This window comes from Rhodnius prolixus, unplaced genomic scaffold, assembly GCF_049639745.1.
Source record: "Rhodnius prolixus isolate KJV_2025 unplaced genomic scaffold, Rpr scaffold_7, whole genome shotgun sequence".
Taxonomy (NCBI): domain Eukaryota; kingdom Metazoa; phylum Arthropoda; class Insecta; order Hemiptera; family Reduviidae; genus Rhodnius; species Rhodnius prolixus.
This window is the reverse complement of record NW_027411582.1, coordinates 389,514-533,692: the sequence shown is the minus strand read 5'-3', so window position 1 is coordinate 533,692 and position 144,179 is coordinate 389,514. Positions and strand designations below refer to the sequence as shown.

Sequence of the window (144,179 nt, the reverse complement as noted above, 5' to 3'; positions counted from 1 at the left end):
CTCGACAGATTTTTACTAAAATTTACACAATTATAGACAATAGTAGTCTCCATATACAGGTAAAATATAAACAAAATCTATCGAGTAGTTCACGAGATATTTGAAGTTGAAGATTTCACTGTTTCAAACAAGACCAAACTTTAACTCTAAATATCTCGTTTCCTACTCGTCAGATTTTTACGAAATTTGATACAATTATAGACACTAATAGTCTTCATATACAGGTAAAATATAAACAAAATCTATCGAGTAGTTCACGAGATATTTGAAGTTGAAGATTTCACTGTTTCAAACAAAACCAAACTTTAACTCTAAATATCTCGTTTCCTACTTGACAGATTTTTACTAAAATTTACACAATTATAGACAATAGTAGTCTCCATATACAGGTAAAATATAAACAAAATCTATCGAGTAGTTCACGAGATATTTAAAGTTGAAGATTTCACTGTTTCAAACAAAACCAAACTTTAACTCTAAATATCTCGTTTCCTACTCGACAGATTTTTACTAAAATTTACACAATTATAGACAATAGCAGTCTCCATATACAGGTAAAATATGAACAAAATCTATCGAGTAGTTCACAAGATATTTGAAGTTGAATATTTCACTGTTTCAAAGAAAACCAAACATTAACTCTAAATATCTCGTTTCCTACTCGACAGATTTTTACTAAAATTTACACAATTATAGACAATAGTAGTCTCCATATACAGGTAAAATATAAACAAAATCTATCGAGTAGTTCACGAGATATTTGAAGTTGAAGATTTCACTGTTTCAAACAAAACCAAACTTTAACTCTAAATATCTCGTTTCCTACTCGTCAGATTTTTACGAAATTTGATACAATTATAGACACTAATAGTCTTCATATACAGGTAAAATATAAACAAAATCTATCGAGTAGTTCACGAGATATTTGAAGTTGAAGATTTCACTGTTTCAAACAAAACCAAACTTTAACTCTAAATATCTCGTTTCCTACTCGACAGATTTTTACTAAAATTTACACAATTATAGACAATAGTAGTCTCCATATACAGGTAAAATATAAACAAAATCTATTGAGTAGTTCACGAGATATTTAAAGTTGAAGATTTCACTGTTTCAAACAAAACTAAAATTTAACTCTAAATATCTCGTTTCCTACTCGACAGATTTTTACTAAAATTTACACAATTATAGACAATAGTAGTCTCCATATACAGGTAAAATATGAACAAAATCTATCGAGTAGTTCACGAGATATTTGAAGTTGAATATTTCACTGTTTCAAAGAAAACCAAACATTAACTCTAAATATCTCGTTTCCTACTCGACAGATTTTTACTAAAATTTACACAATTATAGACAATAGTAGTCTCCATATACAGGTAAAATATAAACAAAATCTATCGAGTAGTTCACGAGATTTTTGAAGTTGAAGATTTCACTGTTTCAAACAAAACCAAACTTTAACTCTAAATATCTCGTTTCCTACTCGTCAGATTTTTACGAAATTTGATACAATTATAGACACTAATAGTCTTCATATACAGGTAAAATATAAACAAAATCTATCGAGTAGTTCACGAGATATTTGAAGTTGAAGATTTCACTGTTTCAAACAAAACCAAACTTTAACTCTAAATATCTCGTTTCCTACTCGACAGATTTTTACTAAAATTTACACAACTATAGACAATAGTAGTCTCCATATACAGGTAAAATATAAACAAAATCTATCGTGTAGTTTACGAGATATTTGAAGTTGAAGATTTCACTGTTTCAGAGAAAACCAAACATTAACTCTAAATATCTCGTTTCCTACTCGACAGATTTTTACTAAAATTTACACAATAGTAGACAATAGTAGTCTCCATATACAGGTAAAATATAAACAAAATCTATCGAGTAGTTTACGAGATATTTGAAGTTGAAGATTTCACTGTTTCAAACAAAACCAAACATTAACTCTAAATATCTCGTTTCCTACTCGACAGATTTTTACTAAAATTTACATAATTATAGACAATAGTAGTCTCCATATACAGGTAAAATATAAACAAAATCTATCGAGTAGTTCACGAGATATTTGAAGTTGAAGATTTCACTGTTTCAAACAAAACCAAACTTTAACTCTAAATATCTCGTTTCCTACTCGACAGATTTTTACTAAAATTTACACAATTATAGACAATAGTAGTCTCCATATACTGGTAAAATATAAACAAAATCTATCGAGTAGTTCACGAGATATTTGAAGTTGAAGATTTCACTGTTTCAAACAATAGCAAACTTTAACTCTAAATATCTCGTTTCCTACTCGACAGATTTTTACTAAAATTTACACAATTATAGACAATAGTAGTCTCCATATACAGGTAAAATATAAACAAAATCTATCGAGTAGTTCACGAGATATTTGAAGTTGAAGATTTCACTGTTTCAAACAAGACCAAACTTTAACTCTAAATATCTCGTTTCCTACTCGTCAGATTTTTACGAAATTTGATACAATTATAGACACTAATAGTCTTCATATACAGGTAAAATATAAACAAAATCTATCGAGTAGTTCACGAGATATTTGAAGTTGAAGATTTCACTGTTTCAAACAAAACCAAACTTTAACTCTAAATATCTCGTTTCCTACTTGACAGATTTTTACTAAAATTTACACAATTATAGACAATAGTAGTCTCCATATACAGGTAAAATATAAACAAAATCTATCGAGTAGTTCACGAGATATTTAAAGTTGAAGATTTCACTGTTTCAAACAAAACCAAACTTTAACTCTAAATATCTCGTTTCCTACTCGACAGATTTTTACTAAAATTTACACAATTATAGACAATAGCAGTCTCCATATACAGGTAAAATATGAACAAAATCTATCAAGTAGTTCACGAGATATTTGAAGTTGAATATTTCACTGTTTCAAAGAAAACCAAACATTAACTCTAAATATCTCGTTTCCTACTCGACAGATTTTTACTAAAATTTACACAATTATAGACAATAGTAGTCTCCATATACAGGTAAAATATAAACAAAATCTATCGAGTAGTTCACGAGATATTTGAAGTTGAAGATTTCACTGTTTCAAACAAAACCAAACTTTAACTCTAAATATCTCGTTTCCTACTCGTCAGATTTTTACGAAATTTGATACAATTATAGACACTAATAGTCTTCATATACAGGTAAAATATAAACAAAATCTATCGAGTAGTTCACGAGATATTTGAAGTTGAAGATTTCACCGTTTCAAACAAAACCAAACTTTAACTCTAAATATCTCGTTTCCTACTCGACAGATTTTTACTAAAATTTACACAATTATAGACAATAGTAGTCTTCATATACAGGTAAAATATAAACAAAATCTATCGAGTAGTTCACGAGATATTTAAAGTTGAAGATTTCACTGTTTCAAACAAAACCAAATTTTAACTCTAAATATCTCGTTTCCTACTCGACAGATTTTTACGAAATTTGATACAATTATAGACACTAATAGTCTTCATATACAGGTAAAATATAAACAAAATCTATCGAGTAGTTCACGAGATATTTGAAGTTGAAGATTTCACTGTTTCAAACAAAACCAAACTTTAACTCTAAATATCTCGTTTCCTACTCGACAGATTTTTACTAAAATTTACACAACTATAGACAATAGTAGTCTCTATATACAGGTAAAATATAAACAAAATCTATCGAATAGTTTACGAGATATTTGAAGTTGAAGATTTCACTGTTTCAAACAAAACCAAACTTTAACTCTAAATATCTCGTTTCCTACTCGTCAGAATTTTACGAAATTTGATACAATTATAGACACTAATAGTCTTCATATACAGGTAAAATATAAACAAAATCTATCGAGTAGTTCACGAGATATTTGAAGTTGAATATTTCACTGTTTCAAACAAAACCAAACTTTTACTCTAAATATCTCGTTTCCTACTCGACAGATTTTTACTAAAATTTACACAACTATAGACAATAGTAGTCTCTATATACAGGTAAAATATAAACAAAATCTATCGAATAGTTTACGAGATATTTGAAGTTGAAGATTTCACTGTTTCAAACAAAACCAAACATTAACTCTAAATATCTCGTTTCCTACTCGACAGATTTTTACTAAAATTTACACAATTATAGACAATAGTAGTCTCCATATACAGGTAAAATATAAACAAAATCGATCGTGTAGTTTACGAGATATTTGAAGTTGAAGATTTCACTGTTTCAGAGAAAACCAAACATTAACTCTAAATATCTCGTTTCCTACTCGACAGATTTTTACTAAAATTTACACAATAGTAGACAATAGTAGTCTCCATATACAGGTAAAATATAAACAAAATCTATCGAGTAGTTTACGAGATATTTGAAGTTGAAGATTTCACTGTTTCAAACAAAACCAAACATTAACTCTAAATATCTCGTTTCCTACTCGACAGATTTTTACTAAAATTTACATAATTATAGACAATAGTAGTCTCCATATACAGGTAAAATATAAACAAAATCTATCGAGTAGTTCACGAGATATTTGAAGTTGAAGATTTCACTGTTTCAAACAAAACCAAACTTTAACTCTAAATATCTCGTTTCCTACTCGACAGATTTTTACTAAAATTTACACAATTATAGACAATAGTAGTCTCCATATACTGGTAAAATATAAACAAAATCTATCGAGTAGTTCACGAGATATTTGAAGTTGAATATTTCACTGTTTCAAACAAAACCAAACTTTAACTCTAAATATCTCGTTTCCTACTCGACAGATTTTTACTAAAATTTACACAATTATAGACAATAGTAGTCTCCATATACAGGTAAAATATAAACAAAATCTATCGAGTAGTTCACGAGATATTTGAAGTTGAAGATTTCACTGTTTCAAACAAGACCAAACTTTAACTCTAAATATCTCGTTTCCTACTCGTCAGATTTTTACGAAATTTGATACAATTATAGACACTAATAGTCTTCATATACAGGTAAAATATAAACAAAATCTATCGAGTAGTTCACGAGATATTTGAAGTTGAAGATTTCACTGTTTCAAACAAAACCAAACTTTAACTCTAAATATCTCGTTTCCTACTTGACAGATTTTTACTAAAATTTACACAATTATAGACAATAGTAGTCTCCATATACAGGTAAAATATAAACAAAATCTATCGAGTAGTTCACGAGATATTTAAAGTTGAAGATTTCACTGTTTCAAACAAAACCAAACTTTAACTCTAAATATCTCGTTTCCCACTCGACAGATTTTTACTAAAATTTACACAATTATAGACAATAGCAGTCTCCATATACAGGTAAAATATGAACAAAATCTATCGAGTAGTTCACAAGATATTTGAAGTTGAATATTTCACTGTTTCAAAGAAAACCAAACATTAACTCTAAATATCTCGTTTCCTACTCGACAGATTTTTACTAAAATTTACACAATTATAGACAATAGTAGTCTCCATATACAGGTAAAATATAAACAAAATCTATCGAGTAGTTCACGAGATATTTAAAGTTGAAGATTTCACTGTTTCAAACAAAACCAAACTTTAACTCTAAATATCTCGTTTCCTACTCGTCAGATTTTTACGAAATTTGATACAATTATAGACACTAATAGTCTTCATATACAGGTAAAATATAAACAAAATCTATCGAGTAGTTCACGAGATATTTGAAGTTGAAGATTTCACTGTTTCAAACAAAACCAAACTTTAACTCTAAATATCTCGTTTCCTACTCGACAGATTTTTACTAAAATTTACACAATTATAGACAATAGTAGTCTCCATATACAGGTAAAATATAAACAAAATCTATCGAGTAGTTCACGAGATATTTGAAGTTGAAGATTTCACTGTTTCAAACAAGACCAAACTTTAACTCTAAATATCTCGTTTCCTACTCGTCAGATTTTTACGAAATTTGATACAATTATAGACACTAATAGTCTTCATATACAGGTAAAATATAAACAAAATCTATCGAGTAGTTCACGAGATATTTGAAGTTGAAGATTTCACTGTTTCAAACAAAACCAAACTTTAACTCTAAATATCTCGTTTCCTACTTGACAGATTTTTACTAAAATTTACACAATTATAGACAATAGTAGTCTCCATATACAGGTAAAATATAAACAAAATCTATCGAGTAGTTCACGAGATATTTAAAGTTGAAGATTTCACTGTTTCAAACAAAACCAAACTTTAACTCTAAATATCTCGTTTCCTACTCGACAGATTTTTACTAAAATTTACACAATTATAGACAATAGCAGTCTCCATATACAGGTAAAATATGAACAAAATCTATCGAGTAGTTCACAAGATATTTGAAGTTGAATATTTCACTGTTTCAAAGAAAACCAAACATTAACTCTAAATATCTCGTTTCCTACTCGACAGATTTTTACTAAAATTTTCACAATTATAGACAATAGTAGTCTCCATATACAGGTAAAATATAAACAAAATCTATCGAGTAGTTCACGAGATATTTGAAGTTGAAGATTTCACTGTTTCAAACAAAACCAAACTTTAACTCTAAATATCTCGTTTCCTACTCGTCAGATTTTTACGAAATTTGATACAATTATAGACACTAATAGTCTTCATATACAGGTAAAATATAAACAAAATCTATCGAGTAGTTCACGAGATATTTGAAGTTGAAGATTTCACTGTTTCAAACAAAACCAAACTTTAACTCTAAATATCTCGTTTCCTACTCGACAGATTTTTACTAAAATTTACACAATTATAGACAATAGTAGTCTCCATATACAGGTAAAATATAAACAAAATCTATTGAGTAGTTCACGAGATATTTAAAGTTGAAGATTTCACTGTTTCAAACAAAACTAAACTTTAACTCTAAATATCTCGTTTCCTACTCGACAGATTTTTACTAAAATTTACGCAATTATAGACAATAGTAGTCTCCATATACAGGTAAAATATGAACAAAATCTATCGAGTAGTTCACGAGATATTTGAAGTTGAATATTTCACTGTTTCAAAGAAAACCAAACATTAACTCTAAATATCTCGTTTCCTACTCGACAGATTTTTACTAAAATTTACACAATTATAGACAATAGTAGTCTCCATATACAGGTAAAATATAAACAAAATCTATCGAGTAGTTCACGAGATTTTTGAAGTTGAAGATTTCACTGTTTCAAACAAAACCAAACTTTAACTCTAAATATCTCGTTTCCTACTCGTCAGATTTTTACGAAATTTGATACAATTATAGACACTAATAGTCTTCATATACAGGTAAAATATAAACAAAATCTATCGAGTAGTTCACGAGATATTTGAAGTTGAAGATTTCACTGTTTCAAACAAAACCAAACTTTAACTCTAAATATCTCGTTTCCTACTCGACAGATTTTTACTAAAATTTACACAACTATAGACAATAGTAGTCTCCATATACAGGTAAAATATAAACAAAATCTATCGTGTAGTTTACGAGATATTTGAAGTTGAAGATTTCACTGTTTCAGAGAAAACCAAACATTAACTCTAAATATCTCGTTTCCTACTCGACAGATTTTTACTAAAATTTACACAATAGTAGACAATAGTAGTCTCCATATACAGGTAAAATATAAACAAAATCTATCGAGTAGTTTACGAGATATTTGAAGTTGAAGATTTCACTGTTTCAAACAAAACCAAACATTAACTCTAAATATCTCGTTTCCTACTCGACAGATTTTTACTAAAATTTACATAATTATAGACAATAGTAGTCTCCATATACAGGTAAAATATAAACAAAATCTATCGAGTAGTTCACGAGATATTTGAAGTTGAAGATTTCACTGTTTCAAACAAAACCAAACTTTAACTCTAAATATCTCGTTTCCTACTCGACAGATTTTTACTAAAATTTACACAATTATAGACAATAGTAGTCTCCATATACTGGTAAAATATAAACCAAATCTATCGAGTAGTTCACGAGATATTTGAAGTTGAAGATTTCACTGTTTCAAACAATACCAAACTTTAACTCTAAATATCTCGTTTCCTACTCGACAGATTTTTACTAAAATTTACACAATTATAGACAATAGTAGTCTCCATATACAGGTAAAATATAAACAAAATCTATCGAGTAGTTCACGAGATATTTGAAGTTGAAGATTTCACTGTTTCAAACAAGACCAAACTTTAACTCTAAATATCTCGTTTCCTACTCGTCAGATTTTTACGAAATTTGATACAATTATAGACACTAATAGTCTTCATATACAGGTAAAATATAAACAAAATCTATCGAGTAGTTCACGAGATATTTGAAGTTGAAGATTTCACTGTTTCAAACAAAACCAAACTTTAACTCTAAATATCTCGTTTCCTACTTGACAGATTTTTACTAAAATTTACACAATTATAGACAATAGTAGTCTCCATATACAGGTAAAATATAAACAAAATCTATCGAGTAGTTCACGAGATATTTAAAGTTGAAGATTTCACTGTTTCAAACAAAACCAAACTTTAACTCTAAATATCTCGTTTCCTACTCGACAGATTTTTACTAAAATTTACACAATTATAGACAATAGCAGTCTCCATATACAGGTAAAATATGAACAAAATCTATCAAGTAGTTCACGAGATATTTGAAGTTGAATATTTCACTGTTTCAAAGAAAACCAAACATTAACTCTAAATATCTCGTTTCCTACTCGACAGATTTTTACTAAAATTTACACAATTATAGACAATAGTAGTCTCCATATACAGGTAAAATATAAACAAAATCTATCGAGTAGTTCACGAGATATTTGAAGTTGAAGATTTCACTGTTTCAAACAAAACCAAACTTTAACTCTAAATATCTCGTTTCCTACTCGTCAGATTTTTACGAAATTTGATACAATTATAGACACTAATAGTCTTCATATACAGGTAAAATATAAACAAAATCTATCGAGTAGTTCACGAGATATTTGAAGTTGAAGATTTCACCGTTTCAAACAAAACCAAACTTTAACTCTAAATATCTCGTTTCCTACTCGACAGATTTTTACTAAAATTTACACAATTATAGACAATAGTAGTCTTCATATACAGGTAAAATATAAACAAAATCTATCGAGTAGTTCACGAGATATTTAAAGTTGAAGATTTCACTGTTTCAAACAAAACCAAATTTTAACTCTAAATATCTCGTTTCCTACTCGACAGATTTTTACTAAAATTTACACAATTATAGACAATAGTAGTCTCCATATACAGGTAAAATATAAACAAAATCTATCGAGTAGTTCACGAGATATTTGAAGTTGAAGATTTCACTGTTTCAAACAAAACCAAACTTTAACTCTAAATATCTCGTTTCCTACTCGACAGATTTTTACTAAAATTTACACAATTATAGACAATAGTAGTCTCCATATACTGGTAAAATATAAACAAAATCTATCGAGTAGTTCACGAGATATTTGAAGTTGAAGATTTCACTGTTTCAAACAAAACCAAACTTTAACTCTAAATATCTCGTTTCCTACTCGACAGATTTTTACTAAAATTTACACAATTATAGACAATAGTAGTCTCCATATACAGGTAAAATATAAACAAAATCTATCGAGTTGTTCACGAGATATTTGAAGTTGAAGATTTCACTGTTTCAAACAAGACCAAACTTTAACTCTAAATATCTCGTTTCCTACTCGTCAGATTTTTACGAAATTTGATACAATTATAGACACTAATAGTCTTCATATACAGGTAAAATATAAACAAAATCTATCGAGTAGTTCACGAGATATTTGAAGTTGAAGATTTCACTGTTTCAAACAAAACCAAACTTTAACTCTAAATATCTCGTTTCCTACTTGACAGATTTTTACTAAAATTTACACAATTATAGACAATAGTAGTCTCCATATACAGGTAAAATATAAACAAAATCTATCGAGTAGTTCACGAGATATTTGAAGTTGAAGATTTCACCGTTTCAAACAAAACCAAACTTTAACTCTAAATATCTCGTTTCCTACTCGACAGATTTTTACTAAAATTTACACAATTATAGACAATAGTAGTCTTCATATACAGGTAAAATATAAACAAAATCTAACGAGTAGTTCACGAGATATTTGAAGTTGAAGATTTCACTGTTTCAAACAAAACCAAACATTAACTCTAAATATCTCGTTTCCTACTCGACAGATTTTTACTAAAATTTACACAATTATAGACAATAGTAGTCTCCATATACAGGTAAAATATAAACAAAATCTATCGTGTAGTTTACGAGATATTTGAAGTTGAAGATTTCACTGTTTCAGAGAAAACCAAACATTAACTCTAAATATCTCGTTTCCTACTCGACAGATTTTTACTAAAATTTACACAATAGTAGACAATAGTAGTCTCCATATACAGGTAAAATATAAACAAAATCTATCGAGTAGTTCACGAGATATTTGAAGTTGAAGATTTCACTGTTTCAAACAAAACCAAACTTTAACTCTAAATATCTCGTTTCCTACTCGTCAGATTTTTACGAAATTTGATACAATTATAGACACTAATAGTCTTCATATACAGGTAAAATATAAACAAAATCTATCGAGTAGTTCACGAGATATTTGAAGTTGAAGATTTCACTGTTTCAAACAAAACCAAACTTTAACTCTAAATATCTCGTTTCCTACTCGACAGATTTTTACTAAAATTTACACAACTATAGACAATAGTAGTCTCTATATACAGGTAAAATATAAACAAAATCTATCGAATAGTTTACGAGATATTTGAAGTTGAAGATTTCACTGTTTCAAACAAAACCAAACATTAACTCTAAATATCTCGTTTCCTACTCGACAGATTTTTACTAAAATTTACACAATTATAGACAATAGTAGTCTCCATATACAGGTAAAATATAAACAAAATCTATCGTGTAGTTTACGAGATATTTGAAGTTGAAGATTTCACTGTTTCAGAGAAAACCAAACATTAACTCTAAATATCTCGTTTCCTACTCGACAGATTTTTACTAAAATTTACACAATAGTAGACAATAGTAGTCTCCATATACAGGTAAAATATAAACAAAATCTATCGAGTAGTTTACGAGATATTTGAAGTTGAAGATTTCACTGTTTCAAACAAAACCAAACATTAACTCTAAATATCTCGTTTCCTACTCGACAGATTTTTACTAAAATTTACATAATTATAGACAATAGTAGTCTCCATATACAGGTAAAATATAAACAAAATCTATCGAGTAGTTCACGAGATATTTGAAGTTGAAGATTTCACTGTTTCAAACAAAACCAAACTTTAACTCTAAATATCTCGTTTCCTACTCGACAGATTTTTACTAAAATTTACACAATTATAGACAATAGTAGTCTCCATATACTGGTAAAATATAAACAAAATCTATCGAGTAGTTCACGAGATATTTGAAGTTGAAGATTTCACTGTTTCAAACAATACCAAACTTTAACTCTAAATATCTCGTTTCCTACTCGACAGATTTTTACTAAAATTTACACAATTATAGACAATAGTAGTCTCCATATACAGGTAAAATATAAACGAAATCTATCGAGTAGTTCACGAGATATTTGAAGTTGAAGATTTCACTGTTTCAAACAAGACCAAACTTTAACTCTAAATATCTCGTTTCCTACTCGTCAGATTTTTACGAAATTTGATACAATTATAGACACTAATAGTCTTCATATACAGGTAAAATATAAACAAAATCTATCGAGTAGTTCACGAGATATTTGAAGTTGAAGATTTCACTGTTTCAAACAAAACCAAACTTTAACTCTAAATATCTCGTTTCCTACTTGACAGATTTTTACTAAAATTTACACAATTATAGACAATAGTAGTCTCCATATACAGGTAAAATATAAACAAAATCTATCGAGTAGTTCACGAGATATTTAAAGTTGAAGATTTCACTGTTTCAAACAAAACCAAACTTTAACTCTAAATATCTCGTTTCCTACTCGACAGATTTTTACTAAAATTTACACAATTATAGACAATAGCAGTCTCCATATACAGGTAAAATATGAACAAAATCTATCGAGTAGTTCACGAGATATTTGAAGTTGAATATTTCACTGTTTCAAAGAAAACCAAACATTAACTCTAAATATCTCGTTTCCTACTCGACAGATTTTTACTAAAATTTACACAATTATAGACAATAGTAGTCTCCATATACAGGTAAAATATAAACAAAATCTATCGAGTAGTTCACGAGATATTTGAAGTTGAAGATTTCACTGTTTCAAACAAAACCAAACTTTAACTCTAAATATCTCGTTTCCTACTCGTCAGATTTTTACGAAATTTGATACAATTATAGACACTAATAGTCTTCATATACAGGTAAAATATAAACAAAATCTATCGAGTAGTTCACGAGATATTTGAAGTTGAAGATTTCACCGTTTCAAACAAAACCAAACTTTAACTCTAAATATCTCGTTTCCTACTCGACAGATTTTTACTAAAATTTACACAATTATAGACAATAGTAGTCTTCATATACAGGTAAAATATAAACAAAATCTATCGAGTAGTTCACGAGATATTTAAAGTTGAAGATTTCACTGTTTCAAACAAAACCAAATTTTAACTCTAAATATCTCGTTTCCTACTCGACAGATTTTTACTAAAATTTACACAATTATAGACAATAGTAGTCTCCATATACAGGTAAAATATAAACAAAATCTATCGAGTAGTTCACGAGATATTTGAAGTTGAAGATTTCACTGTTTCAAACAAAACCAAACTTTAACTCTAAATATCTCGTTTCCTACTCGACAGATTTTTACTAAAATTTACACAATTATAGACAATAGTAGTCTCCATATACTGGTAAAATATAAACAAAATCTATCGAGTAGTTCACGAGATATTTGAAGTTGAAGATTTCACTGTTTCAAACAAAACCAAACTTTAACTCTAAATATCTCGTTTCCTACTCGACAGATTTTTACTAAAATTTACACAATTATAGACAATAGTAGTCTCCATATACAGGTAAAATATAAACAAAATCTATCGAGTAGTTCACGAGATATTTGAAGTTGAAGATTTCACCGTTTCAAACAAAACCAAACTTTAACTCTAAATATCTCGTTTCCTACTCGACAGATTTTTACTAAAATTTACACAATTATAGACAATAGTAGTCTTCATATACAGGTAAAATATAAACAAAATCTATCGAGTAGTTCACGAGATATTTAAAGTTGAAGATTTCACTGTTTCAAACAAAACCAAACTTTAACTCTAAATATCTCGTTTCCTACTCGACAGATTTTTACTAAAATTTACACAACTATAGACAATAGTAGTCTCTATATACAGGTAAAATATAAACAAAATCTATCGAATAGTTTACGAGATATTTGAAGTTGAAGATTTCACTGTTTCAAACAAAACCAAACATTAACTCTAAATATCTCGTTTCCTACTCGACAGATTTTTACTAAAATTTACACAATTATAGACAATAGTAGTCTCCATATACAGGTAAAATATAAACAAAATCTATCGAGTAGTTCACGAGATATTTGAAGTTGAAGATTTCACTGTTTCAAACAAAACCAAACTTTAACTCTAAATATCTCGTTTCCTACTTGACAGATTTTTACTAAAATTTACACAATTATAGACAATAGTAGTCTCCATATACAGGTAAAATATAAACAAAATCTATCGAGTAGTTCACGAGATATTTGAAGTTGAAGATTTCACCGTTTCAAACAAAACCAAACTTTAACTCTAAATATCTCGTTTCCTACTCGACAGATTTTTACTAACATTTACACAATTATAGACAATAGTAGTCTTCATATACAGGTAAAATATAAACAAAATCTATCGAGTAGTTCACGAGATATTTGAAGTTGAAGATTTCACTGTTTCAAACAAGACCAAACTTTAACTCTAAATATCTCGTTTCCTACTCGTCAGATTTTTACGAAATTTGATACAATTATAGACACTAATAGTCTTCATATACAGGTAAAATATAAACAAAATCTATCGAGTAGTTCACGAGATATTTGAAGTTGAAGATTTCACTGTTTCAAACAAAACCAAACTTTAACTCTAAATATCTCGTTTCCTACTTGACAGATTTTTACTAAAATTTACACAATTATAGACAATAGTAGTCTCCATATACAGGTAAAATATAAACAAAATCTATCGAGTAGTTCACGAGATATTTGAAGTTGAAGATTTCACCGTTTCAAACAAAACCAAACTTTAACTCTAAATATCTCGTTTCCTACTCGACAGATTTTTACTAAAATTTACACAATTATAGACAATAGTAGTCTTCATATACAGGTAAAATATAAACAAAATCTATCGAGTAGTTCACGAGATATTTAAAGTTGAAGATTTCACTGTTTCAAACAAAACCAAACTTTAACTCTAAATATCTCGTTTCCTACTCGACAGATTTTTACTAAAATTTACACAACTATAGACAATAGTAGTCTCTATATACAGGTAAAATATAAACAAAATCTATCGAATAGTTTACGAGATATTTGAAGTTGAAGATTTCACTGTTTCAAACAAAACCAAACATTAACTCTAAATATCTCGTTTCCTACTCGACAGATTTTTACTAAAATTTACACAATTATAGACAATAGTAGTCTCCATATACAGGTAAAATATAAACAAAATCTATCGTGTAGTTTACGAGATATTTGAAGTTGAAGATTTCACTGTTTCAGAGAAAACCAAACATTAACTCTAAATATCTCGTTTCCTACTCGACAGATTTTTACTAAAATTTACACAATAGTAGACAATAGTAGTCTCCATATACAGGTAAAATATAAACAAAATCTATCGAGTAGTTCACGAGATATTTGAAGTTGAAGATTTCACTGTTTCAAACAAAACCAAACTTTAACTCTAAATATCTCGTTTCCTACTCGTCAGATTTTTACGAAATTTGATACAATTATAGACACTAATAGTCTTCATATACAGGTAAAATATAAACAAAATCTATCGAGTAGTTCACGAGATATTTGAAGTTGAAGATTTCACTGTTTCAAACAAAACCAAACTTTAACTCTAAATATCTCGTTTCCTACTCGACAGATTTTTACTAAAATTTACACAACTATAGACAATAGTAGTCTCTATATACAGGTAAAATATAAACAAAATCTATCGAATAGTTTACGAGATATTTGAAGTTGAAGATTTCACTGTTTCAAACAAAACCAAACATTAACTCTAAATATCTCGTTTCCTACTCGACAGATTTTTACTAAAATTTACACAATTATAGACAATAGTAGTCTCCATATACAGGTAAAATATAAACAAAATCGATCGTGTAGTTTACGAGATATTTGAAGTTGAAGATTTCACTGTTTCAGAGAAAACCAAACATTAACTCTAAATATCTCGTTTCCTACTCGACAGATTTTTACTAAAATTTACACAATAGTAGACAATAGTAGTCTCCATATACAGGTAAAATATAAACAAAATCTATCGAGTAGTTTACGAGATATTTGAAGTTGAAGATTTCACTGTTTCAAACAAAACCAAACATTAACTCTAAATATCTCGTTTCCTACTCGACAGATTTTTACTAAAATTTACATAATTATAGACAATAGTAGTCTCCATATACAGGTAAAATATAAACAAAATCTATCGAGTAGTTCACGAGATATTTGAAGTTTAAGATTTCACTGTTTCAAACAAAACCAAACTTTAACTCTAAATATCTCGTTTCCTACTCGACAGATTTTTACTAAAATTTACACAATTATAGACAATAGTAGTCTCCATATACTGGTAAAATATAAACAAAATCTATCGAGTAGTTCACGAGATATTTGAAGTTGAAGATTTCACTGTTTCAAACAAAACCAAACTTTAACTCTAAATATCTCGTTTCCTACTCGACAGATTTTTACTAAAATTTACACATTTATAGACAATAGTAGTCTCCATATACAGGTAAAATATAAACAAAATCTATCGAGTAGTTCACGAGATATTTGAAGTTGAAGATTTCACTGTTTCAAACAAGACCAAACTTTAACTCTAAATATCTCGTTTCCTACTCGTCAGATTTTTACGAAATTTGATACAATTATAGACACTAATAGTCTTCATATACAGGTAAAACATAAACAAAATCTATCGAGTAGTTCACGAGATATTTGAAGTTGAAGATTTCACTGTTTCAAACAAAACCAAACTTTAACTCTAAATATCTCGTTTCCTACTTGACAGATTTTTACTAAAATTTACACAATTATAGACAATAGTAGTCTCCATATACAGGTAAAATATAAACAAAATCTATCGAGTAGTTCACGAGATATTTAAAGTTGAAGATTTCACTGTTCCAAACAAAACCAAACTTTAACTCTAAATATCTCGTTTCCTACTCGACAGATTTTTACTAAAATTTACACAATTATAGACAATAGTAGTCTCCATATACAGGTAAAATATAAACAAAATCGATCGTGTAGTTTACGAGATATTTGAAGTTGAAGATTTCACTGTTTCAAACAAAACCAAACTTTAACTCTAAATATCTCGTTTCCTACTCGTCAGATTTTTACGAAATTTGATACAATTATAGACACTAATAGTCTTCATATACAGGTAAAACATAAACAAAATCTATCGAGTAGTTCACGAGATATTTGAAGTTGAAGATTTCACTGTTTCAAACAAAACCAAACTTTAACTCTAAATATCTCGTTTCCTACTTGACAGATTTTTACTAAAATTTACACAATTATAGACAATAGTAGTCTCCATATACAGGTAAAATATAAACAAAATCTATCGAGTAGTTCACGAGATATTTAAAGTTGAAGATTTCACTGTTTCAAACAAAACCAAACTTTAACTCTAAATATCTCGTTTCCTACTCGACAGATTTTTACTAAAATTTACACAATTATAGACAATAGCAGTCTCCATATACAGGTAAAATATGAACAAAATCTATCGAGTAGTTCACGAGATATTTGAAGTTGAATATTTCACTGTTTCAAAGAAAACCAAACATTAACTCTAAATATCTCGTTTCCTACTCGACAGATTTTTACTAAAATTTACACAATTATAGACAATAGTAGTCTCCATATACAGGTAAAATATAAACAAAATCTATCAAGTAGTTCACGAGATATTTGAAGTTGAAGATTTCACTGTTTCAAACAAAACCAAACTTTAACTCTAAATATCTCGTTTCCTACTCGTCAGATTTTTACGAAATTTGATACAATTATAGACACTAATAGTCTTCATATACAGGTAAAATATAAACAAAATCTATCGAGTAGTTCACGAGATATTTGAAGTTGAAGATTTCACTGTTTCAAACAAAACCAAACTTTAACTCTAAATATCTCGTTTCCTACTCGACAGATTTTTACTAAAATTTACGCAATTATAGACAATAGTAGTCTCCATATACAGGTAAAATATAAACAAAATCTATCGAGTAGTTCACGAGATATTTAAAGTTGAAGATTTCACTGTTTCAAACAAAACTAAACTTTAACTCTAAATATCTCGTTTCCTAGTCGACAGATTTTTACTAAAATTTACACAATTATAGACAATAGTAGTCTCCATATACAGGTAATATATGAACAAAATCTATCGAGTAGTTCACGAGATATTTGAAGTTGAATATTTCACTGTTTCAAAGAAAACCAAACATTAACTCTAAATATGTCGTTTCCTACTCGACAGATTTTTACTAAAATTTACACAATTATAGACAATAGTAGTCTCCATATACAGGTAAAATATAAACAAAATCTATCGAGTAGTTCACGAGATATTTGAAGTTGAAGATTTCACTGTTTCAAACAAAACCAAACTTTAACTCTAAATATCTCGTTTCCTACTCGTCAGATTTTTACGAAATTTGATACAATTATAGACACTAATAGTCTTCATATACAGGTAAAACATAAACAAAATCTATCGAGTAGTTCACGAGATATTTGAAGTTGAAGATTTCACTGTTTCAAACAAAACCAAACTTTAACTCTAAATATCTCGTTTCCTACTTGACAGATTTTTACTAAAATTTACACAATTATAGACAATAGTAGTCTCCATATACAGGTAAAATATAAACAAAATCTATCGAGTAGTTCACGAGATATTTAAAGTTGAAGATTTCACTGTTCCAAACAAAACCAAACTTTAACTCTAAATATCTCGTTTCCTACTCGACAGATTTTTACTAAAATTTACACAATTATAGACAATAGTAGTCTCCATATACAGGTAAAATATAAACAAAATCGATCGTGTAGTTTACGAGATATTTGAAGTTGAAGATTTCACTGTTTCAGAGAAAACCAAACATTAACTCTAAATATCTCGTTTCCTACTCGACAGATTTTTACTAAAATTTACACAATAGTAGACAATAGTAGTCTCCATATACAGGTAAAATATAAACAAAATCTATCGAGTAGTTTACGAGATATTTGAAGTTGAAGATTTCACTGTTTCAAACAAAACCAAACATTAACTCTAAATATCTCGTTTCCTACTCGACAGATTTTTACTAAAATTTACATAATTATAGACAATAGTAGTCTCCATATACAGGTAAAATATAAACAAAATCTATCGAGTAGTTCACGAGATATTTGAAGTTTAAGATTTCACTGTTTCAAACAAAACCAAACTTTAACTCTAAATATCTCGTTTCCTACTCGACAGATTTTTACTAAAATTTACACAATTATAGACAATAGTAGTCTCCATATACTGGTAAAATATAAACAAAATCTATCGAGTAGTTCACGAGATATTTGAAGTTGAAGATTTCACTGTTTCAAACAAAACCAAACTTTAACTCTAAATATCTCGTTTCCTACTCGACAGATTTTTACTAAAATTTACACATTTATAGACAATAGTAGTCTCCATATACAGGTAAAATATAAACAAAATCTATCGAGTAGTTCACGAGATATTTGAAGTTGAAGATTTCACTGTTTCAAACAAGACCAAACTTTAACTCTAAATATCTCGTTTCCTACTCGTCAGATTTTTACGAAATTTGATACAATTATAGACACTAATAGTCTTCATATACAGGTAAAACATAAACAAAATCTATCGAGTAGTTCACGAGATATTTGAAGTTGAAGATTTCACTGTTTCAAACAAAACCAAACTTTAACTCTAAATATCTCGTTTCCTACTTGACAGATTTTTACTAAAATTTACACAATTATAGACAATAGTAGTCTCCATATACAGGTAAAATATAAACAAAATCTATCGAGTAGTTCACGAGATATTTAAAGTTGAAGATTTCACTGTTTCAAACAAAACCAAACTTTAACTCTAAATATCTCGTTTCCTACTCGACAGATTTTTACTAAAATTTACACAATTATAGACAATAGCAGTCTCCATATACAGGTAAAATATGAACAAAATCTATCGAGTAGTTCACGAGATATTTGAAGTTGAATATTTCACTGTTTCAAAGAAAACCAAACATTAACTCTAAATATCTCGTTTCCTACTCGACAGATTTTTACTAAAATTTACACAATTATAGACAATAGTAGTCTCCATATACAGGTAAAATATAAACAAAATCTATCAAGTAGTTCACGAGATATTTGAAGTTGAAGATTTCACTGTTTCAAACAAAACCAAACTTTAACTCTAAATATCTCGTTTCCTACTCGTCAGATTTTTACGAAATTTGATACAATTATAGACACTAATAGTCTTCATATACAGGTAAAATATAAACAAAATCTATCGAGTAGTTCACGAGATATTTGAAGTTGAAGATTTCACTGTTTCAAACAAAACCAAACTTTAACTCTAAATATCTCGTTTCCTACTCGACAGATTTTTACTAAAATTTACGCAATTATAGACAATAGTAGTCTCCATATACAGGTAAAATATAAACAAAATCTATCGAGTAGTTCACGAGATATTTAAAGTTGAAGATTTCACTGTTTCAAACAAAACTAAACTTTAACTCTAAATATCTCGTTTCCTAGTCGACAGATTTTTACTAAAATTTACACAATTATAGACAATAGTAGTCTCCATATACAGGTAATATATGAACAAAATCTATCGAGTAGTTCACGAGATATTTGAAGTTGAATATTTCACTGTTTCAAAGAAAACCAAACATTAACTCTAAATATGTCGTTTCCTACTCGACAGATTTTTACTAAAATTTACACAATTATAGACAATAGTAGTCTCCATATACAGGTAAAATATAAACAAAATCTATCGAGTAGTTCACGAGATATTTGAAGTTGAAGATTTCACTGTTTCAAACAAAACCAAACTTTAACTCTAAATATCTCGTTTCCTACTCGTCAGATTTTTACGAAATTTGATACAATTATAGACACTAATAGTCTTCATATACAGGTAAAATATAAACAAAATCTATCGAGTAGTTCACGAGATATTTGAAGTTGAAGATTTCACTGTTTCAAACAAAACCAAACTTTAACTCTAAATATCTCGTTTCCTACTCGACAGATTTTTACTAAAATTTACACAACTATAGACAATAGTAGTCTCTATATACAGGTAAAATATAAACAAAATCTATCGAATAGTTTACGAGATATTTGAAGTTGAAGATTTCACTGTTTCAAACAAAACCAAACATTAACTCTAAATATCTCGTTTCCTACTCGACAGATTTTTACTAAAATTTACACAATTATAGACAATAGTAGTCTCCATATACAGGTAAAATATAAACAAAATCTATCGTGTAGTTTACGAGATATTTGAAGTTGAAGATTTCACTGTTTCAGAGAAAACCAAACATTAACTCTAAATATCTCGTTTCCTACTCGACAGATTTTTACTAAAATTTACACAATAGTAGACAATAGTAGTCTCCATATACAGGTAAAATATAAACAAAATCTATCGAGTAGTTTACGAGATATTTGAAGTTGAAGATTTCACTGTTTCAAACAAAACCAAACATTAACTCTAAATATCTCGTTTCCTACTCGACAGATTTTTACTAAAATTTACATAATTATAGACAATAGTAGTCTCCATATACAGGTAAAATATAAACAAAATCTATCGAGTAGTTCACGAGATATTTGAAGTTGAAGATTTCACTGTTTCAAACAAAACCAAACTTTAACTCTAAATATCTCGTTTCCTACTCGACAGATTTTTACTAAAATTTACACAATTATAGACAATAGTAGTCTCCATATACAGGTAAAATATAAACAAAATCTATCGAGTAGTTCACGAGATATTTGAAGTTGAAGATTTCACTGTTTCAAAGAAAACCAAACTTTAACTCTAAATATCTCGTTTCCTACTCGACAGATTTTTACTAAAATTTACACAATTATAGACAATAGTAGTCTCCATATACAGGTAAAATATAAACAAAATCTATCGAGTAGTTCACGAGATATTTGAAGTTGAAGATTTCACTGTTTCAAACAAAACCAAACTTTAACTCTAAATATCTCGTTTCCTACTCGTCAGATTTTTACGAAATTTGAAACAATTATAGACAATAGTAGTCTCCATATACAGGTAAAATATAAACAAAATCTATCGAGTAGTTCACGAGATATTTGAAGTTGAAGATTTCACTGTTTCAAACAAAACCAAACTTTAACTCTAAATATCTCGTTTCCTACTCGACAGATTTTTACTAAAATTTACACAATTATAGACAATAGTAGTCTCCATATACAGGTAAAATATAAACAAAATCTATCGAGTAGTTTACGAGATATTTGAAGTTGAAGATTTCACTGTTTCAAACAAAACCAAACTTTAACTCTAAATATCTCGTTTCCTACTCGACAGATTTTTACTAAAATTTACACAATTATAGACAATAGTAGTCTCCATATACAGGTAAAATATAAACAAAATCTATCGATTAGTTCACGAGATATTTGAAGTTGAAGATTTCACTGTTTCAAACAAAACCAAACTTTAACTCTAAATATCTCGTTTCCTACTCCACAGATTTTTACTAAAATTTACACAATTATAGACAATAGTAGTCTCCATATACAGGTAAAATATAAACAAAATCTATCGAGTAGTTCACGAGATATTTGAAGTTGAAGATTTCACTGTTTCAAACAAAACCAAACTTTAACTCTAAATATCTCGTTTCCTACTCGTCAGATTTTTACGAAATTTGATACAATTATAGACAATAGTAGTCTCCATATACAGGTAAAATATAAACAATATCTATTGATTAGTTCACGAGATATTTGAAGTTGAAGATTTCACTGTTTCCAACAAAACCAAACTTTAACTCTAAATATCTCGTTTCCTACTCGTCAGATTTTTACGAAATTTGATACAATTATAGACACTAATAGTCTTCATATACAGGTAAAATATAAACAAAATCTATCGAGTAGTTCACGAGATATTTGAAGTTGAAGATTTCACCGTTTCAAACAAAACCAAACTTTAACTCTAAATATCTCGTTTCCTACTCGACAGATTTTTACTAAAATTTACACAATTATAGACAATAGTAGTCTTCATATACAGGTAAAATATAAACAAAATCTATCGAGTAGTTCACGAGATATTTAAAGTTGAAGATTTCACTGTTTCAAACAAAGCCAAACTTTAACTCTAAATATCTCGTTTCCTACTCGACAGATTTTTACTAAAATTTACACAATTATAGACAATAGTAGTCTCCATATACAGGTAAAATATAAACAAAATCTATCGAGTAGTTCACGAGATATTTGAAGTTGAAGATTTCACTGTTTCAAAGAAAACCAAACTTTAACTCTAAATATCTCGTTTCCTACTCGACAGATTTTTACTAAAATTTACACAATTATAGACAATAGTAGTCTCCATATACAGGTAAAATATAAACAAAATCTATCGAGTAGTTCACGAGATATTTGAAGTTGAAGATTTCACTGTTTCAAACAAAACCAAACTTTAACTCTAAATATCTCGTTCCCTACTCGTCAGATTTTTACGAAATTTGATACAATTATAGACAATAGTAGTTTCCATATACAGGTAAAATATAAACAAAATCTATCGAGTAGTTCACGAGATATTTGAAGTTGAAGATTTCACTGTTTCAAACAAAACCAAACTTTAACTCTAAATATCTCATTTCCTACTCGACAGATTTTTACTAAAATTTACACAATTATAGACAATAATAGTCTCCATATACAGGTAAAATATAAACAAAATCTATCGAGTAGTTTACGAGATATTTGAAGTTGAAGATTTCACTGTTTCAAACAAAACCAAACTTTAACTCTAAATATCTCGTTTCCTACTCGTCAGATTTTTACGAAATTTGATACAATTATAGACAATAGTAGTCTCCATATACAGGTAAAATATAAACAAAATCTATCGAGTAGTTCACGAGATATTTGAAGTTGAAGATTTCACTGTTTCAAACAAAACCAAACTTTAACTCTAAATATCTCGTTTCCTACTCGTCAGATTTTTACGAAATTTGAAACAATTATAGACAATAGTGGGCTCCATATACAGGTAAAATATAAACAAAATCTATCGAGTAGTTCACGAGATATTTGAAGTTGAAGACTTCACTGTTTCAAACAAAATCAAACTTTAACTCTAAATATCTCGTTTCCTACTCGACAGATTTTTACTAAAATTTACACAATTATAGACAATAGTAGTCTCCATATACAGGTAAAATATAAACAAAATCTATCGAGTAGTTCACGAGATATTTGAAGTTGAAGATTTCACTGTTTCAAACAAATGCAAACTTTAACTCTAAATATCTCGTTTCCTACTCGTCAGATTTTTACGAAATTTGATACAATTATAGACAATAGTAGTCTCCATATACAGGTAAAATATAAACAAAATCTATTGATTAGTTCACGAGATATTTGAAGTTGAAGATTTCACTGTTTCAAACAAAACCAAACTTTAACTCTAAATATCTCGTTTCCTACTCGACAGATTTTTACTAAAATTTACACAATTATAGACAATAGTAGTCTCCATATACAGGTAAAATATAAACAAAATCTATCGAGTAGTTCACGAGATATTTGAAGTTGAAGATTTCACTGTTTCAAAGAAAACCAAACTTTAACTCTAAATATCTCGTTTCCTACTCGACAGATTTTTACTAAAATTTACACAATTATAGACAATAGTAGTCTCCATATACTGGTAAAATATAAACAAAATCTATCGAGTAGTTCACGAGATATTTGAAGTTGAAGATTTCACTGTTTCAAACAAAACCAAACTTTAACTCTAAATATCTCGTTTCCTACTCGTCAGATTTTTACGAAATTTGAAACAATTATAGACAATAGTAGTCTCCATATACAGGTAAAATATAAACAAAATCTATCGAGTAGTTCACGAGATATTTGAAGTTGAAGATTTCACTGTTTCAAACAAAACCAAACTTTAACTCTAAATATCTCGTTTCCTACTCGACAGATTTTTACTAAAATTTACACAATTATAGACAATAGTAGTCTCCATATACAGGTAAAATATAAACAAAATCTATCGAGTAGTTTACGAGATATTTGAAGTTGAAGATTTCACTGTTTCAAACAAAACCAAACTTTAACTCTAAATATCTCGTTTCCTACTCGACAGATTTTTACTAAAATTTACACAATTATAGACAATAGTAGTCTCCATATACAGGTAAAATATAAACAAAATCTATCGATTAGTTTACGAGATATTTGAAGTTGAAGATTTCACTGTTTCAAACAAAACCAAACTTTAACTCTAAATATCTCGTTTCCTACTCCACAGATTTTTACTAAAATTTACACAATTATAGACAATAGTAGTCTCCATATACAGGTAAAATATAAACAAAATCTATCGAGTAGTTCACGAGATATTTGAAGTTGAAGATTTCACTGTTTCAAACAAAACCAAACTTTAACTCTAAATATCTCGTTTCCTACTCGTCAGATTTTTACGAAATTTGATACAATTATAGACAATAGTAGTCTCCATATACAGGTAAAATATAAACAATATCTATTGATTAGTTCACGAGATATTTGAAGTTGAAGATTTCACTGTTTCCAACAAAACCAAACTTTAATTCTAAATATCTCGTTTGCTACTCGACAGATTTTTACTAAAATTTACACAATTATAGACAATAGCAGTCTCCATATACAGGTAAAATATAAACAAAATCTATCGAGTAGTTCACGAGATATTTGAAGTTGAAGATTTCACTGTTTCAAACAAAACCAAACTTTAACTCTAAATATCTCGTTTCCTACTCGACAGATTTTTACTAAAATTTACACAATTATAGACAATAGTAGTCTCCATATACAGGTAAAATATAAACAAAATCTATCGAGTAGTTTACGAGATATTTGAAGTTGAAGATTTCACTGTTTCAAACAAAACCAAACTTTAACTCTAAATATCTCGTTTCCTACTCGACAGATTTTTACTAAAATTTACACAATTATAGACAATAGTAGTCTCCATATACAGGTAAAATATAAACAAAATCTATCGATTAGTTTACGAGATATTTGAAGTTGAATATTTCACTGTTTCAAACAAAACCAAACTTTAACTCTAAATATCTCGTTTCCTACTCCACAGATTTTTACTAAAATTTACACAATTATAGACAATAGTAGTCTCCATATACAGGTAAAATATAAACAAAATCTATCGAGTAGTTCACGAGATATTTGAAGTTGAAGATTTCACTGTTTCAAACAAAACCAAACTTTAACTCTAAATATCTCGTTTCCTACTCGTCAGATTTTTACGAAATTTGATACAATTATAGACAATAGTAGTCTCCATATACAGGTAAAATATAAACAATATCTATTGATTAGTTCACGAGATATTTGAAGTTGAAGATTTCACTGTTTCCAACAAAACCAAACTTTAATTCTAAATATCTCGTTTGCTACTCGACAGATTTTTACTAAAATTTACACAATTATAGACAATAGCAGTCTCCATATACAGGTAAAATATAAACAAAATCTATCGAGTAGTTCACGAGATATTTGAAGTTGAAGATTTCACTGTTTCAAACAAAACCAAACTTTAACTCTAAATATCTCGTTTCCTACTCGACAGATTTTTACTAAAATTTACACAATTATAGACAATAGTAGTCTCCATATTAAAACTATCCGGTAGGACAGTTGTATAAGGGTTGACCATCAAAAACTGCACGAAAAAGCGTAACGTTGAAAAACACCCAACTTTGACAATTTTTTTCTCTTTTTCTATAAAAGATAAAATTCCCAAATTTTCTTTAAATCTTACTCCAAACCCTCCTTCATAACTGTAATTTTTTTGCAACCACCCAGATCTAATAGGTTTCGAGAAAAAAGTTGCCGAAAATGAGCAAAAACCGCTTTTTCAAAAAATGTTCTTGTTCTTGTTCTTCTTCTTGTTCTTGTTCTTGTTGTTACCTTTTTTGTAAACAACGTAGCGCCTAAACGCGTGAACCGATTTTCATGAATGAGGTGTCATTCGATTCGGAATTTTATGTAGATGTGCCTTTTGGGGGTCTCGACCCTGTACATCGTATGGGAGAGGAGTTAGCCCCCTTTATGTAAGGCCCCCTCCAAAATTATTATTACTAATTACTCTGTAAATCTTGGCCCGATTTTGATAAAATTTGGTAGGATGATAGGGTTAGGGCTCCCCTACGTAACATTAAAGCGGCGATCAGCTCTTACACTTGTTAAGGGGAAGTATAGGAATCGTTTCAAATTATCGACACGTGAACCGATTTTCATGAATGAAATGTCATTCGAATCGAAATTTTGTACAGATTTGCACTTTAAATGTCTCGACGCCGTGCCTCATAAGGAGGGGAGTTTGCCCCACCCAAATAAGGCCCTTTCTAAAACTATTATTACCAATATTTCTATAACGCTTAGTCCGATTTTGATAAAATTCAGCTCGAATAAGTGGTTAAAGCTCCTCTACATTGCTGATGCTCTTGCACCTACTAAGAGGAAGTACTGCAATCGTTTAAATTATCAATGAGTGAACCGATTTAAATCAATGAATTGTCGTTCGATTAAAAAATCTTTGCCTCTTTGCCTAGAAGTTCTGCAATCGCAGTTTATTTTTCTTACTCCTCTTAAAAGGAAGTAATGAAATCGCAGTTTAATTTTGCTATTCACGCACAAATACCTTCCTATGTTATTCAAAACGCTTTTTCAAGAAAAGTTGTTACTGAGGATGGTTTGGGGGACCTTAACGATAATCATTCTTTAAAAAGATCTCTCTAGTGGTAGTTACGGTTCCGACTTACCATCTTATCAGGTTATAATGATAGAATTGCTTATTCCAAATTTAAAAAATCTGTAAAGCAGATATGTAACTTTGTAAAATAGACAAAAAGGAAAATCTATCCAAAAGGTACAAAAATCTCTTTAACAAAAACTTACAGTTTAAAATGTTAAGTATAAGGGTTGATTAAACGCCAAAAGGTACACAAATCAGCAAGCACTCAAAATTTCATTAATTCTTCATTAATATTTAAGTAATTTTACTGCATTAATATTCATTAATATTTTTTAGAATTTATTAGATGTCACAGACCCTTATGCTGGCCACTTCATTTATAATATTTTTTTGTTATAATTATGATAAATCACACATATGTACATGCATGTTAAAGTAGAAAAAGACAAAGTTAGAGTAGGCTACTGTCTTGAATTCGTCTTACCGAAATATTCGAGAGCACAAATAACACACAGTTATAACAAGTAGATTATTCAACAACAATTATTGATTTCTCTATTTTAATTTAATTTTACTTATAGTAAAATACTGGAATAATTAGCTGTCCTAAAAATATACATATCTTATTTACTTTATTTTACATATTACATTTTTTTTTATAAAAAAAAGTTTTGAATTTTTTAGCCTCATAATTTTTTTTTATTTTTTATAACGTTTTTCTTTTTAACCTGTATTTAATAGTTTGATTATTATAAATAACTAGATATTACAGTCAATCTACAGTGCTACTTGAACAAATATTTTGTAGACGAAAATGGCCAGCATAAGGGTCTGTGACATCTAATAAATTCTAAAAAATATTAATGAATATTAATGCAGTAAAATTACTTAAATATTAATGAAGAATTAATGAAATTTTGAGTGCTTGCTGATTTGTGTACCTTTTGGCGTTTAATCAACCCTTATACTTAACATTTTAAACTGTAAGTTTTTGTTAAAGAGTACAGGTAAAATATAAACAAAATCTATTGATTAGTTCACGAGATATTTGAAGTTGAAGATTTCACTGTTTCAAACAAAACCAAACTTTAACTCTAAATATCTCGTTTCCTACTCGACAGATTTTTACTAAAATTTACACAATTATAGACAATAGTAGTCTCCATATACAGGTAAAATATAAACAAAATCTATCGAGTAGTTCACGAGATATTTGAAGTTGAAGATTTCACTGTTTCAAAGAAAACCAAACTTTAACTCTAAATATCTCGTTTCCTACTCGACAGATTTTTACTAAAATTTACACAATTATAGACACTAGTAGTCTCCATATACAGGTAAAATATAAACAAAATCTATCGAGTAGTTCACGAGATATTTGAAGTTGAGGATTTCACTGTTTCAAAGAAAACCAAACTTTAACTCTAAATATCTCGTTTCCTACTCGACAGATTTTTACTAAAATTTACACAATTATAGACACTAGTAGTCTCCATATACAGGTAAAATATAAACAAAATCTATCGAGTAGTTCACGAGATATTTGAAGTTGAAGATTTCACTGTTTCAAACAAAACCAAACTTTAACTCTAAATATCTCGTTTCCTACTCGTCAGATTTTTACGAAATTTGATACAATTATAGACAATAGTAGTCTCCATATACAGGTAAAATATAAACAAAATCTATCGAGTAGTTCACGAGATATTTGAAGTTGAAGATTTCACTGTTTCAAACAAAACCAAACTTTAACTCTAAATATCTCGTTTCCTACGCGACAGATTTTTACTAAAATTTACACAATTATAGACAATAGTAGTCTCCATATACAGGTAAAATATAAACAAAATCTATCGAGTAGTTTTCGAGATATTTGAAGTTAAAATGTTTCACTTTATAGAACGGAAACAAACTTTAACTCTAAATATCTCGTTTTCTGCTCGATATATTTTTACTACAATTTACACAATTGTAGACAATAGTATTCTCCATATATAGGTAGAATATAAACAAAATCTATCGAGTAGTTTTCGAGATATTTGAAGTTAAAGTTTTCACTTTATAGAACAGAAACAAACTTTAAATATTTCTTTTTCTGCTTGATAGATTATTACTAAATTCTACACAATTATAGACAATAGTAGTCTACATATACAGGTAATCCTCCGTGGAATCTGAAGCGCCTATGCCTCGCGAGTATTAGAAAGGGCGTTCTTTAAATTCAACGGCTATACTTGCAGCATGTAATGAATGTTGTATTCTTTTACACAACTTTCATTGAAAGTTTCCTACCAGTTTTAGGATTGGCATTTCCTCTCAACATGTCAAGAAAGGAGGCGGCCCTAAGGATACCGACTTAATAGTGATAAAGATCATACAATACGGTTGCAAGAAGGTAACAAGTAACGTAAAAGTCATTATTCTTTTGGTAATGATTTTATTTGGAAGAAATATATTTACATCCTAATTTCTTTTTTTTTAAGTTAATAATAAAACAATTGTAGGAACTAATATTTTTTATCAAATTTGTAACATTGCTCACAGTCACAACAAAATATATTTTGTACAATATATTGTAATTACATTAGGCAGATCCACATTTGCTTAACAGATCCAGCGTGCTGCTGAATCAAATTTAGAAAAAAATTTAACAAAAACATTAATCAAATATAAGATATAAAAATACAACAAGTAGTGGTAACTTAGTTTTCCCTGGTAGTAGAACTTTCTGATTGTTTCTCTTCAGTAGTATTTCAAATAAGTATATATAACATTAGTGGACTTGATTTGTCTCTATGTTATGAAACATTATTCTCCTCTGAGTTTTAAATGAACCCTAAGTAAGGTAACTGTGAAGCACTTAAATTGTAAAGTACTAAGTTGCACACTGGTAATGGCCTTTGTTAATAATCAGTGAACTAAAAACAAGGTACCTAAATCGATGGAAATTACTGCTGTGTTTACAAAAAACTGTTGCGCAGCAAACGGGCTTCTCTAATACCATCAGATAATACCCTAATGTAACCATCTTGGAATATATCGTCAATCAAAACTCAAACTGATACCGGAATAGTCAATTAGATTACAAACTTCAATGGTTGTACGAGCCAGAGAATAAATTTTTCGAATAAATATTCGTTTCTGATACCACCGACATCCTTCTTCATGAACTGGAAGGTGTGGAGGTAGGAAAGATGTAAAACCTGAAGAAAAGATCTCTCTTTTTTCTACTTCTATTGCTATTTAGTATGTTCTATTATTTTTCATTTATTTATTTATTTTTTTTAAGACAAAATATATACGAACAATTAAACATTTTGTACCCTGTCTGCAACAATCCATTAAACCTTCCATCTTTTCTACCTCCACTCACCAGTTCCTGAATAAGACTCCCAAGTGTCCAAAAAGTCGTACATTTAAGAAAATTTATTCCCTTCGGTCCCCATCCAACCATTGAAGTTTGTACTTTAACAATGGCCAAGCTTGTTTATCAGATAATTATTTTACTTCCGGGCGATTAAAATAATTTTTCTCTAATGTTTCATAAAGAACGAGAAACACAATGTACGCAGCTTTACTAAAAGATAAATACAAAGTTTAGATGCGGACATCTTACATAGCATACATTTATATTAAAAGTTATAAATAAATAGAAATATTTACACAAATCATAAATTAAAACAAAACAATTAACAGAAGAAAGAAAAAAGAAGTTATAAGATAATTCACTCCTGAGCAATCACAAATACTTCAAAACTGTTTCCAACAGCAAACACTTACAACGGAATCTGGTAGATTTTTAAATGGCCTCTGACCATTCAGCGCTACGTACTGATTGATTTGGTAAGTTTTAATTGGTTTGTAATTCATCATTTCCGCCAGTTGCTGCAAAAGGAGAACAGAATATAGTCTATTATGAAAAAGTAATTTAATTTGATAATAATAATTATTTGAAAATTTTCAGGGCTTGCAAGTTGGTTTTGAAGACTAATTCAAACAGTTATCTTAAAATTAGTATTATTAAAATGGGAAGCATATCGAACTGCTACTAGAAGGCGATTAGTAATGCTGCCGAGTTACTAGTGTCATTCACCACTTCCCGAGCCTTACCTAACGAGTACTATGTGGAAGTAACAATTCCATAAAGTTAACGGAACAAAAATAAACTTGCAATAGAAAATTAAATTAAATTTTTTCAGTAATTCTGTTTGCAAACTTTTAAGTATCAAACAATTTGTTACCTGGGTAAGTGGATTAGTATTTGTGGAGAAAATTCCAACGTATTCTCGCTCCTTGCCATGCTGGATAATTTTCTCCTCTAAGAAACTAGTAACTTCAATATTTTCCTGGGCACTTAACTGTTGATCAGTTCCTAACATGAAACTGTGCAGACGTTTACCTTTTGGAAGAAGATTTTCTCTGAAAAAAAATTAATAATTCATCGCCTGATACCAGAGATTTTATTGGTTCAATAAACCCATGCTCAACACTTAATATATAAGTGGAATATATTAGACTGAGGTTCGCAATTCCTATTATCACCAGCCCATTCCGTATAATTTGCATAAGCTGCGACAGCTAGGCGAACACACAATTCTTCAGTATCTGGCTAAACTGTACAGAGCTACGTGTTACTGAACACAAAAAATAGACAACCGAGACTCTGAGCGCACATAGTTAATTGCAGCCTTGTAATATGAACGAACAAATTATGAATATTAATTGTACCGACCTCATGCATACCAAGGCTTTGGAGTTACTCATATACTTAAACATTTGAATTGAGTGCAAAGAAGTCCTGCGTACTTGATCATCTGTGTTGACAGTCAAGGTCATTACCCTTATTTTCACAAGATAATTCAGCTCCTCATAAATTTACAAGGTACGCATACCTTTTTCCAGCTAGGGTAACTGGGTAGTATTCCAGGACTGAACGCCATTTTTGCAGCACACGAGTCTTTGGCACTAACACTAATAAGAAAGTACTTATGTACTTTCTGTTTCTTACTAACTCCATGAGTGTCAAACATTCACTCTTTCCACCGATAGTTACAGAAACAATTTAAATCCTGATAAGAAGGACCGTTTCACAAAAAAGGCTCAGAAAAAGAATAAATGAAACAAATTAAGTATGCACTATTAATTTTCCCATAAGACCAATAGGTTATTTAGATACTTAATTACCTGATTGGTACTTCAACATAATCCAAGAATTCCAGAACATAAGATAACGGTGGCTCCAGAGCCACTTCTGGTTCTTCATCGTCGTCAAATATTAGAGATACTCCTACCAGTTTTCCTTCTGTATTTCTCGCCACAATACTGCAACAAAAATATTATAATTATTATTAGCCCATGGAAATGGTTTGAAGCATATTTCATCAAAAGCTCTCAGGGCCACTACAGCAGCCTCAAAGAGAAGCAACAGCCAAATATAAGTCAACAGCTAAATAATTATAAGCTAAATATCAGAAAACTCCCAGAACTTGAAGGGCATGTAGTTGGTACAGGCTTTGCTTATCCACAGCCAGGAGCATACACATTAACATTTTACATATTCCAAAGACTAACCCTAACGATCTTTAAGGTAGTTAGTATTTGTTGCTCCGCATTTTGATAGAATATCTATCTACCTAACTTCAATATTTACAATCAAAATATCAGAATACCATCTTACCTGACGTTTTGTTTAACCAAGGTAGGCCACAGTCCATCCAGCAAAGGAATATACTCATGTATCTGCACAGGCGGCTCCAACTTTGACTCAATATCTGATTTTTTTACGAAACTCTCTGTTATCATCCTGTAATTTTAGAATATTTTTAACGTTTCCAATTTGTTTTGAAGGTGAAATTTATTTATTACTTTATATCGCTTCTTCTTTATATTGTAGAGGTTAGGAAGCCTTCCTCGTACTAGGAGAACTGAACACCCCCATCATAAAGTAACAATTGAGCTATTCATTTTTATTCTAGATATTGGAAGCTGAAAGCTGCGCAAAACTAAAATAATAATCATTACCACGACATACACGTCAGTATAAATCTAGTACTCCAATCACAATCGTTTTACCCCTTCTCTCATTTTCACACACTCACACACACCTCCCAGACAATCTGAACCGTTGTCTTATACCTAAATTATAAACGTTAAAGAAGCCAGCCAAGAAATTCTGATTACGAAACTAGCGAGAAAGAACTAGTCAGAAGAAATTACGAATCTGTAACTGGAATTCATTCTGTGCAGCACGCGGACTGATCTACCCACTCAACGAACCCACTACTACAGCAATGGCAGATATACAATTATCGTGCGATATGCCGTCAGCTGATACTACTTATTTTTCAGAAGCATTATGTACGTATGTACCGCCGATTTGTCATGCAGCCAAATTCGACTATAAGTCAACCAAGTTTAAAGGTCGAATCATTTCAAAAAAATGAGAAAACTTGGACAATCCATTCAGAAAAATTATTCTTCCAGTTTAATGAACGAAAATACCGATACGATATTCCAAGTACGAACAGTAGGCTAGTATTCATGTTTTCCAGATACGCTCAGAACAAAAAAGTAAAGATCAAATTAGCCTACCTATACACATCTTCCTTGTGCTGATCATCCATGTACTCTACTTTGTATTTTTCGTTCTGGTGGTTACTTTCAGTAATCTCTTCGTCGTCTTCATGTGATAATTTGGTTAAAACTTCACCAAGATCTTTAGCTGAGATAAAATCCGTTATACCTTTAATAAATATATATTTTTTTATAGAAATTATAAAAATTATTTAAAAGTTAAAAATTATTTATTAAACATAAGTTAGAGTATAAGAAGATAAGAAAACTCACTTATTATGTAGCCGTTTTCTCTCAATTTAGAAATTGTGTACACAGAGTTCAAAGAATTTCCGCCCAATGAATAGAAACTTGTTTTTAAGGATATTTTAGATCGTACACTGCTGCCCAGCACAGAGATTATAGTTTTGTACAAACACTCTGCAATTATCTCTTTGCCTTTTGGTACGTCGCTAAAGTCAAACTCATCCACCAACAAGTTTTCTTCTCCTGGCCGAAAAAAAGTTCAATTATTTTCCTGAGCTTTCTACAAGTATTCATTTTTATGTTGAAGTTCACAGTCTGAGATACAGACTCAGACAATTTCCTAAAAAGTACTTTTCCTAACTCAGAGGGCTGAATACGAACATTTCCTTCAAAAATTTTACAGGATCGTAGTCCTTCTTTTTACTAGTAACCAGTAAAAAGAAAAAGCCTTCTGGAACCTGAAAAACGATCTCACTTCTCCTGGCGCTTTTTATATTTTCTCCAAACTTATAATTCACAATTACTTTCAACGTTTTTTAATATTAGGTGATCGATTTTACATTATATTCAATTAACACAGTTAACCAAAATCTCAAAAAAAAAATTTTTTTTAAAGTAAGACTTTACAAGGGTTCTCAAAAAAAAATTACTGTATAAGTTTCCCTGTTGGAAACTCACTTCGCGTGGGACTTATCGAGCAAAATTGTTGCAAATAGTAGGAATGACTGTTTTAAACAGATGCAAAGATTAAAATTAAAGGGCAATAGATGAAAAATAGAAATTAATTAAGTTCCTTCAATAATCTACAAATGCAGAGATAACTTACTGCCGTTTTGTTTGTAGTAATTCAGCAAATATTGACGGTCTACTTTGCCATTCACAAGGTAGGGCATTTTCTGCACAATCACGACCTGTAACAGACATTCATTGACATAAGGAGTAGATACTACCTCTCCTCCCGAAAGAGGGTAGCATTTCCTCCTCCAGATGTATCCTAATAACTTCGCAGGCTTTCAGGGGCGGCTCTTGCCTTCCTAGGCCCGAGTTAGTCAGAAAAGGCTACTTTTGCCAAACTGGCGCCTGGCGCCTCACAGGCTTTTTCGATACTCCTATGCATCCATCCGACATCACTAAAGCTATTCACCATTAGTTTAAATATGACGTCCTATGTAGGGTGACTTACCCCCATTTCATTACGTCTTTGATCGCCTTCATAGGTTAGGCTTTTCCTTAGACCTCTCGAGAAGACATTGGTTGTATTTTCCTGAGGAGGCCAAGGATTAAAGGTTCTAAAAGAGAGGCCGTGAAGATTATGTTAAACAGTACCTGAGGTAATGCGTATTTAGGCAATGTTCTGGCCAGTTCAAACTCCACGTCACTAGCAGTCATGTTGGCTTCATCCTCTAAGAGCACGAAAGCGAGGAGTTGCTGGAAAAATTAAGTGTACTTGTCAGCAATATATTTAAACTATTTTCTTTATAAATATCGTTTTAAAAGTCGAGATTACCTGATTAATTTCACCAGGACTATAGCATAAAGCCACGCTTTTATCGATTCCCTTGTTCTGGCTCAGAGCTGAATCGATTTCAGAAAGATCAACACGATTTCCACGAACTTTAATTTGCGAATCAGTTCTGCCCTCGAATATCAGCGTGTCTTTTACAATTCTTGCATAATCACCAGTTTTAAATAATGTTTTATGCTCTAAAAAAATTAAGTAACTTATTAGGGTGTAAACAAAAAAAAAGGAATCATTTTTAATGAGGGGATAATAAAGTATAATTGCAATTGTTTTGCTTTTCAGGGCTAGTGTGCCTCTTTAATTCGTTAAAATAAAATTTGAGTTCTACATGTACAAGGCAATCTTGGATATGTGCCAATTTGACCATTATTTTCCTTATGGACAATTTAAATTCATCTTACCATCATGGATATTTATTTGACAGAAGAGACGATATTTCTATAGACTCGATTTCAAACGAACGAGTGCTGTAAATTCATTATATTTCACATTAATTTACAAGACTAACACATTTTTTTATTTATTTAAATCTAGCAGTGGTTGAAGAATTACAGTTATTCTTGAATCTTACACGCATAAGATTTCTATACTTATTGTTTTTTATTTTTAATATTTTTTTATTTATTTAAGGCGCGTCAACTTAAAATAGCAGTTTATTCGATTTTTTCAATTTTACGATTCCATCCAAGCTTACAATATCTCCAACTACCGTTTTTCAGTAAATTGTCCTTACGATCTTTTAGAAGATCGCAGTCCCTAAATGATGAGAAATTGTTCCCAAGTAAACGTTCTATAGCAGCAGGAAGTTTAATAGTACGAACTTTATAGAAAAAAACGGGAACCACTCTCGAAAAAATGCGTAAAAGTGAGAAAACTTTGCATCATAGCTGCATTTTGCCGAATTTTAAGTACGGAACTGGACGACGATAACCAAACGGAATACCTCTTAAAGCTTCCTGAAATTCTACATTCCCATGTTAACACTTTAAGGGCAAACCGTTAACATTTTGTTTAATCTAATCGCAAATCTTCTAATTAGTAAATACAATTGCATAAATTTTCTCTCATTACTATACAGGGTGTTCAGCATAAGACTACGGTAACTTCGGAAGGCGATTTTGGGCATCATTTGCAACAAAAAATTCCATATAAACTATGGCTCGATTCGGCTCCGTTTTGTAGATATTTTTAATTTTATGTTTTTTCAAGGTGTTACTTCTTTTTAGCAAAAGGTTGTCTATATTTATCAAACTATTAAAGCTACAGCTATTTTAATAAGCTCATTAGAAAGAAGGTTAAATTTCCTTTTAAATAAGCTAATTTATATTCTAAAATAATAATATTAAGTATTTTACTTTGTGGCCCAAACATAAGAAATAGCAAGTTTCTAATTTTTGCCAAAAACTTTGACTTCATTTTTCTCAAAAATATTTTATATGAAAAAACAGGGCACTGTTCAGGAAAAACATCTACATACGATCACCTTTCGAACGGTATACAATCATTAGGGTTATGTTAAAAATTGATGCAGAAATCTGTGATTAATTGCAAAAAAGTAGGCCTCAAAACAGCGTCTGCATTATGGAAGGAATTCACCTACCATAAGAATATAACTGATCAGAATCATCAAATCCAGTACGATTTTTTGCAAACGTGTAATTTAATAATTAATTAATTTAAGTACTATTTTTAAAAAATATAAAATTTATATTATAAATAATAAAATAAAATAAAAAGAAGAAAAATGAATATGATGTTAAATGAGTGTTAGGTACCAATTTCAAAAGAAAGGATTTTCGTTTAACGAGTTTAGATCTGTGTGTTATTCTTTAGTTAATTAAAGAAATATGCCAAATAATGTGAATAAATCACACATTTTCTTGAACTACTCAATAAACTTTTGGAATTAACAGGTTGTGAAGAGCTAATGAATAAACCGAGAACATACTTATCGCTCTAATCTCCAAGTTAAAAACTGACATGTTTTATCCTAATACGGCTTATAAAAACAAATAAATACAACAAGCAGAAAAGATAGTTTAAAGACTACATTTTCATTAGATATTTAGTTGTCATTTTGCTATCATTATGCCAACGTATTCGAATATTGAATATCGCGATGTGTTATACATCTACGGTTTCGTAGATTGGAATAGCTAGTGGAGAAGCTAGGCGGGAATATTCTAGATGTTTTCCTAATAGAGTGTTCCGAACGCTTATTAAATTACACGTTTGCAAAAAATCGTACTGGATTTGATGATTCTGATCAGTTATATTCTTATGGTAGGTGAATTCCTTTCATAATGCGGACGCTGTTTTGAGGCCTACTTTTTTGCAATTAATCACAGATTTCTGCATCAATTTTTAACATAACCCCAATTATTGTATACCGTTTGAAAGGTGATCGTATGTAGATGTTTTTCCTGAATAGTGCACGGTTTTTTCATATAAAATGTTTTTGAGAAAAATATAGTCAAAGTTTTTGGAAAAAATTAGAAACTTGCTATTTCTTATGTTCGGGCCACAAAGTAAAATACTTAATATTATTATTTTGGAATACAAATTAGCTTATTTAAAAGGAAATTTAACCTTCTTTCTAATGAGCTTATTAAAATAGCTGTAGCTTTAATAGTTTGATAAATATAGACAACTTTTTGCTAAAAAGTAGTAACACCTTGAAAAAACATAAAATTAAAAATATCTACAAAACGGAGCCGAATCGAGCCATAGTTTATATGGAACTTTTTGTTGCAAATGATGCCCAGAATCGCCTCCCGAAGTTACCGTAGTCTTATGCTGAACACCCTGTATATACCAACACTTTCACATAAAGAACAATTTGTAGAATCCACTTTTTCGAACTCCGAAGACCAAAACGGATATTTCCCAAGAAAACTTAAACTCAACAATTTCCTCAAAGTCGACATACTTTTTCTGTATAGTGGCGTAAGAGATTTTAAAATGAAAAAATGTATTAATAAATAAATAACTACCTGGGTCCACAGTATGTGGGCTTTCAAGAAATCTAAAAGCGTCTCTACCGTTCACATATCCGGCGGCTAGATGTTTTCCACTCACGTACAACTCTCCTATTTCTCCAGCATTCACTATTCTTAAATCGGGGTCCAATAAGTACAGCACTGTGTTATCCAAAGGAATGCCTATTGCACAGCAAAATATTACAAACTGTTTAAGCAAAGTTAAATTGGTAAACAAATCAGATGAATAAAGATTAAGCAGTTTTACCTATCGGTACTTTATTATCAACGGCGACATCTTCAACGCATTTCATAATGTGGTAGGTTACATCACCCATGATTTCTGTACTTCCGTAGAAGTTGCACAGGATTTGAGTTCCACTGTTTAAATTTTCAAAAAACTGCAATGCTAGAGGCACTGATAAAGTTTCGCCACTGCAGATCCATAGTTTTAAATTCTGCAGCTTGTTCTAGGCCAAAAAATAAGGGAAGGTTATTAAAGGTTAATTAACATGGTGCAAAAAATTATCATTATACTATTCTGAAGGAATTCTATAAATTTCTAAAAAAAATCAATGTATATACTCAGAGGACCTAAAACGAGTTTCTAATAAAAACAAGATATCCAAAATTTAACATAATGCCAATCATCTTCTTAGCTAACGGAAGTACAAACACATTACTTTCTCTTATCAAATTTTAAAGTTCTAAGTTATACACTTTCTTCGATTTTTTGGGTAAGTTGGCTTCCAAGAGGTGCATTCAAGAAGTCATATAAAAATAATTTGAAACTAAAGCGTTAAGATTTATCCGCTCAAATCCTCTTGTACAGTCTCTCGCCTCCTCTGACATCCCTAACAATACTCCTCGTTGACTGAATCGCCAGTGGCCCCGCGACTTCCTTACTGTCTGAACGTCATTATTCTCCTATCTCTCCTCTCTCCTGCTCATATTCTCCTCTTCACATTCTCCTCTCTCCTATAGAGAGTGCTACCACTGGGTAGCTTCTCTCCTCCTGCTCTTCCCGCTCCAGTTTAGCTCATCTTTTTTTTTTACATCCTATTTACTTATTGTATATATTTATACAGATTGTGAATTACAAAATAAAAGGGATAGCGGAATAAGAGGGGTCTGGCGGCCCCCACCGGTTTTGAAACAATCGACCCAAAAACTTTGGAGGAGACCGAAAAAAAATTTTTTGAAATTTTTTCCGACCCTCTCCAACCCCACAAAAACCCGTAAACGAGAAAAATGTGTTTTTTTGATATTTTAATTTTTTTCGAGCGTTCTAATCCTTTTAAAGCGGTTCCAACGCAACTAAAAATTTATTTTGGATGTGTAGATGTTCCCTGAATTTTTTCGGTTTTTACTGTACAGTTAAATGAAGTGAAACATAGCTTTGAATCCAAAAAAATCGTTAAAAATCGGGATTTTTTAAAAACAAGTCTTCGGCATTTTGGGCTGACTCGATGGAAAATGACGGCCTAACTATGGTTGAAAGATACACTCTTACTCTACAAAATGGCGCAATTGAAATTCAATTTGGTTGCTTGTTGTCTGCGATAACTCAATTTGAGTAAAACGCGAATTTAAAAGGTATGCGATTTTGGCCTATAAAATAAGTCACAATTTAATTAAACAAAAAAAGCACCAAAAATAATGTTCGTATAAAGGTATTCTAAATCGCTGATCAAGAATTTGATGTCAAAACCATGTTTTGACAATTGACAGCTGTTAAAAATGCTGTCAACAAAAAACGAAGAATTCATTTTTTTTCAATTTTTTTTAAATGCACGGATAATTGTTTTTATTTTCAATTCATTGAGGTAATTATAATCTTGAATTTAATGATAAAAGTATATGTTGATAAAACGTCATATCACATTTTTTTAGTTTGATTTTGTCGAAGATGTTAATTTTTTGAAATTTTTTTTCGCTAAAGGAGAGATGCCACCAAAAAAACGAAAACTTCCAAATGATGAATGAATGATGAACCTGTAAAAAGGATCTTCAAATCTTTTTCTGTCATTTCGGGAAAGTCTGATACATCGTCTGATGTCAATGGTTTGAAGATCCTGATGCTGACAAGTTTGAGAGTTCTGATAATTGTCGTTCCACACGATCACGATCTTGCGGAAAAGTTTCGTGATGACTGTGGCTTGTTGATGGTAAATTCGGATCCGCACTGACTAGACGAGTTGAACGACGACATTTTCCGCACAGAACGTTTCCTACATCCACTTCTTTGTCCAGTTCAACCGAAAACAAGTTGGCTTCTTCTTCTGAAGTAATGACTTTTTTTCCCGGTGCCGTATCGCAACAGTAGGTCGCATTTTATGCACCTTTCATCATTTGGAAGTTTTCAAATCCAATTCCTCGGATTCGAATCTACCATCAACAAGCCACAAGTAGATTATTCAACAACAATTATTGATTTCTCAATGTAATTTAATTTAGTCCCCCTAATTTTACTTATAGTAAAATATTGGAAGAATTAGCTGTCCTAAAAATATGCATATCTTATTTACTTTATATTACATATATACAACATTGTGGGATAAATACCTAGATTGAGAATGTAATTGAAGAAAACTATATTATTTGCGATAAAGCCAGATAATTATTACCTATTATCACAAACGTTTGACTACTACATAGAATAACAATTACTTTAATCGAAGCATGAACTTAAACCGACGATTTTTATTTAAAAATAAAAATAAATAAATGAAATAAACAAAATCATTGGTGTAAGTTTTTTATAAAAAAAAGTTTTGAATTTTTTAGCCTCATAATTTTTTATATTTTTTATAACGTTTTTCTTTCTAACCTGTAATTAATAGTTTGATTATTATAAATAACTAGATATAACAGTCAATCTGCAGGGCTACTTGAACAAATATTTTGTAGACGAAAATGGCCAGCATAAGGGTCTGTAGTTATGATATTTGAAAGAGAGAAGAGCTTTTTAAAAAAATTTATTTAACAGCAAAAATAGATGTTAACACTCGGAGGGTTTGACATGAATACAATCGCAGGAGAGCGTGTAAAATGATTAAGAGTACATCAGAACATGAGCATAAGCAGCGTAAGAGCATACGAGAGTAATGTGGGAAAAATAAGTGTATATATTAATGTGATTCTGCGGAGTCAGCTCGAGGTGTCAGGCTCGTGATGGTAGATTCGAATCCGAGGAATTGGATTTGAAAACTTCCAAATGATGAAAGGTGCATAAAATGCGACCTACTGTTGCGATACGGCACCGGGCAAAAAAATGTCATTACTTCAGAAGAAGAAGCCAACTTGTTTTCAGTTGAACTGGACAAAGAAGTGGATGTAGGAAACGTTCTGTGCGGAAAATGTCGTCGTTCAACTCGTCTAGTCAGTGCGGATCCGAATTTACCATCAACAAGCCACAGTCATCACGAAACTTTTCCGCAAGATCGTGATCGTGTGAACGACAATTATCAGAACTCTCAAACTTGCATCAGGATCTTCAAACCATTGACATCAGACGATGTATCAGACTTTCCCGAAATGACAGAAAAAGATTTGAAGATCCTTTTTACAGGTTCATCATTCATTCATCATTTGGAAGTTTTCGTTTTTTTGGTGGCATCTCTGTTTTAGCGAAAAAAATTTTCAAAAAATTAACATCTTCGACAAAATCAAACTAAAAAAATGTGATATGACGTTTTATCAACATATACTTTTATCATTAAATTCAAGATTATAATTACCTCAATGAATTGAAAATAAAAACAATTATCCGTGCATTTAAAAAAAATTGAAATAAATGAATTCTTCGTTTTTTGTTGACAGCATTTTTAACAGCTGTCAATTGTCAAAACATGGTTTTGACATCAAATTCTTGATCAGCGATTTAGAATACCTTTATACGAACATTATTTTTGGTGCTTTTTTTGTTTAATTAAATTGTGACTTATTTTATAGGCCAAAATCGCATACCTTTTAAATTCGCGTTTTACTCAAATTGAGTTATCGCAGACAACAAGCAACCAAATTGAATTTCAATTGCGCCATTTTGTAGAGTAAGAGTGTATCTTTCAACCATAGTTAGGCCGTCATTTTCCATCGAGTCAGCCCAAAATGCCGAAGACTTGTTTTTAAAAAATCCCGATTTTTAACGATTTTTTTGGATTCAAAGCTATGTTTCACTTCATTTAACTGTACAGTAAAAACCGAAAAAATTCAGGGAACATCTACACATCCAAAATAAATTTTTAGTTGCGTTGGAACCGCTTTAAAAGGATTAGAACGCTCGAAAAAAATTAAAATATCAAAAAAACACATTTTTCTCGTTTACGGGTTTTTGTGGGGTTGGAGAGGGTCGGAAAAAATTTCAAAAAATTTTTTTTCGGTCTCCTCCAAAGTTTTTGGGTCGATTGTTTCAAAACCGGTGGGGGCCGCCAGACCCCTCTTATTCCGCTACTCCCTTTACAAAAAAAGAAGAAGATTTATCTGATAAGAGATTTATTAAGAAAACAATGAAGAGAATCATATGTCCCAGACGATGAATTCAGGGTTTTAACAAAATACTGAATGCGTAGGTGTTAAGAGACAAATTTACCAAAGTGGCCTTCCAGAGAAAAGTGATAAGTACTTCTACTTCCGTGCGCCTCTTTTAATGCACTTTACCGCAAAATTTTATAGCCTATGTGAGTAGTTATTTAAATTTAAAATAACCAGCAGTAGTGGTTTTTGGGAAAATAGCGGAAAACTGGAAAAACATTTCGGGAAATTCTTACTTCCGTCAAGTTATTTTTTTTAAACTCATAATTTTATATCTAATACTCATCGACCCCCTCATCTGTTTTCTTTGCTGCATTCATATCTGTGCTGTAATAAAAATCTCAATAAAAGTAATACGAGTATAAATTCTCTTTTCTATGCGCGCAACTTCATTGCACTTTCCAACCTTTTAGAACTTTCTGCGATTATCAAGTTTGTAGTTATATTGGATTCCGAAAACATTACTCCGAATACTTCATCTAAACTTGTACATTATCGGTAAAAATGAAAAATATAAAATCAGCACGATTTCAGTACTTCCTCTTATAGAGGAAAGAGAAAGGTGGAAATCAAATGTGACGTTAAGCAAGCCTGAAAAAATGACATTATTTTACATAATCAAACAAGACTTACATTATTGTGTTTGGAGAGTCCCAAGTAGAGCAAGATAGCGGAGAGTAAAGACGGCACCAGCAACAATCTGCCCACCTGTAATCACACCCCATAACATTCACCAAGGGGCAATTTTACTTGCTTTATTTACCTATTTATTTACTTTATTCAAGTTTATTTGCTTAGAGTAATGACGTCATCAAACTATTAAATTAGTATGTATTTATTATGCAATTCACAATTGAAAATAATAAAACTTTGTATCCAATGCGAAAAGAAGTAGGTAAGAATTTCAAACTCGATTTGAGCAGTAATTCACTTATTTATAAACTCTACCTTATATTTTTCCAAAATTGAAACCAATTTCTGTGGATTACTCGTTACATCTCTTGGCAAAATTAACAAAGTTCTTGGTACACCTGGATGCAGAAGTGGTCCCCAAATTTCGCTAACAGAATCTACAAATGTGAGCGCCGTTTTGAAGACGCAGAATTGTTCGTCAGAAGTGTAAGGCATTTGTTTCCATTGCCACTCTAGACGGTTCTTTATTGATGAGTTCCTAATGCGCACACCTGGCAACAGATATTTCCATCACTATTTAGCGTATCCTCTACAGACATGTAAACACAACCAAAATAACTTTTTTAAATTTCTTTCCTTTCCAAATTTCTCTGCTTTTTAATATCACTGGTCCAAGAAGATCACTATCTAATAACTTGATTGTGCAAGGACACCTCATAAACTTCAGCCAAACGTAAATAACTGAATGTTATTCACCAAAAGCAGCTACTGTTTGGCTAATATAACTTTCTTTGAAATTGTATCATCTCTATAGAGGATTTAGATTATACTACCCTTAGGAAACAATTCAGGCTGTTAAGTTGTACATACCCAGAAAACTTTCGAATTTGTAATTAATAAGCTAACTAGCTACTTGATGGTCTAATAGTTGGGAATTGTTATCGTCTATAACTTTCCAACTTTCCATAAATTATCTTTAAAAAAACAGTTATTTTTTTAATACAACTTTTCAAAAAACCAAAACTCAATTCCAAATACCTAGATCCTTAAGTTTGCTGAATAAATCTCTTTGAACATTCTATACTTTTCATCACTCCAGAAGTGAATTTAAAAAAATACTATCATAAACTCTTTTCTGACCCCGATATCTAAGTTCCATAATAAATTCATCACATATAAGTGTATTAGTTAACTATTAATTTACTTATTTTAAGAATGATTAAAAATAAATATTTTAAACTTATTATTATGATTGAATGTTCCTTTAGTACCACATATTTGTAATTTGTTTTTTATATTTCATAACTGCATATACCAGTTATATGTAAATAATTTTATAGTCCATTTTAAATGTATTGTAACTAAACCTTAACCTTTTCCTACAGTTTTCGTATCTGTTAATCATGTTTTATGCTTAATTTTACGGCGATGCAAATTTGCATTCATAAAGTTTACGCGTTGCAACATAATAAGCTAAGACAATATGAAGGAATACCTTTAGATAAGCCTGTACTTCCAGAAGTGTAGAGAATTATTTCTATTGGATCTTCAACAGATGGCATGATCTCTTCATCAAGCAGAGGAGATGATGGTAACTGCACTGAAATAGTTTCCAGCTTGTGGTAGGAAATGTGACCTACATTTTTATACAATTTTTCTCTTTCATCTAGAGGGGGGAAAAAGTATTACAATTAACATTTTAAAAAAAAAACCAAAAATTGATTTTAGATAGTAAAAGGGACAAAATAACGGAACGTAGCGCTTCAGAACGTTCGTTTGGGGAGAGGCCAATGTATTAAAATTGTCAATATTAATTTGCCTCAATATTAATTAATATCAATGCGTCGGTACTGAAATTAAATTAAATTTAATCTTGTTGAAGTAAGCTGTTAACGGAATAACGTTCACATTATTAAGACTCAATTAACGGCGAGAATAAAGATATTATTTAAAAATTTTTATTCTATTATTGAACAAATTGTATATATATTCTAACGATTTTATTCATTATATTAATAATTAAGTAGTAATTAAAAATCAAGAGATCACTAGTTACTGCTTTTCTAATAAATGTAAAAAGGCACATAATCGGATGAAGAAGCAACATAATATAAAAGGTAATATTGACGTCACAGAAGAGGAACTAGATGTTGAAAAATAAAAGGCTGTTACTCCTCCAAGAGAGCGAATCATAAATTTTTTTTGGGGGGGGAATGAGAGCGCTGCAAATGAATCTCGGGACGTGAATATTGCAGCAGGTTAAATTCACAAAAGCAAAAAGGTTTGAGTTTTAAATAAATGGAAAAATTACCATCGATAAATCTAAAAAAAAACAAGTACATCTTTGAGACCAAAATAAATGAGCGACTACATTCCAAATACCACAACTTTAATAAAGATAACATTGAACAATCAAAACATTATCTTTTATCCAAAACTATTGACAAAGTACTGAAAATACGTACTTGGAGTCAACGTGTTCTTCAAAATGCGGTATGGAGTGAAGAAAAATTGTCGCCTTCCCTCAGTTATTAAGGGACAGATGGAAATACAAAAGCAAAATTCCGAACCGATTTTTAGTATTCTCATTCTAACTATAGTGTATAACAGTGTAGATTTGACTAAAAATATTGACGATTAATTGAATTCTGACCTGTTTCGGAGATGACCAATACTGGTCTTGATTCAGATAGAATGTGTCTGACCCGTTCTGGAGGAGCGTTGTTATCCAGCGGCAGATAGGCACAGCCGCACTTCCAGGTGGCCAGCAGACTGATCACCAGGGAGTCGCTGGCGCCCAGTGCTAGTGCGATTATGTAGTCACCATCGCTGTTTGGGCTCTTCTCAGCGATTTGTTTCAAAAGTGCCCGAGCTAGACGATTGCTCTTCACCTCCAGCTCAGAGAAGGTGAGCTGCTTCTGCAGACCTCGGCCATCTGAAAACAGGAGCTTATTTACAGTAATTCACGCAGCAAATAACTAAAATTTTGAAGCCAGGCAGGATTTCGCCAGCCCCTATTCATCCCATTTGTCACGTCATATATGACACTTTCCTTTTTTTTTTTTTTATTGAAATTTGCAACTTTTTAAGAATAAACTTTTAATATTTTTTCCAAGTTAGGCTCTTCCCTCATTGTTTTAATTTTTTTTTTAATAGCATTTTATTAATACATTTATGTCCAAAATACAGAATACAAAAACAATACTAAACAGCTTGGATTACTCCGTCGATACAAATGTACATACCTAACTAAATTAGGATACACGCTGGTGAAATATTAAATTTCAACATAAATAAATGATTAATAAATGATAAGAAATAAATAAGTGTTTACAATATAAAGGTACGAAGAGAACATAATAAAATGACATAATAAGAAACTAAACACATTCTTTTTTTAAACAGAACAACTGATCACTACAAAACAGCTGATTCACTATAAATACATGTAACAGAAATAATTATCTCAAATAAGGTCCACCTGATGAAGTGCGCGATATCTACGTATGGGTCCAGGTAAGACTAGCGTAATTAATCAATGTACGGCATTGAGTTGGGCTATCAAGGAATGCTAAAAGATAAGGTGCACGGTTGTGTAGGAACCGAAATATGTCAGAAAGAGCTCAGACAAAGCCGAACATTTCGCCAAAAAGTGACATGAATCTTCCTGTTCCAAAGCACCACAAAGTGGGCAACTTTCCACATCACTCTCCAGCCAGAGGGTATGACTCAAATACAACAATTGTCCCCTCAACCTAAATATCCAACCAAGCTGATTAAGAGTCAGTCCGTTTGAATGATCGGTTACCATGTTACATACACTAAAGTTGCGATTCAGGAGGCCATACACAGGAAATCGCGAAGAGGAAGAGGCTCGCCCTTTAAACTCCTCCCGAATTGTCAAACTCATGCTACGTATCAGTTCAGTCATCTGATCGTTCCATTTACAGAGAGTTTCTGGGCCACAGTCAAAAGGAGAATCGCGTTTTTGGAAAAGGTTGAACCAAGATTTGAACCAAAAAGTTTTTTTGTTGATTACTTCCACCGCAAGAACACGGGTGAGGCGGTATGGCGGTAAGTTTAAAACTTTTATGCAGTACTTGAAGTGTAGCTTCATGGTAAAAAGTTGTAACGGATCGACTCCAGTCTCTAAATACAACATAAAATTCATTGTTTTAAAATTCTCTAGTGATTTATTGAAAATATTCTTAAATTTAAGTAAATTAAAATCTTGCCCTTATATAGTGACTAAATAAGTAGCTGTACAATCAATGTTCCAGTATCTGGCGTTGCTTGGAATTTTTTCTTTAATCCAGAACATAATTATTATTAAGTAGGTCATTTCCTATGTATATATATTAACATTGATAAATCACATAGTCTTCAAAATATTCTTCTGGATCTGATAAAATGACTATATTCCCTAGGGTAGGTGAAAGGAAGAAAATGCCGAGTTAATTTGATATAATGATGGCATTTAGGCTCAATTAGCCTTGTAAGGTCGCAGTGTGAGACGTGCACTGCATTCCAACTCTGGTTTACCTCTAACGTGATTAAAAAAGTTGTCAAGAATGGAAATCAAATTAATCACATTGAATTATAATTTTATTATGAGAAGAGATTATTGAGTACAAAAATTATGAGATATTTTAAGATCTTACTCTTTCTTCAATCGTAAGTTGGGAAGAAAAAAGCGAGAATTATTCAAACCGTAAGATCTACTTCAGAGATATTCCTTCAAAGAAGCTTTGGGAAATTTACGTCAATTCCAAAAATAGTTTCCCGTTATACTTCTTAAATTATCCAAAATGACTTGAAACAGTACTATTTCCGATACCACTGCAATATGTGTGTTGCGTGGTTCCTGATATTTAGTATTTATTGATAGGGGCCTTAGATTACAGCTGAAGACAACATAGGGGGAATCCACTACAGAAAGCATGAATTCTTCAATTTCTTTAACCTTTAAGAAAAAAAGCGGGAAATGATTGACTGATCATATTTGATTCAGAAGAAGCTCTGATCCCATTGCTCCACCACGCTTCAAAATGCTAACTTGTAACAAATGGATTATGAATTAAGACGTTACCATCATACGGCAATCTTCTCACAGGAGCCTTCAACAAGCTCCTGACGGAAAATGCCTTGTCATTACCATGGTGACGTAATTAATATTGAGTTGTTTGTAACGTTTTTCAACTGAATCGAGTAAATAAATGTTTCAAGCCTGTAACTTCACTTTAACAATGCAATTTTTGGCTCGCGGCTTTTATTTGCGTCTGGAGATTTTAGGCCACTGATTGTGCAACCAATTACACCTCCTACAGAGAGACTAATTTATATAGATTATTTACTTCATCCATTAGGAGTGGGAAGCAAGCCTCAGGTATTCTTCTATGTGAGCAATGCTGTCATTGCTGTCATTAAGCTGTCCGGGCTTTAAGAGACAGAGGAAAGGCCGCCGCAGTGGTGCAACATTGTTCTAATTATTTGGTCTGTCGTCCAACAGATTACCAATACATTAATCATGTTTTCAAGGCTATAAAAAAGAAATAAATCATTCACACAAACAAACTGTCATTAGCAACTGATTTCGTCGCAGTGGTGGCCTTCAAGCTCAGATTAAATATCATAATAAAAGAGATCTCAAACAGCATACAATGTAGAAGGTCAATAACAGGTCAACATGTGTTGTTCTTTTTCTTGACACCAAATCCACGATACCCGCCGGCCAAATAGCTGTAGTTTACCGCTCGGCCGATATTCGGCTAGCCTCTGCTTCCTGCGGAACCTTGTAATCTTGACACACAGTTGATGTATAAAATGTGGTCGGGTTCGCAGAGCAGGTACTCTACTTGTGAACACTTCTGACAGAATTTCGATTCTCATCCATCATCAAAGTTGGGTTCGATAGAGTTTGACTATCACTTCTAATTCTAAAGCTTATATAATACACCGCTCACTATAATTACCAATTCGGTGAGAGAGGTTTGAGTTAAAATGTATTATACAAATTAACGAGGGGAACGCGATTTTGAACTGGCACCACTGAATCAGTTGAAAATGTGGTCTATACTGCAAGATAATATCGTAGATTAATTGTAGCCGGCATGTTTCTATTGTTGCTGGCAGGTCAACCTCTGCGTACGAATGAAAATCGAATCTGAATCGATTCATTCCTGTTAAGAGCTATTAGATGGTAAAAATATTTATGTCCATAGCAACTTATATAAATGAATACAAAAATGTTTAAATAAGAAGAACACTAAACCGGGAGTAGTTGCAACGAATTCGCATTTTATGTTTGAGTGCAGCAACGAGTACATCACTTTGCCGTTCAGTCACAGACGCATTATATTAACACTTCGAGAATATAACTGTGATTGGAGCGATTATTCTCACCTAGTAAAGTGATTTCTCATTCAAAGTCGAATTATTTAAGAGAAGATATTTGAATTAATTATTTGCTTTAGTAATCTAATTGTGTGTTATTGAATGAGTTGTTGGTGTGTTATGAGTTCAACCATTTTGACTTTCTGCCATTTTTGATGTAATTGAGATCTGTCAATAGATAAATATTTACCTTCATATATAAATGCTGTGTGTTGCGGATACCTGTCCACTGCCTGTTGGAACAGCTTGAACAGTCGGCGACCATCTTGCAACTCTGACCTGGGCGTTGGACCCCTCATTACAGATATTTGAGGAATGGACCCCATTGCTGTAAATAAATAACCTTTATTAATGTGAGAATTGGTTTTTTTAACTTTATTTTTGCGACACCATTTAGTTCGGTCCTAGCAGAAAAGCTGTTTCAGTTTTCCCCAAATTTGAATTTCTTTTCTTTTCATCATGTATCAAAAAAGCAGTACCGATTAGGAGATTTTGATCGCTGATTTAAGACCTGAAGGGACCAAGTACCAAGTCTAAAATAAAGTTACAACTACCATGACTTAGTTTTTCAGATTTGTTCACACTCACATAGAATTTTTTTCTAAAATCCAATTTTTTGGACCTGGAAACAAAACGGACATTTCTATGTGACCTCAATATTGAAAATTTAATAGGATCGTAATACTAGCCAGAACAGAAAGAGAAAGTAAAAAGTGAACAATCCCCCGTTAGATGGTACTTTAGAATTTAACGGTATCGAAAAGTTGTTTAGTGATAGTGCAACCCATAGGATAAAGTAATTAAATCGCAATAATTTTTCTTTGCAGCGAGAGCTAGTAACGGCAGAGAAATAATTTTTGGGATTAATTCCCAGTTGAAATATCATTCACAACAATTGAGAAGGTAGAATAATGTCAGTTTCTGTCATGAAGTTTCATGGATGCTTCTAAGTACCTTTCTGTAATTTTCTTTGTGATGCAGCCAAAAGAGTGTTCCACTGCAGCGAAAATATTGGCTCGTTTTACTTTAGTCTTACAAGTATTGTTCATTGTTTTGGTTACTGATTATTCTTTCTTCTTTCTGGATTAATGAATCATTCACCAGAAGTAATGAACGATACTCATAACAATTATTGAAGTCACTTTTCGAGAAGCCTTTTTCCTTAATTTTTAGAGTTTGACTTACATTTTTGTGAAATCAAATTACCGAATTCACAAGAAGTGTATTTTTTTAGTGGAAATATAAACGGGTATAAACTCGGGGTTAAAAGTTGGCAAAGTCGAGCTAAATAATGATCGACATAGAAATAAGCTCAAATTAATATTTATAAAATATGAGTGCGATCACTCGAGAGCCGTCCTTGGGAGTGTCGATGGCACACTTTCCACTCGTTGAGTGTTGTAACCTCTTGCATTCAGGGTTGCCACACAAACCTGAGATTGTCTTTCTAACAGTCAATCTTACATAACTTTTTTCGTTTGTTTTTCCTAAAAATATTTATAGAAAAGTGTAAAAAGTAAAGTAAGGGGCATAGTAATTCTTATGAAGATAAAAAATGGAACTCTTAATGTGTGCTTAAAATTTGGAATTTTTCTTAAAATTTAGTTTCGATTTATTTACACACTCAAACACAAACACTTTAGAATCTGAAAGATTTTTTCAAAAAAGTATATGTCTTCATTTACACAATTGATATTCAAAATGTAAAAAAAATTGTTTGAGCCATTTTCGGAAATTATTAAGAGAAAGTAAAATTATTTTTGTCTTTTTTAGAGTGATTATCCTCGTCTGGAGGCGTGACTGAGCTCAGTACCATTTAATTGTTATTTCGGAGGCTGAAGAAAGCCTATGAATCTATTTTTAACAAATAACAGTAAATTATTTTGAAAGAATTTCCTGTAGTAAACAGTTGTCGCCAAGAATAGGTTGATTAGTATTTACTAGTTTTTGCACCGCAGAATATATTATGTAACATAGTTTTCCTTGTAATATTCTTACCGTTTCCTAGCCCAGGTTTGGTAAAGTTGCTCCGAGGAACTGTTATATTTGTCTTTAATGAACTAACTCCATGTTCCCATTTCCATGTTCACTGCGTCATTGAATCAATTAATAATGTTGGTGAATGTTCGAAATTTATCTCTTGAATATTAATGAACAGACAAATAATTTATTGATAGGTTCTTTGGTGTTGAGCAACCAGCTAGTATTAGCGATTAGAAAAGCGGGAAGGACCTATGCCCCAAGGCACTGCAGCCACAAGAGAATACTTAGTAGTATTAACGATAGTTGCATATTATCTGGAAGTGTTAATTTTTTACACTTAATTATTTTTTTCCGGGTTTTTGTTTTATTGCAATTGGGAGTGGACTCCATTTAGATGGCCCATGGAACGTTACATGTTAAATGGATAAGGCCCAAAAACTAGACATCCTCGACTTTGGGTTATTTCCACGAGGAACTTCAGGCTATTGTAAGATTAACCCAGTCAACATCGTCTGTGGCTTACCACTGTGTTTCTAGCGATAGTCAGTCCACTTTAAAGACTCCTGTATTATATTTAGGAAATAAATTTCAATAGTTTGGAAGGTCAGTATCTTAAGGAAGAATAAATCAGTTACTCTGTCTATTGTGGGGGCAAGTTGGTCGCTCTAATTTAAGGATCAGGTAGACTCTTCTGGAATTTGTCCTTCTTAACAGATAAAGTGAAATGCAAACCAGATTACCTGTAAGATATGGATGGAGTTGGAGAGTGTTAGAAAACTAGGAACTCCTAAGACATTCCTTTACTATTTAACATAAGATTGACAAGCGACGTGTAGGGTTTATCAAAATACCGAAAAAATGATTTTTTTTGGCGCATCAACTGCTAAGGTCATTTGCGAATGTCTTTTGATAGTTTGTTTCTTTAAATATTTTTATCATTTCCAACGTAATTAATAAAGAGACGCCATAAGCATCACTGCCTCCTCTGTGAGGAGCGCAAGCCAGGCGGGGTTGCGGCAAGCCGAGGACATCTCGTCCACCCAGATATTAATTTACAAGTTATTAGCTAGTTGATTATTGATAATGAAGTAATAAACGAATTTCCTTATTTTTAAAAGCCTACTTGTATTTTCAAATAATCCTACTACAAACTCGATGACCTCAAGAAAGGGGAATTTCTCGAAATTAAAGCAGCCAGAGAGGACCCATTTCTACATTATTTGTAGTGAAAGGTCTACATTTAAAGGTTATTCCTTAACAATCACTTAGAAAGTTATGTTTGCCGAAGCCATTAATACATTTAACTAATACCCAAATTTTATAGAAAACAACTTTTCAGTTTAATTCAGAAGGAGATTTCCTTGACTATTTTCGCACATATTTCACCCGGAAGTTTAAATGCAGTTTCCAAATAGGCAAAGAACAATAATAGTAAAAATAAAACTAGTTATTGTAGTGTTAATAAATAAAGTATGTTTTAAAATCATAAATATCTTTTATTTGCATTTTTGTAATTTGAAAAGACACAGAATTGTTGAAGGACAGCAGGAAATCTGTACAAAACTCATTCCGGTGGATTAAAACGGGTGAAATACCAAACAAACAATTTACCCAGTGACATACCTCAAATTTATTTAAATTACAAATTATTTTTTTTGATAGTTCTGGGGCAGACCGTATAGTTTCATTGTTAACTGGTTCAAGCTTTCACCTACACAAACTCTAATTTAATCGATATTCTTGAGAACAACCGCTCTGGAATTTAAATCTGACAGTGAAGGGGAAATTAAAATTAATTATACAACTGAGTCACCTCTCCTTTGCTTCAGTAGTCTAACTATTTGCACAAATTGCGTTCAGTTAAGTTATTCACCACCAAACATCACAGAGCAGCAGGAGGGGCAGTTGAAATTTCAAAGAAGGCACCAGCATGGCCGTTAAGCATGGGGACAAAAACTAGACTTACCGATGAGCATTGGATAGAAATTAGCTGTAACGCTATCGTGACAAAAACCAAAATTTACACAACATCCTTCACGCCGCCAATCTCGATTATTTCCACAGACTTGGATCGCTACTGAACATCGTCTCGTTTAAAGCCACGTGTGATGCTGACCAAAAAACCCTGCTCCACCCTTCTCTGTTCAAATTTGTTTTGAAAATTATACAAGTACATACACGGATATACGGTATGCATTGTGTACACGAATTATAAGAAAATAATATCCGATGGGAATAGCGATTGATATTCTTGTAATATCATATTGGAAATTTTCTATTGGCAAAATTCCACGGTGAGTCAGAGCGATACGACAGAAGGCCAGTTCACAGTCAGTGTTACCGAACTCACAACAAACTCAAACTACAAGGAAAAACTGCGAGTCTTGCTGATTCAAGGTTGCGTGCGGCTGTTACATGAACTCAGCTGGCAATCAGAACTCTGATGACCCAAAGTGTAGTCTCTTATAAATACTAGATACAAACTTTAATTAGCTGCTAGTGGGATCAGAATAACTATGATACATTGACTAGGAAGTTCGTGTTTACTAATATTCGGGATCATTTACACTACTTTAATTTCATTTACTAGGTTTATAACATTAAAAAGGTTATAGTAGTTACTTATTTATAATTTGTTAAACGCGGAGATCGCTAAAGTGCTGCTTCCTCATTTAATGCTTGCAGTTTAAAGGTCATTATTGGCTCGCATAATTAATTACAATATATGTATGTATACAATTTATTTAAGGTTAGTTTCATATTTATGTGATTCAAAGATAAGGATTTTAGTGTGGAAACAAGGCTAAGTTGCTCATAGCTTCCTTAATTTACGTTATTTCATTAGTACAAAATGTAAAGTGAAGTAACATAATATGTATCTTATGACGTAGAAAATGTTAATTCGGTTTTCAGCGGGTCAGCATCTGAGAACATTTGCGCCCGCAGAGCACAGCCGACCCTCGAACTGTGTCTCTCCTTGCAGACAATACTGATCATTACTGTCAGTAAACTGCTCCTAGGAAATAAAAATCTAAGGGCAAGCAACTAGACTGCTTCCCTAATTCGGAATTCAGTATCAAGTTAATATTTTTCTAGGGCGCTAGTTTTATCTTTAACAGTGTTTTCTGCCTACAGTTTTGCTTTTACTTGTTTAATTTATTTTGAAACTACATTATTTACATAATTATATTTATTCTATTGTTAACGCCCGCCTCAGACGTCGAGCCGCTAAGCAGGCCTGCTGCTGCGCCATTGTATTTGGATATTTCAGTTCTTCAAGGAATTATTTAGGTCTTTATGCGTTAGGTTTCGTTTAGATTAAACATTTGCTTCAAGTTTGATAAATGTTTAGAACTGAAGGTGTCCCATAAAGAAGTCAGGCAAAACCAACTATTTCACCGCTCGATGACAAAGAGAAAAACTCCATGACACATTTTTCACTAGCATTGATTTTGTACTTTTTGGAACCTGGACTTCACCAATCACTTTGTGAGAGGTGTGACGTCCCCCGTCTGTGCCATTCTAGTGCAGCAAGGCTCTACATTGAAATCAACAATTTCACAATTTCCTAATAAAAATTCCAAGATTCAAGAGAATTTAACTTGTGTGTGTGTGTGTAAGTTGGGGTGAGAGGAACTCGTTTGAAGTGCACAGTTATTTTTTGTTTTTGAAATGTAGCTTTTATTTACTAAAATGCAGTTCTTTCTCAATGAGCAAGATTGTTTCATCGGCGAACATGTTCGATTGTCGTGGACATGTTCTGAATTAGTGACTCGAAAGAGTTGAAGAGAAATGGAAACTTGAATGGCAGCGCAGTAACTGTGCTGGAACATCCACAACTCAATCAGAGAAATCGGTTACCCCGCTTAATCTTCTCACTCCTTAATCCCCTCGCAAACTTAACTTTTCTGAGGAGACCTGGGATGCTGTAAGCTTTCAGGCAGGCTATTCGTGACTTCAAAATTCTGAAAGTATCGAATTAACTAACCCTTATGTAACCTTAGCTTACATTTTCTGAAAGGCGACATTGCCATCTATCAAGATAGAAGACTTCTCTGTCTTCCCGAGAGGCGACGTCGTCTAATTCTAGACCCAGCTTTTTCAGTGCTCTACCGTAACACGTCTGGTCTAGCAGATTATCAACTGGTCTTAGCGACGCTAAATCCTCGGATGGTATTGAGAACTCTCTTAGTCTGCTACTCGTGCTCTTCTTTTAGGTTCTTTAACTGATGTCCTGACGGGGCGAAAACCCCAAAAAAAGAACGGTTCTTGCCAGATTATTGGATATCTCATTACTTTAGAGCCAATATGTCCGATAACCTAATTAGCAACTGAATTACTTCTGTCCAAACATTAGCTTACTGAGAACTCCAAAACCATTTCCGATCTCACGCCCATGAGCTCAGAGCTCGCACGGCTTCTCTTCCTGTAGGATCCCATTACGAACACCTATAGCTCTTCTAGGCTTAGATTAAGGGGAATCCAGACGATTTAATTTCCCAGAACCTTTCAGAAGTCCACTTTCTAACAAAGTTCTGTCCGTGTAGAGCGCTAAGGTTGGAGAAAGTAACACTAAACCCCACAAACGGTGCGCTTGTTTGAAATACACCCCATTGGTTCTTAAGGTTGTTGATGGGCTTCGTTGCTTTGTCTTCACTTTTACCTCAAACAGGTTTCACTGACATTGAAATCGAACCAAGATTTCTCTTACTGTACTGTCAGATCAAATTGAAACGAGTTTCGATATCATTCTGAGGTTCTCACAGCCCAAAAAAGTGGTTTTTAGAAGATGGACGTCATGAAACTAGTTCCAAAACGAACGTCACAGGAAGCTTTCAATTCAAAATTATTTTTTACATGCGTAATTAGAGCTTCAAGTTTAAAGAAACGTCAATACAGGGTTTTTAGGAGGGAGATTCAGAAAAAATATCGCTCAAGAGGTTACTTCTTCTACTTCAACTTCTTCAATAATTGTTGAATTGTAGTGGCATTCTTCGACCTTCGTCTCCTTATTTTATAGCATGGACTGGCTTTTCCTAGCACTCTGTTATATGGTTTCAAAAGTCTTCTACCAGAGGTAGAATTTCTGAACATTTCGAAACGGACCATTAGCAGTGTTTTGCTGAAAATTCTTGAAGTTTGCTGATAATGGGCGGCGTATAAGCGCTTTTTCGCTGGAATGCTTATTTCAACAATATCGCTTATTTCAACAATATCGCTTATTTCAACAATATCGCTTATTTTAACAATATCGCTTATTTCAACAATACCGCTTATTTTAACAATATCGCTTATTTCAACAATACCGCTTATTTTAATAATATCGCTTATTTTAATAATATCGCTTACTTCTCGTAATCTGATTCATTCGTTGTGCGCATGCTCAAGCAAGTTTATGAAGGCAAAAAGTACCCTCAAATTTCAACTTTCCAAATCTCATCTGAATAAAATACCCCCTATGATTCACATACGTCCGAACTAATAGGGAAAACCACTTTAGCTCCACCTGAAGATCCTCAACCTAATTTCCTCACTCCCTAAATTATCCTTATTAGATGGAAGAATGTTTCTTCCTCCACGGAATCACCTACCTGCCTCATATTAAGGTTTTATCCTGGCTAAATTCCCAAGATCTTACTGGAGGATATATGTTGTGAAGGTAGCCAGTCGGACATGTGTTTTGAGGCACCTCAACAGCGAGTTCAGGACCAACAAAGGTAAGAGAAGCGGTTCTCTTGGCCAACCTATTTACTTTCTGATTTATTGAAATACCCTCTTGAGTCTGGTACTCAGATTAGAATTCCATTCATGACGGATGTAACGTCCCAATCGTTACTTCGCCCACAAGCAGATGAGTCCCAAGTCTAATTTGCAAATTCGTAAGACTACCTGGAATTATCAGTAGCTAGTTTTCAGTTGGAAGTGAAACTGGGGGGGAAAACCACGCGATGTGTTACAAGTCTAGGAGAAGGAAATTATAAGATCAATATTAGATCCAAAAATAGCGACCGAAATGTTCGATCGGCATTGGTTGGTAGTCTAGCCAATAACCAGAGGCTAGACGGGATTATATGCGTGACAGATGGAGTCTAGCAAATTAAGGGAAAACGGCAAGATCATAAAATGAATGGAACACAAGCACAGTTTTCAGGAATGGGCGTTTTGAAAGAGACAGAAGGGTAGTGCAGAAGGATGGGCACGTTGGAAGAAGCCTCCTAGCAAAATCAGGGTCCGGAGACTGGAGAGAGTGGAGGCAATCCTTCCCATCGGACCCAATTAAAAAGATGTTTTCCACATAATGTAGCCAATAAACGGGTTGAATACTTTTAATAGCAAAGAGGGAATCAGCTCAGTAGTAACAGGATTCCCTCGCCTAGTCCCGTTTTCGAGTCCAGCTACTTAATATCGAGTCGGAAAGGGTTTGCATGATATTGAAGGTGCGTGTTATAAGATATGTAAGAGTGGTCTGAACAGATGTACAAACAAATAAATGCATTAGGGAAGGGGAGACCTGCGAAGCTAATATGCATTGTGGTTTAGTGGGTTCGATTCCCGGTCTTTAGGCCTTGGATTTTATTTAATGGTGGTTAATATGAGGAATTTATAGTAATGTATGTTTGCTAGTCGCCTCCGTCCACGACACCTAATTGGTGGTTAGACGTAAAGCCCGCCCTGAAAAAATAGGCATGAGGGAAGGAATTAGCTATGCGGTTAGCGTAATGGATTCCCACGCGGAGGTCCGGGTTCGAATCCAGCTGCTGACCCTTAGATTTTCTCTTCCTTGGAGCTTCTTACAGCTCACTGTTCATCCGGTGATGGACAGTGTAGTCTGTAACGAGAGAACTCTGTCTGGAGGCCGCCAGTGCACTGAAAAAAGCTCCCGGCGCCAATAACCTCAGATGTTGACGCGCCTTAAATCATTTAATAAAAATAAATAAATGCATTAATAAATAAAAAATATTTCGTTTGGGACCCCTGTACAACTAACATGTTTTAAACATACGAGATACTTAAAACAAACTACAGATCACCACTATTATTTGGAATTATGTTTGAGTTGAAATGTTTCTAGAAGGATAAAATGGTGTGTGTTTTCACTTGATCTGTTTACTTGGGAAGAGTATCAGTTTGGACTCAGAAGACCGCCCTCAGTGGAGATCTGAAGTACAGAAGTAAACTATTGCGGTACTTACCAGAAGTAACTTGGTGAAAGTCTCGCCGAGGTGATTAGATATGTGTGAACTAAATTTAAAAAAGAGTAAAGAAAATAATTTTGCTGGGCAACGGAAGTGTGGAGGTGACTAGGAGATTGAACTAGAAGTTTGGTTCCGGGCAGGATGTACTAAGGACTAAGCCGACACAAAAATGTTGTGCCCGCATCACGTCCCGATAGTATAAACTTACCAGAGATTGGTGGGGGGTGCTGTAATCTGTGGGCAATTAGAAGTTGCTTGGAGGGAGGCACTATTTGACTAGGGGGTCTATTGGGGACTGCCTTGGGGAAGGGCGGTAATTACTGCCAATAATCGCCAACAGGGTAATCCCGTCAATACAAATGTTAAATCAATTATATTCCTGATATTGCGTGGTTAATTGCTATTTATTGGTAATTGGTACATGTAATAAGTAATCAAATATTACTTCCTTATTCCTAAAACACAGGCGAAGCTTTAATACTCACCCAACTGTTTGTTAAAACTGCAACAATAATTTGAATTTTTAGTTTTGTCAGATGTTGGTTTTAAGATCCTGAAAGCGTGAAAAACTTTGTTTTAGGAATTGGTCTTTGGGTTTATCTATTAGAACTCAATAAGGTTTAGATCTTTAGGGCAGGATCCTGCTGGCCGAAATTAATCAGCTGCAAGTGCTCAAGTTTCTCTTTACAAAATTGATTTTCTTTTGGTTTTAGTCGAAAAAAGTTCGATTTGTTTTAAACTTGGTAAAAAAAATTTCCCAGGGCGTTCTTTCGGATTTAAGTGGAGTATTTAGACTCAGTGGAAGTTACATCTCATATAAAGTATCCTTTTAACTTATTTTAGTTTCAAATACCTGAATGTTATTTATGAGTAAGAATTACTCTGACTTAATATGGAAAAATACCACTCGCCGAAAATGTGAAACTCAAGGACTTCGTAATAATTATTGTAGGGTGCACCGCCAAGGGTTTTTGGACATAACTTACGTTAAACCTACTGTTGTGGTTTGAATTTTTCCGGAGATCAATGATTCTAGTTAGTGTGGAACTGATCAACTGAGAAAGTTACACTGTGAGTAAAACTTTTCTCAAAGAGCAATTGAAAACGATAATATGAAAGTTCACTAAGAGTCTACTACGAATTCTATGTTTAAAAAATTTAGTTACGTAAGATGGGCTAATTTTTTTTTATGTATTTAGTTAGAAAACTTCGCTTGGAAGTTTTGGCAATACCACGCTACTTCCTTTTACAAGGAGTGAGAGCACCCGAAACAACATATCTGTGGTGAACACGCCCGCCCTCACCACAATTCTATTATTTCTTATTGTAAACACAATTTAGTAATCATGGTCTTCAAAACTTCAACTTCTGGTGAAAATTAAATTAAGAAAATTTACTCGATTTCCTATGCACATAGAAAAAAAAAACGATGAATCAGTGTTGGGTAGCTTGTGAATTCCTGGAGCCTGGGAATGCTGCAGTTTTCCTCTAGTGACAGCAGAGAGAGCGTTCCACTCAAACAAGGAAGACTTCCCAGTCGGGGAATCCCTCCGATATGATCGCGATCAGTTGTATTAAGATAAGACGCAGTTGAGACGCTTATATCTCAAACTACCAACACCGTTATCATTTGGGCCTAACCCAGCGCGTCTCATTTCAATGCATTCATTGTGACACAGTTTTAACACCCAAACTAGACGATGCTGGCTGTATGGCGGAAGCCAATGCCAAAAAAAGAAAACAAAAAAAAAAACCCACTCTGTACTATTAATTATTTTCAAAAACTATTTGATTAATTAATTTTTAGTTTAACTAGTAATCTGAGTACACTGCAGCTGGCAAAAATAATACATTAATACTATTCAAATATAATTATTGATACAAATTTGATCTAATTGGAAAATGTAATACATTTCCAGAATATATTATAATATATATATTTTATATTTTTCTATGAAATAAAGCAGATATATTATAAATAATACAATAGTTAATTATAATAATACTGTAGTAATATTGGAAATATACTTATTGGGAGTAGTACTCAACTACATCTTTAAACTTGTTAACATTGCCAATGTTATGATTGGCAAAGCAAATTGACTTATTTACATTTCAGACAGACACATTACATCAGTAACTGTAGGTAGATAGAAAGGAAAATGCTACAAGATTATTGAAAATGGAATAGACTGGCAAGCCCAGCTGGAACAACTGTGCGTCAACAACAGTGCCAGACAAGGATCAATGTTTTCCTAGTCTATTGCATCCATGATTCATGCCTGAGAGATTTGACAAGTTTGAATTGAGTGGCCATTGCTGGAATTGCAGGAACTTGGTCACACCTCTAACCATTCTACGTAGCCTCTCAATCCCACACTTAAAATGAAAAAATAAGAGTTTAGTGAATCTCATCCTCACACCACCTTACATTTACATAAAACCTAAGATTCTCTTAGGTACATTCACTGATCAGGAGCGGAAATATCTTCCCAGGAAAATTCGAGAAGGGCACTTCTGAAAGTTGGCGGAAGACGATATAAAAAAAAAGAAAAAAAGTTCATCACACATTGTAAAGTAATCGGCCATTTTTTTTTCAGGCGGGGCTTAACCTCCAACTACCAATTAGGTGTCGTGGACGGGGTCGGAAGCTCATGCTTTACTATAAACAATTTTTTCTATCAAATATTAAGCAGTCATACGCGGAATTCGAACTAGGGATCTCCCACTCACTAAGCCACGCTCTCCACTGGACCAACACCCACCCCATTAGTAAGATAAAGTTGACACGGAAAATCAACAATTGAATCAGATTTTTGCTTTAATTGTCCTCATTTATTTCATCAGGCTTTAACATAAAATATATTATCTAGCGTAAAGATTATTCTTGTGATTTAACTTTAACTGAGGGAACTATGGGTTTACTGGAACTATGACTCTGAAATTGCGGCAGAACAGTGAATTACAGTGCTGTGCGCCAGGCCAAGGTCAAGATAGAGTCTGCGTCAGTAGCCACAATTATTCACTATACACAGGAGTGTCAAACGGGCAGCTCGCGGGCCGCATAATACTAAAGACGAATACCTTTCCTTAGAACTATGGGCCTGTATAATCGCGTTGACTAGTTCCAGCGACGTTCGGAAGCGATGTTTCATCAACTCTCAGAGTCACGTAACGTAAACAGATTGCAATAGCATAAAGATTAAAAAGAGCATTCTGGGATGTGATGCTACGAATCATACCTATCAAATAAATTTGTAATTGTGGTGTGGCCCGCGTGAATCTTGGCTGTTACATAAAGGACTCGAGTTTGACTCCCCGGTCTAGATTTCTACTTTTTAGATCTTTGTCACCTACTTCTATGGTCAGGGCTAACATAAACCTAAAAGGATAGCATTAATTTAAAAAATGAATGGTAAAATACAAAAGCAAAACATCGATTTGCTGAAAGTTCTTGACGATTCTACTTTTTCAGCCTCTGTCACCTACTTTTAATGCCAGGGTTAAAATAACGATAAATGGTAGCCTTTATTTTGGAAATGTATTCAACGAATACATTCAAGGAAATTCAACGAATTGGCTTCCAGTTTGTCTAGATTTCTACTTTTTCTGTCTTTGTCGCCTACTTTTACAACCGGAGCTAAAATAAACATAAAGGGTAGCCATCATCTGGAAAATGAATGGGAAAAATACAAGAAGTAATCACGGAATTGGCTTCTAATTCATCTGATTTCTGCTTTCATGGCCAGGGCTAAAATAAACATAAAGGGTAGCCTTCATTTGGAAAGTGAAAGGTAAAATACAAAGGAAGAAACGGAATTGGTTTCCAGTTCGTCAAGATTATTTCATTTTCTGACAATTTCGGCTACTTTTTAACAAGGGTTAAAATAATCATAAAGGTTTCCCTTCAATGAATGGTAAAATACTGGGAAAAATCACCAGAATTACTTTCAGTTCGTCTAGATTATTGCATGTACTATTTCGATCACCTACTTTTAAGGCCAGGGGTAAAATAAACATAAAGAATAGCCTTTATTCTTAAAATGTGAGATAAAATGCAAGAGAAAGCCACTGAATTGACTTCTCGTAGTTCGTCTCGATTTCTACTTCTATGTCTTTGTCGCCTATTTTTGTGGCCAGCGTTAAAATATACACAAAGGGTTGCCTTTATTTGGGAAGTGAGTGGTAAAATACTAGGAAAAATCGCCGAAATGACTTTCAGTTCGTATAGACTAGATTACTACATTTTCTGTCAATACAGCCTACTTTTATGACCAGAGGTAAAATAAAGGGTTGCCTTTATTTGTATGATAAATTACTAGGATACTTCACCGAATTGGCTTCCAGTTCTTTTAGATTTTTACTTCAGCAGTCCTTTTCCCCTGCTTTTATAGCTAGTGCTATATTCAACATGAAGGATATCCTTTATTTGAAAATATGAGAGAAGGAAACCGAATTCCCTGGCGATATAGACATCTCCAGTTCAGAGAATGTGCGAGATCAACTCTTAGGGCCATTCACTAGTATCTATGTTGAAAGAATTCCTGGAACTAAGAAACAAAACCGTAAAAGTTGATTAGATAAAGATGAGATGATATCTCGTACTAGTCCCAGCGAGAGTACGCGTTATTTAGGACAAATGAATTCCGCAAGTCAATGTCTTTCCTGCATTCTCAACAGATATTTGAATTAACCACACGAATCTCTATTATTAGCTAAAAATAATAGTGAAACTGTTAGACATTGCGGTTTTCCTTTGTGTGAAGGACGATTGCTATCTGTCAGAGTCTTAGGTTATTGGGGTCGCCAGCGCAACCACCTCTACAGCCGGACCACTGTAACGCTGCTTAATCATTGATTCAAGCTGGCCTCATTAATTATTAATTATAATAATTAATTATGAAGGATATATTTCATAACTAATTAATGCAATTTTCTTAAACACGTTTCCAAAAAGTGGTGGTCCAAGATCTGAGCTATTGCTCACATCACAAAGTACAAATCTATATTTCCTTTGTTATGCTGCGGGCCAGAAACATTTTGTTTTGAAACGCCCAAAATCCAAAAAGTAATTCCTAAGAAATAGTATGTATGTATGTATGTTAGCCTCGTTTATAAAAGTAGATGAGAGAGAAAAAGGATAACTAGATTTTAGTGCTGCCCCTCGTGATATAGACATCTTCAGATTTCTTATTTAAATGTAAGATGCTTTAATAAAAAATACCATCAAAATTTGATTTAGTCAGGGTAGTGTATCAGAGAGTTTATAACTGGCATATTTAGTTTGTAGTTGAAAATATCCTCAAAGTGCGTTTTTCTCCACCCAAAGGGAAATTTCCGAATGGTGGCCTTCGTAGACCCAAGACTTTCAAGTAGTATTGTCGCTCATAAGTGGAGCGTAGGAGGCTAGGAAAACCGGCAGTCTTTTAATTGGGCTTCGTTTATTCGGAGAGCTGAGCATTCAAACATGATTTTGTATAAATTCATTCATTTGTGAGCAGGAAATCGGTATGAAAACCAAGAAAATGTTTTGTGTTGCTCTTTAGGCCAGTCAAATACAATTTCCAATCGCTTTAAAAGTGTGACACGCAGGTGTGTTTGCAGCTGTCAGAGAATAATCTGCAGTCTCGGTAACTACCGACTGCTGCCGACTGGTGAAACAGTTCGGTTCCAACTGTAACTTCATTCGGTCTCAATCTCAGTTTAGATTTTCGGGTGGGGGGCAGGACTTACAATTACCGCCGTCTGGTAGCAGATTCCAAGGTCTCTCTTTCTTCTAATGCAACGTCGAACTCCTGCTGCAGTCATTTCCTGGTTCATCTTTCCAGTAAATATTTTGACCTTCTTTATAAATATTTTACTAACCTTCATTAGCAAAGTTACTATTAATAAGCAATTGTCGCAATTTAGTTGAGTGAAATGAATTTCTAGATTCTATAGATATGTGTTCCATCTAGATTTAGATGGGTGTGGTCTGATAAATAATGCTAAAAAAATCCTAGACCAGCGGCGCTCCCAGATATTTTTTTTTCGGCATTACTTTTTTATTTAAAAACCATTCCTTTAGCAGAGCTTGGCAAATAGAAATAATTAAATTAAAAAAAGGAAAAACATATTCATCGCCGCGGATACAAAAAATCGCTTCTAAATGGAAATTTTATTCTTTGTGTGTACGTGTTTACAAAATAATTTGCCAACATGATTTCTCTAATAATTAAATAATAAAATATAAACAAAACCGTATTAACATTAAGAAAAGTTAAAAAGACTTTAGGTTATGAATATTCATAAAATTTTATCCTTAGTACAATGTAGCCAAATATACTCGTAGTTAACCTGAGCACCTAGGTGTGGTAATTATCGCCGGGGATAAGTAATTTTATAGAAAGATGTAAGTACGATATATTATAGCGTCGCCAGCTTCCAAGGTCGGTAGCATGGTTAAAACTTAGACATAGCACGGGGGAGGGGGAAGCCTAAAGAACCCGGAAGAGACATTTGGATCTTTAGGAAAATAATTGATGATAATTATTAAAAGAGTCAGACAAAGCAATTTCGTAGGTTCATTGCAAGTTTTTGAATTTTTTCGAACGTTGCAATTGTCAAACTTTTAGGACTCCTATGTTCATACATTGCAGCCATAGTGCTTCGTAGTCCCTATGTCACGATTCTCGGCACACATTGTTGGAACGCACTCTACCTTACTGGAGGCGCATGGCTAAGCAAGCTTATAACCAGAGCTGTTTTCTTCGTAAGAAAGAATCCTTTCTCCTTTTTAGAAATTAGAAAAAACAATCTATTTTAAACCTTTTTTACTAAGTTTTTCTAGTCCTTCCATTTTTGTACCAAAGTTTCAAATCGGCTTTTAGCCTTCCAAACTCTACAATATATTTGTCTTAAAGGTTATCTATTGGTATTTAACACGTGAGAAGGACGTAAGCTGCGAGTAAAATAATTGCACCAACCAAACGGAGTAAAGTTGCAAGCTTGAAAATTTCATACTTCATATGCGAAAACCCAGGTAGAAAATGATTTCAATACGGGGGGGGGGAGGGATGAAGTTGCGTAAGTAGCAAGTAGTAGTAGATATTGTAACAAAAGTGAACAAATAATTCTCTAAATATGAAGGAGGTGATCCATGTTTTCTTGTGGCACTTCCTACTAGGCTTGCTGAAGGAGACACAGCCACTCCAAGTGGTTTTCTTAAGTGCTGAGGGCTTAAATTGCGCTCAAACCAAAATGATCGATGGAATGTTGCTTGCAGGAAGATGACAGCAGTTGTCCTTTCCACTAGGGTATCAAAACTGCTTTTATGATTTCGTCGACTTACCGATCAGCACTTAATCTGCCTTACCTAAAGATCAGAGTTGACTTAAACCAAATTCCTGTGTTACCTAGTCCTTCTGTAACGGCGCTCGACAGAATGCCTTTCACTTCTCATCTCCAATCTTCGATCATTTCGATAAAGGCAGAATTAGAAATGATGTGGGGTCATTGTTTGATGTCTTGGAACCTGCATGCCTCACGACCTTACTACCTTACCGCATGCCTTAGTCGTGCTTTCGACGGGTTGGCAGAAATTCTCTTGGATTTCCTCAGTCGATAGTCCTTCCAGGCAGTAGAACAATTGAAGGGCTAAATCTCCCCCTAAACTGGAACCTGATGAATTTTGAATTGAATACTTCCCATTGCCGCCGCAATAATAAAGAGATTTTTAGTTTTTGCGTTATATATGTATATATAAATCCGCGGTTCCTTTTATTTCGATTTTGTCGTATAGTCCGCCACAACCTGCCCGCTCTGTGATGATCACGTAACGTAATATGTGTCGTATAGTCCGCCACAACCTGCCCGCTCTGTGATGATCACCTAACGTAATATGTGTCGTATAGTCCGCCACAACCTGCCCGCTCTGTGATGATCACCTAACGTAATATGTGTCGTATAGTCCGCCACAACCTGCCCGCTCTGTGATGATCACGTAACGTAATATGTGTCGTATAGTCCGCCACAACCTGCCCGCTCTGTGATGATCACGTAACGTAATATGTGTCGTATAGTCCGCCACAACCTGCCCGCTCTGTGATGATCACCTAACGTAATATGGTCTTCATTAAAATTACCTTTTTTTTAAAGCATACTATAGGACAGGAAGATGTATGGCAGAAACAAAAAAATAAGGATTTCTGAATCTTATTAAATGACTACATGCCAAACACTCAGGCAAGATTGAGTGGAAGAGGAATTGGAATAAAATCTCGCTGTTACCATGTCTAACTCGTGTGCAAACGAACTGTTGCCGAATTTCGCGTACATCCGCGAACATTAAATGATCTGCAATTAGATAATAAAGAGTTTTTGGTTGCAATAAAGTGATTATTTCATTCAGTATAATTGTTTTATCTACAGTCCAGTCAGTGTAATTCAAGGTAATAAAAATCTCCTAAATGACATTAATGTAAAATGAATAAAATTTATATCTGCAGATAACATCTCTATTACATTATCAATTAGGAGAGTTGCCACTCGGACTGATCCACTGCTTCCTTGAAACCATACTAAAGGCTACAGATCACATTAATCCGTGAAGGTTAGTGTGCAAATTAACGCAGGTAATGATGGATATTACAATATACATATGAGCGAAAAAACGAACATTGGATGACAAATACAACTGTGCTTGCCATTCTCTCAGTAACCTTTGCTTTAACAATAATCTTATAATGTGAATTTTTTGCTTTGAATTTATGTTTGTTTACAATCTTAGAAGAAATCCTTCATTACGGCATTTTTATTCATTACTTTCTGTGACCTTTGTTCAGTTTGTTTTTTTTAATTATTATATTTCATGTTTGTGGAAGTTAAATTTTCGAAATATATTTTTTCCACTGTTACGTAATCATATCCATATTGTAAATTTATTTAAAATTTTTCCTTATTTTTAATAGTAGCTTTGAGCGCTAAGTTACAGTCAGATCGCAAACGAAACTATAACTATAACTTCTATGTTTTTTCCTGCGATATCCTGTGCGATACACACACACACTCACACAAACACCACTAAAAACCAATTTTTTAGACACTGAGTCGTGATTATTTCCGGTGAATGGAGTTTACTTAGTATTGGACACGATCGCAGTACTTTCTAAAATAGTTTGGTAAAAAGAACAAAAATTATAACAAAACTTTCCTGAATTATAGTTGCAAATATCTGATTAAAGACTTTATATTACTGCAATTCACTGAATTGAACTTTCATAAAACTTAGAATTTATACTTAAAAAAGAGCTCATTGGAGCTCAATATTAAACAAGTTCACTAGAAAAAAGATTTGTTGGAGGCGGAATGGCGTCATAGCGCCCCCAGAATGACAATGTAATCAATCCAGTGGATAAGTATCGTTAATGAACCAACTAATTTCTCTCTTCACTAGTGGCGTCACGAAGAGCCAGCAGGGATGTAACATAATATTGGAGATAGCTTTCTAGGTTGTGATGCCCGCTTTCTGAATTTGGGCCGGTTGAGGGTGGACCTCAGGCAGTTGTCGGTAATATAACTCTACGCGTGTACCCACTGGTGAAGATTTTATATCTGTTTGATTGTTTGCAACCTCTGGCACTTTAGAAATACGCAAGAAGAAAGGATGGTAAATAATGGGGAAATCTTCTGCCTGAATCTACCCGAAGAACTGTTCGAAAAAAAATTGCTTCTATTTCGTTTTACTTCTAAATAAAAGTACCCGAATGATGTTCTGTTAGATTTAACACTTTGAGTTTCAAGTTTTACAAATAATTGAGGCTTAAAGATCAAGACCTGTTGGCTCTAAGATTGAGCTGGAGCTTTTGTATGTTAGACTAACCACTTAAAAGCGTTATTCAGTCCTTGGAAAAACGAAGTGTACATCGACCAAAGGGTCTTTTGTGAAATTAAAAACTGTACTAGTCATCTTTCTTACCTAAATGTCAGGTAGGAATTTAGGAATTAGTTACTGTTGAGTTATTATCCTGTATCTGCCATACAGATGGCTTTAATTGAAATCAATTATGTACCACTTTATTAGATTCTTTGTCTTCTATCACTCATTTAAGTTCGAAGGAATAATTAGTTAAATTAAAATCAAAAATTTAAATCTTCCTCTACAACAACATTAATCTGTCAATTTTGTTTATTTCAAATATTTTATTTAGGAAAGCGATTTTAGATGGTTCTTCTGGAGTTCGGAGGTGAATGCTGCTACCAAACGAGGGTGGAACAGCCATTTCTGGTTCGTTACACTGAAGTGTCCTTTAACTCTTACTTTATAATCTAGAATTATTTAACGTTTGCAGCAAGAAGAAGTGGTGAGAGTGACTTCCCTTAGTAATTTACGAAATGTTGAGAGCCAACTGTAATATTGTATATTAGAGATTACTTTCCTACAGTGGGTCGCCCCTTGGAAGATAATTTAATTCCACTGCAGCGCTAATCAGCCAACAATGGATGTGCAAACAGCCATAATCGGTATCCGCCCTTGGCAAGCCAAACACAATCGCTTTATTCAATTCGCGCCAATTTAAGCTTTACTGAACTAAATGACTTCCGACAAGTTTTAAATGGCGGTAGAATGGACTTATTATTGAATTAATTCATAAACAATTTGTGTTACGGTAAACAATTACCAAACAAGTTCCAACAATCAGTTGTATCCTGTTGAGAATAGTTAGTTGATATAGATGAACAATCGCGTTGCTCAAAGTGAGCTTCATTTTAAAGCCTTCACGGAAAGGACCAAAAAAGAAAGATCGTGAAGATAACATCAAACATCTAGTGCTGAACAAATTGCTGCTTCCAATAGTTGATTGCAATGGCCGCGTGCAATAGTTGAATAACTATGGCAAGTGCCAGTAAAAAAAAAAAATAAATAAATAAAATAAACAAGATCTTCACTTTTTTTTCCTTTTGGTTTATAATTCATGAATTTTAAATTTTTTTATGTTTATTAAATACATACATATGCAACTTGTATGTTTTGTGCATATGAGAGATGTTCCGTGTACACTGTGTACAGATTATATAATTGGTTTTTATCCGTTGATAAATAAATACTGCATTCAGAAACAGCACTGTGCTAACTGTCCACTTGCCGTAAAAGTAAAAAACTATTTTTTTTTTCTCCGTATTCCGTTTCGTGAATTGTGTAAATGGTTCTCAATGGTTAACTAGATTAAAACCAATGTTTCATACAGTGTACGGAATATGTACCAAATGTGTATTTAATTTTTAGTTAGGGGTGAGCAACTGTAAGATATAAACTGTAGATTGTTCTGCCCCTTGTGAAGTTTGTATAATATCGGATGTGGTGCATGTATTATTTAAAGAGGTTATTGCAACATTGGGCGTAGTGTCGGTTGCCACGAGCAACGTAAAGGTTAGCGCAGCCAAACAGAAAACGGTGACAGGTGGTCTGCGAGCTGTCACTTTGTCTGGCGATATGTTTCACCCTTCAGTAGTTGATATTGCAGCCATATTTACCGACATACCTGGAGCCTACCCATGAGGAACCTAGTGAACTTCACTATAATGGAACCGCTAGTGCACGACGAGGACTACTTTGAAAAACAGCTGAAGTTAGTACTGCTTGGAGAAACTTCCACTGGAAAGGTACTGTTTGCTCTTTACTGCCAACTTTTAGCTGCTTTCTCACAACTAACTACTAATATGAAAAAATTAAGTTACAATGCATGAACAAAATAGTTTCCTGTTCAACAATATGATTAATGAACTGCTTTAAGTAATTTTATAGAAATCTGGCGATTTTCTTTCATGATTAAATACTTCCTCTCTAGAAATTCAATAATAACATAAGATGACTGGTTCAGTTGATTGTCAGTGAAGTGACTTCTATAGATTAAGTTAAATTCATTAATTTTTGAAAAACTTGGAAATTGGTCCACGGCTGCTGGGTAATCTATTTCCACTTGCAGCATTTCGTACAACAATCCTGTCTCTTCAATTTTCGCCGAATGTATTTGTTTTGAATCCACTAGGACTCAAGAAGTAGCTCACTGAAGGGCCAAGTGCCTTTATGATCACACTAACTTCTGGTATTAACTCTCGCATGATTTCTCTGTCTAAGAGGTTGTACAAAAAAGATATCTTACGTCATATTGCACATATGATGTAATAACTGAATGTCGTCACGCTTGGTCAGACCTGCAGTAGGATCAGTTTTCTATCCATAGTGGTCAGCTAAACATGTCTGAGTTCAAAGGAACCTTTTGGTTCTTCTAGAAGGGGCACTTTTCTGGGAACAATCGCACTTCCCGAGACTATTTCCTAATTCTAAGGTACATTCATTTGGTACTCATGCAGATTACAATGTTACCAAAAATATTCTGAAGAGAAGAGCTAAACTTCACCTCCTTCAAAGAAAGCAATCTCGAGAACTTTCAAACCTCTTTTTCCAATCCTAGTCCAACTGAACGTAGAAGTGTCAAGAAATTCATAATTTGAAACATCGTCAGTGTACACATTGTAGAAAATAAATCAAATAATTCTGTTCCGTTATAATATTTCACTGAATGCAACAAGGAAGTAATTCCAAAAAGATCTATTATTTAAAAAAAAAAATGGTACTAATAATTATAAACTATACTCTATTATTAGTTTTCAATATTATTATTCAGTAGTTTTTAGCACTCAGATCTAAGATCTTTACTTTATCTGTGAGTTAGTATGGTCTGTAATAAGAAATTAGCGTTGTATTCAGAACCATTTCTGTTAAGGATACTTAATGATATTTATAGTGGCAACAAATTCAACATGCCTTTTGCAAAATGGAGTACAATAAAGATTCGAATTTATCAATACTGTTTATTCCGTTAAGAGTCATAGTTCGAAATTTTCCTTTAAATAACATGATAACTGAGAGTACTTGCATTTTTGAAGATGTGTTAGTAATACCAGAGTACAACCATAAACGTTGTTAACATGATTGCAATACTTAAGTTTTAACAAATGAACTAAACAATTATTTAAGGTTATATACTTTTTATCGTTAACTAAAGAATCCTTACTGAATTTAGTTATAGTTAAATTCAAATCTTTTGCAATTAAAAATCTAGCGTTAGGATATTTCGCATTTAAGTTTTAATGTCGGTTTAGTTGGAGAAGAAGGATTAAAAGATGTAAAATGTAGGAGCATGCCGAATGTCAAAAAGCGAATTCCAGAGAGTGGAAGGGGTTTATTGTATGCTTCTGGTTTGTAGGGGAGATTTTAGAAAATCAGAAAAGCAAGAATGAATGTGGCACAAACGGCAAGGATCTTGAGTTGGTAATTCTAGGGTCTTTGCTGTTATTGATGTTTTGTTAAACTGATCGATCTGTTCACTGAGTTTAGAAACGCATTCCAGTAGGGCAGTCTCTGCCTTATTGTTTGCAGAAAAGAACTAGTTTTTTAATTCAATTAATTTTTCATTTCAGACTTGTATAGTATCAAGATTTTGCCAAAATGAATTCTGTAGACAGTACTATCCAACGTATGGTGTAGATTTCGTTTTGCATCGGCAAGAGATTAGAAATGGTAAAAACGTTACACTCATCATCTGGGACGTGAGCGGACAGTCACTGAACAGCACCATGTTGGAAAACTACGTGTATGGTGCTCACGTGAGTATAGTACATTACTGTTTTCATGTAAACACATTCTCAACTGCCAGTCGACCCACAAAAACCAAATACGATATTAAACAATTTTAATTAGTTTTAATTATTTGTGTACAATGTTGGCAACTCCATCACGTACAGTGTGCTTTCAACTCTGACGACACGCACCCTTTACCCGATGATCTTTCACACTCAGAAAATCGACATATCTAGAATACATCCCTAATCTCATCAGTCTGTTCCACTAAGAGCAGTTGGTCAGAGCAAAAATTATACATCGAAATATATCCAAAAATCGTTCAACTTTCCACCCAATTCATGAATTAAAAGCAGTATTTTGTTTTCTCGTAATTCTCTGTTTTCGTTGTAATAATTACTTGAAATAAAATAATGAAGTTCATACATCACTTACAGATTATCCTGTTGGTGTACGACATAACGAACGCAGCTAGTTTCATTAGAGTCAACGACTGGCTGGCTGCCCTTAGGAAATTACAAATGGATTCTTCGCCGAATATTGCCTTAATAGCTAATAAAAGTAAGTATACTATTTTAACCATTATATTACACTGTAACAATTAATTTTAATGATACTTACAAATTTTATTAAGACTTCATGTCTGCAATTTTAACTTTATGAATTGTATACATAATTTCCTGAATATTTTTCTCTTTCTTAAATACGACTGGATCTGTCTACTTCAGAACATTTATTGTAATTAGACCATATTGTTTCCACATGCATCATCGGTTATTAACTGAACTTTTATTTATTTATGCGATTTACGTAACTTTTTTTGTCATTTTCTTTGCTTAAGTTTTATATTCAGTTTGTGTAGATAAGTGCCAACTTTTGTAAGATTTTTCTCAACTTCCTGACGTATTTTTGTACTGGCATTAAACTCCATTAATTTAAGATATGTAGATTTCTTAAAACAATGAATGAATTGAAAGAAATTGCGGATTACCACAAATTTGATTGAAGAATATAGAGAAAGGCCATACAAAGCACGACTTCAGAATGAGAATTTAAACAAGAAGGCGACACGATTCTTTCTCGTTTAGGACACATGGTATTTTTAGTTCCGTGACAAAGAATTTCGTTTTTTAAATTTCAGGGTTTTAAAGCTTGAGATATTTCCATGAAGAATAAGGAAACATCTATTCGTGATTATTTGGGTTGGGAGAGAAGTAATTTCAGGACGGAATCGAATCTTGGCAGAGGAAGGGCGTGGTTGTTAAGAGTGCTGTTCGGACTGCAGCGCCTGGGTGGTTTAAAAAAATATGGAGTTACAGTTGAACGCAGTTTTTCTTTAGGAAGCTTCGAACCCAAAAACTCTGAGTTACATGAACTATTCTTTACAGGAGAGCAGAGTTTTTATTCAAACGCGCGGCTTCCCTAGCAAAGTACATTCCGCGAAATAAAACCATCTATTAAAGATGAGTAGCTAATCATTTTTGGATCTCCATGTAGAAGGTATTAATCAGTTACAGCTATTATAGAACGAAAGGTCATCTTGCACATGTGAGATCTACAGCCGAGGTCCAAGGTCAAGTTCTACCCTCTAAGCGTAGTAAGTAAGCATAGAATGCGTGCCATTAACTTTCTCGTATACTCACTGAGCATGTGCATAAATAAGTTATGAATGTGTTGAAAAAGTAGATTTCTCATTGTTAGAACTTGACTAGTACATTACTTATGTTAAGAAATTCATTTTATAAGGTTGCAATATATTTATGAAAACAATTAATTTATTTTTGTTAAAACAAAAACTGATGCACTAATTTTTGACAATTTTATTTAACATTAACGTACGGAACACTATGATATATTCAAACCGGCAACATACCTTTTCCCTAATGACGTTTGTCTGAGAGGCAATGGAGTGGGGATGACCGCCAATTATTTAGGCTTCTACTATAGCTACATATTTCTAAGGCTGACTTCACATGTTAATTAGATACTAGAAATATGCGTTCTTATGATTCCAGGTGACATGGAGCATCAGAGGTCGGTCAGCATGGACAAGCATATAAAATTCGCGAACGAAAACAGTCTTTCTTCTCACAGCATCTCAGCGAGGACTGGTGAAAATGTACGTTACGATTTCCAACTTTATTCCTAATAGAGAAATGATAATTTTACTTTTAAGTTCTGTCCAGAATGCAATAGTATTGGTCGAAATTTTCTTCAGGTCAAACTGACTATTCAGAAAATCTGTGCTGAACGATTAGGACTGAAACTGAGTCGGGTCGAGCAGGAAGTCCAGCAAAGTGTGGTGAAAGCAGAAATAGTTACTACCACGCAGAACCAAGTGCAACCCACCTACCATCCTACCCCGTCTACCATTTGCTCTATTCAGTAAATAACGCCTGTGATCTGGAGATTCTGACTGCGAGGCAAGAGTATGCTAGAAGTCTGATAGAGCATCTGAGCTATAAAATACAAGCTTTTTAGTTATAAACAATTTTTTTCAGGTTGTCCAGTATATTAAACAGTCTCTGTGGCCAAATATCTCTACCAATATCGCTGAGCCACATGCAATTACCCGAATGTAACAATCTGAGTCGCAAGAGTATTAATCACTTGCAAGATGAGTTCACATGACTTCACGCAAGAAGGCTATAAAGCCCCTAAATATATTCTCACGGAGAAGGAAGTGCCCATTATCAGAGCGCAGCATGGTTATTCTATTTGGTTAGCTGAGAGCTCCTCTCAGGTTGCTTTGTTATACAATTACTTCAATGGGGCACCTCTGAGTGGTGGGCACATTAAAGGAAAATTTTTCTATTTCTTTGCAGAGATAAAAATGGAAACAGTTTTCATGTATAAATTTCCCATCAAGCTTCCTTAAAGGGGGAAAAAATATATAATAAATAATAAAAATAATAATGAAAAAACGTAGTTTCCTGTTTAATGTTTGTTAAATTTGTGTTCTTACTTAAAATCGCAACCTTTATCATCACAAATAGTATACTTCAATTAGAAATATGTTCACTTTCTAATCGAGTGTAACTGGTAATAACTTACACCGTAAATACTTAGAAGCTACGATACTCAAAACCGGAAATGACTAAAGAACTTTCTGATTAGAAATAAGATTATCGGGGTGGGACCTACGCCCCATGGCACCGCAGCCAAAAGAGGCTAATTGTGTCTTCCCCCTTTGGATCTAGTAGACGAAACCTCCCCTTACTAAAGAGGTTGAGGACTTTCCCTACTAGTTCTTTTTGCGCTACTATCTCCTTTGGTCTCAAAGATCCAAGGGTTTCATAGCGAAATCACTCGATTGCAACGCAATGGAACGACAAATAAGAGGCCGTTTCCTCCTCTTCCAGACACAATCTGCACCACGGATCTGAGCTAATAAGCCTTGAACAGATGCACCCGTTAATAGATCTGTGATCAGAGTAATATATTTTCTGTCCAAGCACATATTCACTTTGGCTTTTTGTTTACACAACCAAGACAATCATAGTCTTGCAGAGTTTGACCCCAGGACACTTCACCATGTTCTTTTCATGTTCTCTTCAGATCCAGTCTCTGGAAGCCGCACGAACTGCACTCTTGGTGATTCCCAGGCAGTAGGGCCACTGCTAAAGACCCCGTAATCAACAGACAGGCCAGTTTTTGCGCCCTGGCAGAGCGTTGATGGCCGTCTGTTGTTCAGTTTTCCTACACCACACTACCGCACTGTAGTCATATTAGGAATGACTGTTCCTAGATAAAGCCAATGGGTCATTTTGGGGCGTAAACCCCATGTCTTCCCAAAAGTTTTAGTAATTCCACAAAGAACCTGTTCTGCCTTTAGTGAAGTTTTGTCTAAATGTGCTTTCCAAGTGAGTCTGGAGTCTAGGACAACGCCCAGATACTTAACCACACTCGACACATCCAGAGTTTTTTCAAAAATTCGAAGATTTTTGTAGCTCTCTATGACGCTCCTCCCAGTAAATAGACCAGAGTTATTATATTTTAGAAGGGTTCACAATAAAATCTACCCTTCTAACAAATTTTTCTATGATCTTGAGTGCTTCCTGCATGAGCTCAGCAACGATTGTCTCGTGCCTGCTCCTGACTACCACAGAAATATCATCTGCGTAGCCCAGGACCGAGAACCCTCGAAGGTCTAGCATCTCAAGTAAGTCGTCTGCGACCATGCACCACAGAAGGGGAGACAAGATTCTCCCCTGAGGGCAACCCCTAGAAGCCATTATTTCCATCTGAGGTGGGGGATCAACGGTCAACTTAGGCAGACCCCACTACCACAGGAAGGCTACATTACAATGGGGTTTCGCCCGGTACACCAAGGTGATCGTTACCGCACATATATTTTGCTACCTTCACGTCACGAGTCCCCATCTCAGCTTGGGCAGGGGATTCGAAATTAAATCAGCTTTATTTTTCTGTTCGGCATAATATTCCCTGAAGGCGCCCGAGTTTTCATTGGCTTCTGAAATAGACAATTCTAGCTGCATTCTCTTTAAGTATATCTCAAAAGAATGTAGAACATCTCAAGTGCAAGTCGCAGAGAAGATACACACTTTATTTGTAGAGAGTGCAACCCAACAAAAGCAACGCTTATGCAGAAAGTAATTAATTTATTAGTTAACTAGTTTTTAAAACTTATCCTTAGTTTCAAAAAAATGTAAGTACCTACTATATTAAAAGAAACAAATACGAGTGTTTAAACCAGACCTGCTGGAGCTTTTAAAATGATTCAACTTCAACGATTTAGCGCATCTGGCCAAAAGTAAGCAAAAACAGTAAATCACGTCAATATTGTAATCATTAATGGCAATGAGAGCACTCTAGTGGCAAACCCGTCCGACTGATTTTAAACCAAAACAGTTAAATCAAATTAAATGCTAAGCGAGCACATATTTCCTCTTTCAGCATGTTAGGAATTGAGGAGAGTTGAGGTGAATAAACACCCACAAGCGCCAGAACCCAAAAGGCAAATTTTCGGTGAAATCTCATAATTTGGAAATCTGTCAATAAGAATTCTCCTTTTTACCAAAAATAAGAATAAAATTTAAAAGTATCTCTAACAAAATCACGGCGAATCGCTTCGCTTTTACTTCTTTCTTTTCGGGGAACATAAAAAGTCTAGTTCTACTCGAGAGTAAGTTTTCTTACGCGAACCCAAATAATTTTGAATTAGTACACTTTTATTAAGGTCCAAAGTATTCAGAAAATTCGTAAGCTTGAACTTGGAGACACATCAGATCAGTGACCTGAGCGCGATCAAAACTATTCTAACTCCCCTTCATTCAGCGGCAAGTTGCACTCACTAGCATAGCCTGCATTTTAGCACAACGTATCCTCTTTGCATCATAAAACGTGTTTTTAACACTTCTCAAGGTTTTAAATGCTACTAATAAAATGCTTAATAAATTTATGGCGCATGATAAATAAGTTAATGCCCCAATCATTTAAATTAGTTTACAAAACTAAACAGTGCCAGCGGTCTAAACAAGAACTAACTACAGATGAAAAGTCAGTATTATTGAGTGCAAAATGTTTACGAATCGAAATCAAATCGGTTTTAGCAGGTGGAACACAAAAGATTGTTTTTTTTTTTAAATTATTATTATTATTATTATTAAAGTATTATTATTATTATTAATATTATTGGCAAAAACGTCTGAACGATTTCAATTTTCGAGACACAGAGTTCGTCAATAAAAAGCAAATGTAAGTAAGTAATTTCACTTCAATTTCGATAAATAGCTAACTTCTCCTTACTTATAAATGAGAAAATAAAAGCTCATATTGCTGATGGTGATCTGCTGGCTGAGTTATTGAAGCCCAGTATTGAAGTAAATTTGCAGGTGCTTGTTGATACCTAGAGTTGGTCAACTGAGCGGTTGCGGGGAACGTAATTGTTCTGATTTTATAGAATTTACAATAAATGTTAATATAATGATGTTGCTGAGATACTTTAATCACTTGATCTGTTATATTGGAATGTATATATAATTTCGGATTCGGCTTAAACATTAAGTATAATAATATATCATTCAACTGGTTGTGGGTTTTTATTACTTTTTAACGAATAGATTTATTTATGATATCCTAATTACTTGTTTTGTGGCTGAAATGAATTAAATTTCGGATTGTTATATTAAATACATCAATATAATAATACCTAAGTGGTTGTGGGTTTTGTTTAATCTGTTAGAAGATTGATTTGTTTGAGAAAACTTACTTTCTTAATTTGTGCTATTGGCTAGTTATATTTTCGAGTTGAATATTAAATATAATAATATTGTAATATATAACTATGTTGTAACTGGAGTGACCACATTAGCTCGGTGAACCTTACAGTTAGCATGGGCAGATAGGCCTCAGTGAATTTCTTGTTTTGAGCCAAGAATAAACGTGAATAATGTTTTGGGTCGGTGTTCTTTGTCATTTTAGTTTTATTTATTTATTTTTAGTTTTTTCACAATTACATTTCTATAAATTTATGTCTTTAACTTGATTACAAACATACAAAAAAAAAGAAAAAAAAAGCACCGATGAATAAGGCAAATGTTGAAACATGTAAAATAACGAAACTTGGAAAAACTGCATTCTTGTATTTTTTTCCCCATTTTAAAGAATTATTTTTGCCAACTTGATGTCAAAATAGAAATAATTTCTTTCAAATACTTTTAATTGTTTGGTGTTGCCCAATTAAAATTTCATATTAAAAAATAAAATCTTACTTTTAAAATGATGATTACTTAACTTAGAATTATGAACTTACACTTGAGAGGACATTCATTAGTGATTTTATTTACTATTTTTATAATTATGTGTAAGTAGGTATATATATCTCATTTTCAAATAGCATAAGAGAATAGCTGTTATAAAGTCATCGAAACCAGCTTATCAGTTAGTAGTAACAAAATCACAAGTCCTAAAATGGTTACATAAGGAAGTCTTGTAATGCGAATCATCTATAAACTAATATCCAGCTTTACTTTATGTAGAACTAACCTTATTTGTGTACCATATCCAGTATTTTGAATATCCAGATTTACTGAAAATTAAGATCTATTGAACCATAGACAGTCAACATAGTTTCTTTCATATACTGGTTTAGATCTACAGACAGCTCTGCAGTCTTTACGATTCATTTATGCAACGAGTTACATGAATTCATAGTGTCACATTAATAAATATACAAATAATATTATTTACTAGCTCCTTAAATTCCTAATGGTGGAGGGAGATTAGCCATTCCGAAGGGAGTGGTAAGGCATCTGTTGGGCGAAATGTTGAGCAGAGTAACTGTATCCTTGTTTCATAATGTCATGGTACTCCTGTCCACTTTTGGCACTAGGAGGGCGGTTGTAGAAACTACTGTGTCCAAAACTGCCGTACGAATGTCCCAGATCTGGCTTACACACCTGTAATCAGTTGTTACTGTTTGGATAGTTACTACATTTTCTAGGTGCCACGATTTTTCGTAAATCAACAAATTGTTCCAGTTCTTATGCTGAAATAGAAATTATTAAAAATTATATATATCTTTAAATATGTTATACATTTTTTAATTATCTAGAAAAATGTTATTGGCGCAATAAAAAACATTTCTTGAGTCTTGAAATTTTGGGATGGTACTGTAAGAAAATAATAATAATAGAAAAATGATGATAATAATAAATAATCAACTTTAGTTTTCTTTTAAATTAAAAAGTAACGAGTGTTATGTTTGATGATTTTTTTTAAAAAAATATCTAAATTCTTACCTAACATTTCATTCCTCTGGCGCCCTGAGAGGTCAATTTCTGTAAGTGCTATTATTGTACTACTTAAAGAATTAGGGCAGTTACCAGAAGTTTGTTTAATAGAGGCTACAACAAATTAGAAAAACTGTTGGTACTTGAAGTCATAAATGTTTAGACCAGTGTTTCCCAACCTTTTTTGTGCCATGCCCCACCTTAACCTTTCTAAAATTTTTATGCCCCCCTATGTAACATACATAATTTTTAACATTAAAAAATTTATTTGTACACTTAAGAAACATAAATGATAGGTTCTAGGAAGAAATCACTATGAAATTGTTCGCAAAACATAGTAAGTAAAATTTCAAAACATACAATGAAAAACTGAAATTCAAATTCCAAATAATTTTTTATATTTTTATTTGTTTATTTATTTTGCAACTGTATGCAGTACAATAGGCAAAAGAGATGAGTGATAAGGATGGCGCAAATACATATGCACGCATATATATGTATGTACATACACACACGCGCACCTGCGTGTTGTGCCAAGGGCGTGAGTGGAGTGAACGACGACCATCCAGTGATGGAAGCCGTTAGTTCGCCAGATTGGCAAGCTTACGCAGCAACCATCCTAGGAGGTCGGCGTTGTGTTGAGATGGTCGCGTGGCCACCGCCGCTTTAGTCTGCGTTGAGGATTAGAAGGAAGTGTTGTGGTAGACATGTTGTGGATCAGAGGGTTATAGTGACTGTGTAGATTTGAATGGAGTTTTGTGTAACGAGATTTGGCTATTTCAGAAACGAGAGGAATATTGAGATCAGAGTGTACAGTATGATTGGAGACGTAGAAGGGAGCGTTAACTATTGTTCTTAGAATTTTTGATTGTAAGGTCTGAAGTCGGTTGATGTTTGATTTTTTGGCACTTCCGTAGAGTTGTATTAAATTTAAACAATTTTAATACAGATTTTTTCTATATTAATTTATTATTTTAATTTAGTAAGATCCTTGCGCTTGATGCTTGCTGCATAGAGATTTTATATTAGGTTCCAATTTGGTTAGCTTCAGTCTCAAGTCTCCACGTTCACGCTCCGCGGTGAACCCCGGACGAAGTTTACATGACGACGCCAATCACCCAGTTGATATTTTGGTCTCGTCAAACGAAATTATACGTAATAATTATTTACCGCAATTATTTAAGAATTTGGTTTTTTTGTTAAATTTGGCACCGATATCTTGCATTGCATTTAAATGGCCCGGAGCGAAAGGGTTAAAGTCGTGTCGAGTCCATTTTCGAATTGCCCCCCTTAACTATCAAATTGCCCCCCTGGGGGGCGTGGGCCCCACGTTGGGAAACACCGGTTTAGACGATTAGAGCCCAATGCAGGCTGACTGAGAAAAATGAACAGTTCTGTACCAAGAAATAGTAGAAATATTATTTATGTGTTATTAAGAGAGTCCAGAGAAAATTTTGGCCCTTATATTTTCTTTTCCTAGGATCTTTATACAGTTAATAGACAGTGTTGTTTGGGACAACTCTGTAGGAAGCCGGCAGAACACTGAAAAGCGGGCAAAAACTATTTGATGTCAACTGATGCTGACGCGACTAAAATTTAAAAGAGATATTATTAACTGAAGAAGATTAAAGTAAATAAGGGATCAAGTTATGAGCAAAGTAGGTAAAAAGCAATTCATCTGCGGAACATGGTTTGGTAAATACCAAGATTACAAAGGAAGTAAGAAAGTACTAATTTGGCTATGATGAGTTTCGAAAATTTAATAGAGATCTCGGATAAGAAAGTCCAATTTAGAGTCAACCGGCGGAAGACAAATTTCAATATTTATTACAAACAACTGTCCCAGGATCCTGCTGGAATATGCATGCCAGAAGAATTCTGGAGTAATTGGCCAAGGACTTCCATTTCCTCAAAAAGAGGAAGAAAATGCAGATAAAAGATAATATTTTTGGAATCACAGGTTTACAATGACATAAGAATTTCACTTGCGAAGCCAAGGTTTGGCTTATCTGAGTTTGGTAAAGCTTGTGATAAGCTAAATTCAAAAAGGTGGAGGAGGAGGGAAACCAGCTCTGAGTCTGTTATCCATGGACTGGAAAAATTGGATGACAATTTGTACCTTTTACGATAGAAAGGACGAGCATCAATTGTTCCAAAGCGCAAAATTAAAATTTAGAAGAAAAAATGCAACCAACCAAAGCAAAAAGAGATTTTCGAAAAAAATATATACAATGGGTTTATGAGTTCAGAATTAATGAGCTGAACTGTCACAGTCTTTTTAGCCGCTTTCAGTTCCAGATCTCTCTCTTTCAGACTTATACTTCATCCTCGGTTATCTGCTGTGGGGCTTTGTATTGTATTTAACAGAAAAAGCAGAGGCTGGCTCTGCCTCAGGGCCAAGCAGTTCTAAACACGAAAGACGCTAAGATGGCGTTAGTAACTCAATAACTTGAGATAGCCACTGTTGAGTAAACTAATGATGATCTTACCTTCAGATAGCCGACAATTCCTGGCAGGAGGATTATCAGTAGAGCTATTATCTTCTTAAAAGAGGCCAGTCCAAGTAACATTGGCAGGAACACTAGCAACTTTAGTTTGAATATCTTCAGGATCACCAAGAGCGGGATGAAGAGTTTCTTGAACGCTTGCCGTTCTGGTTACAATAATAATAGTATCATAATCGAAATTCACTGTATATATATGTTACGTTATTAAGTTAGGAGTCAGCGGTTTCTTTTTAAGCCTTCCCAAGTTACTCAGATTCTGCCTTCAAATCTCGTAAATACTAGCAAGGGTGACATCTAACTGTCCAACTCTCTCTAAATCTAACATCAGTGAACTTAAAAAATGTCGCTGGGCTCCTATTTGCGAAGCAAAATCCAAACTTAAGTTCAGAAAAGCTTTCATCAAGGTGGGAAACTTAGTGAAAAAATTCGATTATGCCGGATTTTCCCAAACTTGGGCACGAAGGTTACGATTTATTCCTTTACTTTTTACAGGACAAGATGTTGAAAAATAATTACGGTTGTTTTATATTTCAGTGGGTTATGTTTTAGTAATTTACTTTCTCATTCTGATGGCGACCCTACCATCACAATACGCTGCAAGTATCCTGTAAATGTGTACGGAGATATTGATGAGAACTCAATTAGTTGCAAAATCTTGTTTGAACACTATCTCAGTTTCAATTGGTGAATATGAAGGGAGTCGCTACCGCAGTTTCAGATTTGATTTTAAAACTTCTCCAATTATATTGAACCCGTAAGGCGCCATCCTGGCCGGTGATCAGCACATGACCCTTGCTCCCGAAATAGGGAAATGGATGTAAATAAGGCCTGAGGATCTGTAGAAAGTATGTGAGCAGGGGAGCAGAACCTGTGTTGCAGCGGTCCTTCGTGCCCTGCAACCCCCCAAAAGTGCAAATTAGCTTATCAGTTTAAGATTTGATAAAACAGGACGCGGCAAACCCAGACTGAAATTATTGGACTCATTAGTCAAATCTACAAAGTGGGTTAAAAAAAATTTAGCAGGATTTGTGCAAAGTAATATTTTAGGTTTAATCACAAGATCCAATATAAAATTGTCTAACATAATGTGATGCGACTAACCCTGCTCCCAGTTTTAGGAGAGTTTCCGACAGAAAGTTATCTTGCGGATCTTCATACAAACAGATTTGCCTCAGGCGAGTTTCGATGTTCCGTTTACGATCAATGCAGTAAGAGAGAAGACAGTGAAATGTTCCTTTGGTCTCGATCACGTCTAGAAATTAAGTATAATAGAAACTATCTTACTGTTTGGTCTGGCGTTTTTGTCTTCAAGTTTGTCAATTTCCGAGTAGATCTCGTCAATGAACCTCGGTTGGTAAAAGCCTCCTTCAGTGACTTCATCATTCATTTCCATTAACAGGCCTGTTGTCCTCAGGTAGCGATCCGCTGATCTCCTTAAGAATCCCAAGAAACCTTCCTCTCGTAGATCACGTTCAGACGCAGTAGTGGAGCTCGTAGCTGAATCTATAGTGGGTAATGAAGTTCTTACCAATGCAACAAGTTCTGCAGCACCTGAATGACTGCGTGAAGAACTCATAAGATCCAAGACAACTGAGCCGGCTCCACTCTCTAAGCATGCGGACAACCTGCCGGCTCTGCATGATGTGCCGGCCTCGGATAGGTACCCATCTTCTATTAAAAACTCTTCTACCCCTTCTTTATTAGCTCCTGAAATAAGGCATAACATGTTACTATGCAGCAGAAAGAATAGCGAAAAAAAGGCTGAAAACGTAACTAGGACGCACACACAACTGTGGTCGACTGCGTGCTACATGACAAACAGCATGTCCGTCAGCAACAATGACACGCTGGTCTGCACGCCTTGGCTGCTCTCGAGAGTATGGCCAATGTGACCCAAAATGGCGTACCCAAAATTCTCACATTATAGTTATTCTAGATACATTTTTTTTTTTTTTTTTGCATTGAACATACTCTCGTAATATATTATTGATGTCAACTATCTTTATGTGCAAATTCCAAGTTTAAAAGTAGCTTAGTTATGCAAACTGCGGCAAGATTTTGTTTAAATTACTATTTATGTAAATTTCTGGAAATCTTAGCCTAAGAAATCTTTTGATTGGAATATGGACTCCCACTTTGCCGCCGATATGTCAATAAGATGAATGTTGGATGGTGAATTGAACTCCCACAAAAAGATGACTGTAGGTCAGGAATGTATTTATCACCTTTAATAAATTAAAAAACTTGAGTATCCATCTAATGAGCTAGAGAGAGCGCGGTGTTGCTGAGAAATTACCTGCAAGATGTGGCCAGATAACTGTGACATTATCGTAATCAAAGAGGCGGCTCGAGCTGGCAGCGCAAATCAATATACCAAACACACATACTGTTGACCTCATTGCACACACCTGTCATCATCGGGACTAGTCTCTTGAATTAAAGAAAACATAACATTATAATTCTTAGTCCTGGGCCTCACTTACATGTCTATTTCTAGTGCTTGCTACACTTGGACTACTTTATTAGAACTGAAAATAAATTCCAAGTATTACGAAGTGGCCGACGTGTTGTCCAGAGCCTGGAAGTGGGGATGAACGCAAACCGTTATGCTGGAAGGGGGAGGCTCCACAAGCCCAGAGGTGAGTGAGATCGACCTTACCACTCGGTGGTGTAGATAGATAATTTACTTTCTTTAACTACCAGCATGTGTCCACTCAAGTGAAATTTCTGAAACTGAGATTTCACTAGAAATCTGAGATGCCCTCCTCGCCAACCTATCAACAGGTTGGCATTTTAAATTTTAATGAAATTTAATAAATTGGGTGCAATCAATTCAGCTAAACAATAAATTTCATGTTCATAATTGGGAAAAGCCCACCACTACTAGGTATCTATAAAGCATTGTAACTTAATCCAAAGTAAATAAAAGTGACAATGTTAAGAGCCATTTTGTACACTAAAGCTCCAAACAGTTGCCAAATTGATTGACAGTCACATTAACTAAAATTACAATAAAAAGTAGAATTCTAGTTAACCCAAAGACAAGCCCATGTCTTTCATATAGTTATGTCTTTTATTTTTGCAAATGAGGATAACCCTACATGTATTACCTAGCACCTATCTTCTCTTCCTACCGCTATCTTCTCTTACTATCGCTATCTTCTCTTACTATCGCTATCTTCTCTTACTATCGCTATCTTCTCTTACTATCGCTATCACTACTTACTATCGCTATCTTCTCTTACTATCGCTATCTTCTCTTAGTATCGCTATCACTACTTACTTTCTCTTAAGTTCTATTTCTCCTAAACTTAGAATATTGCTAAAACATATTGGGCTCTATAGTGAGTGATACTATCAAGTTCTCCGTTACCCCTCACATTCCATAATTATGATTTCCCACAATAATATTTTTCTTAGCTAAAGTGACGTCACATAATAGCCAAATATCCCCCGCGACAAATTCGTAAAATCTTAGGAAACCGCAAAACAGATATTTCTGGTGAAAACGAAAATCTCATAATAATTTCCTTTTGCGAGGAGAAAGAGAAATTAAACATCTTGGGTTCAAACCCACAAGACTTCTTATTACTAAGCACTAACATATACGAGTATACAGGGTGTCCCAAGCTATATGGATAACGACTTTTTCTCGGAAACTAAAAAATACGTGTCGCCTTAGTTTTTTGTTAGAAATCCAAATTTAATTTGAAAATTTTTTTCGTTGCTTCCAGAAGCGAGATACAGTCCCCAACTTCATTTTTTCAAATGGGAAGGTGCGGTTTTTATTTCAGAAATAGATTCCTCTATTTTTTTAAAGAAAAATTTACTTGAACGGTTTTTTTCTGTGAGCGATATTTTACAAGTTATGAATGAAAACATGATTCTTATAAGAAATTTCAAAATGATATTATAACGGTTTTTTGATTGAATAAGAAGAAAAGTACTATTTTATTATAAATTTTACCCCTCATTAATATTACAGATCATGCTCGAACTGGCCTCCACCATTAGAGATGCATAGACATGCTCTTTCCTGCCAATTGTCCCTTACTGCCAAAGAAATAGATTCGACTTTAACCGAGTTACAGGCATATAGTTATTATTCTCTGCTTTAGTTCATCAACAGATGCAATCCCGGCTTGATTCTGATACACCTAGATTTAGAAATGCTTTTAGATAAGCAGAAATAAGAAAAGAAAAATAAAGTTATGAATAATCACCTTGTTTTTCAGGTATCCCCAAAGGAAATAGTCCATAGGTGTCAAATCCGATGAACGAGGTGGCCACAGAATGGCCCCCCGAGTCGATATAACTCGCCCATGAAATTGCCTATCGACTAATCTCTTTACATGCCTGATGGTGTTATATCGACACGAGGGGCGATTCTGCTACACTGAAAAATACTATTTAATTTTTTTTTACTAATTTTTCCCTCATAGATATTTGATAAATTATCGGATAATGCAATTAAAATTGATATCGTAAAACTATCCAAAATTAACATGTTTTGAACATTATATTTCCGGTTTCATACTTCTAATGTAATGCCGAATCAACAAAGTTAACGAAATATTTTCCTGAAGTAAAAGAAAGTAAAATCTAGATCTTTGAATGAAAGTGAAAAAGCACCATTTTATGTACTGGATAACTGTGCTTTTATTGGTGAGGGAGTGGCTTACGGTGTCACTACGTCATCAGCTACAGCCCGCCTACTTCAGACATCCCGTTCGCCAATGAGATTAGCTAATCGTTTTTGCTTATTTTTTCTGGGAAAAATACAATTTAGATTTTTTTTACCAATTTTTCCCCCATAGGTATTTGATAAATTATCGAATAATGCAATAAAAATTGATATCGTAAAACTATCCAAAATTAACATGTTTTGAACATTATATTTCCGGTTTCATACTTCTAATGTAATGCCGAATCAACAAAGTTAACGAAATATTTTCCTGAAGTAAAAGAAAGTAAAATCTAGATCTTTGAATGAAAGTGAAAAAGCACCATTTTATGTACTGGATAACTGTGCTTTTATTGGTGAGGGAGTGGCTTACGGTGTCACTACGTCATCACCTACAGTCCGCCTTTTCACATCCCGTTTGCCAATGAGATTAGCTAATCGTTTTTGCTTATTATTTCTGGGAAAAATACAATTTAGATTTTTTTTACCAATTTTTCCCCCATAGGTATTTGATAAATTATCGAATAATGCAATAAAAATTGATATCGTAAAACTATCCAAAATTAACATGTTTTGAACATTATATTTCCGGTTTCATACTTCTAATGTAATGCCGAATCAACAAAGTTAACGAAATATTTTCCTGAAGTAAAAGAAAGTAAAATCTAGATCTTTGAATGAAAGTGAAAAAGCACCATTTTATGAACTGGATAACTGTGCTTTTATTGGTGAGGGAGTGGCTAACGGTGTCACTACGTCATCAGCTACAGCCCGCCTACTTCAGACATCCCGTTCGCCAATGAGATTAGCTAATCGTTTTTGCTTATTATTTCTGGGAAAAATACAATTTAGATTTTTTTTACCAATTTTTCCCCCATAGGTATTTGATAAATTATCGAATAATGCAATAAAAATTGATATCGTAAAACTATCCAAAATTAACATGTTTTGAACATTATATTTCCGGTTTCATACTTCTAATGTAATGCCGAATCAACAAAGTTAACGAAATATTTTCCTGAAGTAAAAGAAAGTAAAATCTAGATCTTTGAATGAAAGTGAAAAAGCACCATTTTATGTACTGGATAACTGTGCTTTTATTGGTGAGGGAGTGGCTTACGGTGTCACTACGTCATCACCTACAGTCCGCCTTTTCACATCCCGTTTGCCAATGAGATTAGCTAATCGTTTTTGCTTATTATTTCTGGGAAAAATACAATTTAGATTTTTTTTACCAATTTTTCCCCCATAGGTATTTGATAAATTATCGAATAATGCAATAAAAATTGATATCGTAAAACTATCCAAAATTAACATGTTTTGAACATTATATTTCCGGTTTCATACTTCTAATGTAATGCGGAATCAACAAAGTTAACGAAATATTTTCCTGAAGTAAAAGAAAGTAAAATCTAGATCTTTGAATGAAAGTGAAAAAGCACCATTTTATGTACTGGATAACTGTGCTTTTATTGGTGAGGGAGTGGCTAACGGTGTCACTACGTCATCAGCTACAGCCCGCCTACTTCAGACATCCCGTTCGCCAATGAGATTAGCTAATCGTTTTTGCTTATTATTTCTGGGAAAAATACAATTTAGATTTTTTTTACCAATTTTTCCCCCATAGGTATTTGATAAATTATCGAATAATGCAATAAAAATTGATATCGTAAAACTATCCAAAATTAACATGTTCTGAACATTATATTTCCGGTTTCATACTTCTAATGTAATGCCGAATCAACAAAGTTAACGAAATATTTTCCTGAAGTAAAAGAAAGTAAAATCTAGATCTTTGAATGAAAGTGAAAAAGCACAATTTTATGTACTGGATAACTGTGCTTTTATTGGTGAGGGAGTGGCTAACGGTGTCACTACGTCATCAGCTACAGCCCGCCTACATCAGACATCCCGTTCGCCAATGAGATTAGCTAATCGTTTTTGCTTATTATTTCTGGGAAAAATACAATTTAGATTTTTTTTACCAATTTTTCCCCCATAGGTATTTGATAAATTATCGAATAATGCAATAAAAATTGATATCGTAAAACTATCCAAAATTAACATGTTCTGAACATTATATTTCCGGTTTCATACTTCTAATGTAATGCCGAATCAACAAAGTTAACGAAATATTTTCCTGAAGTAAAAGAAAGTAAAATCTAGATCTTTGAATGAAAGTGAAAAAGCACCATTTTATGTACTGGATAACTGTGCTTTTATTGGTGAGGGAGTGGCTTACGGTGTCACTACGTCATCAGCTACAGCCCGCCTACTTCAGACATCCCGTTCGCCAATGAAATTAGCTAATCGTTTTTGCTAATTTTTTCTGGGAAAAATACAATTTAGATTTTTTTTACCAATTTTTCCCCCATAGGTATTTGATAAATTATCGAATAATGCAATAAAAATTGATATCGTAAAACTATCCAAAATTAACATGTTTTGAACATTATATTTCCGGTTTCATACTTCTAATGTAATGCCGAATCAACAAAGTTAACGAAATATTTTCCTGAAGTAAAGGAAAGTAAAATCTAGATCTTTGAATGAAAGTGAAAAAGCACCATTTTATGTACTGGATAACTGTGCTTTTATTGGTGAGGGAGTGGCTTACGGTGTCACTACGTCATCACCTACAGTCCGCCTTTTCACATCCCGTTTGCCAATGAGATTAGCTAATCGTTTTTGCTTATTATTTCTGGGAAAAAAAAAATTTAGATTTTTTTTACCAATTTTTCCCCCATAGGTATTTGATAAATTATCGAATAATGCAATAAAAATTGATATCGTAAAACTATCCAAAATTAACATGTTTTGAACATTATATTTCCGGTTTCATACTTCTAATGTAATGCCGAATCAACAAAGTTAACGAAATATTTTCCTGAAGTAAAAGAAAGTAAAATCTAGATCTTTGAATGAAAGTGAAAAAGCACCATTTTATGTACTGGATAACTGTGCTTTTATTGGTGAGGGAGTGGCTTACGGTGTCACTACGTCATCAGCTACAGCCCGCCTACTTCAGACATCCCGTTCGCCAATGAGATTAGCTAATCGTTTTTGCTTATTATTTCTGGGAAAAATACAATTTAGATTTTTTTTACCAATTTTTCCCCCATAGGTATTTGATAAATTATCGAATAATGCAATAAAAATTGATATCGTAAAACTATCCAAAATTAACATGTTTTGAACATTATATTTCCGGTTTCATACTTCTAATGTAATGCCGAATCAACAAAGTTAACGAAATATTTTCCTGAAGTAAAAGAAAGTAAAATCTAGATCTTTGAATGAAAGTGAAAAAGCACCATTTTATGTACTGGATAACTGTGCTTTTATTGGTGAGGGAGTGGCTTACGGTGTCACTACGTCATCAGCTACAGCCCGCCTACTTCAGACATCCCGTTCGCCAATGAGATTAGCTAATCGTTTTTGCTTATTATTTCTGGGAAAAATACAATTTAGATTTTTTTTACCAATTTTTCCCCCATAGGTATTTGATAAATTATCGAATAATGCAATAAAAATTGATATCGTAAAACTATCAAAAATTAACATGTTTTGAACATTATATTTCCGGTTTCATACTTCTAATGTAATGCCGAATCAACAAAGTTAACGAAATATTTTCCTGAAGTAAAAGAAAGTAAAATCTAGATCTTTGAATGAAAGTGAAAAAGCACCATTTTATGTACTGGATAACTGTGCTTTTATTGGTGAGGGAGTGGCTTACGGTGTCACTACGTCATCAGCTACAGCCCGCCTACTTCAGACATCCCGTTCGCCAATGAGATTAGCTAATCGTTTTTGCTTATTATTTCTGGGAAAAATACAATTTAGATTTTTTTTACCAATTTTTCCCCCATAGGTATTTGATAAATTATCGAATAATGCAATAAAAATTGATATCGTAAAACTATCCAAAATTAACATGTTTTGAACATTATATTTCCGGTTTCATACTTCTAATGTAATGCCGAATCAACAAAGTTAACGAAATATTTTCCTGAAGTAAAAGAAAGTAAAATCTAGATCTTTGAATGAAAGTGAAAAAGCACCATTTTATGTACTGGATAACTGTGCTTTTATTGGTGAGGGAGTGGCTTACGGTGTCACTACGTCATCAGCTACAGCCCGCCTACTTCAGACATCCCGTTCGCCAATGAGATTAGCTAATCGTTTTTGCTTATTATTTCTGGGAAAAATACAATTTAGATTTTTTTTACCAATTTTTCCCCCATAGGTATTTGATAAATTATCGAATAATGCAATAAAAATTGATATCGTAAAACTATCCAAAATTAACATGTTTTGAACATTATATTTCCGGTTTCATACTTCTAATGTAATGCCGAATCAACAAAGTTAACGAAATATTTTCCTGAAGTAAAAGAAAGTAAAATCTAGATCTTTGAATGAAAGTGAAAAAGCACCATTTTATGTACTGGATAACTGTGCTTTTATTGGTGAGGGAGTGGCTTACGGTGTCACTACGTCATCAGCTACAGCCCGCCTACTTCAGACATCCCGTTCGCCAATGAGATTAGCTAATCGTTTTTGCTTATTATTTCTGGGAAAAATACAATTTAGATTTTTTTTACCAATTTTTCCCCCATAGGGAAAAGGCACCATGTCCATTTTTTCGATTTTCAGATTTTGGCATCATTTTACAAATTTTTTGTTCCTCTTTCTACAGGTGTAAAGCACTATGTCCTATGTTTACTATTAAGCGATTTATGTATTTTTAAAAAGCGCTATGATACTTCACTACTTAAGGGTAAAAGGCACTACATGGACATAAATTTTTTCACATTGGAGATCAAAAAAAAATATTTTAAAATATGGGAGTTAAAGTGGCCATACCTAGTTGTAAATGTATATTATACAGGGTGGAACCGGATAAGTGACGAAAAATTTTTTCCGTTAAACTACATTCAAAATGTAGTACAACGCCGCCTGAACGAGTGTCCTATCTCTATCTATTAGAGAGTTATGATTTTTTCAGGTTTTTTTCAACTAAACCAAACCTTACGTCATAAAAACACTATTTCTCAACTTGTGCCTCACTTATTTACATTTTCCACCTCTTTTTCGGATTCAGCATTAAATTTCCTATAATAATAGATCAATTTCGTAGTAATTTAACTTTAATCAGATTCATTTATTACAATAAGAACGTTAACTTTTTTAGGAATTTAGAATTTTCATGAATTTTCAAAAATTAGCCTCCTCGACAAAATTGGTCTTAGAGGCGGTCAAATTTCACAAAAACTGCTCCTTTTAATACTCTTTCCAATGGTATAATAATCAGTTGAATGAACTCAAGAAGAAACATCATTAAAAATTAGATTCAACAGCGAGTTCTTAGATCTTGCAAGCATCAACGAAATATATAGTATTTTATTAAACTGCTGCAATTGAGAGTTCGTTATTAGATGGATGTTTTGTGGAGTTGCAGAGGTACATAAAACATCTTGATGAAGTTACTACTAGCACTTGTTTACCTAGAATAAGTTTTGTTGTGTGGATACTTTATTTGGTAGACTAAGCGTAGTGACTCCTCGTTTGTTATTCTTTGATTAATTACAGAATCGGACATGTTCTTATCTGAGCGAGAAATTCTTACCGACCGGTTAAGGGCACAGGGATTTGGTAGTTCTTGCGCATCAACAGTTAAGTTTTGCGCATCAAAGAATATGTTCTGACAATGGGCTCCCTTACTATGCACTTCATCCTGACGAGTTGAAATTGGATGACTGGAACCGGTTGATGACTCAAATGGTTTTTTGGTCTCTGATATTTTTGAAATACGGAGTATGATCGTGACTAGTTGTAAACCAAACTTGCCAATCCACAGCCTTGAGCTTGCCAAACTAGAGGAACATCAAACCAAGGTTTGTGGCAAAATAAAATAAATATTTTATAATTTATTTCACAAATAAATAAATAAATAAATACAAAATTTCGATTCAATACACACACATATTCATAAATTCATAAAGCTAGAGAAAAGAAGAAAAATTTTGGCAACAACTACCACAATGTCTATAAGGCACGCTTTTTCAAACAGACTTTGGGCACAGAATATTAGGCTTCTGTTTGCCCATGATAACATTGTACAGAACCCCGCCGACACCAATTTTATTAACTTTGGAATATGGACGCACTGGACCTCAGATTTACAACAAGTTTCTGGCTGGTAATAAATTACAAGTTTCTACCAGTTCCAGATATTCCTCTCAGACAGAAATTCAGCCTATCATTAAAATCTACAAAGTCAAGGTAGCTCGCATAGGTCATCTGCTTTTATACAATGTCCAGGGATAACTCTCAAATCTTCTAGAAATTTCAGTTGAAAGTTTGCAACCCTTCAGTACACAATAGCATTCACTGTGGCGCAGACTTTTCGATTAATTAGAATTTCAAATTGGTCCTGCCCGCATTAGTAACTATGCGCTACCATATTTTGTTAACAAAGAATCCAACCACCATAATTCTAAATCCATTGCAACAAAGGATTTAGTTTTACAAATAATTTGTTTACAAAGACTACAAATTTTCTTTAGCAAAGTTCCTCTTGGAGAAATTTCATGCGGAGAGCAGTTCAGTCAGTGAAGGACCGTCTGGCATGCACCAACTTGTTGATGTCATTGAAGGTAGTAAGCATGGGCGAAGCCTGGTCGCTGAGCTTAGTAGGCGCGATGCATGAAGTATGCACCGTCTCGCACGAGATGCCGTCCTGGCCGTCCTTGGCCGCCTTCATGTACCTAAAGAAGCGCAATATTTCCGGATTATCTGAAGAAGGTTTCCTCAACTCGTTCAGTTCCCTGCCAAAAAAAAAAAAAAAAAAATTTAGTTACATCAAGTTTTTAGCGGAGAAAGATACATGAGAGTGGATTCTGCGCCACTTGCTCAAGTAGCAATTCTTCGGGGTGCTAGAGAAAGATACATGAGTGGATTCTGCCCCACTTGCTCAAGTAGCAATTCTTCGGGGTGCTACTTGAGCAAGTGCTACTCCAACTTGGAACTTTTACTAAACGTTGCCTGATTGTAACCTCTGAACTAAAGGAAAGTGACGTCTCACAATCCATAGCATCAAACAGTTTCAACAAAATAGAAATATTTGCTGAACAGTGTCCAATTTGGTGGGTGAAAAGGGTGATCTGTTGCTGAATGGAGATTTAGAATTGTGACTGTTTCAAAACTTAATGTTTACTATTTAAAGAATAAGGTGAAAATGGAATTTGATAAAATTGTAAAGTATAAAAAAAAAGTTTAGAAGACGAGTACAACATCCAGTAAATCCAGGAATTGATTAACAGAATCAATGAAAATGGGTCATATTCAAAATCTGATTCAAATTTAAAAAACAAAGATTTCAGCACTTACTCAGAAAAGTGATGGGAAGTCCAAGATCAAGTTTTAAACAAGCCGGATGTGGCAGAGAAATTTGGAATAAAACTGCGAAGGAGTTAAAAGAAGAGCAGAGAATGAAGAAAAAACCAAAGATGAAGAGTGGAGAATAGTTGGGCCCAAAAACTTTTAAAAGGAAATTGGAAAATCTGAGGATACTGATGTGGGAAAGCCCTGTTTGCTGCAGTCATTATAATTAATTTAAATATATCACAGAAGCCGTTTGCGATTGAATCTCTAAACATCTATTCGGTAAATGCGCTCTCTAACGGTAATTTTTCTTAAAATTTAAAGATCCAGTCCCAATACAGTAAACAGTGATGGCAGTTTAGATCAAATTAATCAAATCTTTCTAGAAAGATGTTTTAAATGAAAGTTAAAGATCTAAACATATGCAACAAATTTAAAGAAAATCGTTCTTATTTGTTTATTTTTTGTACAAATTCTAAAAAATGAAGTATCTATTCAGCAAAGGATACTTCCATTTTTGTGATTTTGACCGAGACGTTATGGTGGCAGCCCTGAGTAGTACCTCAATGAAATTTCAAATTTCTGCTTTCTGCAATTCTTGTTTTTGACTTTCGGTGTGTATAGTTACCATAGTTACTACACACACAGAAAAAGAAATCCATAGAAAATCAAACAAATAAGAACTTTCATTGAAACTTTTTGGGATTCAGACGACCTCACAGAGAAAACTCTAAATCGAACTTCCTTTTGACTGCTAATAGATTTCCTCCTTGTTGCAGTAGAGGAAGAGGAAATAACTAAGAGGAAAGTCTATTCTGCATTCAAAATGAGCTGTGAGGAGCCTCATCAGATGCTTCACATTGCAAAATAAAACAATGAAAATAATACTGCGGAGAAGTGGCAGACCTCTAGTTCAACAAATAAATATTATGGCACTGCAATCCCTGTATACATTCAAAGTGGATAGAAAACAGAAAAATTGACAAATAAGGAATCAAAGGAGACATTCTTGCAGCATAAGGGAAAAAAATACATTTGATTGCTGGATGAGAATGAACTCGTACTACCCGAATAGTTTCAGCTCGAATTTATAATAAAATTCCAAAGGAGATTCGGCCCCGTGGCATATAGTGCCTTCAGGAGAACTGTTATAAATTTGGAATCTTAAACTATTTTTATCACCTGAAAGAATACATCCCGCAAAAGTGGCGCCCTGAACAGGAATACTAAAGTGCAGAAAGGTCCGCAAGGTCGGATAAAACCAGACGGTCTAAAGTTAATTAACTTATTATTAGTTGGTTTGTGCGAGAGTCCATTGTATTTTTTTTTAAATATTGACAGCCAGTAAAAGCAAATTTTCGCCTCAATTTTTGTTTTTAAAGATGAAATGAAAATGTACCAACTGGCCTTCATCATTTCTCTTTAAAACATTTAAGTGAGAATATTTATTTATAAAGAAATCCGCCAGCTCCTCTGAAGTGCCCATTTAATAACTGGTATGATTGCGTGTATTACTTTATATCATTAAAAAGATAAATGTAAGTCTAGTGTGTGCCAGAGCACTTTGTGAGAAGCCGGTCTGTGGAAGACGTCGTGACTGAGACATGACGTGGATCTGACTTACCTGGAGAGTTGCGCTGAAACGAGGTTGCTGAAAGGAGCGAATTTAGCTGGGTTCCTGTACATGTCGCAGACGAGCCGCTCTCGACAGCCTTCCGAGGTAGTGCCCAGTTGCTTGAACACCGAGTCCAGTCTGGAGAGCAGGGGCGAGTAGAAAGGGTCGTAGTGGGCCAGCAGTTGCGAAGAATTTGGTATTTTGTTGAACACCTGTGAACAGGAGAATTGGCGAATAGGTTTAGGGACAAAAGTTGGTTAATATAAGCGGAAGTGAGGCTATAAATTTAAGGTCGAATATATTTGAAAAGACCTAGACAAATTGAAGGTCTGTCACTTCACCTGTCATTCTTCCGTTACAAATTTCAAAAAATATCCCCCCTCCAACTTAGAATTCATTTAAAGCTTCAGAATTTACAGCGTACAGTATTGACAGGAGGGGGTGGTCACATCAAGGTAACAGCGGACATTGGCTTCTTATATTCGTACATCATGCGCATTATTCTTCCTTGTTTTCAGCGATCGCGCAGTTACCATTAGTAGGCTGCAGCAGACTACACATACCTTCAGATATATACAAAAGTACATGGAAAAGTTCTTTCCATTTGCTTAATCTTCATCAAGCATTCCGCGTATGTAACACTATCGCTTTAGAAGTTTGGGTCAAGTGTCCAATTTACAATCCTCAAGGTCAGCATCATGTCAGCTCAATAATTCAGATAAACAGCTAATACTGGTTCATTGAGCAATGTTTGCAAAATAAAGCACCTGTTTTATTTTATAGCTAACAGCCTAAATGCTTTGTTACATAGTAGGAGGTTAGAGGGAGCGATCTGGGCCAGAATGAACCTGTAGTTGGTTTATGCTATCTTGCACACCCAGTCATAACTTAGGCGATCTGATACAATGGTTCTAATATTCGTCGCTGGCCACATGCGCATAGAAAGCGAAATACGAAATGGGCTCTTGAATCGATTCATCACCGAGTACAAGCTCAATGGAAACTGCACCGTGGCACCGTGGATGGCTCATAAAAATATCGCTGATCGCCGCGACAATAGTACTGCACTCTGAAAACGCCACGTCAGTTCGTGCCTTGTGAGTGGAGCCTTTAAAATATCGCTGATCGCAGCGACAATAGTACTGCGCTCTGAAAAGTCAGTTTGTGCCTTGTGAGTGGAGTCTTTAAAATAAGAACATTTGCCTCGATAAATGAGAAAACAGAATATTACTCCACAAAACTGAATAAAATGAACTTCAATGAGAGGCCTCATTTTTGTTATTAATTAATTACTTTATTTAAAGACTTCAATAAACAGTTTAATCATTTTTAAAATATGATTTTAATTATTCAAGTTGAATTAATTAATATTTTGTCATTACTTTGATATCAGCTGCTTTTCTTTGCGAATTGGTTTGTCATTTGGTGATCAAATATATTGATTGATGCTTTAATTTTGTTAATACTGGGAATTGAATCATCCAAGTTCCCTGAACGGTAGATTTTTATTCGCTTATTGCTCTCCTTTTCTTTACAATTTTTAAATGGAATTTCACCGTTACATCAGTGTGTTTCTACTCTTATCACTCCCTCATTTCTATTTTTGTATACTTTTTTTTTGCTAATTGCAAAGTTCAATTTAGTTTTCTCAGGGATTTCTTAATTGTATAAAGAATAATTTAATCAATTTAATTCTTAAGTCTTTATTTAATTTCTTTCTATTACTGTTTACTGTTTGATTTTTATTAGACAAAAAGATAATAGTAACTTTAAAAAAGCTAAAGAAGTTAAAACCACGGAAGAAAGAAAGAAAACCTGAAAGAGCTGTTCTGAGTTATCCGCCTATGGTCAATTGCTGAAAGGAGGCCAGCTTGGGGTGACAGCGGGGTTTTAGGATGGTTTTACATGAAGTATTCTCCTCGTGATTGGGATACGAAGTTTAATATGAATCGTGAGTTTGAGAGGCAGAAAGAACGTCAACAATAATGGCAGGATATTGATTTTGGGCACCAGGAATCAGATTCATTGAAGGTTGGGAGACTTAGTTTAGCCCCATAGTTCTCACTAGTTGGTTCTTAATGGTTTTTATACTAATTGGTCGTTTTTTTAGTAATGACAATTTAGGTATGCCGCCAAGCAGACTTACTAAGAAATGAAAATGGCTGTTTAGGTAATAAGTAAAGCAATGCCCATTTTTTTCAGAAGGGTTTCAAGTCCAATTACCAATTAGGTGTCGTGGACGGAGGCATTAGCAAACTTACTTTACTACAAAGTTCTCAAATTAATCATAAAATCCGAGTCCTAGACCGAGAATCGAACCCAGTACCACAATTCATATTATCCGCCTCCAACCGCTCGGCTACCGTGGCGCCTGGCTTTTTAGGTAATATATTTTAGTACAATTAGAATTAACTGCTTTTCTAATTGTTTCATTAGGCCTCAGTAGCCGAGCGGTTAGAGGCAAGACCTGCAAAGCTAATATGTATAGTGATACTGGGTTCGATTCCCGGTCTAGGCCTTGGATTTTATTTAATGTTTATTATGAAAACTTTGTAGTATAGTATGTTTGCTAATCGTCTCCATCCCCGACATCTAATTGATAGTTGGACATAAAGCCCGCCTGAAAAAATAGGTATTACTTTACTAATTGTTTCATCAACTAATAACTTGAGTAACTAAATAGTTACAAACCTCAGCAACCGACTGGAATGACCGATTCCAGAGCGTCCATAACCTGAGCATAGTTTGCCAACCCCTGCGTTAGAGCGACCAGAGTATGACTGTGGGCAGACGCGACACGCGACACGCTGGCAGTTGAAGGAAGAGGAACTGATGGAGAGGTGGGGCGGTGGTATAAGTAGCTGGTCAGGCTGCTCTCTGTTATAACCTGATCTGTGGAGAGGTGTTACAGTGTTACACACAACTCAACATGCTCAACTGCCTGGTCCTGCTGGCTCTCCTCATTTCTCACAGCTCTTTGGTGAGTAACTTCTCTTATATTAGAGTGCAACATGTGACAGCCATCATCCTTGTGCTGCAAAACCCTGTCTCTTTAGTGAACACCATACAACAAAACCCACATCTTGTCCACACTGAAAGCTCCCTGTCATCGTTATCACTTTTTCTTTGAACTCCTTTTATATATATTTACAATACTCTTGAGGAAGTACCTCGATTTTAGTCTACACTTTTGACAACATCCACACTTTTCCACATAATATTTAATTATCACTTTCCCTCATCATATATAGTGGAAGTAATGCGATCGATTTTGAGATTTCTCTAAAACTTTTAAGGTCCCCGGCTTGAAAAAGAAAAAGAAAAAAATGTGGAAAGTCTAAATTTGATTTTTTGACTAGGTGCTGCCATCTAATAATAATCCTGTAGTGAAAATGGGTCACTCTTTTAGGAAAACATGTTTGTTATTTCTTTTTGGACAGTCCAGACTTTAGTAAAATCCATTCTAAAGCAGTTTCGGCTGGTAGGGATCAATAATTGCTATTCCAGTACATTGTACGGTCCCAATATTTGGAAAATTCACTATCAGAATAAACTTGGAAATTTGAAGAAAATTGGGCTGTCCTCATTATTTAGAAGTTGTTTTACGAGTTTTTAGCATTTTTATGAATACGGTGAGAATTTCCTTTAAATGCAGTAATCGCTACAACTTCCTCTCCTTCTCTCTTTGACTTGAGAACTAATTTTCCAGAAATCTAATTAAGGGGTTTTTAGGGAGGCTCTCCTCCTCTAAAGTACTGCTTCAGTATGTTGTATGGCTCAAACATATTTACGAGTGGAATTTTCTATCCGAAATTCGAGTTGGAGAATATCAGTCCCCGGAAGTAACCTTCAAAAACGCGTTTTTCGAGTTTGCTACAATTTTCCCAACCCAGTTAGGTTTACATTCGTGATTCAAGCATTACCTAAAATAGACCGGTCATTAGTGAAAAACTTTTTCCCAGAGAATAATGATTTTATGGAATGTTGGGAGAGCTCTGTCGTCGTGCTTCCTTGAACAGTTCCTTTTATTAAGGAATGTTTACAATATTGACTATACTCTTTTAATAATAAGTTTCAAAAATAGTTGATGGAGTGAATTACAGCAAGAAAAAGTAGTGTGAGGTAGCTAAACCAGATTTATGAAAAATTAGGCTCTGGGTTAGCGTTCAGTTAAGCATTCCACAGTTTCCACTCCTGGGCTTAAACAAGCTCAAGAAGAATTGCGCTTGCGCCCTCTCGAAAACTAGATTCTACTCGTAGAAATCGAACGGTGTCAATGTTAGATAGCGAGTACATTCCAGCTTTACTGCCGTCATTGAAAACCGGCTATTCTGAAGGTAAATTCAGTTTTATACACTAAATGTGTGAGGATACTTCCGAGCAGTCAGCAGATTGATTGCCATGACAACCGACTTAGTCTTCTCCCGGCTGAAGGTCAATGCTACTCAGTTGCCCTAGACTTCCTCTATTAGGAAGCTGTAGAAATTTTCGTTTTAATGTTTATAAAATAATAAATTATAATATCATATGTAAATGAGAACTTTAAAATAGAAACGCGCATTTTATTTGGTAATTTATGGAAATATTAGACAGAAATAATGTTCCAATCTCCTTCCACGAAATCTAAATTGTTAGATTGAAATAAGCTTTGCCTGATATTATTTCGGCCATTATTTTGCTTTTTCCCATTAAGTTCACAGAAAATGTAATTGAGTAATTTGAGATGAGAAAAAGTCATATTAGGTTCGAGCAAGATTTTTTCACTTTTCCTGCCCTTCGTGAACAGAAGTATTTCCATGGTGCAGTTTTTAATTTTGGTTTTTACTGGAAGAAAGAGTTTTAAATTCAAAGGAGACAAATCTTTCAAAAAAAATGTAGAAACATCGAACTCTGCAAGTGAGTCTGACTATACAGATATTGTAAAATATACATTTCCTACTATCTAGTAATCTGAATGGACTTTCCATTAGCAAGTTGTGCTTTATCGAATAAAATGCATTCTTGATGGCAGGGAAAAAAGTATAATCTTTTCTTTTAGATTCTTTTGGCACGAACATCGACTAAAATACCAGACTGAGAGTAATACAAATATCCAAGGAAATACGCCTCAAAATTTAACCTCTCCTTTCCACTGTCGAGGATATTAAAGAAGCGGCTAAAAAAAAATTTAAATTTTAAATTTTGGAAGAATTCGGATTTTTAAAGAACTACGATAATTACGGTAAGGAAAAGTAGAGTGATGTTTGGCAGAGTAGTTTCCAAACATCAAGAAACCGACAATCAGTTCTAGTCAGGCTCTTACGTCATGATAATTTATCATTATACAATCTGTTGAACTCGATTAGAAATCCCTGAACTAATTTCTATTTTTCATTATCTATTTCAGATTATTATTATTTTATATATATACTTTTTTTTAGGGCGAAATAACATCCGAAGAGAAGATAGACATTCAGTCCAAATTCGCAACAATGGAGAATGAATTGAATAACCTATTTCAACAGACAGTGTCTGAGGTGAAGAACACAGTGGAGGGACGCGTGATACAGTACAAGGGTCGCGAGGACTATCGGAAGGCTATGTGTGCCGAGCAGCTAGGGCGCAGTCTGGCCGCGGACGTACAGTTACGAGGCCGTACCGATCTGGTGGCGCTGGCAGGATATTTCAAGACCTGCAGACAGATGGTCGTGTCACCGTCTACCACCCAGGTACTACCTCACAAGTTCATCTCAAACCACCATTCATTGTATGCGCAGTAAGGCCAGTTGGGTTCAAGTTAAACTCTGATCCAAAGGGGGCCCCTCAATCTTATGTCTTCCGTGAGGTCCCAATCTGTGAAATTCAAAAAATTTTTGAGGACCAGTACAAAAATATTAATGACTATTTTTAGCTCATCCACTAGACTAAGAAAGACACAAAGAAAGTTGAATTTATCGATGCGCATCAGTCAAAAAATGCATTTTCTTAACCCAGTTAATTTCAATAAGCGTACCACCTCCAATGTGCGAGCTAAGTACAAGATTAACCCTTAATAAGACTAGTTTAACGCCACCGAAGGTTGCTCAATTCTAACACTTTTCATCTGCCATGATAGTGCACAGCAAATCTTTGTTTAGATGAGCCTAAAAATGGGAATTTCATAGAATTAATGGGATTCCAGAGTAGCCTAATTAAGCAAGGAGATGGAAGAAGAGAGTGGGGGGGCCAGGCAGGGTGTGTTCACACCTCTCAGGCTATTCTTCGTAACCTTGGAGTCCAACGAATCCCACGCGAATTGTTTATACAATTCTAATTAGTAATTCGTCAGTAACACATTTTGTCGCTCCCTCAGCAAACTGGCTCTGAAGAAAGTTTAAGAGAGTCACAGACGGGGCAGCGGCCTGTTAGAGGGAATGCTAAACAGTCTCTCCCTAGAACTGGCAGAGAATGCATTTCGCTTGAAATATGTCTCACATAACGTTCTAGGTTTAAATGGACGCCCTTGAAATATCAAGTTTAAAGAATATCGGGAAAGCCGCTGGCAAGAAAACGTGATTAACTGGAATCCAGGCAATTTTCCCTCCCGGTTATGTTATTCTTGGAATTTTAATTTAATTCTTTGTGCTTTATGTATGGGCTATTACTATTATTTATTTAAATTGGTTGTCCTTTATGATTGTGACTGTTCTTCTTTTACAATAAACTTACAGGCATGTCGGCATCTTAGGTCATTGGCCTTCTTCAATGTACTGCAGGCTGCCGAAAAGTGTTCTTTTTCTATAAACAGTACAGTCCTTCACCGGACGGAGAACTAACTATAAAGTTCGACAAACTATTGTGGGGTAGGCAACCAATCCAATCGTCCAATCTCGAAATTTATAAATAGATCTAGATAACCTGTGCCCAAGACCGAAGCTAGCCCGGATTCCAGGTTAAAGAGTTTGGAATACAGAAAGGATGCCTGAGATTTTTACTGATTCCAAAACTTCCAAGTAATTAAATGCCTAAATTTCTCTGGAGTAAATCGATTTTTGAGATGAGGGGATTGAGTAGTTTTATCGTAGATTCTTTACTCATCACCATTAAATTAACAAAATGCTTTTTACTTCATTAACATCTTTCCTCCTAATCGCGGAATGTTTCGAGAACTTAATTCTCCTGATGCAGATGAAGGCATGCATAAACACTGAAAAGGCGGTAGAGTAGTCGGTTATTTGGTAAATTGGACTTAATGGAATTTTAGTAGATTGAGGGCTTTCCAAAAACCTTTTTTTTTAGTAGTGCCTAAAACAAGGCTATTTGCTTAGTACAAGAGCTTTCCAATTAATTTTTTTCTGTCAAAGAGAACTTGATGAATAATGTGGACTAGGTGGAGTGTAGTGATCGTGTGCGTGTGTGTGTTGCAGAACGAACTGAAGGCGACCAGACTGGCCGTGGATAGCGGCTCCGCCAGCCGACAGATGCAGGACAACATAAACAAGTTCAAGAAATTTGTCTCACAGAAGATGATCGAATACCTGGAGAGCACCTCCAAGTGCTGAACCCTGCTCAACAGCTCCTAATGCTGAACCCCGCTCAACAGCGCCTCCTAAAGACTGCACTGTCCTCATTATTTATTTAAATTAAATTATTTATGTTTTGTCATTCATTCGATGATTAGTAAATAAATTTGTTCTGTTATTGAAATTTTCGTATACGTTTAGCAATACGCCGGTCGGAATTGAAGCATTAAAGATTCCAAGAGAAGATATTGCGCACGCCCAGAGTGAACACGCCGATTATAATTAAAAGGCCATGCTGCTACTCTTCGTCCTCAGGATATAAATGAGTTCTTACAGAATGATCCATCTACGTTGTGACCGAGGACATTTCCTCTGAGACAGAAGGGGTATTAACCCCTCTCATATTAATGAGAGATAATTAGGGATAAAAGAAAGGGATTGACACGATAGTCGGTAAAGATAATTACTAATTGTTGGGCGCGACACCAAATAGTGAAAGCCCAGCCGAGAACTAGTTCTGATTTAATAGTCTGCTCCTTAACTAAGAGCTTGGAAGAAAGTCAGATATAGGTTCTAGGCATGCGCTATCTCTTGAGAAATACGTGAACGTTCAATGAGCTGGCAAATAGGCATCTGGTTACAGACTATTCTCATTCTCATTAAACCTACCTGTTTGTAGAAAGCAATTTTCTTTCTCTGGTAACATCAAAACATGCATTTCAGGTGAAAACTAAAAATGTAAAGGATTCAACACTAGCTACCAGTTAAACCAAATTATCAACTTCGAATTGACAAACGTTACAATATTTTGAGTGGGTATCACTTGTATATTTCAGGTTGACAATCGAACCTGGGCAGCAACAACCGATATTTTATGCATATAAAATTTAAACTTAATGTAAAGGCTATAAATTTGGTAAAGAAGAATATTGCAGTAATGCAATCTACATCAGAATAAGAAAGCTTGATTAACATCCTAATTCTGGCAATTCCTTATATTTTCCAGACAATTTCTAAAATTGTTCTGCAAGGCCTTGGAACTTGATCACGAGATTCATTCGGTCGAATTTCATATGTGCAAATGTCCCATAAACATAGCATCTGTTTGATGCGTAACTGGTAGATGCAGGTTACTACAATGGTATATCTTTCTTAAGTCCTTTGAACATTATGCAGACATTAAGAATTGTTCTGCCTTTTCCTTTTTAAAATAATCACGTATTTAGTGATTTGCAATTGTCTCTGCATATTACCTCATGTGCAGGTGCAGGTGAGTGATCACTAATAAATTTATACATACGTGAGCAGATATATGTACATGAATTATACCAGCAACAAAAGTGAAACGCACAGCATTTGTTATAAAATCTATGATCAAAACTAGTCATGACTAAGCGACTAAAAAATACGACCAATTAATAAATTAGCCTTTGCTCATGATTTGTAATTTGAATCAAACTCACTTGACTATACTGAAATAATTTCCAGCCATGTAAATAGCAAGATTAAAAATTTATCTTTACCTTGGTTGTAACCGTCCTGAGACTGAATAAGTGATAAGTAAGACCTAATTAAACTGTGCACCACTAGGTAATAACGTTGTAAGATGAGAATACCAGGGTAGAGATGCAGACAGTGGACGAATTGTGACGGGGAGTGGCCGCAAGGTGCATGTAGGAAGAGTCAAATCATTTGCGGTCCACCAATAATGACGTGTTTTGTATAATTTCTTTGATGCTTCGGAATAAAATTCCAATTAGCCGAGTTGGATTGCTATGCGTCACATTTGATCGAGAATGCAGCAACGGATATTGTATTCACTGCTGATCAACCACCCGTTTGCAAAAGTGGATTATAGCTTAAAGAACTACAGATTCTGCTACTGATGGTTTAATCTTTTGAAGCCGTTTTCGGCAAACTTTCAAAAATGAAAAATCTTTTCACTAAAGCGGCACTTTTACTTGCTCGATTTAAACAAAAATTGTGTTGTAACTAAATTTCTGATTTGAACAATCTAATTGTGATATTGAGTAAAGCTGAACATTGACAGACAGCTGGTTTCATACTTAGCTATTTGTAAATCCATTATTTGAATTCAGAGTGCTCAAACTGAGTGTTGTCTGTGAAAGCTCCAAACTCCAAAGAGCCAAACGGCTCAATTTCAATACTTCCTCTTTCGGTAAAACTAATACTTTGTAAAATAGTTAACGGTTAAACTACCAAAACTTATACTGGATCTGCACCTACCTTAAAATCAGATTGTGGATCTTTGGAGTAGAGACTTCCATAGTGTTTAATCGGCGGTAATCTCCCTGTGTACCTGAAAACAAACATATTAATATGAGGGAAATGAAAAAGCGCTCAGAATGAAAGTAAAAGATTGATGAAACAATGAAAATTAAGTTGCGATTGTATTTTACAGTTGATTGACGAATACTCAATCACTCAGCGGCTCTCTTTCTCTATTCCAAGTTATAAGTTTTGTTGCTTTTTCCCAGGAGGTTATTGCTAAATTTCCATAATAAGTATTAGATGTATATTTTGAAATTCATAACTATTCTAGTTTCTCATCTAATTAGTAGTAATTTCTGTTAGAAAACGAGTATGTCTGAAAGTAAAACTGATTAAGTTTCTAACGGAATTTTATAAAAAATATTCATGAATAGAATGTCTAAGAGTGTCCGCGGGTGATGTTTTAGTGGATGGTCACCTAAACGGCTTGAGTACAATACAACAGTAGCATAATTCCTAAACGTTCTGAGTACAATAGCGGCAAAATGAAAAAACAAGAATATCCGGCCGAGTTCGTAGTTCAATTTTATAGCGCAAGACCGGAACTATTTCTGTGCTGAAGCAATGCTGAAAAATTGATTATTATTGTTTCTAAAGAAGAAATACCGAAAATTAAAAAAATATTAAAAACAAAAAAGAGGCATTTTATCAAATCAACTTTGAGATTTTAGCACAGTTGCTACAAATCTAGTCCAATCAAGGAACTCTTAATCAATTGTCTTTTTCCAAAAACAAATCATCCTGGCGATGTTGCGCCATAACCAAAGTAACCAAAGTCTCACATTGAAGGCTAATTGGTTTAATTAAGCATTTCCTTTCTACGAAAAAATAGATATTTCAGAGTAGAAATTTTAAAACGCTCTACGAGTAGTTAGATGGCGAAGATTTAACAGAATTAGATTTGGATTGGAAGTTAACTTCCATTCCATTCATTTAAGGTGTTCGTTGAAGATTTTCCTGAGGTGCCTCTTTGCCAATCAGAGGGAAAATGTTCAGAAGAGGCAGTGGAGTATTGCGATGGAAACGCCGGAAGTAGGCTAAGAGTGGGAGTAGCCTACTTACCAATTTCACGCTTCAGTCACTCGCTGATTGCTCAAATTATTCTGAACCACTCATCATCTTCAGCGATATAATTTCTTCTAGGTGTGCACGAATCGTTGCAACCTGAAGCTAAAATTGACTAAAAGGTTGAAAGGCATTTGTCCAATTCATGACAAAAAGAATTTAGAATGTGACAGCTTACTTTTGCCTCTCTATTTTCTATCAAATGCGGATTCGGTCGCATTTAGGACAAATTGACTGAAGATCTATTATGAACGGCTGGTTTAAATTAAATTACCGCTACCGTCATCAGTTTGCCCAAACTATAGCCTATTTTGTACATAATATGTGTATGTATATAATTGTAATGTATATAGTTATATACATAAAAATATGTTATAGTATATAATATGTATTTATATACATATAAATAATTATTTTCTTCAGGGAAGGGATTAGCTATGCGGTTAGCGTATTGCATTCCCACGCGGAGATCCCGGGTTCGAATCCAGCTGCTGACCCCTTAGATTTTCTCTTCCTAGGAGCTTCGTACAGCTCACTGTCCGGTGATGGACAGTGTTGTCTAACATCCGGAGGCCGGCAGTGGACTAAAGCTCACGGCGCCAATAACCTCAGATGTTGAAACGCTTTAAATCATAACAAAACAAATTCTTCAAGTTTAATTTGACAAAAGGTTATGTTTATCGTAATAAAAGCTCTTTTGAGTAAAGCATGAAGTGTCAGAAATAAACACTCATTTTAAAAATAATAAAATCAATTTTTATGATCTGAACTTCAAATAACAACGTATTGATTATTGGCGAGGATCCAAAGACCAAAAAGTGATTTTTACATCTCCAGCCAAGGGTTACCGCTTCACTCGGCATTTCACTAATCTTTAGGTTTTGGAATCTCCTCCATCTCACTCTGACCTGGCCCGGTTTCCACAATAAGTGGACCTTCCTGATTTCCTCTCGGGCCATGTCAAGAAATAGACCGACGGCCTGGCAAGGCGCCAAGTTTTCTTTCAAGGGGCTTAAATCCTTTCGTGCGAAAGACAACAGATCATTCTCCTTTTTATTTTGGTCTATTGGATCGTTATAATTGGAAATGCTGCTCTAAATAGTAGAATTTAGAGACTGGTACTGTCTGCTTGCTAGGGAAGAGATCAGATCCTTCAGTGAGCCAAACCAGAAGAGTCATATACCGTATACCTCAGTACCTTGGTGAGTCGAAACAAGGGGAATAATTACATTTGGTGATTTGGAAACACAATGCACTGGTCGGAATTGCAGTAATGGGAAAGTTGACATTGTCTCAAGGAAGGAATGATTTCACTTTTACCAGTAAATATGAGTAATGTATGTTAAAGTTTGTGTATGGGTCAGGTGGCCAACTGGGAAACAGGTGAATGACTGGTCGGGCAGGCTCCCCACTCTTTATATGTGCGCGTATGTAGATGCAGCGCGTGTTGTTGTTTACATGAATTAAGTGTTACGCTTTCTAGCAGGCCAGTCTGGTTGTGGGCCAGCAGCTCCTAGTGCAGCATCCTCTCTTTCAGTGAATGTGGTTCGGAACAGGATTGTCAACCCACCCACCGAGGTCCCTTAAAAGCGAGAGTCAAGAGTTCCATCTCACTGAATTACTTCAATTTTTGATTTTTCCAAATTGAAATGTGATTTTTTTTTTTTGTATGAAATTATATAATTGCCAAGACTGGAGAATACACAGAAATGACTCCACAACGAAGCATAACCTCTCTTCTCTTCACAATCGAATTCTCCTGGAGAAAAGTTCTAGATCTTCTTGTATTTAATTAGTGCCTACGTTTGAAGAAAATCTTGAAGAGTTGTTTTAAGAAAAATCTTGGTTATGAGAAATCTAGTCAGATGAGTGTTTCTTTTGGTCCACCGATTTTGGCCAACACCTTATTTTGGTGCTCTCTCATAGCTTTCAAGTGTTATTTCAATTTCGACTATCTGCTCTTTTCGGTTTCTTCTGCGTTTGTTAAGGTGGACAATACAAACATCCGCACAAACCTCCACAGAACAGATCTGGAAATCAGCAGACCTACAGGATTGTCAGAAACCATCTGTGGCAGTATGCCACTAATTATTATCTGTGACATATTCTCTTACCTTTCTGAAATACTTTGGGCAGTTTTACTGGATTGGGCAGAAGCAGGCAGCACTCCTATTTGATATGCTGGTGTTCTGCCTGGATTCAGTGCAGCCAGAGTGGCGTGTGCGTTGCTTTGAGCCTGTGGTATTATCCAGTTGCCCATGGTGTCTGATGCGGACGCTTCTGCATCATAACCGGCGGCAGCTCCGCTAACAGGGTCCTTAAACTCGAACTCAGTCACCTAAATAGATCAGATTAATTAGTGCATATTGAACATGACGGGTTGAAATCACAGGGAATCGGATCATGGTAGAGTGAAATAATGTAATGGCCACCTTCGCATAGATAACCTTTTCCCCAGCTTTCTTCCTGGCGGCCCTTAATACGAGGGCGGCAAGTAATTCTTTGCGATATGAACTCATTTTTCTGATATCAATCTGATTACCAAGTTATATTTTACTTATACCTGATCAGCTCAACTCGGACCTGGGGACACGACGCTCATAGCGGATTTTAAGGCGTCACTAAGAAGCCAAGTTTCACAGGATAAAATGTATAATGCAATAATTTGAATTATGGCTTGGAAATTAAGATATGACTAGCCTTTAGCGACCTGATACTCTTTTTACTCAATAACATGGTCGTATCAGCCAAAAACAATATCAATTGAGAAAAATACTTCAATTTGTTAAATTTAGTGAGTCTTGACCAAACAAAGTATGCACAGTAGCATCTGCAAGTGTTGTTTACAATCGCAAAATGCAATAAATTTACTTGTTGCCTAACAAGCGTCTAGTTACTTCAACATAAATCCAATCAGAATGGTGGCCTCAATGACTAAGAGATTCTTATATTAATATTTGCTTATCATGACGACAAATTACTTTTCCACATTCATTACATAATCAGTTAAATACGGATAGTCCCCGTTCGTTAAAGATTTCAGATCCTCACAGAAGTAGTACATTAATTAGTTAGAGCTGCACAATTATGTCCTTAAGTACCCACCTGATCGTGCGCTCCTGAGGATCCGGACTGCGTGGCCACATTGGTCAATCCTTTGCCTACAAGCTTGCCGATGTGACTCAAAATGGTAGGCAAAAACAGCGCCACTAGAACTGACTTGACAATCTGCGCTCCAATGAAAACAGGCAGTAAGAGTTTCTTTAGTCCGAAGGCCAGGAATCCCAAACCAAAACCGGTGAGGAAAGAATTCTTCCCAAAGCCCAGTCTTCCTGCAAAAAACAATTGATTTGAACTCATTCTCTCCTTTCAACTTCCAGTTTAGGCGGTAAGGTAAGTTCATGGATATGAGTGAGGCGCCCCGCCTGTAGATTGTAGCAAACAGAATCCTATGAAGTCTGTTCAAAACCACCAGAATATCTTGACTTAAAAATTTGTTCGTACCTTCTCCACTAATATAAATACCCGATTGGAACGATATGCTGTAGAGATCCTCGCCAAAGGTCGAGATGTGGTGATGAAGAGGTTGCCTGGTCCTCCTCAGCTCTTAGCCATCAGACTCAGTTCAGAAATGTGAATTACCTAATCAAGTGCCATCGCTTCACAAAAAATGTTTCTTTACCTTCATAAATCCTTATGATCCAATCTAATCGAATAATTTCTGAACTCAGACCATCTTTCCCTCTTCTTCATCATACACAGAGCCGGATTTACCTATAGGCTAACCAGGCTTCAGCCTAGGGCCTCAAGATCAAGAGGGGCCTATATTCAAATTGTTAGCAAAATTAAAATTCCACTATTCTAAAAACAGTACCAATAACAACATGTTTCATTTAACATATTGATATCGTATATCACAGTAGTGATGTATTTTATTATCTCTCGTGTAATTTACAAACTTAAAAATGGGAGTTGAAAGGGCATCCTAAGTGGAATAGCCTAGTGCCTCTTTTCTCCTAAATCCGGACCTTCATACATCAAATTTCAAATAATTTATTCATTAATTATTTTGTCTTTTTAGAAATTATGCTTCTATACTCTTACCTGGAACGTCGAAAACCATTTTAAATGTTATTGAGTGTATCTCCTAATTTGTCAAAGCGTCCCAATTCCTGGAAAATACAATGTCTAGGCAAAGCCAAAAAAATCTGGGATAACACTCCTTCTTTCTTCGTGTTTACGAAATGTTAAAGAAACTTCAGTGACCTTACAAAATTAATTCAATATTAGATACCCACTTCACTTCAAAACGTTAGCGAAACGTCGCAACTTCTTCAGAACCCACTGTCAATTTGAAGCGCTTCCGTTTGAAGTCATTAGCGGAGCGCTTTTCAGCATGCTGTTGTTCTCTCATCGCCTACCATATTCATGCCCTGCAGTAATTCTAAGATCTCCGCGAGGGTATCCAGCACTTATCGCTCAGCCAATCCCTTTCCTCCACAACCCAATTATAATCTCATTTTCCAACTCGGGAATTTACATATTACACAATGGTTTAAACGAACGAAAAAAGCCGAATGTATGTACATATTACTTGTTTAATTATACATTGATAATTTAAATAGGTTCATTATATTTGTATTAATTCCTTTGAACACAACCTGAAGAAGACAATTAAAATAAAATAATAATATTAATAACTAATAAATAACAAAAATTATTTAAAAATGTTAAATAGTACAATTTTCCGAAACGTTTGTAAAAAAAAAAAAAATTAAACTCGTCACCGCTTCTCTATCTCAGAAATTAATTCATTAGTAATAATTTGCTGCGATTCCCAAGTTTCTAATTAACAAATTTTATGCAAACTGAGAAATTTCACTAGAAATTAGCTTCCAGAAATGTTCTACACACAGTGAAACGGTATTTTGGAAATGAATAAGACGTCAGGGAACTTGTAGATGTTTGGATGGTGCGATAAATTGGAATGGGATTTCAGAGGGAATACGAAATCTGTGTTACACAATCACTGGCACAATCGATGCCATTAATCAATGTGGTATCAATATCAATGATAACCTTCAACAGTGTTACCCAAAGTTAAAAAAGTCACCGCACTGCTGTAGTTCAGCACATATCTAGAATAAATAGTATCAACAGTCGCTATTTTTTGTAGAAGATATTCTCCTAGAATCTAAACATGATTGGCTGCGAGCTGTTTAATCAGGATTCACATGTAATGGCGCTAAGGGTAAGTGGGAAAGTGAAAAATAGCGGTGGAAGAACGACTCTTAATGTAAATGGGTCGAAATAATTGAGCATTCAAAGATGAACGCATTTTTTAAAAAAAAAATGTTTTAAGAGGTCTACTTTTACTTGTGTCTAATAGCCCCCACTTTCATCAGTAACAAAATGTCGGTCATCAAGTAAACCAAATCAAAGGTTGAAACTCAGAAAGCCTCAATGTAACTTTCAGTCGGAAGTGCGTCTTCACTTTGATTTTGCGGCTATTTCTCGAATACCGCTATAGTTGCCCCTTCCACGCCTACCAAATCCAAAGATTAAAAGGCACTATTTTAGGGATTGCAAAAGACGGTCACTGAATTTGTTTGAAACATGTTTCCATGAATTTATTTGCGTTGCAGGGATGCTGAGTTCTCTTCCGAGGAAGTCACGAGAGAACTCAAATATTGGGAGTCCACTGGACGAACACATTGTGTTTCCACTTGTGGAAAGCACCAGATTCAATTTATTTAAAGAATATTATTCTGGAAATCTCCACAACGATAAGCTCTCCATTAAGTATACTTTACGGTTCCAACCGGTAGCGCTCCCGAAAGTGTAAAGCACTTCAATTCCCGAAAGTATACAAAAAATAAAATAAAATAAATTTTTCTAATAATATACTATAACATGTAATTGTAATGTAGACTCTATGTGCGTTATTTGTGAATTTTGATTTTGTAACATTATTCTTCTATAAACATTAAAACAATTGTTGAATGCATTCTAAATATAATTTTTTAATCTACAAATTGGAGCTAATTTAAGATTGATTGGATTCGTGATGTAAGCCATAAGATATGATCTGGCACCCTCTGGAGCAGCTCTTTCAGTCCCGTGTCTTTAATTAGACTTGGCAATCTGGAATAGGACTCCTGGGCGATTTTCTTCTCCTATAAACGAACTCTCAACCACGCCTTCACAGAGTCGGAATGTAGTTCATACTTTCTTCTGGCAAAAGTTGTATGCTTTATATATATTTACTCTTATCTTGATTCTGCAGTGATTTTCAAGAGGCCAACTATCGTTTCAATAGCCGTCCTTTTTGGATTGGTAAGTTAGTAAAGAGGTTAATGGTTAGTACTAAAGCTTCAGCCTAAGGTTTTCTCCCACCAGAGCTACCAATCATTGACATTTAACTTAGTTGGTTCACTACTGCGAAATTGTGTGCCATGCCGCAGTAAACAGCTCAGCCATCTATTGGCCCACCCTTAAGGGAAACAAAAACTTTTTAAAATATACTTAGTGTCACACCGTCTTGCTTTAACTCCATTAACGTGATAGTGGTGCAAATTGGCTGTCTGAGAAGTTACGACTCTTAATTGATTAGAATTTCAACAGCTTGGTTCGTCAAGCTTACCAAGGTTTACTTTAAATCAGAGCCGTATTTTCAGTATTACCAAATATTTTCAGCCTTGGAGTCGTTCGATTAGCTCCCGTGGAATTCAAAGTAATTATTAATAACAGTCGAGTATTAATGTTATTTTTTAGTTTTAAGAGATCGTGTGGCCTAAATTAGTTTGTAAATATGTTGCCAGAAACAATCTATGGTGCAAGTCCATAAAAGGCAATGAACGAGTTGTGCATTTATTCTTAAAAATCTGTAATGAGGAAACAGAATGAGTAGTGGTGCGCTGGCCCTCGCTCTAGCACAACAGTTCTTCCTTAAGAAGCTAGAGTTTAGTGAAGTTCCAATTTGGCCAAAATAATGTTTAGGATTCTCAAATACGAACAATTAGAGAAACTTGTGAAGCTATCACTATAATAGCTAGCTATAACTATCACATTTGTTATCAGTGAAATGATAATACATCCGGTGCTCTAAATTAAGTATAAACAAATATTTAGAATGGACTAGAAATGGGAATGGCGGTAGATTTCGGTGGGACGCAGAAGTACTTTCACCCAGCTAGGCCAGCTATCTGCAGGTATTTGCAGCCGAATGTAAGAGAGTCCAAGTGAAATATCGCTTAGATCGACGTCACCAGTTTACCGCTCGCCGCTCCGAGAGCTCCTCTCTCCTGCAGACTAATTCACTCATGTTCCACTTCTATAAATTAAGTGTTCAATTTAAGCACAACTTGTTACTTTCTTTCATTTAAGTAGAACTCAGCAAAAATTTGCTTTTTACGTGTAACGATGCGCTCTCTAATTTATTATTTTTTCTTTGCTTATTTACTTAATGTATACTTGTAACAGAATCACAATTTAGCGATTTCCGTAAACAATAAAGCATATCTATGACTACTTCCGTGATCCTTGTTACAAGTTTTAAAGTCATCAGCAGAGAACTCTCTCTCACCTCTCTCGTTAATATTACATCTGTAAGAGAGAACCATACAATAAGTTTCTGTTTACCAAATTCAAAAACTACTCGACAGAAAGTAGCATTTCCGTTTATTTTAACCGCCGGCCACCAGGGAGCGGCCACTTTCTAATTCACTAAAATACAATCGCTTGCCAAGCCAACGCACAAACCATTTCTTTCCAACAGTAAGGATATCGCTCTGTTTACACGCTCCAAGTTGCGAGTTTTCCCGCTCTTATCATTTCAATGATATAATTAAATTATATCTAATTTCTGAATAAATATACTTGAAACTTAAAGAAATGTTTAAGAAAGTACCAAGCAGAGCTTATTGTGATTGATAAGCCCGACAATAAACATGCTTGCAAAGTAAGCAACTAAGAGTAATTTCTGCCGATTAGATTCAATTCTAACTTCATGTTTTTCTAAAATTTAAATGAACGGCTTTTCAGAAAAATTCCAACTTCTCAATGCTTTTAATGATTTTCTGTTGAAAAGCCATCTTAGTGTGACAACAGCTGCTTCTACCCTGACCGTTATCTCGAGTTCTTGGTAGGGTTGTGTTTTTTTCTTAAAAATGAAAACAATCATCACAATAAGCTCTTTTTTTTACAGCACAGGGTGCATTAACTTTTAAGCTCCTTTTCAGACTGTGTCATGAATTAGTGGAACGGTCTCTCTGCTCTCTCAACGATCTCTTAGAGAAGATCACGTTGTAAAAACGTCTACTAGGCAGAATCCTGGCCCACGAAAGAGAGGAGGCTAGAGTTTCAAGGGAATGTGCAAAGGCTCTCCAATTCTATTCCAAATTCTAATAATATAATCAAAGCACCTTTGATTTTAACAGATTTTCCACTTTTCTCAGAAGGTATTGAAAATGCCTTCAATTGATTTCCAAACTTTGAATAAAAACTACACACAGAGTGCGAAAAACTTGTTTGAAAAATTATTTACACGGTATTTTGAAGTGCCATTTCGATGAAATGTGAAATTTTAGAAATTAGGTAATATTTTTTAACGTTTAAAGTAAGATGTAACCTCAAGGGCTGTAATAAGAGGAAGTAAGTTGAGAGCAGTCTGTGATAGTTCAGGTTATAGCTCAGATAGTTCAGGTTATAGCTCAGATAGTTCAGGTTATAGCTCAGATAGTTCAGGTTATAGCTCATTGCTCCAAACTAGAGGAAAGTACGAGTAATACTGATTGAGAAGTTTATAAACAGTTATCTACTCATAGATAACTGAAAAAAGTTGATTACGTTTGTGAGATGATGATTTAGAAAAAAGAGCTTTATGAAACAACCAAATTGAAAACAAATTAATTTTTTTAAAAAAAATATTATTTGATGCCAGATTGGCCTAAATTTGTTCAGCCTAATGCGTAAATACGGAAAGACAGATTTGGTAGATCCCGGACATCTGGCCAATTAACTAAACAACTGTAAAACTAAACTAAACTCCAGATCAAACTGGTCCTAGTTTCGTAATCTAGCTAACAGGACTAGGAATCTACTCAAATATGTGAAGGAGGCACCGTTATTGGAAGGCTCCATTGTGGCGTTGTTGCTATCTATATTCTACACGTCTCCCAAAACACCCGCTCCTAGAATCTTGCTACACTTGGGCGCTACTCTCGCCCATTTCCCCTCCACAATGCTAAAGTCTTATTGAGCACCAACATTGTGCTGCAGATTGGGAAACTGCAATCTAACTTGCTGCTACCCTCACGCCGCAGCAGAAATTAACTAAAACGCTGTGTAATAAGCGCACTGAATAAAAAGTCACAGATAATTTCTATTCTTGTTTCATTTTCCAAACTAGAACGATTTTTTACCAATATTGCCCTTAATTACCTATAAATCGGTTGGCCTTAAAATACTTACTGGGTCTCGCAGCCCAATGCACGACTTCCTTAATATTAATTATTAACTCAAAAGTGTGCCATATTTGCCACTCTACAGTGAAAGCAGAATGCATGACTTTTTGGTAGAGAAAAAGCTTTTGAGAGTTTGCTCAAAGTGAGCGTCTACAAAGAATTTTTAACAGAGATCTGTCATCTAAATTGTAGTTACCTTGCGCTACACGTGGAGATGTGCTAACCTCATTGGTGACTTCTAGCAAAAATGATAGAGGAATGCAGAGGGTGTCCTGGTGCACCAGCCTGGGCAAGATAGCAGTGATGTCCTGACTAGGTTGGCTATCTGCTGGGGACCTCGTACTGTTCGCCAAAGGGGAGGTTGGTATGGACGATGATGTAGAATTGGACTGTTTCACACCGTGTCCGAGCACCGAGCTGGCCAACTCCACAAGCAGCACCACCACAAGTGAACACCACATCATCCCCTGCTCATCACGCTGTCCTGCAACATCGCACTACATCATCAACTCATCCTCTAACACTTACTATTCATTCTAACAACCAAATTCCGGTGAGAACGCTCTCACCACTCTTCCTTCCTGTTCTACTCAAATAACTGCTAAGAACAAATATGGTGGGTGATCTTGTAAAATGTGAATAAAGAGTAAACAGTTGTTGGGTTCAAGTCAATAAACTTTTCCCATAACTAATAGTATAATTAGGCTCAAATAACTTCTAATTATGTTCGGGTTCTCAGTGGTAATAATCTTCACTCAGTGAATCTAATGATTGTTTGAAATCTTCTCAAAAGCAGCCTAACAATTATCCATAAACCTATACTCATTGCAAAACTATCCACCATTTTGTGAATCAATTTTTTTGAGGGCAAATTGATAAAGAGCCCTTTTGTGAACGCGGGGGGGGGGGATTCCCCCCACTAAAGTGCCATTTTGTTGATTATTTAAAACTTCAAAATTGTATGATACATGTTAGAATCAAGGGTGCCTAGACTCGAGCAAATTCAGTACATAACTCTGACGCAAACATAGACGGCGAAGACTGACGGCCTCTTGCAGACTAAGTCCAAAACATATCTTAGCAGGAAACTGCAAAACATGTTGTGACTTTCTGTGTTATTATCACGTCGTGGAGATCTTTTAGCTCTCCTGTGCTTGAAGAAAATACTGAGAAGGGGGCTACGGCTGTGCAGGTTCCAAAGAACCTCACTTTAGACCCTTTTGAACTAAATATTACGTACAATAAGGATGCATTATAACGGTAGCCGTGGCCCAAACAGCCACGGTAATAATCATGAGCAGAGGGCGGTCGGTTACCAAGGTAATGTGGGTGGCACTGGCAGCGTGAAGAGTACCGGTGACGTAATGCGGCCAGGGACCGCGCTAGTTCCGGTCTGTTTGGCAGTGCTAACTGCCCTCCCTCACTAAATGAGTCGGCTGAGAGCCAGCTTCTTCTTCTCGCATGTTGCTCAGCCGATCTTATTCCAAAATCAGATCCTCTTATCTTCCTAGTGTTGTCACTTATTAAGTAATCTGTCTTGTAGGATCGTGATGCAAGTAAAATGTAGATTCACTGAATTCTTGAGAGTGGTAAAGGTATGTTTATGATACTTTACAATATTGAACAGCTTGCCAGAGATGCCAATTACTTCCTACTTTATTTGATCAAAATTAAACATAAATCCGGTTATTGTTTAGAGTATATATGTTAGATATGCCATGACCAGCTATTTATTTAATGCCGGGAAGAATAGTCAATTTGAAAATCTCCTTAAGAAAAAGGGTCGACTAAACGAAAAAAGGTACACAAAATCTGCAAGACCCCAACATTTCATTCACACTTCAGATGGTAATTTCAGCTATTTAGAAACGTTCGAACAAGTTTATATGTTTCATTCAAATTGGGTTCTAATTTCTCCTCCATTCTCCATTTATCTGAAATGAGTATCTCTTACCCTATTGAGGCTTTCTAATTATTTGATCTTCGGCTTTGAACAAAGTTTCCTGCATAAGAAATTAATAACTAGGAAATTTTATAACAATCGATATCATTTAAGTATTTTGCAGCATTAAATTAATATTTTCTAAAATTTATTAGATGTCTTTAACCCCTATGCTGGCCTTTTTTACGAACAAAATGTTTTTGTTCAGTTAAGAGCATCACCCATTTAAGTGAGAAAACATCAATAGCTACCATTTTGTAATAGAAGCAAGCTAACATATACAATACGAGTAATAAATTCACATATTATTTTACTACAAAGTCTAAGATTAAGATTTCATTAAATTGCGATAACAGACAGGCGCCACGGTAGCCGAGCGGTTAGAGTTGAGACCCACAATGTTAAGATGTATTGTGATACTGGGTTCGGATTTCCGGTCAGGCCTTGTATTTTATTTAATGGTAATTATGAGAACTTTGTCGAGATGTTTGCTTATTTTTTCACATCCTTCTAATGTAAAATTAGTCTTTGGAAACAAATAACTAGGAAAGAAATAACGGAAATTAGTTGATAACGCAGAGGCAGCCTTAAAATATTGATAGAGTAAAATATTAATAGATGCACTTACTCACCGTGTGTACTGAGCAAACAGGTGACCGGCTGCAGCAAGATGTATGATGGTCTAGAAGGAATCCAAAGTGAAAGAGTGCACAGAGAGACGGCGCTCGTGATTCTTGGCGGACCGACAGAGGCACTGAGTGCGCGACGGTCTGCCGCATCCTGCCAGCGCACCCCACTCACTCCAACTGGGTCACCAGGACATCAAGGTCGCCGGAACTCCTTCCCCAATAGTACCTCAATATACTCGCTTCAACTTCAAACACTACTTTTCATTTCTTCAATAAAATTTTAAGTATTCTTCAGTCAAACTTACTGCCTTTTCTTTAAAAAACACAGAATGTAAAATAAAATTATTTTCTTATGAAAAACACTTCCTGTTTCCTAATTTTCCTTGAATCGGGAAAGCCTTGTAGTGAAGCCTTCTCTATAAGCACTTTTCCGCCCAGATGTGAGTCAGAAGAAACTCAATTTCAGTAGATCATAAATAGATTATTAATACTCTTCAATTATTAAAGAAGTTCTCTAAATGCATATTTGAAAATAATTACAGAACACGTGAGAAAAGAGTTTTGAAAAATTAGTAAAAGGATAAAGCACTGAGACTAAACAACACTAAACTTTAAATTAAGTTTACATAAAAAAGAAAATACAGAATACGGCAGAGCAGAAGTTAAACAAGTCAGACTACATTTCCTTAAATAAACTGTTGACCTGCCAACAATAAATAATAAGATCTGTGATGCAATACAAATATTGAACATTGCAATGGATACATGCCAAAGTTTTAAAATAAAAGAAGTGCAAAGCTACATAATAATACTGTGTAAGATGCCATATATTACAGTAATAAGAAATATTTTAAAGCTTAATTCACAAAAATTACTTGCTATTCGTGTTTAAAGTATGGTAATAATAAATATTACATAATTTATAACTGTATCCTTTCTGAGAAGGCCAAATCCAATGTACTTACTCATAACGCATTAAAAACCATGTAAAAGTATTGTGATTGTGTCAAAGTTCAAAAGTTAAGTTTCGTCTCGAAACATATCGTTTTCCTAGTAATACATCCGTGGCTACCCTATAGGACATGAGGCCTTCTAGAGACTGGCTCCAGTCCTAATTGTTGGTACTGACTCACGTAGAAGTTTCCTCAAGTATGAAGTATAGTAGGAAGGAAAGCGAGCGAGGTAACTATGAGGTTATGGGTTCATGCGTGCTAGATTCAAAATAGATAACGGAGAACAGACGCACCTAATTGAATTCTCAAATTTCCAAATCATTTAATGAGGCCACCTCCTAGGCCCCAATAAAAAAAAAGATTTTTTTTATCCAAATCCTAGTTTGAAACTAGTTTGGTCTTGTATTTATATTTGGTGTGAAGCCGGATGAATGCTGAAGAAGAGATCTGCATAAATCAACCGGGAGGTTCGGCACTAATATCTACTTCTGTGAAACACATATCTAGCGCAGCACTAGTCTGCTTCCGGAGACCTTTCTACTATTGTGAATAGTATTGTGTTATGTCTGAGGTCCACTGAATTCACTCTATATGCAGAAGATGATGAAGACGAATTTCAACTCAGAAATGAAAACTGAAATTTGGTTCAGCAAAATCGGACCGATCAACTTAAACAAGAACCTCATTACCGCCAAAATGGGACCTAGGTGAAATTTCAAATTGGAATTTTCTGCGATTTTTTGTTGTTGATTTGAGTTTCGAGACACCAACACAAACATATTGCCAGAGAAATTAATAAAAACCACTTTTTCGCACTCTTGGGCCCTCAAAAAAGGAAACTCCCGAAAAAACGATTATAAATAATTTGAAATATTGCAATATTCTCTTCTTAGTTACTAGTATACTAATAAAGAGAAAATAGGAAAAGAATAAATGAATGGAAAATATTCGGGTCCCATTGAAACGATTTTAAAGGAGAATTAGTTGGGTATGAGTATTTTAATTAGTTGAGAATAAATGTAGCAAACGTTGTGACCCCTTTACGGGCCAGAGAACACGTCCCAAGCGCACTCTTTTCCTTGGTGCAACCTGTAATTTTCTTACAGGTGGAGTCGGCCTTCCTTCATAATCACCATCATTGCTTCTAATGGCCAAGAAGAATATAGTGACGTATGCAGAGAATTGCTCAAAATTGGACTAACCATATTGCAGTTAATGACCGTATCTCTGAAAGATCAGTCACATATCGCTAACCTTTTTTGGGCAGATGGAGACATCCTTCGTACAGATTCATGCAAGCCACAGACAATTCAAAACATGCGGCGTTTAGGCTTTAGTCGAAATCTGTCAAGGTGATGAACTATTTAAATAGATCAACTTTTCATTCTTTTAAGAATTGATCGTAAAGGTAACTGAAGTGTTATGCTTTAAGTAAAATTTTGTGATATAAACTCACTTCTGGATGAGAGGTTTGGGAAGAGATCCCTTTGAAGTGTATTGACCTGATATGCCGATCTTCTTTCTATTCTTAACTTCCATGTTTCCTCTTGTTTCAGCCGAAATTGCCTCAAAATCAGGACTTAATTCAGCAGATATAATTTCTTATACATGGGTCTCGCTGTAATTATAGTTAAGCGAACTCACCAGACATATCTTCCATTTCTATTTAGCAATTATTCGCCATCATTTCATAGCTTTATTTTTGCGGTCTGTTCTCTTTTCTGCACACAAAGTCAGAATTACATTTTCTTTTCTTCGACATAATCTTTGTATGTTAGTTTTCTATTTATCTTTAGTTTACATCCACTTTGTAATGGGTTTTTAGAAGATTTTAAATTTTTTATAATGAAAGACAATTAACCAATCATATCGATAAATTTTGTTTATCAATTGGTTATCGATTTTGTTTGACAATTTTTTTTTTTTAATAACAGAAAATGGCTGTTCTATGGGTGGGAAAGGCAGACATCCTTTTTCCATCCGTCCCACTTGATCGTGGAGGCAAGGGCAGGATTCCTGCCGAGATTCGTCCCACTGAAGATGGACAGAATTAGTTGGTTGAGCGGAGACCTGCCTCCAAACAGCTTACGGCCTGCACACTCTATGACCGAAACAGAAAGTGAAGCGCCTGATTGGTCGCGGTCAGTGTGCCCGCTTTCCCCCATAGTTTTCCCTCTCAACTGTTCACATCTGGTGAAAATGTCATAATCTTATTTCACACTTTTCTTTTAACATTGCATTATTTTAGTGGCCTTTATTGTGGTTCTTGACCTTGCCATAAATAACTTTTCATAACTCTTTAAATGGGAAAACATTCATGCCAAAACCACTAAATTTCTTATGTAACTGGACTAACACCGGGCGAGTCCTGGCCTCCCTAATGAGCATACGCCATCCTGCTCTATCTTGTACCAGCTGCTTTCCAGTTGGAAATTCCCTAAAGTTTTTGCGTCAGCCGCCCATTCCATCTACCCACCTCAGCCTTGGCCTTCCCCAGCCCTTCTAATTCGGTGAACAGTCTCTTCTAACACTTTTCTTGAGATCTCAGGTTCCTCCATTCTAGCTAAGTGGCCTGCCCAATTCAGACTCCCTGTCTTGACAACTTTTACAACATCCGTTTCGGCGTGTAAATCGTACAGTTCCCTATTATTTCATATTCCCCAGACTTCTCCCTCTTTTACTGGGCGAAACGCAAACATTTCTGTAAAATCGCACGGCCATTGTACTAATCTCCTGTTTAGAATTTCCACTCTACTGATTTCATCCAAAACTTTATTGGATTCGATATTCGAACCCAAACTAAATACCAAATTTCAAAAGTCTGCAAGAATTTATTTCTGTGCTAGGTTAGCGCGCGACTCCAACGCAATGCTAACTAGATAGGAAGAGAAGCTGTCTTGTCAACATCCCCTTTATCTCAATAAAAACATGGACAGATACATATGTTATGTAAGGGTACAGGAAAGAAATCGTTCGAGAATATTTTTTCTTCTTATTTATTTTATATTCGTAAATTTAATTCTCGTCGGCTAACCATTCGTGCAATGTTTTCTTTTTCGGTTATTCAGATTAGATTATTTCTGGTTACCTTGTTTCTTTTAGACAATTATGCATGTCCACTCGCAAAAAACTAGCAGAGAAAAGTCGAGTGATGTTATGCCTTTTTTCTCAGGCCGGATTCCAAATAAGGTTTCTATAAGCAATTACTGCTCTTTTTGCTAGGATAGGTTAGCAAATTCTTGATGCGCTTAGAAATATCTACGATAGAAAAATCTGCAACAATCTATTGCTACTAGGAAGAAAGACGTCAAAAAAGATATCTCCAACGGAAACTCAGAAATGAAAACCTTCACAATGCATTTCCTGCTACGTACAAGAGATAAGAGAAAGTAAAACTTCCGCTTCCCGGGTGTAGAAAAGAAATTGCACCCGTTTGAAAAGTTGCCCAGGAAGCAGCTAAGTTACATTTAAAGCGCCATTCGTGTATTTCCTGCTCCAGAATCTTCAACACTTCAGACTTTTTCTAGCCAACGGCTAGCTTTTTTTTTTATGTACTTAAAAACTGTTTACTTTGCAGCTCTTTTGGTTTAAAGATATCTTGAAACTAATGGATCAATGTGAATTAAATTCGGAAATTAATTTAAGTAATATCAATAGGTGGAGTGATATATTTGGTCAGCTGCAAAATAGGATTAGTTTAAACTTCAAAGCGCAAATTGCGAACAAAGTTATTGAACATGATTCTTATCCCTTATATAGAGCGCTTAAGTTTGATCTTGGGAACAATCATTACTTGCGATGTAACCTGCCCCTGGAACACACGCGTTGGCTAATGAAGGCCCGAGCGGGTATATTGAAGTTAGGCAGCTCTGCTCCTTACCAAAGAGTTGAAAATGATACTTGCCAATTGTGCAATGATATTGTAACTGACGGTGTGTATCACTTTATAGCAAGCTGCCCGAGATTATCCGACATTAGGCTCGGATATTTTGGCCAGCTGCAACTATCTGGAGAGGAAGCATTGGCATACATGAACAGTCGATGCCAACTGTTAGTTACATCAAAGCTGCGTATGTGCATGTTCTAAATTACTCATAGACTCTTATTTATTGTATGATTTGATTACGATTTAGAATTATACAGTAATATTTTTACTTGATTAGCTAACATTAATACTTTTATTTTATATTTCTGCTGCTCATTTGGATTAATATTGTTTATAGTTTATTTAGTTATCTTGAAGCATATTTTCTTCATTTCAATGGAATTTTTTTTTTTTTTTTTTTCGACTCCACCGACGGTCTATGACCATGGTAATGTCTTTTGATTGTTTTATTTTGAATTGTATTTTTCTTTATTAAGCATGTAACATTTATAAATAAAGACTTTAATAATAATAAAAAACTTCCGCTTCCCGGGTGTAGAAAAGAAATTGCACCCGTTTGAAAAGTTGCCCAGGAAGCAGCTAAGTTACATTTAAAGCGCCATTACTTTAAAACAAAAAAGTCCAGTTACTTGATTGTTATGTGGCACATGGCTACGTGAAAACCAGATGGTCGTAACTCAAATTTAATGATTTTTCTTGAATTAAAAAAGAAAAAGTTTATGCCCATAAATTGAAATTTGTAGGTAATTCCCTCAGGTTTGGTCGAAACAATATTGCAAAAGTAAAACTTTGTTGGATGTTATTAACTTTATTTAATCAATGAGAGCTTCAGTTCTGAAGGTGGGGATTTTGGCGATTATCATGGCATCTCTGAACCTGAAACAAGAAATCATAATTACCATCAGTGCAGATTCGCTAGCAACTGGATTAATGCCATTCACAAAAGATATTCGTGTATTTCCTGCTCCAGAATCTTCAACACTTCAGACTTTTTCTAGCCAACGGCTAGCTTTTTTTTTATGTACTTAAAAACTGTTTACCTGGTCATCATACTGCGGTATGTCCCTGGACTCTGCGGATTGGTGGAGTAATCGCACGACATGTCTTGATAGCTCCCCCATTCAGATTCCTTCTTCTTAACCGGAACTGGCTTCAGCGGTAGCATACTTGTTAGCGTACTGGGCTGAGCGCTTCTCGCAGCACTATCCCTTATTCTGATATCATTCTCTAAGAATATTTCACTGTAACAAGTATTCTGTATTCGCACTATCCGAGCTACTATTTGGCAATAAATGGTCATCCAATAAATGACGCTGTTAGCGCACAACTCCAAAAAGAATTTCCAAATTTTATTCTTTCTATACTTCAATCTTTTTATTCTCTTTATACTTCACTCGCACACCAATGTGGAGACAAACAAAAAAAAATTATTTACGCAATACTTTAGACAGATTTTGGGATTTTTTAGTACATATTCATAAAATTTTTAAATAGGTATGTTTTAAATATTAAATGTACTTAATTAACAAAATTCGTTAAATAATTTTAAATCATGATTTGTTTAAAAAAAGAAACTTTACAAGGAAATATTATGGGCAACAGTTAAATTAATGAAATTACGACAAAACCACTAAACTATTTCCTCTTAAAAAAAAGGTATTTTTCATGCTCATTAATTTAACTAAAAGATATACTAAGATATACAGTAAAATAGAACTTTGAGTTTAAGAGTGTTAAACGTTAGGACAAGACAGGGTTACAGCTCTCAATGAAATTGAAATGAAATGAGATGCAGAAGTCAGCCAGTTTTACCTCGGGCTGACTTTGTCAAAGGTGAAGGGCATGTAGGCCTGACACTCTTCTGGGTCCAAGGGTTGTTGAAGTTTCCTCTTTGCTAGGAAGGCATCTAGCGGCTGGTCGACCGATACTCCGTAGACATTGTTTACCACCGAACCTGTTGGCAAGAAGATGGATCAGTATTGGTGGTTAGCCTTAATTAACAAAGTGACAGCCGTACCTAAGTAGTACTTGGTACTGTCGAGGATGTGGTACAGTTTATGCTCCGCAGCCACTCTCCTCTCCAGTCCGCAGGTGCACATCGGCAGACAGCAGTATCCCGAACTGGGTATTTCCTTCATTTTAGCCATTCCGACAAGCCAAATCCCGTTTTGCTCATCTAGTATTGCGGCTAGTGCAGCTAGGAAAAATTTATTTCAATGTGCAATGTTCCCTTACTACTTTAATTACGAAAGCACTTTAGTTGCCATGCGTTACCTTCCTGCAGCACATATTGTAATCACATGATTCTATTACCCAGTCAGTTTTACCAATGATTTTTTGTTTATTTGATTTTTTATGGAATCTAACTGCCACGAATTAATTTATATTTCTAATACAAATAATTTGGATATTAATATGTACTACATGTTCAATTCAGAGCACGCGGCTGTCCAAACCAACCTGCACCAAAGTCACTTTTTACTTGTTTTACCGGGCTTGACATCCATCACCGCTGCAAAGAGAGAATGCTGGTTTTATTTCACGTATGCCACAAAGTTTTGCTTAATGTCCAAAGTAATTCATAAATAATAAACATATGCGAAATTTTATAGACGTGCCTTTTGGATAATGAGGTTGAACGTACTAAAGAATTGTCAGCCCCTACTTTGGTGAGGAGTCAAGCCTCTACATATGTGGTATATAAATGAAGTGGGAATATTTATATAATTATTTTATCACTGTATTTATATTTTCAATAAACACACAATATATAACTACTATATATATACTATAGTATATACATGTAGATTTATATATAATAAGATATGGATAGAAAAGCATTCCAGAAAAACGGATCCCCCCCCAAAATTAGGGAGCAATATGGGACCAACAGTTTTCTGTTTACGGTCTCCGGTTTGGAGGAGAGGGACTTGCTTTGGTAAAATCCCAAGGAGTTTCTTTGTCGAGGTCGGCATTGAGCTGCTGATCCAGCGAATCATCTAACCTCATAGATCGCATATTATTGCTATTAATTCTACCACAGACTACGCCTTACGGATGTTTATTATTGAAATATAAATATAAAAGCAGAGACATATAGCTACTTTTTTCAATTCTCTGTTCTGACTTAACCAATCTAACGTGGCTTTGTCGAGTGTTTGTCTTGCGATAGATAAAAAAGCTATGCCTTTGCACACCTCAACAAACTTGAACCGCCCATTTATTGTTTTTTATTTAATAATGTGTTTCTGTCAAATGAATGTAAATGTGTATTAGTATGCTCTATAAACTATTAACCTAATGTTTGCTATGTCTGGTGCATACATTCCTTATACTAAGAGTATAAACACTGTCATTTTAGCCACACAACTCCTACCCATTTCCCTTGGAGAACGGAGAAAAAATGTAATGTTTCTTCTAATAATTGTTAACTGTTTCTAACCGCTAACTTTTCTGGAAAATAATGTGAAACCTTATTATCCTTAAATCTCTCACCCCCTTGTACCAAGATCAATCGCATTTTTTGTTTTCATTCAGTGGTTTGCTATCAGTCTTCCCTCTTTTAACATATACAAGTAATCAGAACGAGTAATAGTAATAGTAACTCATATATTAATACAGTAGTTTTATGTAGCTAAATATTGAATCCGAAAATCTTTTAAAAAAATGTAAAAATGGGACTAATTCTGCTATCATTAAAATCATTTAGCTATTTTATTATTTTTTTAACTTTTTTTATTAGATTACACCTTTAATTAATTCCACTCATAGTGATGTGTTAGGTTAGGTTTTCAATAATTAATATTCTTTTATGGCCATGCATTTGAAAATACATGGCTTAATGTTTTTTCAAATAAGTGGTTAAATCAAAAAACATTTTTATTCCATTATTTTTCTAATAATGCACTATTACTGCTTTAAAAAAAAAAATTTTACAAATACATACAGATATAAGCAATTCAAAAATCCCCTTCAACGAAACAATTAATGCACTAAATATACATATATTTATTTTTTTAACATTTACGTATAGGTATAAATTATGAAATCTTTATTAAATTCATAACGTAAGTTTCTAAATTTGTGCCTAAATAATTTAACAGTGGTTACAAATTACAAAACTAACAAGAAAGCCAATATTTTGATTTAATACTCAGAAATTTAAATCAGATTAATTTCTCCAGGAGATATCTGCTCCAATGAATAAAACGCTTATCTAAAATACATTCCAACAGGTTTATATATGTTCCATAACCAATGTTGTATGTACTTCATAAACATGTGTTTATGAATTTCATAAAATTCCATCCAATTTTTCGAAAATAGTAATGGATTGCTAAGAATCACATATCAATATAGATACATTTTTTTTTTTTTTTTTTTGGCATATCAATATCTGAGCTTATTGGCGCTTTTTCCAGAGCTCTACCGGTCTCCGGAGAATGTTTTCTCGTTACTGTCAATTCTGTCTATGATTGGATATTCAGCTGTAAGAAGCTCCTAGGGAGAGAAAATCTAAGGGCTAGCAGCTAGATTCAAACTCGGTATCTCCTCCTTACAACCCAGTATACGCTAACCCCTGAGGTAATCCCTTCCCTCTTTCAAATTAATTTTCGGTATTTTGAGGAAAGTATGAAAATTGGTTATCTAAATAAAACCAGATTTCTAATAACTTTCTGAAACTCAATTATTTAAAACTCAGAACATTTGAAAATCTATTTACTTTGTGTACATCTTGATACTCTCAATATCAGAAGATACACGACGGAGAAAATCGTCATTGAAATTATACAAATAAAATTTTTAGTTCTGGTTGTGCCTGATGTGTGCAGTTGTAAGAAAATCCGCGGCACCAATTTCTATGAAATCTTTTTTTAAAAAATTAAAAAATCCATTTAGTAGAGTGCTACTTTTGGTCAAAGCATTTTCTTTAAATCAGAAGTTTTGCAACTTTTTATTTAAAGTAAATAAACCCGCCAAACTGCTCTTAAACGAATTTTCCCATACAAACTTTTCTAGCGAAAGGGGCCTTGAAAGTATTGTAGTTGAATTTTTAATAGAAAACACAAGGCACAGAACACCATCTATCGGAGTGTGATGAGAAATGAAGTCATCGTAATGTGGCGCTCCAACAGCAGATTTAACAACGTCGCAAAGATGGCCACCACAGAGCTCCGCTGCTAATTGTCACTTCAGTAGAGTTCACGAGTGAAGTGCACAAGATAGTAGAGTATATGCCGTCCTGTAAAGTGTAATAGAATTCTCTTTTTATAAAATTCGCATTCCTACAATGTAATTTTATAAACCCACAGTGTTGCATTATGTCATAGTATTTCCTAATGTAGACAAATAATACTGTTACATTGAACATTTCATATTCATAAAATGTTAAGTTGACTGTAATGAAATCTGTGGGAAGCCCGTCTATTAGAACTGATGTAATCAATTATTGTGATGACATGCTTAAGATTTTCAAGAACAAAAGTTTGGAACTAAGATGCTTTCAAGGTATGTTCTTCTTATTTAAATGGTAGACTTAAGATTTATCTTTTGAATAAGTGAATGTAGTTTTCTTCCAGGGTAGATTCTGTAGAGGAATGGTCAAAAGTGCCTACTGTGTTGACGAGTAGTGTGCAACTTAATAACGAGGTAGTTTCGCCAGTTGTTTCAATAGATGAAGCCGTACTTTACTTTAAAACGTTTGATTTTACTAAGGTAAGATCATTTAATGTTAAAAAAGAAGACCTAAGAATTTAAGTTAAAAAAAAAAATCATACAGTTAACTATTCTGTTTTATATTTCAGACTGCCGGTAAAACATTGCCAGAGAAAAGAAAGTTCTGTGAACTGTTTCGCTGGATGAAATCGCCACATTTACAAGAAGAATTGTCGGCTGAAAGTGATTTTATCAATTCATTGACGCAATGTAAGTTAGACAAAACAAATTATAATTTCAAAAACTATATATACAGAGAGCTGTATGGTATTCGGTCTTAGCGAAGTGTTGACCTAAGGAATGTTGGGGTAGTAAAGAAGAGAATGATTTAAGAGAAAAAAAAGCGACAACTCCTCGTCAGAGTATGTACATTGTGTAGAAGACGAGGTCAAGTCCCCAACATCCGAAAAAGGAGAGATCGGTGAGTCGTGCTGACTTGTCGGTCTGAGAGGTGAGAGCGCGGAATAAGATGGTAGACAAAGGGGAGACATTTTTTAATTTGACAGTAAAACAGGAAGCCAAATGAAGTGAAATGCTTGGATTACATCTATAAATGCGCCGTCCAATACTCCTCTCTTTCCAGTGCTGATTGTATACCGAATAACACGCGGTGGATACACTATTAGTTCGTGGCCTACTTTGAATCCCAAATACTCGTATATGGTGTGTGGTACTGCAGCACCTAGTTCCGCAAATATTCTTCTGAGGAAGGGCCTTGAAGCTACTCAATAAGGGTTTAAAACACAGGATGTGGTATAAAGAGAGAATATATAAATGTATAAACATCCCCTCAGAGCAAGTGGAGTTAAAGACCTAGCTGTTCTATCTCAGTCCGTTCGGAAGTTATGATTTTGAACTATCCCGACCTTGCGCAATAAAACTGCATTTGCTATAAAGTGCCCCTTTCGACCCTAATTTTCGAATTCAGCAGTTAATTTCCTATAAGATAAACTTATTTTTAGACTTAGAAGGTGATTGTTTGCAGGCAGTCTCGATTGGGCGGATGGAATGCAATGCCGAATACTTCAGACAATTTTCCGCTGTCTGACAGGGGCCCGGTTGGATTGTCCACTGAGAGGCACGCACTGGCAACTCATAGGCTTTCAGGTACTACTTTATCTTTTTTTGTGTTTTGTTCCATCATTGAACCTCTCCTACTCTGTGTTCATGTGCTACAGGGAAATGATCCTGCCACAGATCTGAGAGGAGTCGGTCTATTCGGGCTGCTACAGTTCCTCTATTTAACTTGCGACCAAATGTTACCTCTAGGACTTAAACTTTACAAGGTGGCCAATTCAGAATCCCAGCCATTTCCGCTAGCTGTGCTCAGTCTAAATCTGACCAATATTGTGCTCAATGTGTTCAACACTGGCAAGCTAAATAGGTAAGTCTAACATTTAGTGCTTGCTAGTGGGTCTTCTCCCTAGTTTGCTAAAACTCTTCTTTTATTAGAAGACATAAGCGGCGTACCACAATACATTTGAGTTGCGTTGTAAGTTTCTTTTAAATGTTTTAGAGAATGTAACGCCAGGAAATCTGTTATCAATACAGTAAATTCATTTTATGCTGCCCTTCTCATTTACACATTCAATATTTGGGTAACTCAAAAGAAAACAATTAAGGATTCTGGTTATATATTGAAAGGTATTATTCATTATTTAGCAGAAAATTGACTGAATTTTTATCAGTTTGGTAATATGGTGACTTTATTTGTGACATTGTTGACAGATGCAGAGAAATATTGTTGCCGTAATATTAGGAAAGTGTTGAAAGAATTGCCAAAACACCTCCAGAAATATGATATTAGCAACGTTAACACTGGTGAGATAATTTGATTATTTATTTATTGAGAGAAAGCTCTGGTAGAAATCTTGATTTTGGGGAGAAAATAAAAACTACAGCTTTGTCAGGCATCAAAATATTTATTTGGTAAATTCTAACAAGATCGTGTCCATTTAGATGAGACTTTCTTCCTCTCTGTTCGGTAGCTAGTACCAGCCAACAACTCAGTAATTTAACTCAGCTGGACTTTCATTCTTTCTAAGAGGTAAGTGGAACTTGTGAGGCCAATCTTGGAGCGCCTCATCCTCCCTAGTAGAGAGTATGCGTTCGTGTCAATCACTAGTTGCCTCGCTTGCTCTGTTGTTTGAAGTGCCGTAAAGGGTGTATCCAATAGCAAGTCCGTCGGCTTCCTCCATTACCTTCTACACCTTTGTGCTCCGGCACCCTACTTAACCTTAAGATTTTGTAGCTCGCTAAAGGTCTCGGTGTGGCTATTAAATAACGAGGCTATTGCTGTAAAACATTTTATTTTAAATTTATACATATTTAGTTATTATCACCTTCAATATACACACCTCCCCTATCACTACAACGCTCCATGCGAATTTACCATTGTTCGAAACAGTGCTGAAAGTCTTTTTCTGTCTGAGCTCCTGCATGACGCGTGCCGCTTTTTCTTTCACAGCTTCAACGGACTGGAATCGTGTCCCTTTTAATGCAGATTTGACTTTGGGGAACAGATCTAAAGTCCCATGGGGCCTAGGTCAGGCGGATGGCCTAAAATTGGGATGTTGTACTTGGCTAGAAACGTCGTCTTGACAGACAATGCAGTGTGAGCCGGCGCCGGATGTCTTGATGGACTCGTTCTTCCACAAATCGGAGTAGTTTTTTTTTTATTACTCTTTCACGGAGTTGAGCAAGCACCTCACTGTAGTAATGTTGATTAATTATCATCGATATTTTCATCCGTTTGGACGTTGAAGGGCGACCCGGGCGGTCATCATCTCCGACGTCTTCTCGGCCATCTTGGAAACGCTTGAACCAATGAAAAACTCGCGCACGTGATTAACATTCATCGCCATAAACTTCTTTTAATAAAAGATAGGTTTCAGTAGCGGTTTTATCAAGTTTTGAAACCGAAATTTCACGGCAATTCGTTGCTCTACTACGTTGTGTGGTATCGTGTTTTCGGCAAAATGAAACTAACACCTCTTACACAAACGACGGTTCCGGTCAGACAGATTTTTCTACAAACACGTGAGACGCTGCAATAGAAAGAGAAGGCTTTACGCTGCACAGCTGTCGGCCTTTAAGATTTGGCGCATGCATAGTTTTTTTGTAGCAGCATAGTCTCGTTATTTAATAGCCACACCTCGTATCCAATTCTGTGCTTGAAAATCTTATATCTAAGTCATTACACTTCCAAAGCTGTTAGGACCGCCTTCATTTTAGGAAAGATGACGGCTCTCTTGGCTGTAGTCTTCCATTCATACACTAACATCTCCACTTGCTCTCTTCAGCAATTAGACAGTTTCTCCTAGAAAAATAGTTAACTTCATTTTTTTTCCTTCTGTTCCTTCTTCACTTTACCGAACGATCTTCCTTTGTGTTTCACAATCCCCCAGCATCTCATTTACGAATTTCTTCGAAATGGGCCGCGTGTTTAGAATTCTACAAAATGCCATATTTTTGATATATTTCAGTTAACCAGATTGCCTGATTCATATTTCATCTCCACTCCATTATTAAGGCTTTTGAATATATTTTATAAAAAATTTAAAGAAAAAAGAAGAAATAATAATTAAGAATATTAAAATAGAATAGGGGCTTCAGACTCTTGGAGAGGAAAGAAAGTTGATACCCAGCCTCTGGAGAAAAATCACGAAAAACCGTTTCCACTAAAAAAAGAGGTTTATAAGTTTGGAGAAAATGCCAAACGGCCAGTAAGTTGCGGTACTTTATATACCTACTTTGTACTGAACGAATAGCTTCTGCTAGCTTCCAGTGTTGATAAAAAACGTACTTATGCAACATGTGGATAGATTGTTTTTTAGAAGAATTAACTAATAGAAAATGTTCTTGACATCTGTCTGACTGTTGGAATCTATTGCCTTGCATTTTCTGTTTCAGTTTGTTAGAAGTGGAATGCGAGGTGATGGGCAGTGGATCGTTATTCGGGAAGTGGCAGCCACTAGATTCGCCTTTGGCCAGCGGTTCTTATCTCATAACTATGTTTCCGAGAAATAAATAAAGAATTAAAAAAAAAAAACATTAGTTCATACACTCATATTGCTGTTAAGTTTCAGTTTTGGCTAGTTGAACCCTAATTATAGGTGAAGAACTCAAAGTAATTCTTGTACTTAAAAGAGCTATATTTTGGTTTTTCAGACAATAATTTTTTTTTTTTTGTAAATAAATATTTCTTTTATGTTTGCAAGTGTTGACCAACAGAGCTGGAATGGGGCACTCTAAAAAGCAGAACAAAAGACACGTCTAACCATGCCGATATTAATTGCTACATTCAGCTCCGCCCTCATTATAAAGTAAATCGTTAATTTTCTCAAGAAGTGGTTCTTTATCAGACCTCTGGACGCAGCTACTCTTTAAAAGGGAAGATCGCCAGTTTGCTGCTCCAGTGGCTCAAACTCAGCAAGTTAGCTTCCATTACTGCTGGAAAGTCATTGACTGTTTCTAGTTAGTTACTATTCACGTTATCCAACTATTTCCTGAAATTGGTAAAACACCCTCGTTACTTTTACCATCACATAAGATAATTACTGGCTTAATCCCGAACTTTCTAATTAGTTAATGTCTCACTGGTAATGAAAAAACTGATTTATAAATTGCCTAATTATGTAGGTGGGACCAATTACGGTGGGAGCAGGTAGTACCTTACTGAACTCTTCGTAACGAGAAAGGCCAATTTACGCTTAAATATTTCACTTCGAACCTTATTGCGAAACTTAACTTAGTGAAAGAAGCTGTAAAATACAAAAGAAAAGAATGCAAACAGTATCTTCGGAGAATATAATTACACTGTTGACATAAGAGCTGCCATTTCTATCCAAACTAACCCACAAAGAAACTGTCCCACTGACCTGGAAATTATTAAATTGACTAACTTCCGTAAAAAAATGACATTGTTTGGCTAATCGCTTGGTTTAGGTATGCACTATTTGTTGTTTCAACTTCCTTCCTTACCTCTTTGGAGAAAAAAATTCATGAAGACAATGGTACTTTGCGAAAACGAGGACGGCTTTTCTGCACAGAAATCTAGAGCAGGAAACTACTGTTACAAAGCTTAATTTATAGGATTGCCCTAGAAAATAGACCGAAATGTGGGCGAAAAGGATTATGGTGACGTCAACCATCTGGTGCTGAAATGCGTCTGCTACAATAGAGGCAGACGAAATCTGGATGGCAAACCAAGAGAAAGAAATAGAAACATTAGAGAAGAAAGTTGCGACTAATAAACAGCTCTATTTTTGCTTTTGTAAGAATGCTTAGAGTAAGGGATTTGCACTTGGAGATACAATTAGAAGCAGCACAAAGAACCTTCAGGATTCTAATAAATGCAGTCATGTCGCATTTTCTCTTCCGAGGTTCAGCTGATATTAACTGGTTGACCGCCATGTCTAACCGGAATCAGTAAGATATACAGGGAGTTACTTTATAAACAGTGGTTGTCAGTGAATGAAGATGTGAGGAAGTAATCTACTAATACAACCTCGGAGCAATCTTGACCGAGCCTGTTGAAAGGTTTGGAATAGCTCACCAAGCGTAAGTTTTCTCAAAGTAGGATTTTATTTTTAAAAAAAGAAAAAGGACATCCTTTGAGCCACCTTATAAAATAATAGGTTTCCTCACTAAGTACGGCTCTATTTGGTGAAATTTATTTTTGCTGAGACGGCAGAGAGAAAATATGAGAACTAGATATATGTATCTTCAGAACATGTCCTTCTGCTTGCGTTTTCTACGATGACCGAGAATATAAAAAATAAGTTTCCAGAGGTTGTCCCCGTTATTTTTTGCTAATAGGTATTTGAGCCTAGCAGAAGTTCAACGATTTTGCTAAAAGATGTTTGTGGCAGAATGAGTTGTCTTGAGGGGGTGGAGATGCTGGCTCTAAGTATGATGGAAGCACATCGTTCTAGAGTTTACTTGGAGTCTCCGTATGAGCTTTAACCTAGTGGGACGTAAGCGAAAGCTCGGTAAGCATGAAGCAACCAACTAAAAAAATAAAACAAGAGAAAGAAATAGACCACCGAACTACTGAAAGACATTCTTAATTCCAACAAGCTATTAGCATATCAAAAAATTAATAATTATTGATTAAAAAAAAAAATTCGATTTCCCACAATTGTTTAAATCGCGGAGCTCCAAGGGCAGCCATATGCCGGCAAGCTCAGCAAACATTTAACGGAAAGTTCCTTTACTTTCATTTTCCGAACTTCCGTAGAAAAACAACTTATTTCCCACTTACCACCGCTCTGCTTCCTCTTCACTGTTATTTCCACTGCCAGGTAAATTTATCTGGAAAATAAATCTTTGAAAAGCTAATTTATTTTTTCCTTCTCTGAGGTAGGCGAATATGTTTAATGTGAAAATTGTGTGGTACGTTTGCTCCGTTCACGACACCTAATAAGTTAAATGGATGTAAAGCCCACCTGTAAAAGTAGGCATTGCTTTCCTTTTTTAACCTTCTCTCAGGTTAGAAAGGAACTATAATCAGGCCAAATTTTAGATCTGGAGTTCACTATTCTGAGATTTTTAGAAAATGCCTTCCACGATTTTTTATGAACTTGACATACAAATAGCATACTTGTAGATCAATTACTTGGCATACAATTTGCTTACTTGTAGATCAACAACTTCCTACTTGAATAAATTTTTGCGTGGATAATTGATAACAGAAAGTTATTTTTCTTTAAACTAGTAAATCTGTGTGCCTTTGTTTAAATATGAAAAGAAATCTCTGGGAACTAGTCTATTAAATGACTGGGTATAAGAGGCTCTGGGTCAACTGTGATGGAAAGTGTACGCTTTGCACATATAGGTGGTGTTGCAAGTGCCTGTTTGAGATGTATTCCTCCCTCTGTTGAATGAGCACCAATGATATACGAACTGTCGTATTTTCCAGAAATTAATTTTAAAAAAGTAATTTTCAGAAAAATGTTTCAAATAATCGAAAGTTTGACACCTGGACGTGATACAGCTTGTTAGCTTTAGTGAAGTAATTCTTCATGAGAGATGAAGAGCTGAGAAGTATTTTCCAGAATAAGAGTTTCTTGTTAGCCTATTTTCGGATGCTGTCAGTGTGTGCTATCAATTCTTGAATGCAGTCACATGTGATAAAACTGTACATTGCAATAAGATGGTTGTTATTTGAGAGGGTTATAGGTTATAGTTACCAGATAAGTCCTACATTTTCCTGTGACGTTACTCAAATAAAGACGATAGAACTAATAGATAAGCGTTAACTTTAATGAGCTATTGTCAAGGAAGAAGGACATGCTAAAACAACAATCAAGTAAGTTGCACTTTCAGTTGACTTAAACAAAAGTAAGCGAGTTATTAGTTTAAAAATTGACAAATAGGTAGAGTTTATCCCAGATGAGGATCAAGTAATTTGAATGCTAAAACTTTAAAAAGAAGTACATTGAAGATTGATGACGCGATGTGCAGAGCATTAAGAGTTGAGCATTTCGGTAATGAAAGAGTAAAAGGTCATCTGGACAGGAACATGAGATGTTTACTAAGAGTGAAAGGTACGAACGAAGAGGTTGCTGAAGGTCGTCCGTCACCTCCCACATGTTCCTTAAATTGTATTATTGCAACAGAACTGCCCGGTAACTGTTCGTCTCTTACAACTATTCGCCGGTTGGCAGTTAATCTTTCTGCTAAGCCGGACATCTTTCAGGTTGCACCAACCCTACACTACAAGATTGACAAAATTTGTCCAAATTCGTTTCATTTTATTAATTATAGGCGGGTGGAGATGGAGTACAATTCTTGCCAGCGAATGCTAGGGCAGTGAGACTTAGCAAGCAGTTTTGTACCTCATGAAACCCACTAAAATAAGTTATTCTGGAAAAATATTTCATTTAGAAGGCATATGTAGTTTATTGATTTCGATTTTGATTAAATTTGATGGGATTCCAATAGAACTTAATTCATCGCGAAAAGATGATATTATCGTTATTATTTTACCGGCGTTGAATATCTTCAACGATATTCACCTTGTTAACAAGTTCTTTTCACACCTTTCTACACACAAACAGCGGCACACATCCGGACAAATTTCTCAAGAAAATTTTCTTTTTGACTCAGAGAATCTCAAAACAGATATTTCTATTGCGAAAACTGGAAATGGAAAATCTGACACACTGGCAATCCTTCCTTTTACCTAGTATAAAGAAAGAGAAAGGAGCGTGCATGATCGCTCTGAAGAAAAACTCGAAGTAGCGCTGCTGAGCTTGAATTGGCTATTTTGTTTTCTTACTGCAGCTATAGTTAATATCGTTTTTGGCGTAATCCGTATACCGGAACTACTGACTGTTTTTCCTTTTTTTGAGATTTCCTCGAATCTTAACCCTTGATAGTGTCCAGTAATTTTCTTGGAAACATTTTACCCAGCGAGGGGTTTTCATCTCATCGAGTTTCATCTTGTGGAAGTAATTCACCTCAGATTCTGTTTTATTAAGAGCTTTTATATCAAAGTTCATTGGTGCAACTCCACAGAACCGTTTAGCAAGGACTTGAAAGAGAATGTGAACTATTAGATACTACTGGTTTTTGCTATTTATTTCGGTAAAATTATGCGTGCAGACATTAGTGAAAGGAAACCTAGAGGAGTAGGAAATGGAACACTACATTGAAATATCCTCTGAAGAGCTACCGGAGCTAAGCAAAGAGCAAAGAAGTGCCTTCAGAAAATGAAGGAAATGGCAAACATGGTGCAATTCTGAAATGCTGTACCACTGGGATGAATTAGAAGAAATGGTAAATAATATATGTAGCTAATCACTTCATAAACTTGCTCAAAGTATGTATGTAAATATATTTTGAAGCAACCATCGTTGCAATGCCATTTTTTTGACTTACTTCTGAGGATTATGAGAACAAATCTAAAGTATAAAATCATTTTAAGTGAAAGCCAAAGATTTTATTTTTTTATTAAAAAATCGATTTATTTCTACCCTCCCCCCCAAAAACAAAGCTGTTTTTATTTATCCCCTTATTTGGGACTATTTTCCTTAAGGTAAGTGATAACTTTGGTTTCCCTATACGAATACAAAGGCTCACTGAGTACATAATGATTTCGTGATGCATATTCTGCGGTTAAGAGAGGACCAAGGGAAGTGGTACTACGGCCAGCGATGCTCCCTGCAATTACACGGTTAGAGCCCTAGTTAAGAGTGCTACTACAGTATCAATTACCAGCACATTACTAAACAAGCTGTGTATTTACCACTTTCTTCTGATTTATTTTCCAGGTTGGAAACTAGCGGCAGTAGGTGACGAGGCCTCAGCTGACTAAATTATCGGCTTGCCGCTCTGATTGCCAGCGAAACTCACCTCCCAACTTGCGACTATTTGGCCGACAGCAGCGCTATTCCGGCAGTGCTAACTAAGCTTGATTAGTACTTTAGCCACTACTAGAACTGGAGTCAAACCTGATGCACACAGATCCTTCTTAGAGTTATATTAAGAAAGTGTTTGCTGCGAAAACACCAAATGAAAACAAGAGAAACTGAGAATATTTACAAAATATCTGGTAAACGCTCACACCATTTGTTTTCTACAATTAAAGAATAAAATCAGTCTTTAACCATCCTAATTGTATTGTACTTCGATCTATTACAATATCCTAATAACACTGAATTAGCTTATGGTTTTGTTTTGAACATGTTCTTGCGAAGCTTTTATTAAAACTGTATAAGGGTTGATCATCAAAAACTGCACGAAAAAGCGTAACGTTGAAAAATTCCCAACTTTGATAATTTTTCCCCCTTTTTCTATAAAAGATAAAATTCCCAAATTTTCTTTAATATATAGGGAAAATCCTCCTTTAAAACTAATTTTTTTTTGCAACAACATAGATGAAATAGATTTCGAGAAAAAAAGTTGCCGAAAATGAGCAAAAACGGCATTTTTCAGAAATTGTTGTTGTTCTTGTTATTGTTACCTTTTTTGAAAACAACGTAGCGCCTAAACGCGCGAACCGATTTACATATTAACAAAAATGAAAATTTCATATTTTAAGATGGGTTGTAAAATTTGATCACTTAGTTAGCGTTTGGCCCTTCAATGTACATCTAATGAATTGTTTTGTTCACGTTCATCATATTCTGAATGACTTTTTCGGTCTAAGACAGGGGTCGGCAACCCGCGGCTCGCGAGCCGCATGCGGCTCTTTTATCCAAATTGTGTGGCTCTTCAGCCTGCCCAAATTTTATTGAAACGAATGAAAATTCTCTTGGTAAGATTTATTAAAATTATTAAAGGAGAAATGGCTCTCTACTTAAAATAGGTTGCCGATCCCTGGTCTAAGAGAACCTCGAATCTGCAATACAGGTAAAAATGTAAAAAACCGGGTAAGATGACCATACTCACCCTCACCAGTTTTTAGTGAAATTAATATTGGCTTTACCATTTCAATCCCTCGAAGAGCTGAAAATAATAACAGCCAGTACTATCTCACTTCCGGCATATTTGGCATACATTTGCCGAATATTCCATCCAGTGTTACGAGCAACTTAGGTTGAGCAGTTGCAAGCAGTTTTTCGTTTTTGTAACATCTTATTTATACATTAAGGAACATTATTTTCTTTCACAGAGGACACAGATCTACCTTAGAAAAATGGGAAGTCGGTTAAATGGGACAGTCTGTCGGAACGCTTGAGAAGCTACCCTGAATGCAGAAGGAAAGAGAGTTAAGTGCCAGTTTGCCAAGATATTAGTTTTTAAAATTTGAAAGGTTATTTATTCGATTGAAATCAAAGTTTGATGCAACGTTAACACAGATGAAGTCTTCAATAATTTGCCTTCTTCGTTCATCGTAATGGTTAAACGTAGAATAAGAATTCTTCTATAATAGAATTTCTATTTAGTATTCATTAGACGATTTATCATTTTAATCTATGACCGTTATCTTTCTGTGAGTGTGGAGATGGAGGTCGTGCTGACGTCATCGGTTACTTCAGATACTTTGTGGAAGTGTACTTCATCTGTCGAACTGATTGTTATTTGGCAGCAGGTTACGCAACTGGGGGGAAAGGAGTCTCGGTTGCACCGCCATCCAGCAAGCAACCTCCATCTCGCCCAACAGCAAGACGCCAGAAAGAAAGCCGTAAATTTGTAAGAGTCTCGATAAGGCGGCATATCCGAAAGTGGCAGTCAACTTAGTCTCAGACTGTGATCCAAAAGACCATTGACCAAGTACACTTAAGAGAACCATCTTTAAAGTTAAACTGAAATTTTAAATGCTAAAAAAATTAATTTGCACCTATTTGCTGTTATTTTAGATGAGGCAGCCATGATACAAGCTCTCGCAGGAAGTGGCTGACAGAAACTGTCAGCTGTTGTCCGAAACTGGCGCCAAATATGCCAACGAGTCCCTTACCCTTAAACAGGGCGGTTTGATTGGTATATTTCTTACATCTACAACGTAGATATCAGATTTTGAAAGTATTTATACATGGCTATTATTGCAGATAATGTTATCTTGTTAAGTTACCAAAACTACCTTAAACAATTATATTTAAATTCTGTTAGCACAGGGTTATTAATAAAAAATTAATGCCAAATTTTACATTTAACTGTTTTTTTTGAGGATTATTTAAATTTTTTTGGGATTAAAACACAGCGTTTTTACTCTTAGCTGACTGTAACTGTTGGCCATGTTTATATCCAAACCCCTCTTATTTTCTAGTTTTAAGCCTCTTTAAACAGCTGGCAATTTTTAAAAAATGTTATAAAAAGGCACTTCCTTGATTAATAATGTGGAGAAACAAGACAAACTTCTAAAGTGCTTTTCATTTCTGGTCCATATAAATTAGACGTTGGTTTTTAACGCTAGTTGTGCGTCTTCTGTCCTTTTCTCGCTTATTATTAGGGACTAAACAATCAGCTGATTGAACAAATTAAAATGAAATTAATTTGGATGTTTGTAATTAAGGTGGGGTCGGTTCGCCTTGGCACCGATAGTAGAGTGTTGCAGGCCTGTTCAACATCCTTCTATTCGCCTGTAGTCCTGTTATTCTGTCAGTATATTCATCATAGATAATTTCAAAATCTATTTTAATTTAATACCGGAACATAGTTAGGGGAATTTTCCAGCATGTTCAGTTATAAATGTGGTCCTGGGTAGTGGAAAGCGCGACACTGAATCGCAGCAGTTGATATAAATCCTGTCTGTTTTAATGCTCTGGCCAACTTTACACAGCCAGCCTAAAGTTGGCGGTTGACTTTATAGTTTTCCCCTTTTCTTTACACTTTCCGTCTGCTGTTCTTCTAAAGCTATTCTTCCTTTTATCTCAGCTTTAACCTCAAGATTGCGATCAGGTTGCTCACGCTGCGATAAGTTGCCATCAAAGTAGATATAAACTAATAAAAGCGAAGTTTCCTTTAATACAAAGGAAGAAACACGAATGCAATTCTGTAAAAGTTAAATACATATGATTTTATTTACCATGGCATTGACAGATAGCCTTTGTATGATTCAGGCAAATTAAAACAATTTCCCAGGGAAGAAATCATAGTTATTGGCATTTTGATAAGAAATAGGGGATAGGAACTTTAAAGAAAATCATGGGAGCCGTGAAGAAAAATCGAGTGAAACTGTGGGTGAGTTGGCTGCGCCAAAGAAGCGCCGCACTTGAGCTATGTGGAACTTATGGTGCTTTGATATTCATTCAAAGAGAGACTAGCTTCCACCCTCCCACTCCTCACGGGAAAGTCTCAAGTTATGGCCCACGGACTTATCTCTTAAATACAATATTGGTACAAACGAGATTTGAATATACCCTCTGGAAGTTAAGTTCTTTTGAAGGTAAGGGAGCTTACCACAGTTTGTCTGCTAGTTGTAGTTTAAGGAGATCAGCATTTTAGATCCTTAAATCTCTGAAAAAAGGGAAATTATTAAAAGCATAAAATAAGTGGGGCCGTGAAAAAACGGCCATTTCTTAAAGTGACGAAGTTTGAAAAAGGACGATCTTAAAGATTTGCGATTGGTAGACAGTTAAATCAGTTGGTTGGCCAGTAAAACTGATAGCTATGCAGCGTCACAGAGTTACGCAACATTGTAAATTACAGCCGTGACATAACAGTTTTATGGTTGTGCAGGCCGCAGGTCACGTGGGCCGCAGAGTGCACTCTCACCAGTGCATCAGATGCACTCTTTAGATGCCCATCACTCCTCTCACACACTTGATTTTCACTCTTGCTGCACTATTTTGAACAGTAGATCTTCAATGGTACATCTTTAATAGATTGAGTAGTAGAAACACAGAGTATTCACGATTTATAGGTTCCTTGAGTCGGAAAAAATGTCTAAAAATTTCTTCAGCTTCTTCGAATTTCCCTAAACTGGGCAACTCATTGCACGCATGTAGTCTATAACTTTCATTTAGTCCAAATTCAATGAAAAGCTCAGCTGAGAAAGTGGGAAAGCTCTTATAATGTGGCTCCTTAGTTACCACATAGAGAGACATTTTTAGCATGCCGCAGACACTCAGCTTTTCCACGATGGCGACCATTACATATGTTTCCAAAATGCTGAGTAGTAAAATCACTTTAAACAGATATTTCTAGTGAGAGAAAGATTATTGCGATTATTTGCTGCAAATATTTATTCTTGCGATTAATTGTGAACAAAATCGTAATTTCTAATTATTCATAGAGCGGTTATTTTTCCGGAGCGATTAAGACAAAAAGGTAAAGTAGTTATCAGTGCTCTTGCTCTGAGTAGA

The 144,179-nt window shown here is 34.4% G+C and overlaps 7 protein-coding genes across 14 annotated transcripts; 3 read left to right on the top strand and 4 right to left on the bottom strand.

Moving 5' to 3' along the window:
- Positions 1 to 29,791: 29,791 nt before the first annotated feature.
- e (nonribosomal peptide synthetase ebony) lies at positions 29,792 to 59,610 on the bottom strand. Its single transcript, XM_074113195.1, has 17 exons — positions 59,426 to 59,610; positions 50,440 to 50,577; positions 46,510 to 46,791; positions 45,352 to 45,522; positions 44,172 to 44,407; positions 43,857 to 43,931; positions 38,959 to 39,160; positions 38,706 to 38,873; positions 35,698 to 35,894; positions 35,517 to 35,618; positions 35,017 to 35,101; positions 34,218 to 34,433; positions 33,963 to 34,113; positions 33,049 to 33,174; positions 32,556 to 32,693; positions 31,613 to 31,790; positions 29,792 to 31,256 (listed from the first exon to the last, which is right to left on the bottom strand). The coding sequence occupies exons 2-17, from the start codon at positions 50,573 to 50,575 to the stop codon at positions 31,122 to 31,124; spliced, it is 2,598 nt and encodes an 865-aa protein (XP_073969296.1). The 5' UTR covers positions 50,576 to 50,577; positions 59,426 to 59,610; the 3' UTR covers positions 29,792 to 31,121.
- A 5,495-nt stretch (positions 59,611 to 65,105) lies between these two features.
- On the top strand, positions 65,106 to 75,711 carry LOC141446621 (ras-related protein Rab-28-like). 3 transcript variants are annotated; one of them, XM_074113193.1, is made up of 8 exons: positions 65,140 to 65,255; positions 67,565 to 67,857; positions 67,943 to 71,068; positions 72,890 to 73,075; positions 73,487 to 73,610; positions 75,065 to 75,168; positions 75,268 to 75,472; positions 75,551 to 75,711. In XM_074113193.1, exons 3-7 carry the CDS (start codon positions 70,961 to 70,963, stop codon positions 75,436 to 75,438), a joined length of 693 nt encoding a protein of 230 aa, XP_073969294.1. In that variant the 5' UTR covers positions 65,140 to 65,255; positions 67,565 to 67,857; positions 67,943 to 70,960; the 3' UTR covers positions 75,439 to 75,472; positions 75,551 to 75,711. The 3 variants fall into 3 exon arrangements, with proteins under 3 accessions (XP_073969295.1, XP_073969294.1, XP_073969293.1); XM_074113192.1 differs by having other exon boundaries at positions 65,141 to 65,255; positions 75,268 to 75,478; XM_074113194.1 differs by lacking the exons at positions 67,565 to 67,857; positions 67,943 to 71,068 and having other exon boundaries at positions 65,106 to 65,255; positions 75,268 to 75,478.
- Positions 75,712 to 79,668: 3,957 nt separating this feature from the next.
- Positions 79,669 to 85,872, bottom strand: Osi2 (DUF1676 domain-containing protein Osi2). Of its 2 annotated transcripts, none has more exons than XM_074113190.1 (4): positions 85,607 to 85,872; positions 84,595 to 85,017; positions 83,293 to 83,456; positions 79,669 to 80,559 (listed from the first exon to the last, which is right to left on the bottom strand). In XM_074113190.1, exons 1-4 carry the CDS (start codon positions 85,707 to 85,709, stop codon positions 80,365 to 80,367), a joined length of 885 nt encoding a protein of 294 aa, XP_073969291.1. In that variant the 5' UTR covers positions 85,710 to 85,872; the 3' UTR covers positions 79,669 to 80,364. The 2 variants fall into 2 exon arrangements, with proteins under 2 accessions (XP_073969291.1, XP_073969292.1); XM_074113191.1 differs by having other exon boundaries at positions 79,669 to 80,470; positions 85,607 to 85,868.
- Positions 85,873 to 93,907: 8,035 nt separating this feature from the next.
- On the bottom strand, positions 93,908 to 120,009 carry Osi24 (Protein). The gene is made up of 7 exons (XM_074113188.1): positions 119,875 to 120,009; positions 117,497 to 117,784; positions 110,942 to 111,168; positions 109,951 to 110,174; positions 106,727 to 106,799; positions 97,008 to 97,210; positions 93,908 to 94,827 (listed from the first exon to the last, which is right to left on the bottom strand). The coding sequence occupies exons 2-7, from the start codon at positions 117,762 to 117,764 to the stop codon at positions 94,605 to 94,607; spliced, it is 1,218 nt and encodes a 405-aa protein (XP_073969289.1). The 5' UTR covers positions 117,765 to 117,784; positions 119,875 to 120,009; the 3' UTR covers positions 93,908 to 94,604.
- On the top strand, positions 99,821 to 104,663 carry LOC141446619 (uncharacterized). Its single transcript, XM_074113189.1, has 3 exons — positions 99,821 to 99,978; positions 102,419 to 102,706; positions 104,384 to 104,663. The coding sequence occupies exons 1-3, from the start codon at positions 99,928 to 99,930 to the stop codon at positions 104,516 to 104,518; spliced, it is 474 nt and encodes a 157-aa protein (XP_073969290.1). The 5' UTR covers positions 99,821 to 99,927; the 3' UTR covers positions 104,519 to 104,663.
- A 3,736-nt stretch (positions 120,010 to 123,745) lies between the features above and the next one.
- LOC141446535 (uncharacterized) lies at positions 123,746 to 127,285 on the bottom strand. 2 transcript variants are annotated; one of them, XM_074113085.1, is made up of 4 exons: positions 127,171 to 127,285; positions 126,523 to 126,664; positions 125,751 to 125,951; positions 123,746 to 125,586 (listed from the first exon to the last, which is right to left on the bottom strand). In XM_074113085.1, exons 1-4 carry the CDS (start codon positions 127,211 to 127,213, stop codon positions 125,523 to 125,525), a joined length of 450 nt encoding a protein of 149 aa, XP_073969186.1. In that variant the 5' UTR covers positions 127,214 to 127,285; the 3' UTR covers positions 123,746 to 125,522. The 2 variants fall into 2 exon arrangements, with proteins under 2 accessions (XP_073969186.1, XP_073969185.1); XM_074113084.1 differs by lacking the exon at positions 127,171 to 127,285 and adding an exon at positions 126,728 to 127,110 and having other exon boundaries at positions 124,962 to 125,586.
- A 2,561-nt stretch (positions 127,286 to 129,846) lies between these two features.
- Positions 129,847 to 140,022, top strand: LOC141446617 (ELMO domain-containing protein 3-like). 4 transcript variants are annotated; one of them, XM_074113183.1, is made up of 8 exons: positions 129,847 to 130,218; positions 130,295 to 130,425; positions 130,515 to 130,635; positions 131,411 to 131,532; positions 131,604 to 131,809; positions 131,942 to 132,069; positions 132,154 to 132,246; positions 139,704 to 140,022. In XM_074113183.1, the coding sequence occupies exons 1-8, from the start codon at positions 130,113 to 130,115 to the stop codon at positions 139,745 to 139,747; spliced, it is 951 nt and encodes a 316-aa protein (XP_073969284.1). In that variant the 5' UTR covers positions 129,847 to 130,112; the 3' UTR covers positions 139,748 to 140,022. The 4 variants fall into 4 exon arrangements, with proteins under 4 accessions (XP_073969284.1, XP_073969285.1, XP_073969286.1 ...); XM_074113184.1 differs by lacking the exon at positions 139,704 to 140,022 and adding an exon at positions 134,338 to 134,494; XM_074113185.1 differs by having other exon boundaries at positions 129,848 to 130,218; positions 130,290 to 130,425; positions 139,704 to 139,891.
- The last annotated feature ends 4,157 nt before the right edge of the window (positions 140,023 to 144,179 follow it).

Bases quoted from the DNA above. Each gene is read 5' to 3' on its own strand.
- LOC141446535 (XM_074113084.1), bottom strand. From the start codon at position 126,857: ATGGCTAAAATGAAGGAAATACCCAGTTCGGGATACTGCTGTCTGCCG. The intron at 126,665-126,727 runs GTACGGCTGTCA...TCTTGCCAACAG, and splicing joins CAGTACCAAGTACTACTTAG to GTTCGGTGGTAAACAATGTC. The intron at 125,587-125,750 runs GTAAACAGTTTT...TTCTTGTTTCAG, and splicing joins TACCGCAGTATGATGACCAG to GTTCAGAGATGCCATGATAA.
- e (XM_074113195.1), bottom strand. From the start codon at position 50,575: ATGGGGTCCATTCCTCAAATATCTGTAATGAGGGGTCCAACGCCCAGG. The intron at 38,874-38,958 runs GTAAAACTGCTT...GCTGTGCAATAG, and splicing joins TGATAATAAAGTACCGATAG to GCATTCCTTTGGATAACACA. The intron at 35,619-35,697 runs GTAATCTCGACT...TAATTTTTCCAG, and splicing joins GTCCTGGTGAAATTAATCAG to CAACTCCTCGCTTTCGTGCT.
- Osi24 (XM_074113188.1), bottom strand. From the start codon at position 117,764: ATGATGTGGTGTTCACTTGTGGTGGTGCTGCTTGTGGAGTTGGCCAGC. The intron at 110,175-110,941 runs GTGGGTACTTAA...TGATCTATTTAG, and splicing joins CCTCAGGAGCGCACGATCAG to GTGACTGAGTTCGAGTTTAA. The intron at 97,211-106,726 runs GTAGGTGCAGAT...TCCTGTTCACAG, and splicing joins ATCCACAATCTGATTTTAAG to GTGTTCAACAAAATACCAAA.
- LOC141446619 (XM_074113189.1), top strand. From the start codon at position 99,928: ATGCTCAACTGCCTGGTCCTGCTGGCTCTCCTCATTTCTCACAGCTCT. The intron at 99,979-102,418 runs GTGAGTAACTTC...ACTTTTTTTTAG, and splicing joins TCATTTCTCACAGCTCTTTG to GGCGAAATAACATCCGAAGA. The intron at 102,707-104,383 runs GTACTACCTCAC...TGTGTGTTGCAG, and splicing joins TGTCACCGTCTACCACCCAG to AACGAACTGAAGGCGACCAG.
- Osi2 (XM_074113190.1), bottom strand. From the start codon at position 85,709: ATGAGGTCAACAGTATGTGTGTTTGGTATATTGATTTGCGCTGCCAGC. The intron at 83,457-84,594 runs GTAAGATAGTTT...TATTGTAACCAG, and splicing joins CAAAAACGCCAGACCAAACA to AACGGCAAGCGTTCAAGAAA. The intron at 80,560-83,292 runs GTAAGATCATCA...TTTCTATTTCAG, and splicing joins GAATTGTCGGCTATCTGAAG to CATAAGAACTGGAACAATTT.
- LOC141446621 (XM_074113193.1), top strand. From the start codon at position 70,961: ATGAGGAACCTAGTGAACTTCACTATAATGGAACCGCTAGTGCACGAC. The intron at 73,611-75,064 runs GTAAGTATACTA...TTATGATTCCAG, and splicing joins TGCCTTAATAGCTAATAAAA to GTGACATGGAGCATCAGAGG. The intron at 75,169-75,267 runs GTACGTTACGAT...AATTTTCTTCAG, and splicing joins CAGCGAGGACTGGTGAAAAT to GTCAAACTGACTATTCAGAA.
- LOC141446617 (XM_074113183.1), top strand. From the start codon at position 130,113: ATGAAATCTGTGGGAAGCCCGTCTATTAGAACTGATGTAATCAATTAT. The intron at 130,219-130,294 runs GTATGTTCTTCT...CTTCCAGGGTAG, and splicing joins GGAACTAAGATGCTTTCAAG to ATTCTGTAGAGGAATGGTCA. The intron at 132,247-139,703 runs GTGAGATAATTT...TTTATTTTCCAG, and splicing joins TATTAGCAACGTTAACACTG to GTTGGAAACTAGCGGCAGTA.